At 39.8% G+C, this 141,957-nt stretch overlaps 4 protein-coding genes, 4 long non-coding RNA genes and 1 pseudogene across 9 annotated transcripts; 5 read left to right on the forward strand and 4 right to left on the reverse strand.

Annotated features, from left to right (window-relative positions):
• Positions 1-29,331: 29,331 nt before the first annotated feature.
• On the forward strand, positions 29,332-40,843 carry LOC119743164 (centromere/kinetochore protein zw10 homolog). The gene is made up of 3 exons (XM_038219536.1): positions 29,332-29,423; positions 31,639-31,835; positions 40,786-40,843. Exons 1-3 carry the CDS (start codon positions 29,384-29,386, stop codon positions 40,825-40,827), a joined length of 279 nt encoding a protein of 92 aa, XP_038075464.1. The 5' UTR covers positions 29,332-29,383; the 3' UTR covers positions 40,828-40,843.
• Positions 40,844-40,909: 66 nt separating this feature from the next.
• Positions 40,910-43,641, forward strand: LOC119743165. The gene is made up of 3 exons (XR_005272983.1): positions 40,910-40,935; positions 41,756-41,791; positions 43,616-43,641. It is a non-coding gene; the product is annotated as an uncharacterized LOC119743165 (long non-coding RNA).
• Positions 43,642-43,737: 96 nt separating this feature from the next.
• On the forward strand, positions 43,738-54,290 carry LOC119743166. The gene is made up of 3 exons (XR_005272984.1): positions 43,738-43,773; positions 51,271-51,447; positions 53,616-54,290. It is a non-coding gene; the product is annotated as an uncharacterized LOC119743166 (long non-coding RNA).
• An 8,729-nt stretch (positions 54,291-63,019) lies between these two features.
• Positions 63,020-65,328, reverse strand: LOC119742461. The gene is made up of 3 exons (XR_005272856.1): positions 65,279-65,328; positions 64,439-64,563; positions 63,020-63,600 (listed from the first exon to the last, which is right to left on the reverse strand). It is a non-coding gene; the product is annotated as an uncharacterized LOC119742461 (long non-coding RNA).
• Positions 65,329-68,357: 3,029 nt separating this feature from the next.
• LOC119743356 lies at positions 68,358-91,544 on the reverse strand (annotated as a pseudogene).
• Positions 74,155-75,980, forward strand: LOC119742754. Its single transcript, XR_005272899.1, has 2 exons — positions 74,155-74,237; positions 74,798-75,980. It is a non-coding gene; the product is annotated as an uncharacterized LOC119742754 (long non-coding RNA).
• Positions 91,545-91,871: 327 nt separating the features above from the next.
• On the reverse strand, positions 91,872-94,834 carry LOC119743357 (centromere/kinetochore protein zw10 homolog). Its single transcript, XM_038219752.1, has 6 exons — positions 94,785-94,834; positions 94,507-94,614; positions 92,856-92,928; positions 92,582-92,647; positions 92,132-92,267; positions 91,872-91,943 (listed from the first exon to the last, which is right to left on the reverse strand). Exons 1-6 carry the CDS (start codon positions 94,832-94,834, stop codon positions 91,873-91,875), a joined length of 504 nt encoding a protein of 167 aa, XP_038075680.1. The 3' UTR covers position 91,872.
• A 699-nt stretch (positions 94,835-95,533) lies between these two features.
• LOC119742753 lies at positions 95,534-107,716 on the reverse strand. Of its 2 annotated transcripts, none has more exons than XM_038218923.1 (3): positions 107,548-107,716; positions 104,904-105,088; positions 95,534-95,868 (listed from the first exon to the last, which is right to left on the reverse strand). In XM_038218923.1, the coding sequence occupies exons 2-3, from the start codon at positions 105,055-105,057 to the stop codon at positions 95,549-95,551; spliced, it is 474 nt and encodes a 157-aa protein (XP_038074851.1). In that variant the 5' UTR covers positions 105,058-105,088; positions 107,548-107,716; the 3' UTR covers positions 95,534-95,548. The 2 variants fall into 2 exon arrangements, 1 of the variants encoding a protein (XP_038074851.1); XR_005272898.1 differs by lacking the exon at positions 95,534-95,868 and adding an exon at positions 98,747-98,794 and having other exon boundaries at positions 107,548-107,713.
• A 1,868-nt stretch (positions 107,717-109,584) lies between these two features.
• LOC119742755 lies at positions 109,585-111,105 on the forward strand. The gene is made up of 3 exons (XM_038218924.1): positions 109,585-109,670; positions 109,708-109,757; positions 110,365-111,105. The coding sequence occupies exons 2-3, from the start codon at positions 109,725-109,727 to the stop codon at positions 110,971-110,973; spliced, it is 642 nt and encodes a 213-aa protein (XP_038074852.1). The 5' UTR covers positions 109,585-109,670; positions 109,708-109,724; the 3' UTR covers positions 110,974-111,105.
• The last annotated feature ends 30,852 nt before the right edge of the window (positions 111,106-141,957 follow it).

The following is a 141,957-nucleotide window of genomic DNA, read 5'->3' on the forward strand; positions in this document are numbered from 1 at the left end:
GAGGTGTGGACTGCTAACTCTGAATCGGAAGGTTGCAGGTTCAAATCCCACTGCGTTTTTTTAAGTTACAAATTTTATTAATTTTGAGTCAACTTAAACTTCATAGTTAATTTTGAAACTAGTGTACAGTGTGAAATGGTGGTAGTTGAGTGGTGTGGACTGCTGACTCTGAATCGGAAGGTTGCAGGTTCAAATCCCACAGCGTATTTTTAGGTTACGAAATGTTATTAATTTTGAGTCAACTTAAACTTTATAGTTAATTTCGAAACTAGTGTATGGTGTGAAATGGTGGTAGTCGAGTAGTGTGGACTGATGACTCTGAAGCGGAAGGTTGCAGGTTCAAATCCCACAGCGTATTTTTAAGTTACAAAAGTTTATTAATTTTGAGTCAACTTAAACTTCATAGTTAATTTCGAAACTAGTGTACAGTGTGAAATGGTGGTAGTTGAGTGGTGTGGACTGATGACTCTGAATTGGAAGGTTGCAGGTTCAAATCCCACAGCGTATTTTTAAGTTACAAACTTTTATTAATTTTGAGTCAACTTAAACTTCATACTTAATTTCGAAACTAGTTTACAGTGTGAAATGGTGGTAGTTGAGTAGTGTGGACTGCTGACTCTGAATCGGAAGGTTGCAGGTTCAAATCCCACAGCGTATTTTTAAGTTACAAAATTTCATTAATTTTGAAGTCAACTTAAATTTTATAGTTCATTCGAAACTAGTGTACGGTGTGAAATGGTGGTAGTCGAAAGGTGTGGACTGCTAACTCTGAATCGGAAGGTTGCAGGTTCAAATCCCACAGCGTTTTTTTAAGTTACAAAATTCTATTAATTTTGAGTCAACTTAAACTTCATACTTAATTTCGAAACTAGTGTACAGTGTGAAATGGTGGTAGTTGAGTGGTGTGGACTGCTGACTCTGAATCGGAAGGTTGCAGGTTCAAATCCCACAGCGTATTTTTAGGTTACGAAATTTTATTAATTTTGAGTTTAACTTAAACTTCATAGTTAATTTCGAAAATAGTGTATGGTGTGAAATGTTGGTAGTCGAGAGGTGTGGACTGCTGACTCTGAATCGGAAGGTTGCAGGTTCAAATCCCACAGCATATGTTTAAGTTACAAAATTTTATTAATTTTGAGGTTAACTAAAACATTATAGTTAATTTCGAAACTATGGTACGGTGTGAAATGGTGGTAGTCGAGTGGTGTGGACTGCTGACTCTGAATCGGAAGGTTGCAGGTTCAAATCCCACAGCGTATCTTTAAGTTACAAAATTTTATTAATTTTGAGTAAACTTAAACTTCATAGTTAATTTCGAAACTAGTGTATGGTGTGAAATGGTGGTAGTCGAGTAGTGTGGATTGCTGACTCTGAATTGGAAGGTTGCAGGTTCAAATCCCACAGAGTATTTTAAGTTACAAAATTTTATTAATTTTGAGGTTAACTAAAACTTTATAGTTAATTTCGAAACTAGTGTATGGTGTGAAATGGTGGTAGTCGAGTAGTGTGGATTGCTGACTCTGAATTGGAAGGTTGCAGGTTCAAATCCCACAGAGTATTTTTAAGTTACAAAATTTTATTAATTTTGAGGTTAACTAAAACTTTATAGTTAATTTCGAAACTAGTGTACGGTGTGAAATGGTGGTAGTCGAGTAGTGTGGACTGCTGACTCTGAATCGGAAGGTTGCAGGTTCAAATCTCACAGCGTATTTTTTTTGATCAGAAAAAAAGGGCACTTTGCAAAAAAGGACACTCTTTACAACAAAATGAGGAAGGGGGTAAGCACTGGTGAAAAAGGGCATTTGAATGGAAAAGGGCAGTCTTCACACAAATATTGGGGGTAAAATACCTCCCCCCCCCCCCCTTGCTACGCTGATGGACACTACATGTATATATTATGCTTGTTAGTTTGTACCCACATTGGGGAGTTGTACGTTCTTAATAAGCCGAGTGTGCAATTTGTTTGCACTGTTGGGAATGAGTCCCACAGAGTTGGTAGGCTGCGGGCGTCCTCGTCTCCTCGTCACCGTCAATAAAACACAGACCAGGTTATTTGCCATAACCTGTAAGTACTATTATTGCTTTGCAGATTCCAAAGTAACATTTCAAAGTGCAAATTGATATTGGTATAACTGTTGTAAAACATTGTAAATGTGCCTTGGCAATAACTAGTTGTTTGGGTTTTTGTGTATAAAATGTACCTTGCATTTTATGGTATGTTAAATGATATTGAGCTGCTATGGACGATGCATGTAATAATCTTGTGTAGGAGATGCATTACTGGTGACAATTTGTACTTAATTTTAAACCAGGGTTTTTGGGTGTAACGTCTGGTGTGACAAACTCCGCAGTGAGACAGACATCCTCGGCCGGCCGAAGTTAAGTCCACCATTGACCAGTCGGATTGCCAGTCGGATTGTCACGCATGCTATTCATTGTGTAGAATAGTCACTTCAGGTTCTGGCACTCACGCCGTATATCCAACCCTTATTCGTCTTCCATTGCTTACGGTATTTACTTACATAGTTTGGCTTAGTTTGCGTAATGTCGACAGAGGCAGACCACTCCACGAATCCTATTATGTTCGACAAATGTAAAGATTACTTTGACAAGAAGTTTAACGCTATTTCTGCACCGAAAGAGGACTCCACCTCCATTCGGGAACTCAAGAATAAACTGGACTCCAAAGAGTTAACAAAACCAGGCAACGTGGCCCGATTTGAGTTTTGTGGGAAACTTCAAATTGCCCTTGGCGACATCAAGACGGCAATTATCGTTAAAGGCGATACAGACCAAGCCAGCTGCTGGCAGAACACAAGAACAAGATTAAGATCGCCAACTCGAGCAAGGCAGGGTGGATGACCGTCTCGTATATGGACACATAGGTACATGTATTGACCCTATTATTTCTCCCCCTTGCATACTTTCTTATTTCAGCCTGCATGCCTGTGTGCAGGCCAGCCCCCATCATGTATAATAATAAAATTCTGAATATGAACAATTTGTGTCCTCCTTTTCCTTTATAACGTTCTGTAAAACCTAACTGTTTTTCATGCGTATGAGCGAAGCGAAGTAGCATGAAAATGTGTTCGTATGTTACTTACAAGCTTGATGCTTGAGTGATCATGATAAAGAATAGGTTAAATTTGAATAGAATGTCATTGAGGACGTAATTGAGTAAATTAAAGGGAAAATACAACATTTGCAAACATCGAAAAACAAAACTACCAAGTTTTTACGAAATACACAACAGGATGTTGGTAAATGACAGTCTAAAGCATCCTGTAAAATTATGGCACCTGGTCTGAAGTCACTTTCAAGAAAACGGTAATTTTGTATACATTTCCAACGGTGGTCGGCTGACCACCGTTGGAAAAACCTAACTGTTTTTCAACTACTGCTCCAAATGTACCATTTTTTTTCAGTCCAAATTTTGTTTGCTATTGGTTGCATGTTCTGAATAGGTGCAGGCCAGCTAGACTGGTTCCCTAATCGTACAATTTTCCGGCATCTATAAATTAATCCATTTAATCTTCAGTGGAGTCAGGGAACCAGAATACTCAAACATTTTTGTTTTTCTTAGTTTTTCCAGCAATTTCCAACACAAAACTTCAGACATGTCAGTGTAACAATAATTTGATATATTATACTAACCCCTCAAGTAGTTCATTTCTGAAAATTAATGCAAATGCCAATGATGTACATGTACATGTACATTCCCTTGAGTGATCATGATAAAGAATAGGTTAAATTTGAATAGAATGTCATTGAGGACGTAATCGAGTAAATTAAGGGCGTGTGTGGCTGTAGTATGGCCATTCTAGCCTGTGTTCACCACGTCGCTAGGTCAGTAATTTTCATAATGACCACAATACATCGTATATTTAATTTAAAAGAAGAGGAGAAACTCGGAGTATGTAAGTATTAAAGTTAATGTATAAGGGATCGGCCACAAGGTTTTCCAGAGTTTTTACCTCATAGAGTTTTACCTCTGGTGTTTCACTCTGGGCACTTGACAAGTAATAGAATGAAATCATAGATCTATACAAATTCAGTATTAATTAAAATTTTAATTTACAGCAAACATAAATGAAAGCAGTGGCGGTTCTACCGGGGGGGGGGGGGGGCAACAATTTGGCAAGCCCCCCCCCCCAAAAAAAAATTCCATACAAAAAAAAAAAAGCACTAGCAAAGTGTAAGAATTTGATGTACAGGGGAACGGTCTCCCCCTAAATGAGAAGGGTGCATTTGTACACTTTTAGTTAATAGGCCTACAACATGTATAGTGTGCCTGATTGTAGGATTTTATCAGCGCTCCCCATAGAAAATATGGCACGAGCCCCCCCCCCCCCCCCCCCCATCTTTCGAGACAATTATTTCTTCTTTCTTAATTATGAAAACATAATTCCTAGTTTCAGGGGCAAACATAAGTAACTCTACTGCCATGATTCTCCCACTTATGAAGTATGCAGACTAATAAAACGCCGGGAGATGATGACTTGCCCAAAGAATTCTACGTTCAATTTTGGGATCTTTTATGCTCAGACTAGATCTTCTGAAAGTGTATCATAGATCTTTTGACGATAACATCTCGCCAACTTTCAAACACAGAAGTATGATAACTTTGCTTGAAAAAGCTGGAGATCAGCTGAATCCTCAGAAAAAAAGACTAATTTGGTTACTCAACGTAGATTACAAGATTGTCTCTAAAGCTATTTACCTTCGTCTGGGCAAAGTTATCCCTTTTGTTTAATATTAATCCTTTCCAGACCTGCAGGATCAAAAGGCAGAAGTATTCACAATAACGCCAGACTTCTGAGAGATTTGGTTGACTATATGAGCTCCATGCGCTACCAAAAGAGGGCGCCCTTTTACTTAGCAACGACGTCCCATGGGCGGTACATTTGGCTGGTTGACGCGCACCGTTCCTTGTCAGTGTGACACGCATACACCAGGGGATTTGTTCCATGTACACGCAGTGGCCGCGCACCCCCAACTGTACTTCCTTTGCCGGTGAGGGGGTACTTGTGAACAGAGCGGATAAGTTCAAAGGGTATTAATTCCTTGGTCATTTCATATCAATTTGTTAGCGCTCCTTTTCAAGCGCCCACACAGTCCCTGATTTTCCGCTATGGGAGTTGCCATCAAAAACTGTGCCTCGATGTCTCTTTTTGTACACCATTGAAAAACGGAACAATGCTTTCACTTCTTAAAAGAATACAAGACAGACAATAATATCCTACATGTACATCATACTGATAAGAAATATTGAATTTATATTAACAGGAAAGCCTGTACTTTTCAGGATTTATATTGTTGTTTTAGCAGAATTTAACACGATTATGTGTAAATCATAGTTTTCAGTAAAACCTGCACCATTTCAACTCGCCGTAAATACAAACAGCGCCACCGTATGGCCTTCTTAAAAAAAGCATTGTTAGGGAAGGTTCTGGTCTAACTAACTATGTATTCTGATTAGACCTTGTTAAGACCTGTACTTTTAGGATTGAAGAAGATGATCGCCAATCATAACCCCGCTCACATAAGCCATGGGCATTGCATTTTGTGTGTGCGTGCGTGCTATTCGATAATCAGGTCCAAAGATATAGCGCACAAAGTACATTCACTTCCACACACATGCGTGCGCGCATTTGTCTTACATTTTGTTAAAATTGAGCAATGCGCAAAATCGAGTTGAATCAAATAAGATAAATAGGAGTGCGGTTTCGGCCATAAACAAATTGATATGCCTTATCAATAAAAAACTTTTGAAGAGTTAATTAGAATTTTCATTTTAAAGCTTTGGAACCTGTTTCGGCCCTGTTTTTATTCATTATATTAAGGGTTTTAATTAATGGTTTTATGTCCGACCCCTTTCAATTTTCAAAGGTGCTAAGCAGGGGTGTACATTATCCCCACTTTTGTTGAGAATTGAGATTTGAAGTTGTTGCTGATATTTTTAAACTGATAGTTACAGTAATGTCTTTTTATACTAGTGGGAAAAGCAAATGAAAAGTACCAAGCCTATTGCGTTCTACTTTAAGTTGCGCATAATCAGAAACTAAAACCAGTGATTTATTTCATTTCACAATTCTTCTTTTTGAATTGTTGAATTAAGAGTTCATAACTTAGAAATATACCGCGTTTATTTTGCGATATACCTTTATTGTTTTCCACCTTCCTAGTGATTCGGGCACTGCATAAGTTGACGTACATATGTATAAAGTTTGACAACAGATCTTTTTATGACTTAATAATAATTGTAAATACTGCAAGTGGAAGAATTTGACTTGCAAATTATATTGCACATAATAACGTGTACATAGAACTGAACTTGTCCAATATTTGGTTTTTGTATTCTGATCGTCTTGATCTTTTCAAGCTCCACTGATGTGCTACTCTCTGGCATTCATGCAGAGTCAAAACAGATCAACCTAAAATCATCATATCATGCCTAGCTGTATTGACAGGCAATTATGACAAGCTCACTACACCCCATCTGCAAGTTATCCAGTTATTCAGGGTATCTACGTGACATGGTATCATCACCCTGTTCCTCATTGGTGTTTGTCAGCAAAATACATTGTAAACTTCACCAAGACCTCATGGGCTGCAACTACAATATAGTGTCCCTGCTTAAGAGGGCTACACACGTAGTTCTCATGTTGCTATACAAGAAAGTAATTATTTCAAAGGATTAGGCCTACATTTTCAGGTTCTGCAAAAAAAAATACTGGCAGTGCAGAGCAAAAATAAGCATTCAGCACACAATACAAAATTGGTGAAAATTTATCAAAATAACACAGCATTGTTGGCATAATGATGCAGCGTCCCCTTTTGTTTCCTGTGGGGATACATGTGTTGGCCCTGTCACGATTAATTCCAGAATAAGAATTATCTTTGCCTGCGTTACAGTTGTATAGCAGGCAAATGTGTCTAATCGGTTGAGGAATGAATTCTGGGAGGCGGAGTTACATAAGGGTAGAAAGGGTGTGTCAAATTTGCATAGGAAAGAACGTGCGTTTAACATAGAACGTACGTAGAACGTACGAGGCGAAGGTGTGGTGGGATCATTCTAGCTTGCGACTTCAGTTCAGTTAAGGACAAACTGAGAATGGATCAGCTTTAAAAAATAGCTTTGTGTAAACGTGCGAAATGTTTTGTTTTGCTGGCAACCACAAGGTTTTCCAGAGTTTTTGCTCATCGAGTTTTATCTCTGGTTTTTAATCCAGTGGGTTTCTTCGGGAGTTTGTAACAGTGTTTAAAAAATTCAATTACATGGAATTTGTATAATTAGTCCTATTGTTTCTAAAAAATCCAGCACCAACTGGTTGACTGCCCCTTGGCAAGCCGTACCCTATATGGTGATATATGTCGTATATTAATTTGGTGTTGTGTTCATAGGAAAGGATGTATCATTAGAATAGACTGGCAAGAGCAGTCTTGTCTGCTCAAAGAACAAGAGATATATGATTGTAGACATCATCAAAGCAAGTCTTACCCTGTCCAGATTTTGTATCAGAGGCTTTGTTGAAGTTAAGGAGAGCAAAGAAAATGCAAGAGGCAACGTGAAAGATATCATAAAGGGTTCAACTGCACTTCCTCGGAATCTGAACATGAACCAGCCAAGAATATCTTGAAGGGTATCTGCTAATAGCTCAATGTAATTAGCTTTCATAATGGTCAAGTGGACAAGATTTCTTTGGCCAAGAGTTTGCCATGGAATCGTTCATTATGAACAACAGAATATTAAATATATTTAAGACTATTTCAGTACCTGTTAGTACCTATTACGCGAACGACCTTAAATATTGCAAGGGACAATATTCAACGGATGCGAAAGGTGATTCAAAGGATTGAATGATGAAGACCTGATTTATGATTGGATAGTTTGTCATTGTGGGTATATGTACATGTACAGGTACACCAGTGCTTTCTAAGAGCTCGGTAGGAAAAAAATCACAAGCTTAGTCAGCTTTTAGTGAACAAATGAACTCCTGTTTATATTCAAATATATTTAGCTCAAATATTTAGGAAATTTGGATTGCCCAAAAGACAAAATTGCAAATACCTAATGTTAATATTTACAGTGACTTGACACAAAAGTTCATCTAGGAAAACAGCATCAGCTGACTAACTTTGTATCAAAGAAAATGACAGTATTTTATGCATTCCTTCCTGGTCATATTTTAAATAAATGTTAATTCCATCAGCACTTGTACTGCATTGTGTAGTTTGTAATCAATAAACAATTAATCAATAAAACCATGGAGTGCACAGGCTGTTTCAGGCGCTACAGTGATTAGGCATTGCAGTTTTGGACACTACAGTGATTATATAGTGTCCAAAACTGCCATGCCTAATCACTATAGTGTCCAAAACTGCCATGCCTAATATTAGGCATGGCAGTTTTGGACACTACAGTGAATAGGCATTGCAGTTTTGGACACTACAGTTAGGCATGGCAGTTTTGGACACTACAGTGATTAGGCATGGCAGTTTCGGACACTTCAGTGCCTATGAAAGGGTTGGGTAATTAATTCTTTAAGTAATGAAGGCTAATCCTTCTTATGGATGTACATGTAAAGTTTACATGTACATCCATAAGAAGGATTAGCCTTCATTACTTAAAGAATTATTATTGAAATGCTAGACTATGGAAAACTAACATTAACTTTAAAAGCCATTGAACTCATTACTGTAATGAGTGAGGTACACGGTCAGAAAAAAATATGGCTTTACTTTGCCTTCAAATAAGGTACCGGTACATGTATAGCTTTAATAAGCAACAGATGAAAAGCATGAGTTTAATGAAGAGTAAAAACAGTCAACAAGAGGCTCCTAAACCGAAGTGTAGGGTCATCGACGCCTTCACCGACAGCTGGAGATACCCCCAGTGTCACCCTGATGTTGGGTTATTCCGAGGATTGGGCGCCTATTCCTTATTTCCACATACCACCCAAAAATGTTGTAGAAAATGGCATCATATTCATGGAAAGCACATTCACAGGCAACACAAACCACATTGGCATGATGAATTCATCTTCAATTTTATGAGCCAACAAAAGTGTTTGCAGTTTAAATACAAAAAAAATTACAATGACTTAATGTCTTTCTGTGTGCTTCCTAGATGGTTTGTAGCCCACACATTTTAGTGGCCTTGGCTTTATGGCTGGGCTATACGACAAACCAGCACCTCTGCTTGCGTTTGCCACTAAAACTGAAAGGAATATTTAGCCCAAAATATTTTGGGAAAAAAAAGGGAGATCGGTTGTTAAACATGAATCTCAGGTACATGTAAGTTGGAAGGCACAAGTGAATTAAACTAATGAATTAATTAGCAAACACAAATCAGTGTACAATGTACATGTATGAATGCAATCAGTAGCATAGCTTTTTGTGGCGGGGGGGGGGGGGGTGTCTGAACCATCTTAAAAGCCCTTAAAAAGACTGTTGTTTTATGTCACCATCAAATACTGCCAGGGGCCTTCCCTCCCCCCCCCCCCCCCACCACCATCCAGCTAACTATACGCCACTGTACTTTTCATGCATCAAACTAGTTTTACCAAGGCATTTGGTTTGAACGCCTTCATATAATATATTTCACTGGATTTTGCCCTCCACTGCCGTAATCAGTGAAGGGCAAACTCTGGTAAAACCCAACATTTAACCCTCCTATGCAAACATACATTCTGTTTAAAAGTTGTCCTTTCAGTCTAATTCTCACAAGTGACTGTTTTCAACAGTTTAGAGCTCCCAGCACACATAAAGCAGGATTGACTGGCTGTGACTGTTTATGTAACTTGATACAGCTATGCTTTGACTGTAGATAATTGATAAGACAGCTTTGCCTACTTCCTGCCTGCTGTTGCCTGATGACTGAATTTGACTAGTCACATGCTAGCTTGCTTGAAATATAATCTGACTGTTGGTGACTAGCTTAGGTAAAAAGCATGGCAGAGGAAGAGGATTATTTTTTTACTGTCTGTGACTGTTGAAACAGCAGGAGGGTTAAAATTGAGAAATCATGTCATTGTGAAAACCTTACATTAAAATTACACCAACCTGACGCAATTTCCATCAAAAGTCTGTACTGCGTAATAAAGTATTAATTACAAAGAATTCCTCACAATGAAAAGTGAACACAAAAATATACAATCAGTAAAATTATAACAGCTTTTAAATGCTTTGTTTCATAAAATATAAACAGCAATACATTTAAATGTTGCTGGATCAAATATTAAACTGTCACTTTCAAGAATCTAAATTTTTTGTTTTAATAAAACAACGGATGAATTATGCATATCATGTGATACTTCAGTCTCAAACGACAGTATGGATTACGCCTTCACCGACAGCCAGATACTGATACCCCACTGTCACCCTGATGTTGGGTTATTCCAAGGATCAGGCACCTCCTCTTTTTAACTCTACGCTGATTACAAGCATCTCGCTTTTATGCCAAGTGCCACTGCATTGTTTAAGGGTCTTGATCCAGCCGAGTCTCTGTACTGCTGAAGAGTTCATCAGAAAATATCATTATCAGAGCTGAATCCTTGATCATCTATGCCAAGTCCTGCTGCAAAGTTTCAGGTTCGGCGGATTTCTGCAGAGTGACCCAGACCCACAGCTCAAATGAACCTAGGACATGCACAAAGCTGCTGTATCAGATGTCCCGCTGCAATACTTGAGGATAATGAGCCAAAACACTGCCTTCACCGACAGCCAGATACTGATACCCCACTGTCACCCTGATGTTGGGTTATTCCAAGGATCAGGCACCTCCTCTTTTAAACTCTCTGCTAATTACAAGCATCTCGCCTTTATGCCAAGTGCCACTGCATTGCTTCAGGGTCTCGATCTAGCTGAGTCTCTGTAATGCTGAAGAGCTCATCAGAAAATATCACTATCACAGCTGCAAAGTTTCAGGTTCAGCGGATTTATGCAGGGTGACCCACAGCTCAAACTAACCCAGGACATACACAAAGCTGCTGTATCAGATATCCCGCTGCAATACTTGAGGATAATGAGACCAGTCACTGCCATGCAAACGAGCTCAGAAAACATTATCAGAACAAAATCATCGACATGCAGGTATTCCATGTTCTGCTGCAAAGTTTCCATTTTTAAGCAGAGTCTCTGCAACATCTCTACAGCTCAAGAAAACATGTCCACGTACAGTTTTTATTGAGCTACTTCAATGGCAGAATCTCTGATGTACATCATCTCTGGCTTTGAAGTACATGTATCCTAGGATACAGACATCTTTAAACGGCCAACTAGATGCTTATCTGTTACACCGTTAGTGGAGGTTAGGCAGGATTACCGATGTGACAACTCGGGGAAAAACAACCATCTCACTAGGCGTATGTACAGCAAGGGGCAGCTTGTACTACTTGCAATCACTTCAGGCCTAGTTGAGTCTGCAGGTGTTTATGCCAAGTTTCTTGCATATCATCCAGTAAGGCTTATCCTGGATTTCTAATACTGCAGGTGTTCTGCTGCATAATACGGGTAAAAGTCGACCAGGATCTGATGAGCTGTCACTGTCATTTCCCTGCTAACTTAAACTGTACGTGAACAGCTCTGCTGTGTTTCTTTAGAGACAAATATTCCACCGTGCATCAATGCCTCGTGTTGATCAGGGATGGCGCAAAGTTCACCTATGATCGTTTCCACTGCACTGTAAACTTGTCACCCTGAGATCGAGACCCTTTTTATTATCAGGTACTAGCGACTGAGTCAGTTGGACCTGGGGATCGGCACGGGAAGGGTCCAAACTCCCTGAAGAAGCAATTGCAATGACACAGCTGCATTCACTGCTTATTAAATTACTCTTTAGAATCCTTGCCGGATCATACATGTTCACATTTGCATTTATTTATAAATCTGATAAATTTGGCTTTAACCAAGGGTAAAGTTTTTACTTTACACCGAAATAAACGCACAGTTATATCATGTCTTGGCACCAAGATGCAGGAAGTAGTGGCTTACTTTTGGCACAAAAGCCATCTTGCCAACAAATAAATAAATGTACGGCATTGCACATCAATAATGTGTAATAATTGTATCTTGCACACACCAAGGAGGTCATCCTCTTAAATATGACTTGGGTGCCACTGCTATCCCACTTTGATTTTCAATGTACCCTGCATTGACCACAGTATAACGTGTACAAGCAGTGAATGGGCAGATGGGCTCTGGTACAAAATTGGATCAATATTGTAAGACTCCTGTTGTGTGGGGCGTGGTGTTTTACCAAGACCAAGTGCTCCATGGTACCTTCAGCTTTGTGTTTGAGTGCCATGCATCTTGAGCAATAAATGCCCTACATGAGTAAATACACAGTATTGCATTGACATGCTGAGCTATACTGGTCAACATACAGTTTAAACAATTTCCCTATTTTTAGACATATTTGTAAAAGCAGACTACTGTATGTTAGCATACTTTTCATTGAAGAGTTTTGTCATTACTTTTTGTCCTGTAAAACTGACACCAGGAATTCTGGTGCAATCCACTTAACATTCTAACTGCAACATACCCAAGGGCTGTTACAATTACAACACCATACTCTTACACCAAGCCACTACAATTGCAAACATGTGGGCTCTCTTTCCATTCATCATTAGAAAAATTACACTTTGTCAGTATTTGACTTTTGATGGAATTTGCATCAGGATAATTTATATTTTACAAATAATGAATGTTTCACGTTCGTGCAGTGGTAAGAATAATTCCATTCGGTGACAAATGAAAAGTTCCATTCCACTATTGAAATTATTCTCACCATTGCACTCACAAATATTCATTATTTGTATACTATAATTACTGGCACTGTATAATCAGTGCTTTTCAACAGAAATTAAAACCAATAGCAAAAGCTATCTTGAAAGGCCAATAGCATCATTTGCAATAACAGAAATGTAAATAAAATGGCTGACTTTTCAGCTCAAGTGTCATGTATCTTTTAAAGATCATGAATGTACACAATTTGTGCTTTTATTTAACAGGTTATTTCAAAAGGCAAATTTTTGAGTACTTGCAAATGATCCTGTCAAGCCATGTTACTTCCAACCTACATGTAGGCCAATGAGGCCTTTACTTTTAAAAGATATGCCAGGCCTGTACAGAGCATTTTCAAATGAGTGTCATGTACCGTTTCTATCAGAGAGTGTTCATATCAAGTAGCAAAGACTATTCATAAGATAGAATTTGCATCAATATTAGGTTTTGTCCTTCATCGACGAACAAACACTGTATACTCAGTGTGTTCAACCTGAGTGAAAGTCAGCAAAAGCACTCGGGTGGGAATCGAACCCACAACCTTCTGCTTTGTTGAGCAGACGTCTTACCACTCGACCACCAAGCACGTGAGGTTGTTTAACTTTCACTCGGGTGTAACACACCGAGTAGACAGTGGTTATATGTCGGCGAAGGGCAAAACCTAATTATTGCAAATTGTAAAGACTTAAATTGTGAAAGCAAAATGTATGCCAAATATAAATCACACAACAAAAATATGATTTAGCTAAATAACACCTTTTCAAAGGTACATGTATTAGCACCCATCTCTGGTGCAGGCCTGCATATTTTATTTTAACTTTTAGTCACTGTAGCGCCCAAAACTGCCCTGCCTGTTACTCACTGTAGCACCAAAACTGCCCTAGCACTCTTAGGGTACATTCGAGTACAATGTACATGTAGCTCACCCGGATCGATGTCTCAGGTTAACCCCTTGCTGTTCAATTCGCTCCAACGTCTCGAGTCAGCCACCACAGAAACTGCTCAAGGACCAAACTCAGTGGTGGAAACAGGTCCCATGCATACAAGTGTTGTTCATTTCAAGAAACGAACAAATTTGGCGGCTAGACAGCAAAAATGTCGAGCGGACCCAAAAATCAACTTATTTCAAGCAAAAGGGTAATTATTTATGTAGTTAATTTCAACTTTAGAGGCTGTAATTCCAGCCCAACATTTTACTTTTGCAACTCTCTAAAAAGCAGTAAATCTCAAACTTAACACCCAGTCTGAAATGGGCATTTTGTACGGACATCACGTGAGGATCGTGATGGCCCACGGTTGAATGTTTGATTAGTCCGGCTGTCATACAGTAGTTAACGTCTCCCTTTACAGAGTCGATCCCAGTGAGCTACTTAAAGGCACCCTATGATTAATTTTTTTCAGTGAATAAATACACTGTAATAAAATACAGACCAAGATGCTAATGGGTTAATTATATTGAATGACAGATATAAAAATCATCAGTTAAAAAAAAATTGCTCAGCCATTCGGAAGAACATAAATTGCAATTGGTCTCAAATTAAAGCTGATGGTCAAGTGCTATACACACTACCAAAGCTTATATCATCATAGCTCCTTGATTGTTTATTTAAGCACAGTTTTTGTAACTGATGCATTTTTTTATGCACACCCTGTGTAACAGCTATAAAGTGCTTTTGGGCAGCCAGGGGAGAGTAGGATTCTCAAAGGGAAGAAAATGGCGTATATCGCATTTTGGAAATACACTCTTCTATGTTCATACACCACACAACAAACATTTCATATTACAGCTTTAGCTAGAAAAATATTCTCACTAATAGGAAATTAGATCTTTATCATTCAATCCTAACTATGAGGTGTTTTACGTGAAAAATAGGGAGGGGGACTTCCACAAATGACTTCTTTTATCAAGTGATACTAACTTTTCTTTCATTTTGTTTTTAAGTTGTGCACCATGTTACACAATTGTTTAAAACCCGATTAAAAACTCTTTTTTTTTTACATTCTTGCAATGGTTGACATGTACATAGAACTCTCTGAGAAGTTGCAGTTGTATAAAAGAGAAGAGATATAAGCCACAGAAAAATCACTATCTGATAATGCTTGTCCAGTAACTTTACAGAAAACATTGTTGCTGACCAAGATTTGGTCAGTGACGGATGACATAGTTTGGTTTAATTAGCATTTTAAAGAGATTTTACACTTCAGATCAAACGTTTGTTTGAAAGTGATATTTATGGGAGTATGCACTCTGTATGCCTAACAGCAACAGTGACACTTTCCCTTGAATATGGCCACTTGGTCATTTTGTCAGGCAACACAACCTACATAATGACACACTAGCAGGGCAAATTCATCAAGGCAACAGAAAGGGACACAGGGGGAAAAAGTGGCCTGAGTGAATCAAAGTGAAAGATTGATTCAAACAGGAAAGAGGTACAAGCATATAAGGGCAGCCAGCTTCCAGACTGGACAAAGTGCTGGGTGGAAAGGTACATAGTTTACGATGGAAAAAATATCATGTTTTTACTGTTTACATGCCAACTTAGTTGGCAGGAAAATGAACGAACATAGATATTGACTAGATGCGTATTGTGATTTGCAATGTTTCAAAGTCACGACAAGTAATCCACAGGACCAAGACAATTAATCCACAGGACAAAAATTAACTTTACATGAGGGCATTCAAAAGTAGAGGCCAACAAGCACTGTGTTATTCAGATAAGTTGTCACCATGGGAATTACACATTTTTCTTGAGAGATTTTTCTTTTAAGAATGATTAAAAAGTATGGCACAGTCTTACCTAGCAACTGCAATTGGGACAAGTTCGTGTTTCCATGACTCCTGGTCTCCATTCTGTGCATCATCAGTGACAGGAGATGCTAATGAGACGAGAGAAGCTGGTGCTATCCTTGAGGGCTGGATGACTCCTGACTCCTTGGCTATGGAGATGCTCCTCACAGAGTACAGTCAATCATAACTGCTCCTCCAGTGAAGGTAAACGAAGAAGGTCTATTGTCCCTGGGCCCAGCACAGGAGTAAGATGCCATGGGTATAGAAGACCCGTAGGCTTGCTAAAGTGGGGACACATTGCTATGGGTGCCGAGTCCTTGGGTATAGGTGACCATCGGACTGTCCAGTGAGGATGGGCTAAAACATGTCACCACCAGGATGTCGATATCTTAGAGGTGGCTCAGCTATAGGAACCAGTGTCAGCTTGCTGTAAATAGATCCTTGCTGGTGCCAGGTTGGGCAGTTTATCACTATCCCATATTTGCCAAGGGATCTTTATTCACCGAGTCCCGTAGGTGATGTCTTGCACTTCACCACATTCGCAGCAGATTCTCCAAGTCTGCACTTCAGGTCCTGCTTGTCCTTGTGGGATTGTAAAAGGCTGTGAATACTGATTAGTGTGCCCTTGTAAAATAATATAGCAAACCACCAAACAACTGGCCAGTGGTAAGGTGGTCTTCCAACTGACATTCAATTTGGCGTTTGGCACTATGCTGAAGTTTCATTGGAGTCAACATTGATTTGAATTTGTTGACTCTCAAGCAATTTGATCGTCAGAGAAAGCAAATCCCAACTTAAGTGTCCTACATGTATATATTAAGACCTGTTCTGTATACCAATACTCTAATATAGTAAAATGTCATTTTTAATATATTTTCAAAGAGTATGGTGGCATATTGATCTCATCTAATCAATGCTCGCAGTAACGTTAATCCTTCATCATTACCTTCAGTATTATTCCCATGCAATATTCACATGCAACTAAACTTTCAAAGTTAAGCTGATGAGTATAAAGTATTGACTCGGACATATTCAAGTTGACTATGAAAGGACAATAAATATTACCATACTATGCTATGAATTATCAATAACATATATGCATACGAGTAATAACTTGAGTACTATATTATTCAAACATTTCCAGAGTTTTCTAATTTAAAAGAATAATTTCACATTTTACTGGTATTTTCAATGGTTTTTGATAGTCGGTAATTGAGGAATGTAAAATATTTATGGTTAGAAAGTTGGCACATGATCCATATGTGAGAAGAATTAGATTACCATTTTTATTTGTCAAGGTAGGTCTATATCGTGTTTAAATGAAATAATCAGAGAACAGTTTCCAAATTACATTTTGATGAAACCCTGAGGCACACAGAGTATGGTGGCATTAATGTTAAATCTATTTTTGCAGTAACATTACCCCCCCCCCTTCATTGCCAAAGGAATTATTCCAACGAAATTTTTACATCCATTTTTTTTATTTGCAAAGTTAAGCTGGTGAGTATACAGTATACATGTAGATTCCGACATATTAGAGTTGACAACTATAAAGCATGTGAAGTGCTGCTATGAAGCGCGTCACCTTTTCAGTTTGGTAGCGCACGATCATTGAGGGCGTACTTGTGGGAAAAAGAGGCGTTGCGCATTAGTCTGTTGCTAGCCAGGGAACAGAGTACTGCATAGACTCAAATCGGGGTAATAGCACACCAGGCCCGTCATTTTTAATCCTTGTTCTGTTCTTTCAGTATATTTTACTTTTTTAAGAATGTGGGGATTTTGTGATGTGAACATGTTTTTTTTTCTTGTTTTGTTTTGTATTATAGTGCAATATTGTGGCACATGTATCTTCTGTGCATAATTCTTATAATTTACTATTTCACTGTATTGATGTCCTTTATATTATTATATTGTTATTGTAACATGTGTGTGTCACTATTTATAGCTATAGCTTCCTATGGTTGTGAGTCCAAGGGCAGACTAGCGTAGAGTGGATGCCTTTGAGATCTGGGCATACAGACGCGTTCTCCGAGTGTCGTGGATGGAGAGGAGGACCAACCGCTGGGTATTGGATACCACAGGGAGTGAGTTGATGCTGAGACAACAGATGGCTGTGCGGAAGATGCATTTCTTTGGCCACGTCATGCGCCGCGAAGGAATCGACAAAGAAATAATCCAGGGATTGGTCTATGGGAAGAGACGTCATCCAACAACATCATGGAACCAACGACATAAAGCAGTGGACTAGACAGGGACTTGCAGCAGCATCAAGATCAGCAGTGGATCAAGATTGTTGGCGTAGACTAGTAATGGCCACTGAGCGCAAATTGCGCCATCGGACTGAAGAGAGAGGGAGGTACTTGACCGTGATTCATTCATGTGGTATCCCCCATTCAACATGTGGTATCCCCCCTTCGGCCACTACGTTCACTGTTTAACCAAGAAGAATCGTGATTTCATATGGGACGAGTAGTGTGACAGCTCTTTCAACACCCTCAAGACAGGATTGCAGGAGGCCACTATCCTGGGTTACTCTCAACTGGAGGGCCAATACATACTCAATCTGATGCCAGCAGGGATGGGATCAGTCAGTTCTCTCGCAAATTTAGGAAGGGAAAGAAAGAGTTATCACCTATGCAAGTCTGGCATTGTCCGAACCAGGTGCCTACCTATGTTGCCCAATACCTACATGTTCCACAACCCTAACCCTGGAAGCATCTGCATCTGAGGCTTTTACTTTTAAAAGATATGCCAGGCCTGTACAGAGGATTTTCAAATGAGTGTCATGTATTGTTTCTATCGGGGAGTGTTCATATCAAGTAGCAAAGACTATTCATAAGATAGAATTTGCATCAATATTAGGTTTTGTCCTTCATCGACGTACAAACACTGTATACTCAGTGTGTTCAACCTGAGTGAAAGTCAGCAAAAGCACTCGGGTGGGAATCGAACCCACAACCTTCTGCTTTGTTGAGCAGACGTCTTACCACTCGACCACCAAGCACGTGAGGTTGTTTAACTTTTACTCGGGTGTAACACACCGAGTAGACAGTGGTTATATGTCGGTGAAGGGCAAAACCTAATTATTGCAAATTGTAAAGACTTAAATTGTGGACGCAAAGTGTCTGCAAGATATAAATCACACAACAAAAATATGATTTAGCTAAATAACACTTTTCAACGGTACATGTATTAGTACCCGTCTCTGGTGCAGGCCTGCAATGGTGATTCATTCATGTGGTATCCCCCATTAAACTACTATAGTGGCATGGTGGCAACGTTGGAAACATTTCCATGCACTTTTCAGCTCATAAAAGGACTGGTCACAACAAACCGCCCACTTTGAGTGCTACATTTGGACTTCCGACCCGGTGCATCATTCACAAACAGGTGAACAGCTAGTCTTCTTCCTACTGGAAGAACGAGATACACTCACTACAAGCACGGCCACTACGTTCACTGTTTAACCGAGAAGAATCGTGATTTCATATGGGATGAGTAGTGTGACAGCTCTTTCAACACCCTCAAGACAGGATTGCAGGAGGCCCCTATCCTGGGTTACTCTCAACTGGAGGGCCAATACATACTCGATCTGATGCCAGCAGGGATGGGATCAGTCAGTTCTCTCGCAAATTTAGGAAGGGAAAGAAAGAGTTATCACCTATGCAAGTCTGGCATTGTCCGAACCAGGTGCCTACCTATGTTGCCCAATACCTACATGTTCCACAACCCTAACCCTGGAAGCATCTGCATGTAACCCTAAGCATCTAACCCTAAGCATCTAATCCTAAGCATCTAACCCTGAGCATCTAACCCTAAGCATCTAACCCTAAGCATCTAACCCTAACCTAAACCTAACCATCTAACCCTAAGCATCTAACCCTAAGCATCTAACCCTAACCTAAACCCTAACCATCTAACCCTAACCATCTAAACCTAACCCTTACCCTAAGCCTAACCCTGAGTATTTTGGGGGACATATATAGGTATTGGGGAACAGGTATTGGGGAACATCGGGTAGACCCAGTCCAAACCCAAACCTAATTACTGTGCAACAAGGCGTAAATTGCTAGCTGCTGTCCAGCTTCCTCAAGCATCGAACGCAACACCTCTAGGGCCGAGTCACCAGTAGAAGAAGCCATGCAGGCGGGATCTCTACATGCAGAGCCAATCAAAACATGAAGAGCCAATCAAAACAAGTGAGGCCCAACTAAAGAACGACACCATAACGTGGGTTCTGAAGGAGAAAAATGCAGCAGTCGACCATACCAGAGTGCCGTATCAATAAATGGTCCAGCATCAAAAACTTACTGGTCCAACTGGGACCAGTTGGAGTGAACTTGTGCCAGACATCGATCTTGAGGAGACATTGAGCTGGACTGCTACCAAGATGACAAAAACCTTCATCGTCACCAAGTTTCAGCCAGCATAGCAACCAAGATCAGAAAAGGATGTGGATTTTTGACATCATCTTCAATGCCAAGCTTAAGAAGAAATGAACCATTAGGTCCCAAATTATTCTTTCTGAGTACTGCTCCCATTAGAGACGTCCCATAATTTAAAAGTGTTATTAAAGTGCTCTTAAAATATTCTAAAATCATTCTTAACTTGTTTGGAAAAGGTTCTTAAATGGTTCTTAAATTGTTATGAAAATGTTCTTTAAAGTACTCTCTTAATTAAAACAAATTAAACTGTAAGACATCTCCAGTACCACAGTTAACAAGAGGTAACTTTTCATGTTGGCAAAATTGTTATTTTTTATTAATGTATTTTGTGAGTTATTGTGTATAAGCTTTCAGGTCGGGACACCCTGGCTTAATTAAAGAGGGCCCATAGTAATGCAAATCATACATCGCTACGAGTGTTGCTATGAAGCACGTCACGTGAACAGTTGCAAGACGTGGATTAATGCAGTAGCAACCGTCGAGTTGACAGAGGACACCGGAAGGGCTGTCATCTCTAGTGTAACACCACTGAGAGGCTGAAATCAGCAGCAGAACACCAAAGGTTTAAAATACGGTGAACTGTATTTCTTATTATTTGCAATAACATTTAATTGTTATTGAAATCTATTTAGATAGATTTCTTTGATCATCTTGATTTACAAGACATGTTTTTTGTGATTTATAAATTGAAGAGGTATTTTGTTTTTGGCAAATTTGACTGGAAATTGAATTTGGAAGTAGTAGTTAACTGGTAATTGTTGTTTTTTAATAGATCCTTTGGAAAACATCCAAAGTTAGTATACCGGTACATTGCTTTTTTTATGACTTAGTGGACAAACGTAGAAGTGGTTTTGAAAGTATCCACACCTAGCGTTCTTGTTTGAGTTTAATTTGTTCAGAAAGTAAAAACAGATATTCCTTTAATTACTATTTTTTTGGTTCAGTTGTGTTTCAAGTTAAGAGTTTAAAACTGAGAAGAAAGAATACTTATAATTTTTTTTGTGAGATATTTTTGTTGTTTTCCGCATTAATCATCCATTTTATGACTTAAGAGAAATTTATAATCCTTTTTATGACTTAAGGAGAAATATTGTAAATACTGCAAGAAGAAGTGGACTTATAAATTAAATTGTAAATAATAATTGTGTAAATAGAACTGATCTTGTCCATTGTTGTGATTATTTGGTGTTTGCAATCTAATCATTTATCTTTCCAGCCACAGTCCCTAAAACAAAAGGGTAACTGTGACAGCTACGAGTCATACGCTGCACTGTGTACAGCTGGAGGTCCAGACTGCACCGCCATATCAGTGTGACCAGCCGACATGCTTATTGGTTGGGCCTGTGACTCACATTTTCATTATTTAATGCGTGGCTTGGATGCCGACATGCTTATTGGTTGGGCCTGTGACTACACATTTTCATTATTTAATGCGTGGCTTGGATGCGCTGCATAGCAAGCACTGTATTGACTCAAACTGGGGTAGAAGCACATACTGTGGAGGCATGCAATCAAAGCGTGAGTCCATTTCCTACCCAGGCTGCTAAAGATTTCACCTATCGTTTTTTTAGCGTTCGTTATTAATAAATGTGTTGAATCTAGTAACTGCTGTCACTGTCTCTTTACTGCATTGTCCACTGACTCATTCAGTTTTCTTGCCTATAGATGGGGATATGTTTTGTCTAAACGGTGAGGATTACTGGTGACCAACTTAAAAATACTAGTTTCCTAATTCATGTAACTGGAGGAACATAGGGAGCAAATTGCTAGTTCAGGAATATTTTTCAAGCAAAATAATTAATTGAAATAAATCATATTACAGCCTAACATTGTACTGAATCATTTCTAAAAAGTCAAACAAACCCTTTTGAAATACTGTGTGCCTCAGTGTTTTATCAAAAGATATTTTGAACCTTTTTTTCCAATGATAATGATTATTCAAATGCTTATGTATGTTTACTGTTTTCAGGCATGCAACTGGCATTTTAGGGGGAAAAAGGGAAACTCCAAAACCACACAAGACTTTGTATGGTATTTTCAATTTTTAATAGCATTCACGAAAAGTTAAAAACAAGGAAATCAGCAGATCCGAGGAAAAGTTGCATGCCTGAATTTTGACTTTAGTTTAATTTGGTTTTTCTTGATTTTGAATACCAAAATAAAATGTAAGACAAAGTAAAGTAATAAACTGCTGACACTTATTTAAATTCGGTCATTACTGTTAAGTAGCCTTCAACACTAACTTTTGTGTGATCGGTCACAGACAGTCAAAATTTCAATTCATTTCCCCTGCCATGCCTTTTACACAGGCTAGTCACCAACAGTCAGATCTTGTTTAAAGGCACTGTGACAGTCCATTCCATCAACAGACAAAAGCAGAAGATTCAAAGGTGTTCAAGTTTTTTGTAAAAAACTGATGGAAATACCAAAAAAATATTTAAATCAGAAATCATGATTTGGTTTTGACATTTATGCCCTCGCACTTACTACCTGGACAAGCCCAAAGCTTAGACTTGAGTAGGCCTACTTGAGGCAACACTCACACTCAATTAATAAGCTAGTGAAAACACCATAATTCTTGTTACATGTAGATGGGTTTGCCTTCTCTGACCCCAAATTCTTTAAAAGATCAAGAAATGTCAAATGACACCAACAAATTGCCTATCAAAAAGAATCAACGATAAAAAGTAACACAAATTTGAAGTTATAACAAAAAAGGATTGAAAACATTGAATGTATTTAAAAAGTAGAAGTAATTTTTTATCAAGTATCAAAGATTTAACAAGTGTTGCCATGCTGAGTCACAAAGTCAGTGGTTAGGATAAGGGTAGGGGTGTTTTGGGGGAGGGGGGTTTCATAGTCTTGTTTTTGTTTTTTTATTTTGTTTCAAACAATTTCTAATTCAAGGGCTCTGGTGAACATGTTTTTCAAAGGAAGTGACAAAATTAAGTGGTTACTCACCATACACATGCATGTGCATTACTTGTGTGGTCGTCCACATAAAAGACAACTGGTGCCAATGGTTTGGCTTTGCATGATTTACCTAATGTGGGTGATGACCTGCTTGCAACAGCAGCAATACTAGCATCCAGTACAATTAATTGAAATAAAACAACGTAAAGGGCTGTGGCTTTCAGTGTGAACTTTTACCCAATTTTCTGTATGACTAAACAAATTAGCAAGGGATTACTTTGAATTAATCTTAACCTAAAAAACCCTAATGAACTAGACCTTCAATCCAGCCATTGACTTGAAGTTGAAGGCAACTAACTGAGATTAGAACTAGAATTGTGTGTCTAGAATGGGAGTGTACATGCCTGGCAAGGAGGGTTGATGCATGGCAGCTTTGATTGGAATAACATTTTGCACGTAGGACAGTATCGGTAAAGAAGGGATGTAATTATGGCAAGTGATGGCAATAGGCCTAGAGACATTAGACAACATGGCAAGAATTATCACTTTAGGCAAGAATTAATTGGCACTTTAGGCGAGAATTGGCACTTGAGGCAAGAGTTAGCACTTTAGGCGAGAGATGGCACTTTAGGCGAGAGATGGCACTTGAGGCAAGAGATGGCACTTGAGGCTAGAGATGGCACTTTAGGCAAGAGATGGCACTTTAGACAAGGATTGGCACTTTAGGCAAGAATTAATTGGCACTTTAGGCAAGAATTAATTGGCACTTTTGGCAAGAAATAGTTGGCACTTTTGGCAAGAAATAGTTGGCACTTTAGGTAAGAATTAAGTGGCACTTTAGGCAAATATTGGCACTTTAGGCAAGAAAGTGGCAGGCAAGACAGGACAATTAACATAAGGCAAGAAAGGGCAATTTTTGTTCACTATAGAATGTCAAGTGAGTACATGTACATGAATGTTACTTACAGAGCTGAGTTTTGAGGACAGACACCCACAGACAAGCTAAAAGGGGAACTAGATGTTAACTATTGGTGGAGTGAGTATTGGAGGCCTGTGGAATATTGAGATGCTAGCACAGCAAAGGACTCCAGATATCACTGATGATGGAACTGATGTCCTTCAGAAAAATCCTGTGCCAGACATCCAAGGCCTTTCAGACTCGGCAAGGATTGTGGCACTCAATACTTATGACGAGGTGCTACCGATCGGTAAAATGCTGAATTATCAAAAATTTCCTGCAATCTCCCCAAAGAACCATGCGCCTTGTGTTCATGGAGTCCAGTGCTAAGATCCTCACCGATGTACCCAATGCAGACCTTTCTGTATTCACAGGTGTTACATCAGGTTAGGTCTCAGAGTCTTACTCATCCTTGTAGGCTATTGCAGATCATGTTAGGCATGGAAAACCTAGATGCCAGTGTCATTCAGGAAGGACTAAATGCAATAAGAGCTGCCTATGAAGGGAAGTGTAATGGACCAGATGAACCTGATGGGTAGACTTTGAGTATACGAAACACTTTAGTCAGTGAAAGACTTCGGATCAAGTGTCTCAACTTGATGTACCCCAAATCGGTCGTGTTGGATTGTTGCCTTGACATAGCAAAGTTGTCGCAGCAAAGGATCGTGGTCAATGATGAAGGATTGCCAGACAAGGGTGCCAATGACTGATGAATAGATCCCAAGGCACTGGACAGATTGATTGTGGAGATGCCTATCAATGTGTGGCTCTCTGATAGACAAAAGGGCTGAGAATACTGCCAGACTGCCTGGAGGCCTCAATATCCAGGAAGAAGATTCGATCCAAGGTGAGCCAGATGCTGCTGTGTGTGAACCAGCTGAAGTGTCTCAGGAACTGCTGGAGGTACTGTGCTGTGTGATAAAATGATGAAAGTGTCATGCACAAACTGAAGATAACTGTTGCTCTCAAATCCACGAAAGCTGTACAGAACTATATGATGATATTGGCCAGAACTGGAGATGGGGTTAATCCTGTGGAAGTTTCAGCTGACTGCTTGAAGAATTGACCTGTCCACTGGATGAAGGACGGCAGGATGTAGATGGGTAGGAGATCACAAACCTAATCCAGAGAGAGGGTTTCACACTCACACAGCTTGTCTTCATGAAGGTTTCCTGACCGAGACCTTGAGACATGCCTCACCCATGGGATTGGTGATGAATACCTGGAGTCTCCACTGAAGCTGCACATGGCTTTGTTGGGATCACAAGTAAAGGTTTTTGCAGCAGCAGCAGCAGCAGCAGCAGCAGCAGCAGCAGCAGCAGCAGCAGCAGCAGCAGCAGCAGCAGCGCAGCGCAGCGCAGTGCAGCAGCAGCAGCATGATGATGATGGTGATGGTGGTGGTGAGGGTGAGGGGGGTGGTGGCGGCCGCCAGTGGGGGTGATGGGGATGGTGAGGGTGATGATCCCAATGACACCATGAGCGCAACCTCACAGTGTTCCCAAGGACACCATGGTCAACCCCGATGAAGGCTACCAGATATTCACTGCCATCCCCACAGGCTACTCATGCCTCGGTGCCAAGGGGGACTCCGACTTGACTACGCCCTGCAGAAATATGAAGCCCCACACTCCAAACCAGGTTCATGATCTGCGACCCACCTACATCCTGCTGTCTTTCTTCCAATGAACAGCCAGTTGTCCAAGCAGCCTTCTGGAACTTCCACAGGATCAACTCTATCCCCAGTTTTAGTCAATGCCTTCATATAGGAGTACTGCCTTCGTAGATCTGAGACCAAGAGTTTGTCTTCAGTACATGGATGAGACTCTCATCACTTCATCATACAGCATGGGACCTCCAGCAGGTCCTGAAAGACTTCAACTGGATTTACAGCAGCATCTGGCGCAGTGAGGATCAGGCGCCTTGAATCTCATCCCCGGATGCTAAGGTCTGAAAACAGTCTGACAACACCCTCGACCCCTGAGTCTATTAGAGATGACCGACAGACACTGACTGGCAACATCGACAACCAATCCTTCCTGCACCCGGAAATCCAAACACCAGTCAAAGAGCAACCTTGTCCGGGAAGCCTGCATCAGCAACCACAATCCTGGCCGGCAACAACTTTACCATATCAAGACAGCACTACAACACAACAGATTCAAGGCTCATCCAGTCAAGACGCAAGATCCAAAGTCTTTCACCTACCAAAGGGTCCCCTACACCCAAGGTCGAACCCACTAGGCTCACCCCGCCTATTACACAGCCCAACACAGGCAGTTCTCATCACATCCAGTACTTCCTAAATGACAAAGGTATCCGGGCCTTCCACACCCACAAGATCCACAATAGCCCACAGGACAAGCAAGCCTCCAAGACCGAACCTGATGCATCCCCTGCGAATGCAGAAGGTGTACACTGGGTACACCAGCAAGAGAACTCAACGCCAGACAGCACAAACACAGAGCACATGGCAGATGGGGAGAATTACAGGAAATCAGTGAACACCCAGCACTCACCAAAAGGGCCACCATCATCATGAGTATCAAGCAGCTACATCCATGCTCTGTCCGTCTAGCAATGAAGGTCAGCAAACAGACGATAGCTCTGCAAAACTTCAGCATCACCATCAGAGACATCTGTTACCCTCTACATGTACGTAGTAGCTCAAACATCCACAGACCTCCAATTGCCTTCCTCCTCCAATTTCTTAGACCTCCTCCTCCAATGTCTTCTAAGGATGTGACGTTTCATTTTGTAAATGTTTAGCAAACATTTAAAGAACCATCTCAATGTTGAGCCCTTTCACAAAGACTGACGACTGCCCATTGTGCAGACCAACATGATCGACACAACAAATAATAAATGAGTAACATAATAAAAAGAGGGCTGTCATTGAAAACAATAAAAAGATGAGCACGTAGCCTGAAAGTAATCTAGTACTGCAGTTCTCCTTAGCTTTTAGCAAATTGAATAGGTTTGGATTATTTTTGTTATCCATGCTCAACTCAAAGGAAGATAGCGGAAAATAGGTTCCTGTTTTTAAAATTTGAGTTTTGTTAAAACTTTTGGAAAAATACGATTTAGAATTTTGTTTATTATTTTAAATGTTTAAATGTGTAAATGTCACATCCATAATTTCCTCACTCCACCAATACATAGTTCCCCTTTTGCCTGTGGATTTCAGTTTAATGTTTACACTCAGCCTGCAGAGGGCAAAAATACTTTTTGATATCAGATTTTATATATTTATTGAATTTGTTAAAAGCATAAGTAAATTAATGTGCACAGTTTAACTAGCTAAATTAACTTGATGATATACATCTTTTGTCACAGTGGATTTTTGTTAATTTCCACCTACTGCTTCTCATTGTTTCAGCTTCTTTTCAAAAAATTCAATGTACCCACTGACACCCTATAGTGAACAAAGTTAAACAGTACAACTGCCAATGCATCAACCTTACGCTAGAATCATTCGTGGGTTTATCTCTATCCTAAATGCTGGAGATGTTTATCATGAATTTCTTCCCGCATGTACACTCCCAGCAAGTTCTTATTAAAAAGGGGCCTATGGGTCATTCTTCAGTATCAAGTGTCTACTTTCATGTCCCGACACTTTAAGGCACTATAATTCGAAAAAATATAGAATGAAAATTAGATTTTTGAGCAGTGAAATTAAAGGGAATATACATCATTTGCTTTTGCTGTAATTTTCAGATATGGATGGAATTGGGGGGTTGGAAATATAAAGCAAATATAGTTACACTGACTTTTTGGAGGTTTTGGGTTCGAAAATGCTATAAAAACCAAGAAAAACGATCATTTTCCTGTAGTCTGGTTCCCTGACTCCATATAAGAAGAAACAGAGCAGTTAACATACATTGGGGAATTGTAAGGTCAGGGAACCAGTCTAGCTGGCTCATACCCGTTCATGGGTTTGTAATCGATTGTAAACAAGTGCAATGGTCAATTGGGGCCAGTATTTGAAAAAAAAGCCAGTTGTTTCCAACGCTGATCGGCCGATCAGCGTTGGAAATTGATACAAAAATACCACTTTTCTTGAAAATGACAGTATACCAGGTGCCATAATTTTACAGGATGCTTTAGACTGTCATTTACCAACATCCTATTAAGGTATTTCGCAAAAAATTGGTAGTTTTATTTTTCGATGTTTGCAAATGTTGTATATTCCCTTTAACTTCAACACGACTCCTATTATGTGCAGTGTTAAAAACTCTTTAACATAATGGACAAGATGCTCATTCTTTACAATACTCCCTCAAAACCCCCTCAAAATGCATGTCCCAGTGTATTTCTCAATATGTACCTACTGCCATAATTTGTAAAGTAAACAACTTGAAAAGGTAATTATACCTCCAAAAGCCAAGTAATATAATAATTGTCATTTCCGTCACAAAAGGTGTGACGGATATGACTTTTACATTCTTTTCACAATCAATATTTCTTTGGGCCCTATTGAAAATAAAGGAACCCAGCATTATTTCCTGTAGAAAACTACTTCACATCACCACTCCAATACAATAGAGACTAAAATAACAGAGAGAGAGATATGTTGCAAGGATGAATGAAGTCCCTGAAAGCCATCAGCCCTGTTTTTGGTACATAATAATTGTCAATTATCAGATTGATCTTCGATCAGGCCAATCAAATATGTTGAACACTTTCAAGTGCTTCAACATGGGGGGATGCACATATTGTGACGTACGTGAGTAACCACTAGCTTAATTGTCACTTCCTAACATGCTCAAAATCCAAAATGTTTAAATAGGATTATGTGAAAATCTTAGATCTGCGGTTTATGCAACAGGATTGGCACAATTGCGAATCCCACGCTTTGTGAATGCAAATCGCCATGATCGCAACCTTGGTATAGGCCTACGATTCTTTCCCTGTTAAATACTCACGACCGGACCATGAACGTCTTGCAGTTTTTCAGGTTTTAAGAAAATCGAGTTGACGACGGACACACTGAAACCACCTCACAAGTAGAGATACAACACGTTCCTCGACAACGAATCAGGAGAAAGTTGCATGACCCAACATGGCAACGACATCATAGGGCAAGGGACACACCAACTTTTGCGAGACGGGCATTGTTACATTTTTGTAACACGCAGACACAAACCACCACGTGTGAATATTATCCACCATTTTGCACCTGTCAGTGTCACAAAACACCACCACCTGTGCGCGCCATCACGTGGGCATACGTCATACCAAGCGCATACCTTGGGATTTTTGTCAATTTTTGTATATATTGGTAACGGTCTTTGTTCTGCATTGAAAACATTGATTGTCAACAGATCTAATGTTACAGTTGTTATGCTTGCTTTAGACTGTTTAATTAGTTGTTAAAATGATTACGTAGACAGTCATGACTCTAAGGCGAAGCTTAATCCGAAATTTCAGAAACGTCACCCTCAAAACATTTGTTTAGAGGGCGCTGTACCGGCGGCAGATCCAAGAATCAAGATGACTTCCCTTGTCACCGATGTTCTGCTCGCAAACACGGGTAAAACTCAGCTGTTTTCCAATAATACTAACCTTTCAGACAAAGGTTGTCTCAATAAAGTTCCAGAGATTATTGTAGGAAAAATAAAAAACTTAGTGCATTTAATTCCTATGTAGGCCGAGTATTTGAAACGCTTTTTGGTTGGTACATGTAAGTATTCGATCTTTATCGTTGCATCGGTTGCGTGATACAACGTACATGTATGAGAACGGGTGTCGGTCACTAAGCTTCGCCCGGTAATCCTTACTAGTATTATGACCCTTTTCCTACGTAAGGAGGGAAAGACTCACCAAAACAGTTGACTAAATCATGACACTCAAAATTGACATTCTGACCCATCTGAACAATTGGCATTGAATGACTAATGACATACTTAGTCCGAGTAACTTGGACCAAACTTATCGCCTTTTTAACATTCGGACATGGTCTGGTGATAGTAAGGTCCAAGCTAATAGTGCGAGCTGGACAACATCATCCTGTCACTGTCCCAGAAACCAACATTTTCCAACAAAAAACATCAGATTTCACCCTCAAAACGGCCTCCAAATTACTAGATATGCCACCTGAGGTACAAGTAGACATCAATGATTAAGATGGTTGTACTGAGTTTACTTACGATCCGAAAGAAAAGTGAAATTTCTCGTTCAATTCTGAGAGCTCCCCTCGCGATCTTGAACACGTTAAATTTCTGACTCGTGTTAATGTTTGAACGACGCGATTTTTTCTTCATGCCCAGCGTACATTCGATGGTCCCTGTATCCCGAGTGCGATTCCGTTACCGAGCGCGTGCGATGCATCGATTATGATAATTGTCACGTTTGTAAACACAAGTGCATTTCGAACTGTAAAAGGAAATCGGGAACCAGCTTGAACTGGTATCCGCCATAAAAGCTGCGCTAGAGTTCACGACTCCCTATTATCGTTCGAAATGCACATGGGTTTACAAACCTGATCCAGCCTACTCATTATCATAATCGATGCATCGCGCGCGCTCGGTAACGGAATCGCACTCGGGATACGGGGACCATCGAATGTACGCTGGGCATGAAGAAGAAATCGCGTCGTTCAAACATTAACACCACAAGTCGGAAATTTAACGTGTTCAAGATCGCGAGGGGAGCTCTCAGAATTGAACAGGAAATTTCAAAGATATAAATTGTCTCTACAGTGTCTCTCTACAATTGTCTCTACCTTTTCAAATATATAAAAAAAAACCAATAATTATGGACAAAAAACGTACAAAATGAAAAGGAAAAAACATCGTTCGCCTTTGAGTTTGGTTCACACATTTGGACAATTTGCCGGGTTTACCTTAGATCAGCCGTAGTACCATCGGAAAGGATGATAGATTATTTTCATTTTACATGTGATTTGATGTAAGAGGAAACCTGTAGCTTATAAAAATCGTCATTTTTCGAGTAAACCCATTTTGAAAGCTTCGTGCACAAATACACTGGTCCCAGTGCCCTCTATGATCGTACTTAACGGCATTTCTGGGCCGGGAACCAGTCAGTTGAAAATCGTTTCAGTTAGCCATGTTAACGGGCCAAATTCCAGGGTCTGTGTACAGGTACGTGTACACTAACGTTACATTCAACAACAAAAAACGTATAACGTGAGACCTTACTTTTCTCATTGAAACGGTTTCCAACTTAAATGATATTTATACATCGCACTTTCCGTGGCATTCTTTACCATTTTTCAGTGAAGACAAGTTTACAATTACTCGGCAAAACTGAACAATTATCCCCTAAACTGTCGCCTGTTTTGAATTTGTGACCCAATATTTTCCTACTATACAACACGGAAAAACAAAAAAAATGCAACATATACTCTCTGTTTTTTAGCGCTAAGGTTTGCAAAAGTGACTTTGATTGCCTTAAATTCCTGTCTACGTGGAAAGAAAAATTTATCAAAGTACATTGAGCGTGATGTTGACCGATACTTCAGTGGTTCAAACTGCCACTGCAGGCATCCATGTTTGCTGATTTATGATTATCTGTATTTCATATTTTGAGTGCACATGCGCGCAAACTAAATGAGCGGCTGAAACTTACGTGCCGTATTAACTGTTACAAGTCCACAAGCTTATTGATTGGGTTTTTATATCCTAGAGTTTAAAAGTTCTACAGGCAAAACTTCATTCGAAAGTTGGTCCTGCTATTTGGGTTTTGGTGTTTTTTACTCACCCAATATTTTGTAATTCTTTGCCCAGATCTGTTGGAAAAGGAAGACCTGAGGACGCACATCGGCAAATTATCAACTCACATTGATGAGATCAAGGGTGAAATCTACCACGCCGTACACGAGAAGTATGCCAACTACAGACCCACCAGGGACTCCACCCAGGAGCTACACAACAAGGTGCAGACACTGTCCACTGAGATGCAGACTCTCAGCAATAAGATCAAGGTATGTCATAGTCTTAAGGCCCTAGTAACACATTCACGGTTGGACCTACGAATATCCACCGTTTGCCAAGAATCAATTGATCACAATGAACCGTCAAGACTCATGGAGAAATTGACTTTCTAAGAATGCACTAGGGTTTCAGGACGGATAGCCACAACTTTCAGAGGTTTCTCTAGGAATACACCACGGTTTCTTGAACGGATTGTTTACGAATATTGACAGTATTACCAAGAATAATGATGTTAATGCCACAGTTGTCTGCGATTGGGCCACGGATGACCAAGGTTCTCCTACAAATAAAGCATAGTCATATTCGTAGCACAACCTTAGCAGAATTCAAGCATATCTGGGCATAACCGTAGGACATTTGTAGTGAATTCGTAGAGAATAGATTTCCACCACGAATGAGCTACAAATCTCCAAGAGTATGTACAAATAGCTACAAATAACACTACGAATTAGTACAGTTGTTCTATGGATGTCCCCGGGTTTCACTGCGCATTGATTTTCATGACGATTCACCAAGGACGTTTGGAACAGTTTAAAAGTTCTGTAGCGCCTCCACGAATACCAAAGGAAGATGAGGGATAACCACGCAGATATTTAGGATGAATACAGTACTCCCACGGTTATCACAATTCTCAACTGTGGATAGCTGTAGCTCCAAACAGTGAATGTATGACTGAGGCTTAACGGCTAGACATTGTTATGGTTTGATATGCAATAACCTGCTGCAGTGATAAACCCACAACCACTGACCAACCAATATCACCCACGAACCCGTCGGAACAACGTATAGGCCAATTCCTACTGGTTGTGTAATGTGCGCGCACCTTTGGCCTAATATATGCAGCGCACATTCAAAAACAATTCACAGTAGTTCCCAAGGAAACTTTCAAATTTCTTCAAGTAACGTAAAAGATGCAGCAAGACGTTTGTGCAACTTCACTGGTCAGCACTTTTGTTGTGTGTAGTTTGTGTGGGACTGAAAATGAACAGTAATTGCCTGCGGAAGTAGCGCATGCGCACTTCCCCCATTTTTTTTTGGGGGGGGGGGAGAGATTTTATGAGTTGGCCTAGACGTTCCGATGGTGGGGGATATTGGTTGGTTTTGATAGCCACCTCTTGCGACGGCGGGTCATCGCTGTAGCATGTAATTGTGTATCCGACCATAACATCGTCTAGCCCCTAGACTAGGTATGTGAGGCTGTGTCTGATGAGACAGGCATTGTTGTCTGTGGCAATAGCTTTTGACTTAATGCACTAATTAATCAGGGTTCGACCTTAGCGGTGGTCCGCTGGCCAAATGCCAGTTGAATTGCCGGCGGACCAGCTGAAACACCTTGCCAAGTGGTCCGGCTGGCCAGCTGAAAAAATCTGTGTCAAAAAAATGCTTGTTGTATTTATTTGGTTTCTTACTTACATGTATATGTACATTCGCTATTTTTTCAAAAGAAACCTCCGTTATTTTTACAAATTTGCTTCGCGATATGACTACTTCGCAATTCGATGTCACGGTGACTATAATCATGTGCGTAATCCGGTAACCCGTAATCCAGCCCAATGCAGCGATGACTGGTTCCCGCCGCGCCAATTTAGAAGACATCATGATGAAAATGCGGTAACTAGTCTGTGCACGGCTATGCAATCGATAGCGCTAGAGCATTGCTGTTATGCATCGTGCAGGCGCCAGGCACGTGCTCTGTCAACTGGTCGGATTCGACATCGTAAAAATGCCAAGAAAACACCAATGGAGAAAGAACATTTTTGCAAGTTAATTTTATACAGAATTGATCTAGCTTGTCTGTGTATTTTCTGTGTTCAAGAGTTCATTTTGAGAACGAACTACTCGTATTTGGAGTGATACATGCCGTGTGTTTCCCGAAATTTTTGACCGTGAAAACGGGTCTGTCGGCCCATGGTGGGCCGCTTGCCACACACGCACGCATCACACACCTCGGAGTTTTGGCCAGCTCCCCACGTCTTGACTAGCGTTGTGCATATGGTGCGAACAACCTGAATTTTCCATTAATTTTTGGGTAATTCTTATTTTTAGGACCCCTTTCCTATATAAGGTTAAAAGACTCACCAAAACAGCTGACTAAATGACACTCAAAAGTGACATTCTGGTATTTCTTGGCACATTTGAACAGTTGGCAATGACACCTCTTGAATATCAGCAGGTTTGATTTGTAGAAAGAGGGCAGGGTTTTGATTTATGAGGGGACGATGACAAACAGAAAATAGATTTAAAAGCAAGATGGCAAACTGCCAAAAAAGGTAGGAAATTCACTTTTTCTTTGAAAGTGCTTTCAAAATTATAACTAACATGAGTTTGTCTGAAGAAAAAAGACTTCTTTAGCCTGCAAAAGTCACTTTGGTACTGGACAGTCATCTGCAAAAGTCAGTTTTGAACAGAACTCGTACAAAATAGAGGTGTCCTAAATGTAAGGATTACCATTTTTTTGAAATTATCGAACGTAAATATATTGACAATAATTACAGGTAGGTTTTATTCACTTTTTGTCGCTATTTCGTGTATAGCTTTCGTAGTGCAATGAAAATAGTTCAGGCTAATACTTCGCATATAAAAAATTGAATACCCCATTCACTCTGCATAAAAAAAAATTGGCAAAAAAAGAATTTCCGACCGACCGACCCTATTTTTGAAAGGCATGTAATCGGAAGCAGAACTATTTTTTTGGCCTAATTAAGGTAGGTTTTATTCACTTTTTGTGGCCATCATTTTGTGTTTAGCTTTCGTAGTCAAGGGCGGATCCAGGGGGGGCCAAAGGGGGCTATGCCCCCCCCCCAAAAACGAAACCAATTTTTAAATTTTTTTTTTATGTGACATCGCAGTAAAGGCAGGCAATGAGTACACCACCATCTTTTCCATTGGTTAAAGTGGTCAGAAATTGCCTCAGATCGCACCACAGAGCATCTAGAATCCAAAATGTTTTTGGGGCCCTTAAGCGGGCCCCGAACCCCACGCCGTAATTTTTTTGACCCAATTTTTTTTGGCCCCCCCCCCCCCAAAATGTGTTCTGGATCCGCCCTTGTTCGTAGTACAATGAAAATAAATCGGGCTAAAACTTTGCCTACTGAGGCCTAATTGAATACCCCTTTCAAGCTGCATAAAAAATATTGGCCAAAAAAACCCCCAAAAATCAGACCTACCAACCCTATTTTTAAAAGGCATGTAATCTGAGGCAGAACTTTATATTTTTTTTGCGGCCTCAGATCATGGAGGAAGAAAATAGACCTCTATTGCTCAGGTGACATGGGTGTTGACTATAGTCTAGTTTAATAAGACTGATGTGAAACTGATTAACTGGTGGGTACACGCTGTATAAGACGGACCAGTCAAAAACCTGGCGGACCAGTCAAAATTCTGGCCAACTGGTCAGGCTGGCCAGTCAAAAAAAAGTTAAGGGCAACCCCTGTAAAGATAGTAAGGGAACTAAACTCCCTGTGAAATTATCCTTTCTGGCAAGCTCTCAATTCCAAGAAATCAACGAAACTCATTTCCAATGGTGCGTCTTAAGAAGCACCATAGGAAAATTTAAATTAGTAGTTCGTTTTGTTATTCAGCGCAGTGCGCACAAGCATTGGAACGACGCACAGGCGCGCGCGGTTGCTATAATTTTTCGGATCAGTGCGCGACATCGCGTAAAGCTGCAATTCAAAACAATTCGAACATGATTTACATGTAGCAACTTTTGATTTGAAATTGAGATCCTAGAATGCTGTTTTTCTCGGAATATAAAGCTGAAGCTGAGCTGAAACTTCATCAAGTAAGTTGTTCAGTATCCTTCATTAGATTTTGAACACATTTATTGCTTCAAACGAACAAAATGCACTTATCACAAATGATGGACTATAGTTTTAAAGGACAGGCCTTCAAAGTGATTCTGATGAACCTTTTTAATGTTTAAACTGAGAGTTTATTGCTGGAGATGTTTGAAGACAATTGTGACAACGATTCTTGAAATCACATATTTTTGAGGAGACAGGTTTTTAGGGTCATTGTGTTTAAATGGTGATATTTTCTGAATGGATTGACCACTTTACTTATCCATTTTTTCATCTTAAAGTACCTTAAGATGTTTGCTTTCCCTTCATTATTTTTGATGCTACATATTTTTTAAATATGAAATATAATTTTTGGGATTTTGGTTCCATTTTTTTTTTAACTCACCCTGTATCAATCTTGAAGTATCGTGTATAACCACACACCTGAGACTACCGGCTTTTCTCAATTTGTGTTTTCATTTCCCGGACGAGCCCCCATTTGTCACATTCCCTGGTTTGCTCCTCCCCAAGAAATATAACCCTCAGTAGTCTGGTACACCGTCACACAAAATAAATTGTCGAGTGAATTGACAATTTATTTTGTGTGACAATTTATTTTGTGTGACGGGTGTACCAGACTTCTGAGGGTCATATTTCTTGGGGAGGGGCAAACCAGGGAATGTGACACTGACAGTTGGTTGCAATCTGTTCTGGGCCTGCACATTACTGATGACACAGGAAGTATTGACAATTCCCTACGTTAAAGTAAAATACTTCTCTATTCTTGATAATATGCTGTGAATGTTTCTCGTTACCAGTAAGGTGTTTCACAGTAATATGCACCAATCACAAGATGGAATTTTTGCAGATGAAAATTAGGTTTCGCCCTTCTCCGACGTGTATACACTGTTTACTCAGTGTGTTAAGGGCCTGTCACATTATATGCGATCTCATAGGAGACCTTACGGCGACCAAAAATATTTCATAAATTTAACAATCGCAATGACAATTTTCTGTATCAAAGAAGCTCAAGCTACGCTCATACTGTGCTCTCCCCACGCTTACGATGCGCTCAACTCGTCTATGCGCCCCTGTCAAGCTCAATTACTCTATCTAGTCGCTGCCACTGCGCTGTCACTGCGCTCACACTATGCTCTGCTCACTGTTGATACGTCCTTGTAGCTCACGTCGCGCTCTCTATTCGACCAAAATACGCTCATGGGACGTCACTTGCGCTGTATAAATACCACGACAAAATGGTCAATACACAGTCCAGTTTCAAAATTATTCTACAAGTTCATCGCAGTCGAGTTAGTTTCTCATGGAGACTACATCAACTGTCTTGCGCCTAGGCTGCCTCAATGCCACTTCAATGTCGCACAATTCACGCTCGCACAGCCCCTCGAGTTGCGTCATTGTGGCGCCTTGGCCAGAGCGCAGAGGTGTTGCGATTGTTTTGGGCATGTTCAAAGATCTTGGCGCTCATCGGAGACCATTAAGACCCTCCGGTGTCCATCTGGCAACCTATGTAGTTGTTGCTGCGATCTAGTAGTTGTTTTTGCACCCCAGCTATTTTTCAAGGACGCAGTAAGAGCGCACATAAGATCGCAGACAGTGTGACAGGGGCTTTACCTCCCGAGAGAAAGTTGCCTCATACACGAACATCAATGCATTGTGTACCGCGTGTGCAAGCACTGAGAAAAGAGAACATTGTTCTTGACAGCTTTCCAGTGACTGCTGACTCTCTGTGTATTGTGCATGCCCTTGGCTTGGTGGCTTGCTGCTGCTTGGCCTGGCAGCATGGTGCTCTTGGTCATTTTCTGCCAGCATGTGGAATCACATGAAGCTCAATCTGCTTCCCTGGCTGCAATGGTCGGCTGGGATTCCGTCTTGGGAAGCAACGACAGCACAGTTTGAGGAATGAGAAAGCCTTGACTACAGCTGCACGATAGTCAGCGTTAGTCAGCACTGTAGACGATGGAATTAATTGAGCTATTGATAAGTCTGAAGATTTTCTGCAAGTTCTAGATATTCAATAGCTTTGGCAGGCAAAGTAAAAGATGTTCCCAGAGTATAAATAATTGCAGCTGAAACGTTCAGTGAGTTCAGAATGAAACAAAATGGCAGTATTGATGATAACCATACAGAGGAGCTTGCCTGCTCGCTTGGGACAATTTGGCAACTGTGCTGATTGCTTGCACACTTTAACTACTACCAAGATGTACAAAGCAAGAGTGGCTACTAAACAGGTTGTGTTGGTAACAAAATTAATCCAAAAAAAGATGTCTTTAAAGAAAGTCTCTGGCAAGAATATTGGGATCACACCAACAATAATTGTTGGCACCCAGAGTCCTGCTGATATCTTTGCTGCTCGAGATTTAGAGGCTTTTTCCTTGAATGTCAGAGGATTGCGCACTGCAGAGAATCTCTCTACCGTTATTTTGTTTTACCGTTTTGGATTTCCTAAACAAAAAACCCTGTGAACGAACTATTGACCATTTTGTCGTTTTACAGTTTTGTAAAACGGTCAAACTGTATCAAGTCACACACAAAAAATACTTTTTGTTGTTGTTTTTAATTGTAGAAAGTGTTAAACGGTTAGTTGCTTTATTTTAGAGTGTTGTTTTACAAAATCATGACAATGACAAAATGGTCAATACTCTTGCCGACCATTTTTTTGATTTAGGTTCGGCAATTAAGCAATGCACCTAGGAATGTTAATGCATCCTTGGGATCGAGTCATTGCCTGGGCCCTCCTTACATTTTCGTTCTCATGACAGAATTTGCGAATTAGCTATTGAAGAGCCGCGTCGACTTAAACTCCAATTTCCTTCAAAATATCTGCAACTTCATCAAACGTCTTATATATACCATCCTGTATCCATTGTGAAAAGTAATGCCCTCCCTTGCAGTTTTCCAGCGCCATTTTTGCTTGCAACTCTTTAAGCCCCACCAACTGAATGGCATGAGAAGGGGGTCAGGGTCCGCGCCAGGAATCACACCACGCATTAATTATGCCGAGCTAACACTCGTGTAAAGCAGGGTCCCCCTCCACCCCCTTGCCCACCGCCACAAAATGCACCACGGACTGTTAACTATGACACTAAAATAAAAAACAGTGTGTATTCAATACTGACCGTTTTGCTGTTTTTCAAAGTTATTTGTGTAAAACAAAAATAATCGATCGTATTGCTATAATGAATTTTACTAAACTTATAAAACGGAGAAACCGTATTATGTTAATACCGTTTGTCGTTTTATAAAACTGTAAAACGACAAAACAGTCAATGGTTCGCTTACTGTTTTTGTTTTTGAGGAAATCCAAAACCGTAAAACGAAATAACGGTATGTCCCGGGATTTATTTGACACTCTGGAATGCTTTGTACACTTCGGATGAACACAATACAAATATACATTGAGTCATAAGGAAGAGCAAGTCAGCCACAGCCAGATTGGATAAGTAGATGTTGATGATTGTACGCATTGACTTCACTCGAATAACTGTGAAGAGAAAGACCAAGTTTAAGAGGAGGCCGATTGGTGCATTGATTTCAGTACTTAACCATAGTATTTGTTCATTTCTTTTGTGAGTCTTGATAAAGTTCTCAAGGTGCTTTTCAACTTCATCGTTCTCCATATCCAACATTTTATTCAGATGTAGCAAAGAGTGTTCTGTCCTATTTCAAGATCACTCCAGTTTTATCCTAACAGCGAATATAAGACCTGGAGCAATGTGTAGTTGAAACAAAAAGCTTCTGCATTTTTCCCTTAGTGTATTTTTATCTCTAAGACTTGTAAGGATTAGTTCTTTGTTCCTTGTTTTGAATGCATACTAAACCAAAGTAGACAATAGAGTTTCACAGTTGACTTTGGCATAGATGTGCTTCAGAATAACTTTTTATTTTCTCTTCAAGACTTTTTTACATGTACATTGCGTAATCCTTTACTAAGGTTTTGCTCATATCTAGCTTACTTAAAAAAAAGTGAAATGGCACTCTGCACTTTTTACAGAGTTTTACAGCTCATAAAAGATCACAGACATGAATTATCTGTAACTGAATAAAATTAGATGCAGATCAAAAAATGACACAAAATCTTTCAGGTTGTTCACTACATTTTGCTTACAACATATTTATTTATATCTCACATATAGAAACTTGACACAAGATTTAGATTTGGTGTTTGGATAATCAAGAAAGACATTTAAAATACAGATACAAATAGTCACTGCATCAACAAAGATTTAAAACCATGGAATTCCTACACTCTCTTGCTTGAAATTGAAAGTGTACTTAGACTTCTGCCATCAAATGTTATACTAAGAAATTACCCCTGAACTTTTCTTTTTGTTCTTGGCCCAAACTGATGACCAGCTTTGCCAACAGATTGGCTCCTGTCCGTACATTATTGATACTGATTGTGTGTGTGTGGGGGGGAACCAGCCTATCCAGCAAGAACAGAAATTATGTTTGGCAGCCAATAATTTGGAATTGTAAAGTAATAATTCAATAACTGAACGTGAGCTTTTTTGTGTTTGGTATTTCATTCAAAAGTGAATAACTTTTGTATTGCTTGAAAAATAGCAGATTGGTAAAGAAATCTGGTTTTTTGGGATGAAACTTGAAAATAGCACGGAACTTTAAGTAAATTAAGTACTTCATCTGGCATTTGTTGAGTAAAACTGTTATGTGGACAGTTTTCCTTGTTTTTTTCCCTAGAAGGTACAGCATTAAAGGTTGCATGTCTGTGTAGAGTGTGTGTGCGATTCACAGTTTCAGATGATTCTTATTTTATCTGATAAAGTGTCTAAGTTGAACACATTACCCTCATTGTTTCAAGCTTAATCTTTAATTTGCTCATGCACTACCAGAACTATGAACTGTAGTTAGGAGAATGGTTGTATGTAGAAAGATGACAAGTTCCACACATAATCCATTACCCTTTGGAGATACGGTGGACACAATACGAGGGCGCTATTTGGTTTGGGTCTAGTCTTTTGCATAAGTTACCCCAATATACCCAAATCAAATAACACCCTTGTATTGTGTCTGCCATATATCGCAAAAGGCTTATAGCAGTTGAGCTATTCACTTTTTCCAAAATTGTTAAGACTCTGAAATACTGAATGTGCTTTTCACATCTTTTTCCAATCTACAGGTTAAACAACATGGTGACTCCACTGTGGAACCAGCCGTATGAGGACCAGCTATCCACCAAACAGACCAACACCAGGGAGTTTCTGAGGAATTTATCCAAGATGCTGCAACGGAACATTGGGGAGATGTCTCCCTGGCTGAAGCAACAAAGGTGAGCTACCCGCCCCATGGTTGGGGGCTATAATGGAAATGTGATCTTCCTTGACAAGTAACTGTTTCCAGACACAGTTTTCTGGCAAGTGGACTTACATGTACAGCTGCCCTGAACATAATTTGTTAAAGCCCCAGAACATGTTTCCTCTTTTTCTTGAGAATCAGTTAAAACTCACCAAAGTTTTACCCAATTTTCTGAAATGAGCTGTCTTCCCGACACACAAAAGTCACAAAATTAAGAAAAGAGGAAAACCCAAACACAGAGCCAATCAATTCACAGCTGCTTGAGTGGGACTCGCACCGGCAACCAATGAGAGTTGAGGTGAACCCCAACCCCCTGCTTAGAGAGACTCTCTCATTCAGGGGCAGATTGAGACCAACTGTCCCTGGACTTAATGGCAAACTGGAAAAATACTGCTCATTGAATCCTGTCAACATGACTTTGCAAAGAAAATAGAGTAGTTCTGAGAGAAGCAAAGAGCAACCCTAGGCACTCTAAATTGAAAGTCAAATTTCAAATCATAGCATTTCTTTTTTTGTTTTCTTTTTTGGAGATAGAGCACACCTATCCACCAGTATTGGTGCTCAAGACACTACTTCATTAAGTTAAAAGTGCACATTGCTTAGAATGGACATAAAGTGTGTACACATGTAGATGCGCATGTGATGTGCCTGTCATGAACACTGCAACAGAAAGTTACAGAGTTTTTTTTTTCTCTCAGTAATTCCCCTAATTTCTTGTCAGGTCTTCATGAAACTTGGCTCTGGATAAATTGTGCAAACGTTTCAGTTTCATGTCTTATTATTTTCATTGACAGATAACACTGCTGGTTTCCGGCTTCGTGCTTACAAAGGTAAGTATTTCCTTTGAAGTTTCCTTTTTGCAAAAGACGTAGATCAGCTTTCAAGTTTGATTGGATCGGCTGTCAAGGGGCGTGGCCTATTGGTAGCTAATGCTGATCAACTCCAACCAATCAGAATGCAACACACAGAAAGATTGACAGGTGTACATATTGTGCATTGTCTAATATGTCTGTCAGGAATTAATTATTGAAAAGAAAGAAACAAGCTACAAAAGACTTAAACCCTTGTCATCCCCTTTGCTAACCAATATGTTGGCTTACTTTTGTGGCATGAATATTGAGGGTATAGGTTTGTACTTTCAACATTGACCAGCAAGCTCTTTTATTCAATAGGGATTTTTCAACAATTACATTTCTTCAAGCAAGAATTAGGTTTTAAATACAAAATTCAGGAAAATCACTGTTTGTTTAAATGTTGCTAGTGTACACTTTTATTTAGTTTATCACTGATCTTGCTTTTACACGCAAATTTGTTTGTCCTGTAAAAAGTATGTTGATTTTAGAAATATGGTTTGCCCTGCAATTTTTTCTCAGATATTACTAGGTATCAGAAAGACGTACAGTGTAAGAGCTCAAACACTGATTTGGTGATAGTACATTTCTGTATTATTTGTGTTTAGAGTTTTAAATTACACAAGGAAATCACAGCTTTAATGAACATATAAAAAAGCAGCAATTCCTCGGATACTGTGCAAATTAAGATACATCTTGTATGATGCTAACTTTGCAACGACATTCATATTTTACAGCATTGATTTTTCAATTACCCAAATTTGAAGTACCCTTGAGTCCATCTATAAGAAATATTAGAATATTGCTTTGCATTTAAACATCATACAGACATGGAGCTCATAATGTAATACAACAGACTAGTGGTGCTACACAGATTATGTACAATTATAGAGCATGCAAGTCTCGCCAGTTCACATTCACTTTTCATGTGAGCATCTTGGTACCAAACACTGACTAGTCTAGCCACGGACTCCCGTATTTTTAATTCACCCAATTCACCCAATGAACGGATGTGGAGGTCAACAATTTTTTCAATTTACTATAGTAATCAACTTGCAATATTTTTTGAATGTGTTGTAAATTGGAATGTTCTTTTCTTGTTCAGAACCCATTCTTTACCCTTGACTGGATAAACCTAGTAAAATCACCTAGGTTTTTGAGGTCAACTTGCACGCTCTATTGACAGAAGTGGGGAACACATTGCTGACTTTAGCCCGGTTCATACTTCACACGAAAGCATGTGTGAAGCAAAATTCATGTCGTCAACAATGGTGGACGCCCTTTGAATGTATTGTTGACGTCAAGAATTTCGCTTCGCTTTCGCGTGAAGTATGAACCGGGCTTTTAACTATCAACTACATTTTTTTCCAGCTAGTAGCTGTGTAGACACCTTTAATACACCAGACTTAAATCCCATACTGTACATCTAAAGCCTACAATGGTCTCGTATATTATATATCTGTGCTCTGCAGCAAAAAAGTCTATACAATGGATTTCTCCTTGCTAAAGGATTTTTCAAGAAACTTCGAAAAACAAAACCAGCACTTTATATGGTCTTCAAAAAAGTTATCCACATTGCGCAACATGTATGTAAAAAGATTGGTATACATTTGGAATCAGATGCTCCTAATGCATAACTTGCAACTTTGTTGATCTGTTACTTAGGCTGTGTCTGAAACGGGCTTCTAGAGCTATGGCTACGGCTATTGTCAGATTGTTCCCATGTAATTGTTTTGGGTGAAGACCTAGACAATATAGCTCTAAGCCATATCAAGTTTTTTAATTTGTTCATTTGTGCATCAGGTCTTGACCCACAAGATAACCATTCCACCAGCACCTCTGACGTACCAGTGACTGGCGCTGCCATAACGGATCCTTATCACTATCTGACGCAACAGCACTTCACCTCAGAGATCTTCAAGATTGAGATCCAAAACCTCCCAAGACATTTTGGACTGGTGGTGAGTTTGCTCCCTAAATATTGAACCCTCGATAACAATAACCATACAGTTTGTGCCTTCTTAGGAGTATGTATGTATTGTGCTCCATGCTTGGGATTTGTCAAGGTCTGTTAATAACAGAATCAAAAGGCTGTAAAGTGAATTTCACTAAAACATGAAATATCCCAGCCCTGTGTTTGTATGAAAGTAATGACCACATTTTACGCACACTTTTTTGCAATGCCCGTGCACATGTTCACAGTTGTTTCTAATGTTGCTGTGATGTTGATTTAGGTATTTTACACTTCACAGCTTTGGGATTTTCTGTATAATTTATGAACCTAAAATTCATTGCATTGTACATGTGTAAAAGTTTGTACATTTAAGTATCTCACTGGCTGCATGCTATGTGCTAATGCACGCAACAGTCACATCAAACTTGATCAAAACACTTTTGTTACATTTTGTCCCCTCAAACAGCAGTGACACTGAAGTTCCAGCTCATTACATTGCTGTATTGCTCGTGAATATGGAATATTTTAAAGCCTGAAACATCTAAAGACTTGGAATAGAGTTCCTAAAATAAAAACCTATTTACAGTGGAAAAAATTCAGGGTTATCCATATGTTAGTACTATTACTTGTATATTTCACACTGAAAAAAAGTAACAAACTTGCTCATTAAAAGGAAGGGTAGATCATTTGTCATTTGTGCATTTTTTTTCATTTGAAGCATCAAAAGTGCTCAAAATATGAAAACGGGTGCTTAATAATTAATACGATGAAGTTTTAACTCTGTGAATGCAGTATCTTCCGAGAAAACTATAGTCAAGGATCTCGGGTTCAATTCAAAAGTTGCTGAGTCACGTTTTATATTGCGTCCGAATTCAGCCCCAGGGACACATTCTCATTCAGTCAATTGCAGCTACGTGATGTCATGCACTGAACTGATGAATAATAGCAACCTAGTGTGCGTGTGCGTCGTGTCGACGCTTGCGCGCACAAATTCTTAGATTCACCGAATTTACAAACCAACTACATGAACTAACATGATGCATCGTTGAAAATGGCTTTCTTACATTGTTGCCTTCAAAATGACTGCTTGCCTGAAAGAATGATTTCACAGGGAGTTTAGTGCCATTAAAACCAAAAGCCTTTTAACAATAATTTTGTCAGTTACTTTTTTGATAGCTGCAAATGATCTACTCTACCTTTAAACACGAACAAAAGTTTGATTCAAATAATTAAACTATTTGTTAATTTCTGAACCTTTTACATAAATACATGTACATGTACATTGCATGAATACCAGGTTTTCCCTTTACTGATAGTTGGTTGCAATCTGCTCTGGGTGAGCCTGCACATTACTGATGTCATGGTGCGTACATGTATTGGCAATTCGCTGAAGTAAAACACATTTCAACTCCAGCATATTGTGTTGTTAATGTTTCTCGATGTCAAATCTACTTAATTAGCATTCCAATGAAGAAGATGTATGAAACGGCCTTAAATCTGCTCTACACTTTGAACACAGCAAGTTCAAAAGCAGCACTCACTCTACACACTGCTGCCCTTAAAGACAGCTTGCACTTATCAGGTACCAGTGAACATTGTTCTTGACAACTTTCCAAAGATTAAATCCCTTCTGGTTCTGGATGTGCATACTGCTGCCCTTGTGCTGATGGCTCAGTGCCAGTCAGCCCAGGACATTGTTCCTGACTACTTGCAAGTGACTGCTGGCTCTCTGCTGGTTCTGGATGTACACACTGCTCCCCTTGCATGGAAAGCTTGCAGTCAGTCGGAGTAGAGCATTGTTCCTGATGAGAACTTGCAAGCACTGGGGTCCCAGCTGGTTCTGCATGTACCTCAACATGCACTTGAACATGCTGCTGACTGTGCATGGATGCCTTGCTGCTGCTTTGCCTGGAACATTGTTCTTGACAGCTGTCCAGTGACTGCTGACTCGCTGTGTGTTGTGCATGCCCTTGGCTTGGTGGTTTGCTGCTGCTTGGCCTTGCAGCACGGTGCTCTTGGTCATTTTCTGCCTGTGGAATCACACAAAGCTCAATCTGCTTCCCTGGCTGCGATGATCGGCTGGGATTCTGTCTTGGGCAACAACGACAGCACAGTTTCAGGAATGAGAAAGCCTTGACTACAGCTTCACGAAAGTCAGCGTTTGTGGCACTGTAGACTAGGGAATTTATTGAGCTATTGGTCAGTTGCAAAATTGCAATGCATATAGACAGAATATTTATTGTCTCTGCAAGTTCCAGATTGGCAACAATCTGAGCAGTTGAAGTAACCTTTGATGCCACTACAAGTACATGAATTATCATAATTGCAGATGCAGTGTGTAGTGAGTTCAGAATGAAGAAAACAGCAGTGTTGATGATAACCATGCAGAGGACCTTGCCTGCTTGCTTGGGACGGTTTGGCAACAGGGCTGATTGCTTGCATACTTTCCATACTACATAGATGTACAAAGCAAGAGTTGCTATCAAAGAGACAATGTTGATAATGAAAAGAATCCCAAAGTTGACTTTAGCTAAGACAATGTCTGTTAATGGTAAGAAAATCAGAATCACAGCAACAATTATTGTTGGCACCCAGAGTCCTGCTGATATCTTTGCTGCTCGAGATTTAGAGGCCTTTTCTTTGAACGTTATAGGATTGCGCACTGCAGAGAATCTCTCACCTGCTATGGTAACCACAAAGAAATTAGAAGTAGCGAGGAACGTGCTTTGGAAACTGGATATTGCCTTTTTGACCAATAAGTTGGACTCTGGTGAAAACAGTGCAATTATGAAGTAAGTTATAAGGAAGAGTGAGTCAGCCACAGCCAGATTGGATAAGTAGATGTTGATGATTGTACGCATGGACTTCACTCGAATGACTGTGAAGAGAAAGACAAAGTTTAAGCAGAGGCCGATTGGTGCAATGATTTCAGCACTTAACCATTTCATTTGAGAAGTTCTTTCTCCACTCATGTAAAAGTTCTCATGATGCTTTTCAACTTTACATGATGGAGTGGAGCTGTTTTGGTAGCCATCACCCATAGTTCATGCACAATGTAGCATTGAGCTCCGTGAGCTACATTTTATTCAGATGCAGCAAAGAATGTTCTTCTCTATTTCAAGATCACTCCAGATTTATACTTACAGGGATTGTAAGACCTTGAGCAAAGTGGAATTGAAACAGAAAGTTTCTTGTTCTTTTCCTTCTTTTTCCCCCAACATTTCTGTCCGATTTTAATGCATGTGACTATCTTGTGGTATCAGTTCCTGTAACCAAAGCAGATGCATGTGAGTCAGTTTCACTACTTGCACTGACATGAATCTGAGAATTGAATCTGTTTCAGTTTGAATGATTGGCTCCAGATTAAACATGCATATTGTGTGCATGTAATTGTGTTTTTTTATGCAAGTTGTCCCTTCACAAGGCATACATGCCACTCAATGTGAGGGCTACCGCACAAGAAGAAAAGACAGGGAAAAAAAGAGGATGATAGAAAATGAAGACAATTAAGTTAAGTGTGTGAGAGATGCATGTTCACATTGTGTATACAGGGTGAGTTAAGAAAGTGACCAGCACTCAAGATTTTTTTTTCTTAAAAAGCAATCAAATTAGATACACCGAAGAAGTATGTCTTAAAAGAGCATGTTTTTCCAGACATCTGAAAAAACACAATTACTAACATTGATCCATGCCATCTGAAGTTATGCATGTTTTACTAAAAATGAAACCATTTGTGAAGCTGTGCAAGGAATGCGATAATAATGAAAGCTAAATGAGCTAAGTGAGAATTACAGATTACACACAAGCATTCAAATACAAGTGAGAGTTTAATGATTGAAATCAAGACAATTTTCACTATCAGATTGTGTGTTTTGAATATGAGAGACAAGTCAACTCTGTTTTTTTTTCTTCGAAATATCGAAGGTGATTTTTGTATCTTTTCCTTTGCAAGTTCTTGTTCATTCATGGAAGTGGGAAAACGATGGATTTTTCATTGTCCTCAATGGGTACATGTATTATCAGTTCGCAATATGGTCATTGATAAGTGGTGGACAGCTAAGTTTTGTGATCATTTTCTAGAAATAGACATGAATTGGAAATAGAGTATGCAATTTAAGTGAAATTTTCACAGTTAATAGTCAATAAGATGTACTTTACCCGTATTTTATTGAAATGGAACGAACATTTTTTTCAAATTCTGTCACTTTCTTTTTGACTCATCCTGTAGTTGGTTCAACCGGTCACGTGGGAATAAACTTGATGAATACATCCTGAAAATGGCTTTGGGGATAATGACAGTATATGGATGTGATTGGACGGAGGAGCAGGTAGTTCGTAGTTGGTTTCAATTTGGTCATGTTACTGATGACGGAAAGTAACATTCACTCAAAACATCTTTAAGCACTCATTTTACTTTGTACAAAGTTATATAGATGTTGACAACAGCAAAAAAGAGGAGATTTTCTTTTCCATCAATCCTTGCTGTTGTTTTCCCAAAATGAATTGTGTTCTTCCCCTGGATGTTGATTTATTCACCCATACAACAATTCTGTACTTCCCTTCTTTTTGATATTCAATTTGATCTGATAAGCAATGAAGTCAAATGAAAGTTTTATTCACAAATCACAATTTGATTTCTGTTCATCTGTTGCTTTTTTTTTCTTTCCTGGGCGAATGTTGGTTGTCATCTGATAAGAGTTTTTTTCACTTTCTGGTGTTGTTGTTATTTGAAATCAGTCTCTGCCTTGCCTGACAATCCTGTTGATGTTGTCATATTCTCAGTGTTGTTGATGGAACATCTTTGCAAGACAATTTGCAAGGACTAACTACTTGGTCTGAATGTGAACCCAGAGCCTTCTGCTTAGAGTGCAGGCATCTTAACCAACTCCGCCACCAAGCTTGCTGGAGTCAGCTGGCTGATTGCAATCCTGTTGAACAGCAAATTGCTGCAGATATCCATGTGCATGGAGTGGTGCTGATAATCAGTACATAATATAGGATTGGAATCAGTCACACGACTCTAGCAGGTTTGCTACATTGCATAATAATGGTGAAGATTTTGGCAGTGAGTGTGGGAAATCATCATTTAATACAATCAAAGTAAGGTTAAATTATGTTGTTTTTTCCTGATAAGAATTATAAAATTACTGACTGTACAATTTGGATTGATGTCTAAGATGATACCTGCAGCGTCTTCTCCCAGACCAGTTTGACACCATCTACTTGCATGTGCTTTTCCAGTCGCTGGATAGAATCAGGCTTCAATCCAACCGCAATGGCCGATGTGGTTCCTCGGAAGTCTGTAGTCTGCACCCGGGCCTGTTTCCGTTCTTTGCCTTTTATTGCCCAGTTCTTGTCTTCTTTGAAATAGATGAACTGCGGTCAACAAAATCGCAACAGGAGTGCCTCAGTCTCTCTTGCTCGATGCCATCTATGAATTTATCTTGTATGATGGTGTCAGGATTTTTGTATAGTCCGGGGTCTCGCTTAAGTAGTGAGTGAAACAGTCGCTGTAGCTCTACGCCAAACTGACGAATGGACTCACTGCCTCTGTTCCAAACACCAGCGCTGCAACTCTCCACTTGTTAGGGTCTCCCCATATGAGGTCTTTAAATACATCAGTGCCTCTTCGGCAGTCTCACCAGAGGACAGTAAAGAGCAGACCACTACCTTCTGACTTCGGCGGAGTGAGTCCAGCAAAACCTGGCCACGCTGGTCCTCCGGATTGTGATAACCGTCATACGCAAGATTCATAGCTGTTACAAAGTCATCTACCAGCACGGACTTTGCATCGTCCCGTCCCTCGAATGTGGGGAGTTTGCGTTATTGTGCCATCACATCTTGAGGTGGCAGGCCACAAACGCCCGCAGGAGCTCCTCTGAGGGGAACCCGGTATTGGTCGGTTCTGTCTGGATCTGGACTCTGGTAAGCGGTGTGTACTCTCCTCCCACTTTCCATCCTCCTTCTGGAGGGAGAATGGCTCAATTCAAAATCGGCAGAAGTAGTTCATTGTCCTGGTCAGTTCTGTGAATCAGCCCGGTGGCATTCACGTAGTACCCCTTCAGGCTTTGAAGGGGCAAACGCCCATCAACCAAGGAAAACTTCCTGGTTTTCTCCTCTGCTGGAGACTGTACTTTGACGTAGGTTGTCATCTTGATGACTATGATGTGACAGACGGATCCTCAAGCCCTCGCTACTGGTTGGCTGGCTGAAAGTAGAAATCCCACTTCTGACACTTGTGAGGGGGGGGGGAGGGATGTCAAGGGTGTTCAACAAGAATGCACATCGGACACCCAAGGTTCGGATCTCTGAAGTTTGTGCGAAGCACACAGGCCAACAGCGGAGGCGATGGCAACATGAGGAATCAAGATAGAGAGAAGGAGAGTGCAAAATAATCAATTGTTTCCTAAAGTTTAACTGAGACCCAAAAAAAATAAGAATAAAAAATACTAAGAAAAAAAATCACATAGGGATGTGTGTGAATTGTTTTCTTTTTGCTGAAAGAACGCAAGTCAGTAATTTTATATTAAATACATGTAGATCTGAGCAAAATTATTTGTTTCAGTCAAATTTTTCTGTGTGAAAGAATGACAATTTTTTCATCTGGCTTATTTCATTGTGTCACGCTTAATTCTTGGTTACGTAATCCCAGTGTTTCCAAGTAAATGTCATGGCCAATGACAGCACTCAAGGAACTTAATCTGAAGACAAATTTAAATAAGCATCTTCCCTTTGCTTGTACATGTTGTCAGTTATGAGCGTCAATAAAATTCTACAATCGTGCACACTAATGTAAAGTGACAAAATAACATCGCTGGAAGTGAAAGCTATATCTTTCAAACAAAACCCATGTTTACTAAAATTCCCAACGTATGACGTATGCCCACGTGATGGCGCATACAGGTGGTGTTTTGTGGCACTGACAGGTGCAAAATGAATGTTTCTTCTTTTTTTTTTTAAATAATCCAGTCAGGTAAGACAAACATCTGTGAAGACTCATTTGCATTGGTCGGCATCTCAATTCTATTTGGATGATTGTGAAATTTGAAATTGTGAATCAGAAAGTAGGAATCAACTTTAGTACAATTGATTTTCAATTTCATCCATATAATTATTGATCTTCTTTTTTATATGTGTAATTTTTATGTTGCCCTTCGCTGAAGTATTTTACAAACACTGTACACTCGAGTGTTGTCTGAGGGCTTGCTAGAAAAAAAACACAAGCTTTCTTCGGGTTGGACACGAACCCCCAACCTTCTGCTTCCTAGTGCAGACGCATTAACCACTCGACCACTGAGCTTGCTGTGGCAAGCTGGCCGTTCTGAGTCTGATGTAGCAGCGCTTAACCCAACTTTGTGTAGGAGGTCATTAGTTTGAGTCCCACCTAAGCCTTCTGGACAACACTAACTGTACAGTGTTTGCTAAATATATCGGCCAAAGGCTAACAAAAATCCAATATAAAAAAGGATAATTTCCATCTCGTAATTTTTTTTTCCCCGCCCAGGTTCCCTGAAGTCCATCCAGATAATCCCTAATAAGACAGCAGACGGTACAGGCATCAACTCCGACACCCTGGCCTTACAGGTGAAGACCCATCCTGAGCTGAGGGACTAGCTTCATGTCGTCACCTCTTGGGGGCCTTTGCCTGTCTACCCTGGGGTGGTCAACTCAGAATTACCTGGTAGGTACAGTGGACTCTGTGACCAAGTACCAGTGTTGTAGTCAAGTCACCGTCCAACGTCGAGTCCAAGTCCCGAGTCCAAGTCCAAGTCTCGAGTTACAAGCCTCGAGTCCGAGTCACGAGTCACTTGTTCTTAGTTGTTCACCAAACTAATCATATTTTTTTTACATTATTTTTAATCAGCCATTCTGTCTTTTCAGTAAATCCCAGTGTATAATGTTGTGTGTACATGGTGTTTAGACCCAAAATGTGTTTTCCTTTTAACTCCCATCCCTACAAAAATCCTCCTCCATCCCTTCCCTCCATGTTTTATCATCCAAACATTATTCCTCAATGATCCTTTCCCATCCCTGCGTTAGGTTTTTTCTTTTGATGAAATTACGTGACTCGAGTCATAAGTCACCAAGCTCGAGTTCGAGGAGTCATGGTCGAGTCCGAGTCTGAGTCATTTCCAATGTGACTAAATTGAGATGCGCTTGCAGATCTCGGCAACTTTAGTGGTAAAAGGAGTGTTGAGTGAACTAGGGGCAAGTTGGATCTAGGACCAATGGTTGAATAGTGGTTGGTTGGTGACGTACATAGCACATGCGCACTGAAATTAAAGTGGGTACAACTCTAGTCAAACTATTGACATGTCAACAGCCGTGTGAAGATGGTGCTCGCACATTCGCTGAAGATTTGTTCAACACTTGATGTTTCTGTTTTATTTACACAAATAATAGCTTTTAACTCTTTCGCTACGGATTTTAATTTACCTTTTTTGTCCCAACTGGACGTAATTAAAAGCTGAAAATTCCGCCGAGCGTCGATGTGGGCGCCGCCATCTTTAAATGTATCTCCGTAAACAAACTGCTCACAATAACCAAAAGCGCACCCCAGCCAGACGGAGAGCCGCTGGCAGCGGCTCAAACTAGGGTCAGAGGTTATACGATATAAATTATGTAGATATGGCCCACGTCATGGGGATACCCTGTTTATTCATAGTGACACAACCGAGCCGCTGCGACCTGTACAATTTGTATGTGCCGCTGTCAGCGGCTCGCCGTAGCGAAAGAGTTAAGCTCGGTGGTTGAATGGTAAGACATCTGCACGAGAAAGCAGGAGGTCATGGGTTCGAGTCCCACCCGAATGATTTTTTCACTTTCGCTGGGGGGGGGGGGGGGGGACGGGACCCACTGAGTAAACAGTGTTTATACATCGGTGAAGGGCAGAGCCTAATATTGAAATAGTGATTGCGTAGTTTATTATTTTATTGTACAATGGTGACAGTAGTGATAGAATCCTAAACTAACAAAGAAAAACTATGCCATGAAAGTGGAATTTAGTACTCACAATTTTTGTTTTTCTGCCGTTTTGTTCGATATCGTAGTTGATCCCCTCTGCCCAATGTTATGACAAATTGCTATTGATAACCAGCTATAAATCGTGGCCCGACCAGCCGCGGTAGGCTGGTCCTGAATAGTCTACTAGACTAGTCCAACCATCTTCGACTAGCGTGCGTTCCATCAGAGTTTGTCAAACCATAATTAATTACAATACCTCACCCAGAGATTCTGTGTCTTGATTGGCCGAGAGCGAGTCACATGGTACTTTCTATTTTTGCTATCTTTCAGAGCACAGCCAAAAGTACTATACCCATAGCAACCAAAGTACTATACCACTAGCAACCAAAGTACTATGCCCATGGTGCGGTTTTTGTGTGCAAATGCATGCTGGCGTGCGCGTAGCGCCGTATTGTTTCCAAGAGAGCGCGCCACAGAGTTGGATTCAAGCATTTTGTGAAGGGGTGGTTTGGAAGAGTTCCCACCAATTTTGTATTGAAATAGAAGTTCATTTTAACTGTGTTCAGATTTATGTAATTTAAAGTATTAAAAACCTAGCAGAATCTGTGGGTGAAGTGTTATGAAACAAATATTGAATGCCTTATCTCGTGGTGAAGTAAAACTAGCCTCCGTCGATGATCCACGGAGCATTTAATTTTCCCTTTGCTTCCCCTCAGGGAAATAGAATGTCCATTGATAACCTGAGGCGGCTAGGTTTACTACACCACTCCAAACATTCCATATTTGTATACTATGGTCCTTGATTGAACCTGGTTCCATCTAATGGCCCCCAGTTTAGCCAAATTTGTGCGTACTGAATATTTCTTGTCTTTATTCCCTCCACAGAGGAAGTACGGTACCTGTCCTCACGGAGGCTACGGTCTCGGACTGGACGATTCTTGACCTGGATCCTAAACCACATGCATATCAGGGACGTCTGCTTCTACCCACGCTTCATAAAACGATGCATGCCATAGATGTGTCAACATGTCGCCTTCAATTCTTGATTCTAAGCATTGCTTAATATTTAGTGTGGGAAATCAAGATTAATAAGGGGTGGGGCTAGGTTGATCAAGTGGGGGGGGGGGGTGATTGTATGCCCTAAGACCAAATTTCTAGAGATAATTATGCCATTGTATTGTAAGGTATTTCTTCAAGGTGCAGTTTTAAACTTTCTTCACAGTTCGCTCTTTTAGTTTCAAGTAGTTTTGGGTTTTTTTTACCAAAACTCATAACAAATTGCAAGGGTTCAACCTAACATTTCTTATGAAATTTGGCCAAAACAGGAGTTGCCTCCAAATGACTCGGAAATTCCCTACGATGTAAGATGAGTTTCAATCAGTGTTCAAAAATCCATTTTTATGAAGATTTGAGCAAAAATTACCGGTTTATTGATTGGAAAGAAGTTATCTTTTGTGACCACAATTTCTCCCACATTTCTGATGTGATTATCTGTTGCATGGAATATCTGACCAGAAATCGTGTTGGAATTGGGCCTCAAGTACTTTAGGCCCCCCCCCCCCCAAAAGGCTCCAGTTTCTGGTATGCGCGCGCGTCACTGTAGCCATGCGCGACAGCCAACTTAAAAAGTGTTTTCATTGTAAGATTATGTCTCAAAACCGCCCAACTCACTGGTTTGACTGGAATCCTGCTGCTACACAAGTTTAATGTGTTTTTAGATGGGGTTACTATCGAGCAAAAGCTTTATGTGGCCTCTGCAGGCTCACATATATTTTGCACTAAATTTAGTCGGTCACCATTTGCAGTCATCACCGACATTTGAAGAAAAATTTTTTTTTTTTAAATGCTGCGTCGCTGCACCAATTTTTGGGCAAGCTCCGTACCAGAAACCGAAGACTTATTTTTTTGGCCTCAGACAAGTATCCTGTAAGTTTAAAGCAATTTAAACAATTTTGCCAGAATTAAAATAGAATACATTTTTAATAAAATTTTCCCAAAAGACGATTTCTCTAAAACAAAAGTCCTTTCTTAGAACTTTATCATGTTTTCTTAAGAAATCCTTCTAAAATATTCTCAATAATATGTACTTGTAATCAAGTGCTGAATAGTTACTTTCATTTCTCATTAAGCTGCACTATTTGTCAAATATTATCATATATCACTTCAAGTATCTTTCTTTCCTTTCAACTGGGTATGTAACTGTCTAAAACAAAAACATTTGAATGCAAAACATGTTTTTCTCCTCATAATGAAAAGAAAATTGAAAAATTATGTTCAAATTATCCGTTATTTCCCCACTGATAAAAATCCATGTTCAAAGATTTAGAGACATATTTTTTATTTCAGTACTCAGAATTGACATTGTTGACCTGCTTTTTCAGAAATGTCTACCAGCCTGCGGTTTATTGATGCAACATGTACTCTTAAACTCGACTTGAAAAATACAAGTAGACGAGAAATCTATTGGAACAGACTTGCCATGCGTCCGATTTAGTAACTGCAAAACTTAGACGTTATTGCCCTCTTTAATATCAATAGATCTGCTCAAAGTATGTACAAGTATGTTCAGTCAAAGTTACGAAAGGAAATTTGAACTGCATGTGACAGTATAATTTGTTTTAACATTGTTTCATTTTGTCTAACAAATATTGGTGTCCAAATTCACGCTCTGGTTTTTGGAAATGATTGCATTTTCTCAGTGATTGTTACAAGGTTAACACTGGATTTCTTTGTCTTGTTGTTTTATTTCTTGCTATGATTCAAATGATTTTCTAGTTTAAGGTTTCTGGAATGAATAGATTGAATAAAATTGCAGAGTGCAACTACTAAGCTCTGTGTATAAGGTGTGACATTTGAAATATTTAACTTTTATTATTTTGTTTCTCTCAAATGCGTGGCCAAAAAAAAGAAAGACTTTTCTCCAAACGACTCCGAAACCTCTTTCGATATCAGATGAGTATCTATCAACATTCAAGCACATTATTTTGAAGATTTGGGCAAAAAATCACCGACTAATTGATAAAAAAAATATCATTTTTAGTCAATCTTTCAATAGAGGGCGCGCCACATGCACAGTGGTCGCTACTCGTACCGCGTCAACACAGATGTCCGACTTTTGAGTAAAAAGAAGACATCTATCTCAAATATTGAGTAATGCATTAAATTGAACGGTGGCCAGATGGTTTATCATGAAAAATAGACAAACTAGACAGAAGATTAAAACAAAATATTGTTTTTCTCTCCCTCAACAGTTTCTGGTGTCAACGCAGAGAAAAACTTGGAGATAGGATGCAGTCCCAGTCCAAACACTTTTTTTCTCACTTTTTGCTCGAAAACGATAGTCCTGGTCGACAAACTATCTCAAAAATTGAGTAATGCATTAAATTGAACGGTGGCCAGGTGATTTATCATGAAAAATCGACAAACTAGACAGAAGATTTAGACAAAATATTGTTTTTCTCTCCCTCAACAGTGTCTGGTGTCAACGCAGAGAAAAACTTGGAGATAGGATGCAGTCCCAGTCCAAACATACTATTTTTCTCACTTTTTGCTCGAAAACGATAGTCCTGGTCGACAAACTCTCTCAAAAATTGAGTAATGCATTAAATTGAACGGTGGTCAGGTGATTTATCCTGAAAAATAGACAAACTAGACAGAAGATTTAGACAAAATATACTTGTTCTTTTCCTCAACAGTGTCTTGTGTCAACGCAGAGAAAAACTTGGCGATAGGATGCAGTCCCAGTCCAAACATACTATTTTCCTCACTTTTAGCTCGAAAACGATAGTCCTTGACGACAAACTCTCTCAAAACTTGAGTAATGCATTGAATTGAACAGTGGCCAGGTGATTTATCATCAAAAATAGACAAACTAGACAGAAGATTTAGACAAAATATTGTTGTTCTCTTCCTCAACAGTGTCTTGTACAACACTGAGAAAAAGTTGGCGATATGATGCAGTCCTAGTCCAAACATACCATTTTCCTCACTTTTTGCTCGAAAACGATAGTCCTTGACGACAAACTATCTCAAAAATTAAGTAACGCATTAAATTGAACGGTGGTCAGATGATTTATCATGAAAAATAGACAAACTAAACAGAAGATTTAGACAAAATATACTTGTTCTCTTCCTCAACAGTGTCTTGTGTCAACGCAGAGACAAACTTGGCGATAGGATGCAGTCCCAGTCCAAACATACTATTTTCCTCACTTTTAGCTCGAAAACGATAGTCCTTGACGACAAACTATCTCAAAAATTAAGTAATGCATTAAATTGAACGAATGTCAGATGATTTATCATGAAAAATAGACAAACTAGACAGAAGATTTAGACAAAATATTGTTTTTCTCTCCCTCAACAGTGTCTAGTGTCAACGCAGAGAAAAACTTGGCGATAGGATGCAGTCCCAGTCCAATCATACCATTTTTCTCACTTTTTGCTCGAAAACGATAGTCCTTGACGACAAACTATCTCAAAAAGTGAGTAACGCATTAAATTGAACGGTGGCCAGGTGATTTATCATGAAAAATAGACAAATTAGACAGAAGATTTAGACAAAATATTGTTATTCTCTCCCTCAACAGTGTCTGGTGTCAACACGGAGAAAAACTTGGCGATAGGATGCAGTCTCAGTCTAAACATACTATTTTCCTCACTTTTTGCTCGAAAACGATAGTCCTTGACGACAAACTATCTCAAAAATTAAGTAACGCATTAAATTGAACGGTGGTCAGGTGATTTATCCTGAAAAATCGACAAACTAGACAGAAGATTTAGACAAAATATTGTTTTTCTCTCCCTTAACAGTGTCTTGTGTCAACGCAGAGAAAAAAACTTGGAGATAGGATGCAGTCCCAGTCCAAACATACTATTTTTCTCACTTTTTGCTCGAAAACGATAGTCCTGGTCGACAAACTCTCTCAAAAATTGAATAATGCATTAAATTGAACGGTGGTCAGGTGATTTATCATGAAAAATAGACAAACTAGACAGACGATTTAGACAAATATTGTTGTTCTCTTCCTCAACAGTGTCTTGTGTCAACGCAGAAAAAAACTTGGCGATAGGATGCAGTCCCAGTCCAAACATACTATTTTCCTCACTTTTAGCTCGAAAACGATAGTCCTGGTCGACAAACTCTCTCAAAAATTTAGTAATGCATTGAATTGAACAGTGGCCAGGTGATTTATCATGACAAATATACAAACTAGACAGAAGATTTAGACAAAATATACTTGTTCTTTTCCTCAACAGTGTCTTGTGTCAACGCAGAGAAAAACGTGGCGATAGGATGCAGTCCCAGTCCAAACATACTATTTTCCTCACTTTTTGACCGAAAACGATAGTTCTTGACAACAAACTATCTCAAAAATTGAGTAATGCATTAAATTGAACGGTGGTCAGGTGATTTATCCTGAAAAATAGACAAACTAGACAGAAGATTTAGACAAAATATTGTTTTTCTTTCCCTTAACAGTGTCTTGTGTCAACGCAGAGAAAACCTTGGAGATAGGATGCAGTCCCAGTCCAAACATACTATTTTTCTCACTTTTTGCTCGAAAAAACGATAGTCCTGGCCGACAAACTATCTCAAAATTAAGTAACGCATTACATTGAACGGTGGCCAGGTGATTTATCATGAAAAATAGACAAATTAGGCCTATATCATTGGTTTTTAAAACTCTACGCTTGCAGTACTGACATGCGTGAAATGTTTGGGTTAAATATGTTTTATTTTGTGTAATGCTCTGCAACTAGTTCGAGAATAATACCATAGTCAGTGATAACTCTGTGTTAAGTTTCATATAAACTGTTAAACGAAGTTGAAAAAACTAAATTTCAAATGCTTTTCAGGAAACACTGTGTTATTTCCAAACTTGTCTCTCCTATAGTTTTCAATTCTTGGTCCAATCATGGAGGAATATTCATAAAAAAAGAATATTTATATTTTTAATTATATTTGATTCTGAAAACAACAGTTCAATTTTTCTAACATAAGTTCAGTCAATTTATGTCTCGGGAATGTAAAAAAAAAAAAAGGGAAGAAAATTAAGTAACAATAAAATAATGGTGGGACTCGAACCTGAGTCGCCTGATCGGGAGTCATATGCCAGTCCACAAGACGAGTCCACGAGCTCAATGCTCGACTAGTTCTGCTTAAATATAACTGTAAGATAGGCTTATCGTGGCTTTTCACATTGCGCCCATGCACGCTTAGACGTAAAACACAGTCTGACGATGTAAAACATTCGTTTGATTTTGGGTGTAGCTGTTCAAGTTGATCTAAATTTATTTGGAAAAGGGTGTAGGGTGTCAACTGAACTAAACTCCTGAAATTCAATGAAATAAAACTCGTACAATCTTTGGTTTCAGTACGAAACACACGTGTTCAACGGATGCAGAGAAGCCCATTTCTTTTGTTAAATTCCTTTGTTGAATCTGGCGTTAACAATAAAATGTTTCCATTGAAGCGAAAGGATTAAACGCCGCGATCTTTTTTCACGCTTGAGTGCATCTGAATGGGGAATATTGAAGCGGAAAATCACGAATTACAGCACTTAGGCAGCATTTTATCCTACATAATGATACTTTTTGAAGAGGAAATTGCATACTGAATACAACTATAGTTTCAAAATTCAAAAATTCGCCGTATTTAAAGAGTCGAGGTAATTTTTTAGGAAAAATTTCACCAAAACTTTCCTCATCTTAACGTAGGCGGCGCTATATATATTCATTCCCGCACGTGCACCGTATCCAGAGTTGGCTAGCGCATTAGCGTGTGTGTGTTATGGCATTGCAAGGGGATGGGGGCGGGGCTGGCTTCCTTTTTTGAATACATATACAGTTTATAGCCCTTTTATTTAAAAAACATTTCTCCACTTACGACTTCAAGTTTAATAAATATATTTCGCTTGTTCCCCCCCCCCATCTCACACGACAAAAAAAATCCCGCCTCCCTCTTGCTCATGTGTATACCGGAGCCCTTTAATTAATATCCTGATACGCGTCACTTTTGTTCCATTAAAGTTGACTTTTATTCGGATTGCATTTTTTCACTGACCTTAATTATGTATTATTTTAGTTTTAGACCTATTCAACTTTTATTCGTGAGATAAATTGAAATTGTGATGCTAAAATGAGATTGGGTAAACAGGTGATACACAGATCGGGCGGCGGCTATCGCGCGCACTGAGAAGGAAATATATATATAGCGCCGCCTACGTTAGGATGAGGAAAGTTTTGGTGAAATTTTTCCAAAAAAATTTCCTGGACTTTTTAAATACCGCGAATTTTTGAATTTTGAAACTATAGATGTATTCAGTATGCAATTTCCTCTTCAAAAAGTATCATTATGTGGGATAAAATGCTGCCTAAGTGCTGTAAATCGTGATTTTCCGCTTCAATATTCCCCATTCAGATGCACTCAAGCGTGAAAAAAGATCGCGGCGTTTAATCCTTTTCCCTCAATGGAAACATTTTATTGTTAACGCCAGATTCAACAAAGGAATTTAACAAAAGAAATAGGCTTCTCTGCATCCGTTGAACACGTGTGTTTCGTACTGAAACCAAGGATTGTACGAGTTTTATTTCATTGAATTTCAGGAGTTTAGTTCAGTTGACACCCTTTACCATTTTCCAATTACATTTAGATCAATTAGAACAGCTACACCCAAAATCAAACGAATGTTTTACATCGTCAGACTGTGTTTTACGTCTAAGCGTGCACGGGCGTCAACGTGAAAAGCCACGATAAGCCTATCTTACAATTGTAATTAAGCAGAACTAGTATAACTTTTGAGTGCCTTAATGGTCTTGTGGACCGGCGTAGGACTCTCAATCAGGCGACTCAGGTTCGAGTCCCACCATAATTATATTATTCTTTTTTTTTCTTACCTTCCCAACTTTTTATAGCTCCATGCCCAAACATAAATTTACTGAACTTATCTTTTAAATAAACTGAAATTTTGTTTTCAGAATCCCAAACAAACTTCCAAGAAAACAAACAAAACAATAACAAACAGGAATTTTTTTTTCACTTTCATTTATTGTGATGATTTAATATCCTTTATTCAAAGAACTATGCACAGCATTCCAACAATATTTTAAGTACACATTTACTTTTAAAATTCACCTACACAATATTTACACTGCAAGAAAATATTTATCGGACTTAAAGGGCATGTACAACATTTGCTTCGCTGCAATTTTCAGAAATAAATGGATTTGGAGGATTAGTATGTTTTAGCAAATATTGTTAAAATGACTTTTTTTCACGTTTGGGCTTGTAGATGCTGGAAAAGCCAAGAAAATCAGTCATGTATTTGCAGTCTGGTGACCCCACTTATAAGATAAAACGGAGCAACTAATAGACTTTGGGGAATCAAAAAGTCAGAGAATCAGTCTAGCAGACTTATACCTCTTCACAGGTGTGTAATCAATTGCAAAGAAAATAACTAATTATAAAAAAATTGGGAGCAATTTTTGAAAAATTGCCAGTTTTCTCCAATGCTGGTCGGCCGACCAGCGTTGGAAAAGTACCATTTTTCTTTAAAATGTCAGCACATCAGGAGCCACAATTTTACAGGATGCTTTAGACTGTCATTCCCCAACAATCCAGTAAGGTATTTCGTGATAATTTGATCATTTCGTTTTGTGATGTTTGCAAATGTTGTATCTTCCCTTTAAAGAAAGGCAGTAAACATTTAATGTTTTTACAGATGAAATAAAGAAATGAAGTCAGAATATCACACAATATTGGCAAAGAATGTTGCAACCTGACGCCACTTCAGCGGCGTTAAGTATGGAGCGTCAAGAAAATGTTCTCTTAAGTATTTCTCTGTCCCAGATTCATGTCTATTATCATCATTTTTGCAATGAATGACTTCACTGACATGATATGAAGAAAAAGCAGCATCAGGTTGCAACATTCTTTCCCAATATTGTACATGAAAAAAATATAGTATTTACAATGTGATAGATTGCCTTTGAGAAAGATTCTGTTGGATTGAAATTTCTGAAACTGACTTGGGACATGGATGACAAGATTGACTTACAAGGATTTGTGTGGACTCGGGACTTGAATACAATCTGGGCCCAATTTTATGGCGCTGCTTAACAGTTACCAGATTGAGATCTACATGTACATTGTCACGTCAAAAGCTAAGCAAATTGTTCCTCTGAGGTATACATTCCTTTTGCTGTGTTTACTGCTTACGGCAAGTTAAGCAAATTGTTCCTCTGAGGTATATTAGCATGCCTTTTGCTGTGTTTACTGCTTACGGTAAGTTAAGCAAATTGTCTCTGAGGTATATTAGCATGCCTTTTGCTGTGTTTATTGCTTACGGTAAGTTAAATTGTTCCTCTGAGGTATTAGCGTGCCTTTTGCTGTGTTTACTGCTTACGATCTCCGTAATATAGACAGAGAGGCTCTGCTGGCAGAAATTGTGTGCTTAGCAGCGCTATGAAATTGGGCCCAGTACAAATCACTTATTTTCAATTTGTTTCATGCCTTCTGGACCTTACACCCAAATTGCTTGACAAACGTGCTCTGAAAACTTGTACATGTATATTTATATAAATATAAACCATTATTTAGTATAATTACATTACATACAGGCATGCAACTGGGAAATCATAAAAAAAGAGGAAATTCAAATTTTTCCCAGACTTTGTACAGTGTTTTTCTATTTTCAATGGCACACATGGGAAGTAAAAAAAGAGGAAATCAGCTGATCCGAGGAAAAGTTGCATGCCTGTACATACAGATGACTACCCCCTCCTTGAATAACCATTCCTGGCCCATTCTCATGCCGTTGGGTTGTCTCTAAACAGGCCCAAGAAACTCCAAGATACAAACTTGCAGAGTTGTCCTACATGTAAGCAACATTTGTGACGTGAACATTCACAATTATGATGAACATTTCAATGCTGCCTGACTGACTGTCCGACCGAGTCACTGAGTATTAACTGATCGAGTCAGTCACTATTATCACTGACTGACCGAGTCACTGACCGAATCACTGACTGCGCGATGAGACACTGACCGAGTCACTGAGTCACTGCATGACTGAGTCACTGAGTCGCTCAATGAGGCACTGACCGAGTCACTGACCGAATCAGTGACTGCGGGATGAGACACTGACCGAGTCACCGAGTCACTGCATGACTGAGTCACTGAGTCACTCAATGAGGCACTGACCGAGTCACTGACCGAATCACTGACTGCGGGATGAGACACTGACCGAGTCACCGAGTCACTGCATGACTGAGTCACTGAGTCGCTGAGTCGCTCAATGAGGCACTGACGGAGTCACTGACCAAGTCACTGAGTTGATGACAGCCACCACGTTGCTCAATGAGTCACTGAGTGATTCACTAACCAAGACACTGACCGAATCACTGACGAGTCACTGACGAGTCACTGACCGAGTCACTGACCGAGTCACTGACTGAATCTGACTGAATCACTGAGTTGCTGATCGAGTCACTGAGTTGTTGACTGAGTCACTGACCGAGTCACACAGTCCAGCTTAACCAGGCAAGCCTACTTTGTTTATGCCATGAGAGACTTAAGCCTCTCTCCAGAACTGTTGTTTTCTCCTGCATAACCATCTTGCCAAAGCTAAATAGAGAAATATTTCAAGGCAAATTTCCCAATGTGAAGAACAAATACTTTGGAAAATCCCTTTGCGAAGCAGGACATTTGGGATGTACAAATCTAAACAATCTCAAGACTAGGATAGGGACCACCTCAGGAAACTGGTACCCTGTTGTCCTTGGCCCACTTCTTCATGACACGGATGATGTATTCCACCTGCGGGTTACTGGTGTTGCGCAAGATTTGGAGGATGTCTCACAGAGTGTTTCTCTGTAGAGGAAAAAAAATGACAAAAATCTAGTGGCTTGAACTTCACTGGGTTTTGTGCACATAAAAATGAAAGCTATTAACAAGATGGACTTTGCGTCGGGATGATGCATTTCAATATTAAGATTTGCCCTTCAAAAAATCACTCGGGTGGGATTTGAACCCATGACTCGACCACCGAGTTTACGAGATTGGTGGTCCAGTGGTAAGATGTCTGCACTAGAAAGCAGGAGGTCATGGGTTCGAGTCCCAACCGAGTGATTTTTTTCCAACTTTCACTCGGCAGGTAACGCACTGAGTAAACAGTGTTTATAAGTCGGTGAAGGGCAAAACCTAATAGTGAAAATGAAAGCTGTTCATAGAATATGGGGACAAAGGAAAAATCCATAAAGATCAATGAATTTAAACTAAAGGGGTAAGAAGTTGAAAAGTATTCAAGAAAATTTGTAATAAAAAGCCGTATCCTCTCTGAGTGATCCCTGTTTTATATTTCCCAGGTCTGCATCGTGACTTTGGGCGTGATCCCTGGCTGCATGGCATATGCGGGTTGAGGGCTTCTGACTAGCGCCCCTTTGACAGAGACATTGACAATTAGGGAACCGCCAACATTGGGCTGGATAGCTCAGTTGGTAGAGCACCGGTGTGATATACTAATTGAGATGTAATTGGTCAGTACGCACTGTTTGATTGATGAACTGTGGTCACCTGACTGTCACCTGACCAAAGGTTGAGATCTGATTGGTCAGTGTGCACTGTTTGATTGATGTACTGTAGTCACCTGACCAGAATTTGAGATCTAATTGGTCAGTGTGCACTGCTGATTGACAGAGATGACACCCACCTTGGTTCATGACCAGCAATGATCTGCTGGAATACGCCCACGCACGCCCCTCGCTTGCCTTCCCAGTATTCAGGATTGGGGTCCAATCTTTCCAGGACATCGAAAGCATAGTAGAACTGGCCCATCTACCGACAGAAAAGTTGGAATATGAAAATTGAGAGGAGACCTTGACAATTCCAATTTGAGGTCGAGCAAAAAAACCAGAAGTTTGAATGAAAAGCCTGAATTTTTCGATCATATCCCACCGTGTTGAAATTGTCCAAAAATCAATATTTTAAGCAGTTTGGGATTTTTGGCTATTCTAATATTTTATGATGCCCTCTACATGCTTACCAAAGTTGGGACACAAAAGTGCATCCTTCATTATTCAAGCTAATGACACAAAGTGGTAAATGTGCAATGAATCATTTTTCTCTTTTTTTGACGGGGATTCGTATTCTCGTTGATTTTACACGTGGGAAACAATGTTGCAACCTGACGCCACTTTTGTCTTCACACATCATCTCAATAAAGATCAGTCATTGCAAAAATGTTTCACAAACATGAATCTGGGACTGAGAAACACTTCCAATTTGGTTCAGAAATACTTGGAAAGTTTTCTTGACTCTCCACAGACTTTGTACACAACCGCTGAAGTAGCGTCTGGATACTGCATTCTTTTCTACACATGCGTTATATTTAGATTTATGTCTCCTCTACCATTTGCGTTTGGACGAAGTGACCAATCTGTTTTGTGAAATCGGCTGCAGGTTGAGATTGAGTGACTGGATACTAATTTGGGGCTAATGCCAAAATCTTGACCAAACATCCAACGGACTAAAATAGGGGATGATGATTTACCTTGTAGCCGTCGTTGGCAATGAGCTGCAGCAGGCTGAACGATTCACCAGACGTCTCCATCTTAAGGTACAACTCCCAGGCTAGTCTGGCCTTACGATTCATGATGTCTGAACAACGAAAACAACACAAAGAAAGGTTATAAATACATAGGATACTGCTGTAAGAAAACACATTGGGTCCACAAAAGATGGTTCGGTTCAGTGGATGCTCATTTCAGCAATTTTCGGCCAGCAATGCTCAGTGTAACTGTGTACAATATTTGGGAGCCAAGAGGGATGTTCAATGTAGCAAATTTCTGTCGTACAATCTGCTTGAAATGTGATAGAACAAATCCAACATGGCAAATATAGGATTAAGATGTGACGTTTACACGTATGAAACAAAAAAACTTCTTACTCCGTTTACTAATTTTTCAAAACATTTAAACAAAACCCGAATTATATAAAAGGGACCTCCGTTCACGCGATCTTCCTTTGAGACAGCCACACATACATGTAGCACAAATAATTAACGTTGTTTTCAAACCTACTTAATTTACAAAACCTTAGAAGCACCTCATAATTGATTACATTTGGGGAACAGGTAGAACATGTTTACTTTATCAACGACTGCCCGCTATTTACTATGTCAACCATTGTTGATTTATCATGTCAATCACGCCGGTCTGCAGATCAGACAAAATGGGTATGCAAAAACCACTGTCAATGGCTAAACGTTTAAAACAGTTCGTAAAATATTTGCTCAAGGTTTACAAAATAAAACGCCAAGTCACATCCTTAATATACGATCAGGACAAGTGCATGCTGGTTATGTCACTGTTAGAGACACGTCAGTCTACCTCACACATGGGCAACATGTGCATCTCCCTAATGCCACTCTGGATTTTCCAGCAGAACATGAAATGCATGCACGCGACGTGTCATGACTTTATTTGCTTGTGCAGTCACAATTGTGAGTGCATGGTCAATACATTATGAGTTGAGGCTTAACAGGTAGATTCATTCCCATAATTAGCAACTTTGAAGTTGGAAGAAGAAACGTCATTAACAACTGACGGTAATACTCACAGCATCTTGCCAACCAGAGACACGTGTAGTCATTCTTGATCTTCTCACTCTGAATGAGCATAAAAATCTGGAAAACAAGAGAAACGATTACCCCACTCCAATTAATTCATGGTAAAACCAAGTGTTCCCCACCAAAACAGTGGTCTAGGAGGCACAGAAAGATCCCCATCCGGGTTTTAGACTTGTTTTTTTTTATGCCTATTCGCCCTGAACAAGGCTACAAGCCACTCCAGATATACAGGGCTACAAGTCAGAGCAAAGCAGCTAAATCAACCACACCATCTCTGCCCTCACAGGTACCCACTTATAAGCCATCAGTGTGGGGGTTTGGTCAGTATCAAATGAGGGGAATAATGCTCATTGTGATTTTTGGCAAGGTATGCACCCCTCTAGTCAAAAAATACGCGACAGCATTGCAGCGGTGGCAGCTTTTTGGGTGCTATCCCTTGTTTTCTTTTTTAAAATGGAGGCCAAAACATGCTTGTAATTACCACATATAATTTATTTGGTTCAAGCATATTGACGTACGGCCATTTTGAATGAAAACACAAATCAAAAGTGATAACACCCAAAAAACTGCCACCACTCACACTGCAAAGCTATCACACATTCTCCAACTCTAGATATGCCTTTCAAAAAATCGCTATGAGCATTGCTCTTTTCAATCGTCTGGTACCGGTGGCCCATTTTTTGGACCAAAGCTGAGAGCCTATTACTCCTGGGTAGGGACAAGCAATGAGTAACAAAGTGCCTTGCCCAAGGGCACACACACCACAACCCCAGGCTGGACTTGAACCCACAACCTGCAGCTTTACCCGCAGACCACGAATCCAACGCCCTTAACCACGAGGCCACAGCACTCCACACTCCTCTTGAATCAGGACAGATCATAGGTTGGAGGGAAATAAGCACCAGGCAAGGAATTCCAAAGAGATGCAGCACGTGGGAAAAAAAGCTATTGCAATATATCTTTTTGTTCTACATCTAGGTATACGGCAACAGTAGATGGATGGGAACAGACAGAGAGTCAAGCTTCTCTCTCAAACAGGGCCGACCATCGGTGGAAATTGATACAAAATCCCACTTTTCTTGAAAATGACAGCTCACCAGGTGCCGTTATTTCACAGGATGCTTGAGACTATTATTCACTAACAGTCAAGATAATTCATAATAACTTGGCAGTTTTGGTTTTTGATGTTTGCAAATGAAAGGCGCCATGACTAGTTCCTGATTGGTCGATCCATGGCAACAATGTGGTATTATTAGTTATTCCGCGAGTGCGAGTGGAACACGGAATAATGCAGTGTGTCTGTGTCCCACATTCGGCTGAGTGGTATGTGGGACACAGACGCACTGCATTTTTTGTGTTCCACGAGCGTGAGTGCGATAACAAATTTATCTTTAAGCAAACTTGAGGCACAGTAAGATGAAACACACATGCCGCTGTTCATGTTCGTATGGAATGGCGCGCGCATCTTAGAATAGTGCAATATGCGGAGTGCAGTATGGACTGTGGCCGTGCTACATTGTTATATGTAGCACAGCTTGTTGCCATGGATTCACCAATCAGGATCGAGGATTCAAGTTTATTTGAAGATAATATCTCATATACCATGGTCCATATCACACTCTGCCTATCATACGGACCCAACCATCGCTGAGAACAGACAGTTATCTAAAATACTACATCCGTTTAACAGCTGTGAGTTGGCTGTTGACTTCATGCATATGCTTGGGTACACTACATATATCTGTGCATTACTTTCCCCTGACAGAGCTGGCACTCAGACACACCCTGTGACCTATGGGTTCTATGCATGACAGATTCTACAAACTGCACTTTGAGGGTTGAAAAAGAACAGCTTTTTTTCATGGTTTTTCAGCATGGAGACACAATACATTGAACAGCTCAGTGGAACGACGTCAGCTATAAATTATTAGCCCTTAAATTTGGTCCAGTTCATGAAATGATGGCAAATGATCCTATATGCCTTGAACTCAGCTTACTTTCCCGGCTGGTCCTATCTGATTTTGGCGAGCGCTGTGGCTCGTCTGTCGGTGTTCTGGAAGATGGCCCGTATCAGGCTCTTAACATCACTGGCGCTGAACACCATAGCGAGTGGTCCCTGGAATGACGGAGAGAATCACAGTCTCAAATGTTTAAAGAGCAACTAGACAAGAAGAGGAGTTCCCAACATAAACAATGTTTTTAATTTTAAAGTTGAGCAAAGAAATTGACTGGAGCAGGGGTTGAACCTGTGACCTTCGGATTGCCGTTCCGGTGCTAATACCAACTGAGCTATCCAGCCCAATGTTGGTGGTTTGTCAATGTCTTTGTTCAAGGGGCGCTAGTCAGAAGCCATAATCCCACATATACCATGTAGCCAGGGATCACGCCCTAAGTCACGATGCTAGCAATGCTGCAAACCTACAAATACCGAACGGGGATCACTCAGACAAGATACAACTTTTTTTAAATGGGGAACTGCCAGCATAGGGCTAGATAGTTCAGTTGATCGAGCACTGGAACGACAATCCGGAGGTCATAGGTCCAAACCCCACTCCAGTCAATTTCTTTGTTCAACCTGAAAGAATTTTCCAGCTTATAATTTGAATCTGATTTGTGTTGTATCTCACCTTGCCCTCCGCCCACCTGTCAACAATATCTTGCATGCTGGCGTCTAACATTAACAGCATCTCGCTGAATGACATCCACTGATCAACGGTACTCTGCACCAAAACTGGTTCCTACGCATCAATCCAAATACGAACAGTAAACCTCCTTTACAATAAGGAATACACTTCTACATGGGCGTCGCCAGGATTTTTTCTAGAGGGGGGCAAAATTTTTTTTGCCCCAAAATGCTTTTATTTCTCAACACATTCTCGATTTATCAGTTTTAGAGGGGGGCAGGGACAATTTGCCACCCCCCCCCCAACTCATTACATTTACACAACACTTTGTCTTCGCGCCTCTTTTTCTTTTCTTTTTTTTTTTTTTTTTTTCTTCCTTTTTTTTGTTTTTTGTTTTTCTTTTCCGGGGGGGGGGGGGGGGGGGGGGGGGGGGGGCAAGTGCCCCCCTTGCCCCCCCCCCCCCTTGCGACGCCCATGCATTTCTAGTTGTTTGAAAAGTGGATTTGTGGGCAATTTATGAGCAAATGAAGCATAAGCTTGCAATGGTAATCACGTATCGTTCAAGCAATGCATTATCGGTCGTGTCCATCCTCTGCAACTATATATACAGAGATCATACACTTTTCTAAGCTATGGAGTAGTCTGCTACACACCTAACAAAAAACACAGTGATTCATTTTTTTAATGTGAAATAATGCACCTCTCAACGGTAATATGTTGTTTGCATTCAACAGAATGTGCTTGTTAAAAACAAAAAAAAACACATTTGTGTTTATGTTTGGTATGCACAAAGCAACACACTGTGCATTATTCAACACATGATATACATCACTTCGTGGGCCACCTAACATCTTATCAACAAATTCTGCAACAACAAACAAATTAGATTCAGGAATTGCTTTCTTACCTCATCTTCTCCTGGTTTGATCAAGTGTGGAATTCTGTCTTGCAGTCCCGAGAGTAACAAATATAACTGCTGCGCATCATCAGCTGAGATGTCCTGTCAAGTTGAGCAACAACAAAAATGTTCTAACCAATTAGTGGCAGTATTCCACAAGGACATCACAGACGAAACAAGTGTGAGTGCACAATAAGCTCTGGTCACCTAACATGAAATGATTGTGCATAAAAACAAGCCCGGGCAGCCGTCTCACGTGAAAATCACGAGTTGAAAATTGACCAAAAATACGCCCCCTAAGTTTCCCATCAAAATAGCGGGCTACACACATTATTAAGCAGTATTAAGTTAACATTATTAAGCAGTATCTTGCCTCCATTTACAAAATTTTCATAAACAACTTTACAAAATGTTACAAACAATTTTTGTTAACTATATCACTGTTTTTGTTTGCGAAAATGTTGTAGTTACATTATATTGGAAACTTAGGGAGCTAGCTTTTTTGCTCAATTTTCCGAGGACAGACATATGCAAAATAGATGCGCATACGCATCGATCGAGACAAACCTCGTTTTCCGATAACTTTTGTCAAGAGTGCATTTACTGACAACGGCATGGTATTTTGTCAATTTTTGTTCAAAGATTTTTGGTCAATTTTTGGGGACAGACAGACAGACTGACCAACTGACCACCAAGTGACATGTAGAAGTTCCTGCCACAGCTTAACAATAGTCCCTAAGACATGCTGAGTTAGGAATTTGTTGGCAGCCTATGCACTCCATGCACAAGTACCACCTCCACACTTACGAAAGGAGAGTTCAGGGAGACCACTGGGAGGGACAATCTAATGCATTGCCAACGGCGCCTGACGCCCATGCCAAGACACCACCCAGCTAACACATCACGTTGCCACAACGTTGTGCAAAGTTGTGAAAATGTTGTCATTTGGTAACGTGTCACGATGACATTTAAGCAACGTTGACACAACGTTTGACTGTATAAGTGTTGGTTGTAAAAATGTTGTATATTGGTAATTTGTACAACGTTGTACGAAAGTCATCATATGACATTGTATTGACGTTGTATGGTGGTCGTTTCACAATCGTTGTAATAAAGTAATAAATATGACGTTGTGGTTACGTTAAATGTAGGTGTTTTCATTACGTTGTTTTAAGTTGTCAATGTTACGTTGTCAGAACGTTGTAATTTAGAATGTTTACAACGTTGCTGTGAGGTTATAATCATGACGTTGAGATAACGTTCAATCTACATTATTTTATAACGTTTTTTTTCAGTTGTGAAAATCACATTGTCACGACGTTGTAGTTTAGTATTTCAAAACGTTGCGGTGATGTAAAAATCATGACGTTGTTGTAACATTGTACGTGGGTACTTCCACAACGTTGTTGGTATGTTGTTATTCTCACGTTGTCATGACGTTGTAGATAACAATTTTCACCACGTTGCTGTGTTCATGACGTTATGATGACGTTGCATAAAAGTCTCACCATAATGGTGTTGTTAAGTTGTAAATATCATGTTGTCGTGACATTGCAGTTTGGTATTTTCATGTTGTGTTATGTTGAGAGCTCACGTTGCTGTAACGTTTTATAAAGGTGCTTTGACACTGAATTTAAGTTGCAATTATGCTGTGCGTTACGATCCATGCTGTTGTGGTATTAACAAAAACATTGTGATTACGATTTACTGAATGTGAAGTGAACATAATATGTTTTAATTAATGATGTTTTATTTGATAATAATTAACATTTGGGTGCCGCCTTGCATTAATTAATAATGTAACTCATGAAATTTCGAACATCATCATGTTTGTTTTGTCGTAGTAGGAATATAATGTTTCCAGATATTTTTCTAATGGTCTAAGATGGATGAGATCGTGGTCAAAGCGCGACTGTTTCCCGCTCATATTCATTGTTGAATACTCAATGTATACATGTACTTTATTGCACACACCAACGTAACTAGAAATATGATTCCTGTTCTCAAAGAAAATATTACCATGGCGCATGCGCATCAGCAGAAATTCCACGTCCAGACCGCGTGATAGCTTATTTGAATTGCTCTGCTCAGTCGAGTCAGCAATCGAGCAGCAGCAGCTCACTATAACGGTCGCCGACTCGCCGTCCAGTTGATGTGAAGTAGCCATGGTCGCCAAGCAAGTTATTTTCACTACAGCATTTCTTAGAAGGTAGGAATGAAATTTTCTGTATCTTGACTTCATTCTTGTGTCGAACACATTGTCTAAAAATCTGATGAAAGGATCAAATTAAAGTAAAACAACTTTTCGAACAAAGTCGCTGTCAAAAAATGAAGATTTTCTTATGCCTATCATCTTTGGTTTTTTTTAATAATTGTTGAAAATGTTCTTCAGACTCGATCAGAGTAAATGTAGATTAATTAAGAGTGAAAATATGTGCCTCAATTGAGATTGGAGGCTCGTCAATGCGAACAGTTTTGGAGATCATACACTGAAAGAAACGTTCAAGTCATCTGGTTTTCAATTTGATAATAAAATCTTGGTATCATTCCAAGGAAATATTATACATGTGGATCAGATTTACTCGAATTCATGTTAGACCTTTTTAACAACGTTTTAGGTTGGAAAGTTATTTGTTCGATAGTTATAATTTTACATTAAACAGATATTGTTTTAGCAAATGGCAAAAATGGCAAAAGTGTATACATTATATCGAGAAGACTTTTGATTTGTGTACTATAGTATATGCCTATGTTTGTATTTTTTTCTTCAAATTGATGAATTAATCAAAATGTAAAAATATTGTATTGAAATACCCATGATACCCGAGCCAACAACCGTGAAATTGTTACCTGGGGTATCTCTTAATTTATAGATCTGAGTTGATATTCTCTCAACTAAAACTAGCGCAAATTTGAGCATAAACAGTCCGTTATAAAATTCCCGCTCAAAGACACAGTGTACGGTTGTAATAGCAACGCGCATTAGCAATTTAGTCTCAAGGGTCAGGCCTAAAGTTCACGTACCAGGACCGTACACGTATAAACGGTCATCTGGCTTTCGTTGGCTTGTACATAACAAGTGTATACAGTTTCAATCCGGGCTTTCGGGCCGTATAGCTCCCAGGGTTTGGCGTGATTTATGGGAGTTTGACCAAAGTGTGTGGAGTAGGGTTCAGGGCCAGGTCAGCACTGTTACAAGATCAATGAAAAATACGCGAACTATAAAAGCCTTTTCTAAAAAGGGTCATTTGTAGACTAGTTTTATTATTTATGTGGGTTGAAGAGCACGGGGATCATATTTACACTGTGTTCAAACTTGATTAGTTTTATATATTTCTCAACCTTAAAAAACATCGTTACTTTCTCCAGGTAGGCAGTACACATGTATGCTATACGTGAGTGCACTGGCAGCAGGATGTGGCATGTTTAAACTTTTAACTTCAGCAGTCTTCGAGGGAGGAAGTTTCTAATTATTTTGAAAACCACCCCGCACATCTCTTCAATGTTGTTGCTGTAAGTAATTTAACATACACTGACCTTCTATATACATGTTCTGTAAGATGGTGAAATTAACTTTTAAAATGTGTTGAAAATACACCTTGGTCGAAATTTGTTAAGTGATTACCTGACGTTCACCAGACACCTATATTAATTCAATTTATGTATTCATGAAATTTATCTATACTATAAAATTCAAGACCGTGAACCCATTGCATGCATATCCAAATCCTTCCAACTCAAAAAATGTTCATACTAGCACGTCCGCCTTAACAAAGTCATTCTTGTCGAGTCATGCGCCAGAAAAGATGCGTGCCCAATACTCTCTAAAAATAACCCAAAAAAAACCACACATTTTGCGTGAACCTCCCCGGCGAGAGCTGATTAATTTTTTAGCAGGTATTAACTTGAATGTTGTGAAGAAATGCAATGAAGTTTATAATTTTTATCGTTAGATGTCTTTCAAAAATAATAACTTGTATTTCGCAGGAAAATAGCAGTTGAAAAAAAGTAAATAAACTTTCGGGGTGAAACTCGGAAGTAGCGTAGGCAACGGATCTTTAATCAAAATAATTATGAATCAAATTAGGTTTTGCCCTTCACCGACGTATAAACACTGTGTACCCAGTGTGTATTCGCATAAAATAATTATGCGCATATCAAAACTGCAACTGGACGGTTCTTCTTAACATTTAATGAAATTGTTTCGTGTGGAATTTAAATAACTTTAAAAAAGCTTGAGCTCTTTGGTAATCAAATATTTTCTGTATTATATTCAGGTACCTGCATGACATGACTTCGCATGAACTTTTAGAAATGGCAGCCGATTGTGCTTGGTTATCCAGAAGGGCCAAGATTCAAGGTACGTGTATTAAGAAACTAACCATCGCAGTCACTAAATTGATTGGTCCAAACAGGTATCAGCGACAAACACCTTAAATACACTTCTGAAACGAGCACCATAGACCTAATGCAATGCCGACTACCAAGACCATAAACTTGCGGAAGAACCAACATTTTGATCGTTACGTACATACATTTGAACATGAAGTTGTTTAGATTACATAAAAATGCTTAAACAGGCTTGCGCTTTAACTGTCAACAAGGGTTTTTGGTTACCCTTTACATTTGAGAAATATCCTTGATTTCAGGGTCAACTTGAAACAAGAGGCTCATTTATTTTATCCCTGTCTCTCGTGGGTTAAAGATTGTACATGTAGAAACACAGGCACAGCTCTGCTTGAAGTACATGTATTGAGAAGACAGACATTATCTGGATATACATGTAGTTTTAAATTTCACATCTGGTGAGCCAGCGTGACACGCAGTGAGTGTTTTAGGCCTGAGGCAGCAAACATTAAATGGTTCATAATGTTTAAATAATTGATACATTGTTGTTTGTTTTCCTTATTTTCTTGTCAGATTCGTGTCTTTGGAGAAGTGCCATATTGACAATTAACCTTGCTGAACAAGGAATCCACTTACTTCTACATCTGGATAATCTTCTGTTAAAGGTTCCATTAAATGAATGTTACTCTAAAACATAGATTGGGCAATTAGCCAATCTTAATGGAGGTACTCAAAGAAAATCATGTTGAAATGTCAATATTTTAAAATGCAGGTTTTTTTGCGAGTTCCCTGCATACAAATATATCTTCACGAACAAACGCTATTCAAGTATCCCTTTCAAGTGTAATTCTTTTTCATAGACTCTATAGCTACCAAAACAATTCCTTTGAGTTTTCTTTTGAAGATGTTCCATGGGAGAGAAAGAAAATGAAGGATCTAGATAGAGGACAGATTTAAAAAGCATGTGATTCAGTAGATTAATAGTTGTCTGATCTATTTTATTTGTTCGATGTGAAAGTCGCCTTCCTATACTATATTTCTCATCACGGACAGTGGAAAATACTAATTTTCAAATACTATATGAAACCATTCTTTTGCCTGAATGTACGTTACGTATAGCACTGTGTATTTTTCATGAATTGATCCAATACATGAATAGGTATTCTCTAGTGTGGGTAACATTGTGATATGGTACCCCTCTGAAGGTGATGTATAAAACCGGTTAGTGGTTAGTGGGTCGACGATAATAGCCCTTGCATTCCGGCTCTGGCTATATTATTGGCGACCAGACCCTTTATCTTCTAATTGCTCAGTAACAACGTTATTGTCTTGTTAAAAGGTTGGTTCATACTCTGTGAAGTTACGGCAATTCACTTTGTGAAGTTACGGCAATCATTAACGCCAGCGCTAAAAATTCTGGGGAAAAAAGAGTGAACCACATTTAACTCTGGGCAATTTTGTGTCAAATGGTTTCGATGTCAACATTTCAAAATTTGCTTTCACTTGAAGTATGAACCGATCGTTAGAGCTCAGCCCAGTCACTAAGGCGTGAATTCCTTAATGTGGATTCAAGTAAAAGACTTTAATTGTATACCATTCACGAAATGGACGCTGTAGTAATATGTGCATATTGATGTGTCCAAATAATTGCCGTGAATATTAATTACACTTACCGTTTTAGTGATTGCATTTTAGTAATGTTTTTACATGCTGTTGTTTCTGAACACTCTTTGTAATAAAATTAGAGAAACATGAATTACATGTATGTTTAATTGTTTTGTTATCGTTTTCAGAAACATTTCTCCATAAATGCCCAGTAGGCTGCAGTAAGTTGGCCACCATGTTGCAGCAACATGTCCATTAAGTTGTAGTAACGTGTCCACAAAGTTGCAGCAACGTGCCTTTAAAGTTGCAGAAACGTCCCATTTAGCTGCAATAACGTGCCTGCAAAGTTGCAGCAATGTCCCCATAAAGTTGCCGTAACGTCCCCATAAAGTTGCAGTAACGTGCCCATAAAGTTGCTTAAACGTGTCCAATACGTTGCTTTAACGTGTACAATAAGTTGCATCAACGTGTCCAGTAAGTTGCAGTGACGTCCCAAATTAGGTTGCAGTAACGTGCTAATCAAGTGGTAATCATGTCGCCAAAAGGTTGTAGGAACGTGCGTAGAAGTTGCTGTTATGTGTCAATTTGGTCGCAAATAACGTGGCGTCAAGGTGGTAATCATGTGCAATCACGACCAAAAAAAGTTGTGATGTATGTTGCGTTTACGTTGTGGAAACGTCATTGTAACGTTGCGTGATAACCTTGTAGCAACGCGCACGCGAGTCAACATTTTTACGTTGCCGCAACATCATTTTCCTCACGTGGCAACAACGAAAACCTGACCTTTTTGCAACGTTGTCACAACGTAAATGTGTTAGCTGGGCAGAGGTTTGCACAGAATTCAATCAGTTGTGTGTTCTTTACGACATACCTGCATGAAACAGTCAAATACTTTAGCGATCTTCTCACCTCAAGTGACGAGACTTTCTCCAGGATGTGCATGAGTACCGTGTTGATGAGTGTAGACATGGCCTTGGTGAAGATGTTACTGGGGAGGATGTCGGTCCAGACTCGCTGGAGGTGACCCAACTGATGGACAACCTGCATTGGGATAAAGACAGGGATGAGATTGCCTCTGAAAGATGCATTCCTTTCGAGACCGGTAATGTCTTTCTCTCAGATTCAAAAGGTCTGATTTCAGACAAAATCGTGCCTGTTAAAGGCTTAATATACAACATTTGCTTTTGCTGTAATTTTCAGAAATGCAAAATGGAGGATTTCTTTAAAGGATATGGCAAGATTCCTAGCCTAAAAGGCAGAGGTGAAACTTTACTTTGACTTCATTATTATCAACAAAATTGAATATTTGAATATTCTTATGTGGAAATCCAAGTCCGAGATAAGGCCGAGTAAAAAAAACAAAAATAGTTTATCGTCCGAGCCCTTTGAAAAAAAATCAAGGAGGCGGGCACCCCCCCCCCCCCAAGATGGTTGATTTTCCAAGATGATGAATTGATTGATGCATTTTCTCGACTCTTTTGCTGGTACAAAATTGTGTCTGAAGGAGCTGTCACCCCTTCTACAAAGGTACAATTTCATTAGAAACAAATACATTGACAATACATTTGTAAATTATTTTGTAAATATATGAATAAAAACAACACAACAAAGGAAGCGAGCAGGAAAAACCCAAGTGGGCCATGGCAAGAAACTGGTTTATTTTTCACTTGGCCTACAATTTTGGATTGTTGCCGAACCTACTTGTTTAATGGCCCTCTCACACGCCAAGAAGTTGTCGTCAGTCGCTACTTGGTCAAAGCCCTCAGCACCAGACAGACTCTCCACTAATTGATCTCGCTGAATTCTCTGCAACATAGAAGCAGTAACAATAACACGATGAGGAAGGTTATTTTGCTTGAATGTGCACATTTGACATCACATAACATTCAAAGCCAAATTCGCTGCAGGTGACTTGATCTGCAACTCCTGCGATCTGCAGCAAGAATACCTGCTGTCATGTCAAAACTTAGGATTGGCGAATCCAAGAAAGATACACTGGCCTTAACCCTAACCCTCCAGGGTAGTCAGGCTAGAAACCCTGCTAAATGCAGCAATGTGTAACACCTGTCAAAATGACATGTCTGCTCTTTCAGCAAGATCTATCAGGTCAAAAATCTCCAGTCAAAACTGCCTCCGAGTCTGTGGTCACTGAATGCAGCAGGATACAACTGTGGCATTTTTCAATGAGACTAGCTTCGATTGTTTTAGAATTGGCCGTCTATGCAATGGTGTTGGTGGCTCAGTGCAGCAAGGTCCCACAGAGGATTACACCTGATGTACAGTGTTAGGGTTAACAAGCGGCTAAGTTCTACATCAATATAAACAAGCTCGATGTCGATCGGATCTTAGAGGCTGCGGGCCAACAAATGCATGTGCAACTTATTTTGACGTTTTACCCCATAGCTGTAGGTCAGATGAAGAGGACACCAGTGACATTTTTTAATGTTTGACCCACAACCAACATGTTGACAGCGCTACTTTTGTCATTTGAGCTTATTTGGAATTTGACAATATCTTAACCTTGACCCCATGATGACCTTTAACCCCAGTTTGGTCATGTGACATGGTGGGGCTGGGCTACTGATACTTTTGACAAAGTTGGGTTAAAATCTGTCAAAGTATGTAGGAGCAACAGACAATGTCAACGTTTGTTACTAACTGACTAACGAACGAACTAACTAGCGAACGGACTAACGGAGAGACATGATGATTTGTTGAGCTGCTAGCCGCTGCTAAAAACTCAGTGCTGAAGATAAGTCCGACTGAAATATTGGGAGGTACAGTAGAAACCCAACATGTGTTGACTGGGTACAAATGAGAAAAAATAGGCTGCTATTTTTTTTACCATTTGAGCCAAGAAACATTCGGATGCCAGCTTCCTGAAGACAGAAATTAGGTCGACAAACGTGGACGTGCCATCACAGAGGGTAAGGATTGACGATACTGATGGCCCAGCGTCAGCAGGTGATGGGCGATGTACATGCAGTTGTTGTGGTGGAGAGCGCACACCTGGGGTAGCTTTTGCTGTTTCACAGGAAAAATGAGAAAAAATAATGCAGAAGTCAAGATTTCTGTAAAGCAATTGTAAGACAATATCAATATTACTTTGGTTGTTGATTTCATCCTTGCTTTAACAAGTTCAAGTTGAGATTATTTTGACAAGAACGGAACGAAGAGCGGGATATATTTTCACTCGACCTCAAGCCAGGCCGGTTGAAGCCATCACCCACGGGCAGCACACTCATATTTCCAGCCTCGCTTGCTACAAGCGGGTCGCTGACAGATATTTCCGGCCTTGCTCCCTGTGTGTTTATCTGTCATCTTTGCGTGTATACATGGCGTCCGGCATTAACTGGTTTAAGGAACATGGGAATATTTGCCTTTGGTGAATTTTTTTTTTGGGGGGGGGGCTCAATATTGCTCAAAATCTTAAGAAGGGTGCATAACAACTAACTTGTTGACATTTCAGCTCAGTGGTTACTATACATTTTGAGAAAACAGAGAAAATGTTTGCACAATTTTAGGGGTCTCATAACTGGATTTCATTGCTAACACATGAAAAATATGTGCCAGCGGGCACACTTTCTAAAAGCACCTTCACTGATTATTTTCTTCTGAATGATACCAGGCAGAATAGTTTCAATCATAAGTTATTTGGTACCAATCCTATATTCACTTTGAGCTAGGATTTTCTCGTTAAATCGATAGGTATGTTTCAGGATAATTGCAAATGTCCCTATGTGTCATTAACAACCCAAGTTAGCAATTCGTCATGTTCGTGCAACAAGGTCGTATCTCCTAAAATGGGCCGTACGAAAAACGCGAGTTTCAGAACGTCAAAAGGTCGTATCTCACTTAAAATAACCCGGATGTAACACACAAAGTCAACGGACGTTGAGATACAACGTTTTTACACTGAGTTTATTCGTGCAAGATACAACTTTTTTGCAGAATGGAGTAACGACCTTATTGCACTGAAACGACAAATTCATATTTTGTTAGTGTATTTTAAACACGGGTAGCATTTGCTTTTGCAAAGTTTGGATCTTCATTGGATCAAAAGACAGTTGACAGGTTGAGATTTTCAACCCGGGTTGAGAGGCTCTAGTGTAAAAAGGCCTTTAGTGACGACTCATGTTCACTTCTGACTCATGTTCACTACATGTTCACATTTTCATGACACAGACTTGGACTCTATTTATTCGTTCATTTGTTGAAAATAAACTGGCCAAATTATTTATAAAAATTAGGCCTACTCTGTGAAAAATTAGTAATGGTACAAAATCTTCCCATAAAATGTGTCAGTTGCCCCACAAAGTGATATATCGTGTGCACGAGGTCCATAGATGATCTGTCACTTTGTGGTGCACCTGAAAAATTGTTACATCTGACATAATATCATTTTCAAGAAAAACTGCATATTGAAAAAGTCTTCTTTTTTTCCAATGGTCTTTTGACTAATCTCCAAGACAATCTTTGAGCACCTATCTCTGCATTTCGGACAGTTTGTCCTGAGCCCTAACTCCCCAGCCTAATTGTCTAGGAACCGTACCCATTCAGGCAAATTCCAACACCCACATGGGAAATTGTACACACACACTGTTGGACTTTAGTTTCTGGAGGTATGCCAAACCCAATGCAAAAGACCATCAGTTTAGGGGTACTGTGTCTATCCCAACAGATTTAAACAAAACCTGCTGTTGGACTTTGATGGGTTGAGTTCGGTTAGGGTTAATGAAATTACATATTTCATGGTTCCATATTAAATATATTTTTAATACGATAAGCTCATTCAACATACTTCAAGAATATTTAATTGAAATATATATAAAAAAAACCTAACCTTTTGGCAAGGAACCATCCTCAATCCTGCAAAATCCTCCAATTGCTACCATGTGAAAATTACATTCAGCCTCGATCCTCCAAAATCATCCGTTATATCTTGAATTTCTGCAGTGGGGGGATGATCATTGCCTCAATCCTTCAAAATCCACCAACAATCACTGTTATGGGTTTAGGCAGTGCTGTTGACATTCAGAAGCAGTGCGGATGACATTGAGCATAATGCAGGGCTAAATTATGCATGGCTGAACATAAACAGTGCTGGGTACAGCCTACGAACTCGACAGAATGCATCCTCCAAAATCAAGCTTTTTTTGCCATTCTGTCTCAATCCTCTACAACCGCCTGGAGGATCGAGGAGGACTGAGGAGGGTTGGGGTTAATGATTTCAAATTGCAAGAACTTCTTGAAGGAAGATTACAATGACAAAATCAAATCCACTTTTGCCTTGAAGCGCACAATTTCCAACAAATTCTAACCTTGGCATCTTGTTTTTGATCTTTGAGGTCCTTGTTGTCAACCTTTATTGTACCGACTCTCTTTGTATTGTGCAGCTCTCTCTTCATCAGCTTGCGGGCTTCAACTATCAGCTCTTGACACTTGCAAAAAAAAAAAAAATACAGAACATAAAAAATGTCAGGGATGTAGTTGAGTACATCACAAGCCAATCACAAATCCAGTCACAAGTCCAGGAACAAGTCAATTCCCAATCTGTTCCCAATTTTCATAAATATTCTATGTACTGTAGGCTGTATCTCAAAATATTGCCAAGCAACTTCCAACTGGTTTCGTGCTGGAGGGTCACATACAAAGTTTCAGAAGGGACCAAACAAACCAAATTTTGCCATTCAAGAAATGTTCCACAATATATTGAGAATTAACTAATCATTACATAAAAATCACTTTTTTGTTAGCAAAGTGGACATTGACATCTCTGGCGTAGGTCAGCAGTGGAGAAGCAGTTTCTGCAATAAACCCTGGAACAGAAAGATCTCTGATATTATTTATAATATTAAGCTTCAAGGCAGTATTTCATTACATTTCTTTCGTATGATTATTTGGTTTGGTTGTAGTGTAACTGCTGATTGACCTGTTTTCCGGAGAGAAGCTTCAAATCCCTCGGTAGCCGTGATGACAGCTTTGTACTCATTGAGCTGAAATGTTGAATACGATGAAATCAGAAAAATATCTTTTTTATCGTACATTATTCTAGGGCTGTGCCGAATAAACCAAATATTCTAATATTCAATCATCAACCGAATAGGTCTCGTTCAAGTGACGTCATTTCCTACAGATGCAGATGACCATGTGATTTCGGCATTTTGAGTGTCAACTTGCATAATGCACATTATCTGCGTCGTATTTCAAACATATTTCGAGCAACAAGCGCGCGTTTGGAACATTTTCAACACTGCGCATTGTGTACTTGATTGCGTAAAATACGCAGTTGCAGTTTTTTTTACAGAGATGGCCGCCATTGAACGTGCCCTATATCCGAACAGCATTTTTTTTTTTCAATTCAATAGACAGGCATGCAACTGAGAATTAAGAAACAACGAGGAAATTCCAGACCAAGATTTTGTAGTGTATTTTCCAATTTGTAATGGCATTCATGAGAAGTAAAAAAATGAGGAAATCAGCAGATCTGAGGAAAAGTGGCATGCCTGAATAGACCTAAGACACCTGGCTCCCATAGGAAAGCGCACATGTAAACAAAGCAGGACGTCATTATGTCTAAGGTCTATTCCATTATTGAAAACCTCATAATTTGGTTTTTAAGGTTTAATTACGTTTTAAAAATATACTTTCAAATAAAATTCTGGAAAAAACTAGAACGGCGAAGCCGCCATGGCTCGCTGTCGAAGGCAGGAAGGGAGGCTGAAGGTAGGGTTGGGGATGGGCATGATGGAAGGGGATCAGGATTCTCGTTGATGTGCCACGGTGAAGGGCTCAGTTTTTAAATGTCAACATAAATAGTCTACAGATGACCTAATAAAATGTGTATATAGGTTAGCCGTCACTGTGGCGTGTCAGATTTTTGGTAGAATGTCGGCCTCAACTCAACATGGATCGGCCACGGGTGACTCAACTTGGGGCGGTTCACACTATCATTTTCGACACGGTTCACGCCGAAAAATGCAATTTCGATCCGGGTTGAGATTTTCAACCCTGGTCCCTCCCTGGGTTGATTTCGATCCGGCTAAAGCTCACTACCCGGCTCAGAACCAAGTTGAAAGTTTAAAAGTGGGAAAAGGGTTGAACAAAATCTCAGGTTTGGAACCGGTTCCAACGCAGAGATATTGATATTGGACAGTGTGAAAAGGCCTCAAAAGATGTGATGAAGTGATGTGATGAAGTGGCCCTATTTTGGCCTGTATCTCCAAATGCTGGTACCATCCCATTCAACAGTTCACAATTTATGAAACATATTCAGGGAACACAACAAAATGGCTTCCTCATGACTAGTTCCATTGAGTAGTCTGCTACACACCTAACAAAAACCCCCAAAATTCTTTTTTTTTTGGTGTCCACAAAGCAACATACTGTGCATTTAATAAACACATTATAAACATCACTTCCAGGGCCACCTAAAGTCTTAACAAATTCTGCAAAAACAAACAAATTAGATTCAGGAATTGTTTTCTTACCTCAACTTAACCTGGTTTGCACAGAATTCAATAAGTTGTTTGTGCTTTCCGCCATACGTGCATGAAACAGTCAAATCCATTTTAAGGATATTCGCACCTCTAGTGAGGAGACTTTCTCCACCATGTGCATGAGGAAGCGAGCAGGAAAAAGTAAGCGGGCCATGGCACGCCTAAAACTCTGGATTGTTGCCAAACTTCTTGTTTAATGGCCCTCTCACAAAATTTTGGATTGTTGCAGAACCTACTTGTTTAATGGCCCTCTCACACGCCAAGAAGTTGTCATCAGTGGCCACTTTGTCAAAGCCCTCAGCACCAGACAGACTCTCCACTAATTGATCTCGCTGAATTCTCTGCAACATAGAAGCGGTAACAATAACACGATGAGGGTTGTTCATTTCATATGAATGTGAATGCAATGCACATTTCACATAACACTCAAAGTGAAATTTGCTGCAGTTGAAATGTGTTGCAACTTTTGTAATCTGTGGGATGAATACCTGTTGTGATGTCCAAACTTTGGATTGGCGTATCCAAGAAGGATGCACTGGCCTTAACCCTAACCCTCCAGGGTATTGTGGCTAGAAACCCTGCTAAACGCAGCAACATGCAACACTTGTCTACCACCCTGCTCAGTGTAGCAAGATCCATCAGGTTGGCAATCTCAAGGCTAAACTGCCTCAGAGTCTGTGGTCACCAACTGCAGCAGGATACCACTGTGGCATTGGTCAATGGGACTCAGGCTGCATCCGAATCAACTGTCTAGAGCTAGGTCTAGGTCTGCGCCCATTGAAAATACGCGGGGACGCGCTGACAATAGACGTAGCCGTAGCTCTGGAAGCCCGTTTCGGACACGGCCTGACTCTCAATGTTTCAGAATTGGCCGTTGATGCACTGGTTTTGAAAGCACAGTGCAGCAAGGTCCCACAGATGTTTGCACCTGATGCACTGTGTTGCATCTGGCATGGTTAGGCTTAACAACGGGATAACAGTTCTAGACCAATAAAATCAACTCAGTGCTGAAGTTTAGTCCCACTGAAATATCAGGAGGTACAGTAGAAACCCGACACATCCAGGCTGTGTTGACTCGGTACAAATGAGAAAACATAGGCTGCTGTTTTTTTACCATTTGAGCCAAAAAACATTCGAATGCCAGCTTCCTGAAGACAGGGATGAGGTCGACAAACGTGGACGTGCCGTCACAGAGGGGCGGGGGTAAGGATTGACGATACTGATGGCCCAGTGTCAGCAGGTGATGGGCTATGTACATGCAGTTGTGGTGGAGAGCGCACACCTGGGGTAGCTTTTGCTGTTTCACAAGAAAAATTAAAAAAAACATAAAAGAAATGTCAAGATTTCTGTTGTGTAAGTTGAAGACAATATCAACATAACTTTCTTCATTGTTTTCATCCTTGCTTTTGTACACAGGAACATTTGTTTTTTGTGCTTTTTGTTTTGTTTTCATTCGAATCAATAATATTGCTCAATCATAAAAAGGGTGCATAACAAACTTGTTGACGTTTCAGCTCAGTGGATACTATACATTTCCGGAAAACAGAGAGAATGGTTGCACAATTTTAGGGGTCTCATAACTGGATTTCATTGCTAACACATGAAAAATATGTGCCAGCGGGCACATTTTCTAAAAGCACCTTCAATGATTATTTTCTTCTAAATGATACCATGTCAGGCGGAATAGTTTCATAGGTTATTTGGTACCGGTCCTATCTTCACTTGGAGCTAGGATTTTCTAGTTAAAGCGGTAGGTTGTCAGGTTGGCGTAGCGAGGTAGGTCAAATCTAGCATTAAATCGGTAGGTATGTTTCAGTTTAATTGCAAATGTCCCTATGTGCCATTAGCAACCCAAGTTAGCAATTAGTCGTGTTTGTGCAACAAGGTCGTATCTCCTAAAATGGGCCGTTCGTGAAACACGAGTTTCAGAATGTCAAAAGGTTGTATCTCACTTCAAAATAACCCTGATGTAACACACAAAGTCAATGGACCTCGAGATACAACGTTTTTACTTGCGCGAGATATGACTTTGTTGCAGAATGGAGTTACGACCTTGTGAATTCATATTTGGTTATTGTATTTCAAACACGAGTAGAATTTGCTTTTGCAAAATTTGGATCTTCATTGGATCACAGTTGACAGGTTGAGATTTTCAACCCGGGTTGAGAGGCTCTAGTTTAAAGAGGCCTTAAGTGACTACTCACGTTCACTTCTGACTATGTTCACTGCATGTTCACATTTTCATGACACAGACTTGGAGGCAGATTTATGTATTAATTTATTTGTTTGAAAACAAACTGGCCAACTTATTTACAAAAATCAATTTGGTGAAAGGATAGTAATGGAACAAAATCTTCCCATAAAATTTGTCAGTTGCACCACAAAGTGATGTATCGTGTGCACAAAGTCCATAGACGATTTGTCACTTTGTGGTGCACCCGAAAAATTGTAACATCCGGCATGTTATCATTTTGAAGAAAAACTACACACTGAAAAAGTCTTCTTTTTTCCCCTAATGGTACATGACTAATCTCTAATACAATCTTTGAGCACCTATCTATGCATTTCAGACAAATTGTTTTGAGCAACTATGACATTTAGCAGATGATAATAAAATTCAGTATTACTAAATGACCGTTTGAAAAAGTCCAGAAGTTGACTCACCAGACTATCTCTGTGGTATGTGGGTACGACATCACAAAATATCTCAAACATGTTTCGCACTGTGTAGAACAGCTGGATGGCACTGCAAACATAAAAATAAGACATTAGCAGAAATCCTTTACACTATGTAGGTTGAGGTTGAATATATTGTGTACACTGACATTTTGTTCAACACATTTCAATTTGCTTGGACAAAAGGCACTTTTGCTTTTTCACATGACTTGGGACAAGTGCAGCCAAGTGGTTTGGGTTCGTGACTCATGATCAGAGGGTCAGAGGTTCCAATCCAGCTGCTGGCCATATGTTGTGTCCTTGGGCAAGCCACATCACCCTCACTTGCCTCTCTCCACCCAGGAGTATAAATGGGTACCGGCATTAGCTGGGGAGTAACCTGCGATGAACTAGCATCCCATCCAGTGGGAAACAGAAATGTTCTCAGTCGTTTCATGCTACTGAAACCGGAGGTAAACACCAGCCTGATGGGCCATATTGGCTCACAACAGACTTCACTTTACTATGGTGAGAATAGCATAAACACATCACATCAGGCAGTTGGCATGGGTGGCACAGTGCGTAAAGCACTTGCCTCTCACCGCTGTGGCCTGGGTTCGATTCCCGGATCGGGTAAGATGTGAGTAGAGTTGCTCATCAATTCTCTCCTGTGCCATGAGGGTCATACGACGGCTGCTTGAGGCGCTTGTACATAACATGCCTTCGGCTCAACCACGTTGTAGCCGTGTCCTTCACAATTCAGCTTCTGCTGCAAGTAAGGATGATTAGCCCCCCAAATTAATCTATGTCCAACTCACCATTGTGGTGTGTTACTAAGAGCTCCTTGTAATGTCTGGTAGGCTAGATTAACAAGACACTCTATGCTTTCACTGACTGCACACTCAGGCAGTGCAAAGATACCCTCGCTCACGTGGCACTTGTCCTGAAAGAAGTAAAAAAAATTACATTGCAAGTGTCCTCAAGTGAAATTTCATATTTAATACGATAAGTTCATTCAACACATTTCAACAATAAATATTTCAATTAATGTTTTAAACTTGCAAGAACTGTTAAAGGCTGATTAGAATGACACAATCAAATCCAGTTTAGTCTTGAAGCGCACAATTTCCAACAAATTCTAACCTTGGCATCTTGTTTTTGATCTTTGACGTTCTTGTTGTCAACCTTCATGTACCGACTCTCTTTGTATTGTGCAGCTCTCTCTTCATCAGCTTGCGGGCTTCAACTATCAGCTCTTGACACTTGCAAAAAGGAAATAAACCAAACATAAACAATGTCAGGGATGTAGTCAAGTACATCACAAGTCCAGTCACAAGTCCAGTCACAAGTAAATCACAAGTCCAGTCACAAGTAAATCACAAGTCCAGTCACAAGTCCATCACAAGTCCAGTCACAAGTCCAGTCACAAGTCCAGTCACAAGTCCAGTCACAAGTCCAGTCACAAGACCAGTCACAAGTCCAGTCACAAGTCCAGTCACAAGTCCAGTCATAAGTAAATCACAAGTCCAGTCACAAGTAAATCACAAGTTCAATCACGAGAAAATCACAAGTCCTTTCACAAGTCCTTTCACAAGTCCAGTCACAAGTCCAGTCACAAGTCCAAACAAACTGAATGTTGCTATTAAAGAAATGTTGCCACAACATATTGAGAAGTACCTTAAAAAAAAGAATTCACCTTTTTGTTAGCAAAGTGGACATTGACATCTCTGGCGTAGGTCAGCAGTGGAGAAGCAGTTTCTGCAATAAACCCTGAATAAGAGAAATTCTCTGCTATTTCAAATATTTAGCTTCCAGGCAGTGTTTTATTTTATTATTTATATGAGGCTTCCAGCGGTCAAAAATAAATCAGCGTATTGTTTGCTTTTGTGAAACGAACCAAGATAGCAATAATTTGGAAATTCTCCGGCGCGCCCTCATCCAGGCATTTTCGCTGCAAACTCACAGTTGTCAACCACTCAACAGAGCGTAGTGCGCGGTACCGTTGAACAAAGACGCCCACGCAGCAAGCATGCAGCGCTCAGCAGGCCAGATATACGCGCACCGTTGTCAACAATTACAATGGCAGCTTCAAATAGTTTGACGAAAAAGGCGAAATGAAGATAGTGTCTTGAATTGTATTTCTAGCGAATTAAGTCAGCTCGATATAAAAAATAATAATATTGGATGGCTTTTTTGGGGAGGGGGATACAAGAATATATTGTCTTCGACTCGTGCAATATTGTCATAGCTCATGCAATATATTCTTGTATCCACCTCAAAGCCATCCAATATTATATAAATATTCTGTATTCTGTAACTGCTGACTGACCTGTTTTCCGTAGAGAAGCTTCAAATCCCTCGGTAGCCGTGATGACAGCTTTGTATTCATTGAGCTAAAATGGTGAATATGATAAAATAAACAAATTAACAAATGTTATCATACACTATTTCTGTAAATACATTTTCAAACATGAATATTCACTACACAGCATTAAATGTGCAGACTTCTTTCTTTTTTTTATTCATATACACCACAAAATCACAAGTGAATTTTATTGTTTCTACCAAATTGGCACAATTCCATCACTGAAAACCTCCCGGTTCGATTTTCAGTGTTTTAATTTCTAGAACACTTTTTGTCCCCTCAAATTTTCCATTTAAGATTTTCAAATAATATTCCAATAAAATAAACTTTAAAGGGGCACTAGGTCCTGAAATCCCCGAAAATTTCAGGTTTTGGATTGTTTACTTATCATACAGTAAACTCCGGCTAAGACGGCACTCTGGGGACCAGAGAATTTGTGACGACTTACGCGAATGTCGGCTTCTGCTGCAAGTCGTCATTTTGCCGACTTACACAAATACACAAATTAAATCACGGAGTGAAAAAAATAGATTGAATTAATGGCCCATGCGCATCTTTATCTGGATCATGCAAACAAGATTCATGGCTAAAATTCAAAGGATTTGATTTACCCTCTTTTATTTCTACATCCATGGTTGATTCCAGCAAATAGATCCTCAATGTTTATCATCACAAACAGGCTGTGGTATTGATCACAGAAAGTCATGCATGTACATGTACGTACGTACCAAGCAAGGACGGCGCGGCCGGCTAGCGTTAACAGTGGTACGATATACAGATCACTTGCATACTGTACGTCCATGTACATGTAGTGTACATTGTGCACGTACGTGCTGGTACAATAAGGGGACCCCCAAAATGAACAAAGCACATGCCTGCAGTCGAGAGGGGTTACTGGTATTGATGTGCTATCAGGAAAACCCCTTTTTGATCGCGCACGTGTAAGCGAACGATGCACACAATGTACAGACTGTGCATGAAACAGTGTACAAGTGCGATTAGTGTACACGTGCTGGCCGATGCATCAATCACGGGCCATGCCATTGATAAACAGATGTCAGTTCGTAGTGTGTGGGACTTTTCACTCGACACTTCTTGCAAACCGCAGAGCACGATGCCGACTTATACAGAGAAATGTTTGTGGTTTTGAGGAAATGGGACTGAAAGTAACACGCCGACACAGGCAAAATGGCAGCTTACAAAGGCCGACTTAGAAATGAAAATGTCAATGGAAATGCATTAGAGACAATCGGGACTGTCCTCAGACGGCCGATTTAAGCGATAGGACGGTTTATACGATGTCGGTTTAGCCGGAGTTTACTGTATTTCAAACATCTGGTTGAAAGGAAACCAACCTAATGTAATAGTGTTCCTGGGAATAGACAAAAAGAAATTGGTTGTTTACATCAGACACGACGGAGTACGAATACACTCGTCCTGTCGTTTTCAGTGTATTGACATACAGCACCATATGCTCATGAACAGCGGTGACCAATCACCAATGCCCAAAATGTGGTTTCTTACACGTCCGCAAAAGGCAAACACTTTATGGATGGAATCACAACTAGTACCCAAACAGCTCGACTTTTGGGGGTCGAAAATTGGACCCGAAAGTCGTTTTCGCATGCATAATACAAGAATAACACAAAAACGCCCAGTTTTTAAAGGATAGCCGTGTGAATGTTTATATCCTACTTTTAAAAGTAACATCATTTTGTTCAAAGCGTGTTAGCCCAATTGGGCTGTTCCAGGACGCAGTGTCCCTTTAATTCAGAGATGACGATACAGACAACAAATCTTTAAGGAAATGATGTTGATTTTGTTTTAACCTAAACCCTGAAACAATTGTCTTGAAGAGAGTAATCCTGTGTGGCTACCTTTGAGCTGCTTGTGGGTATCGAGTGCACCAGACAATGTGTGATGATACACTTGGACAGCTTTGGCCAGACGTGTTCTCCTGTAAAGATCAAAGAAACATTTGGTTACAAACCTAATTTACGTGTCAGACGAACAAAATGAAACAGCACAATGAATTAACTACCTAGGCATTTTTGCTGGGATGCAACCTCAATCCTGCAAAATCCTCTGTCATTTCTTGAATGTGGTCCTTGGAGGGGTGACCACTGCCTCAATCCTACCAAATCCTCCAATAATCACGGTCAAATTGTCGAGGCAATGCCAGCGACATCCTGGAACAGTGGAGAGGATTTCTGGTGTAAATCTAGGCCTAAATTTATGCACGGCTGAGCATAAACAACACAAGGTCTGGCCTAAGACCTTGACACAGTGCATCATCCAAAATGAGCCGCACATTTTTGCCATATAGCCTCAATTCTGCAAAAACCTCCATTTTTCAAAGAGGATTTTGAAGGATTTGGAAAGGTTGGGGTTAACAAAAACTTGCCTGAAAATGTTTCTGTTCGGACACAATATGGTCAACTGTCGATGTCACATCATAATTTCACCCGCTGCCTTTTCCAAAAGCAGCCATAAAACTGACACTGAAATTGGTACTTAAAACATCTACTTACAAAAATGACACTTAAAACTGCCTAAAAGATCAGAATAAGCCATTCTAACAATGAATCCACACAACCCTTGATGAAGGCATGATAACGAAGGTGTTTGGCACACATCTTCAGATGATGGTTAATGAATATTGTAATAAGGTGTTTCACGGTAATATGCGCCATCTTGCTGATGGGGCAATTTTTCACGCGCTGCTGTGTACGCATCGTCGATGGAAACATTTGGCACTTCCAAGTCAACATGCGGTCATTCCAAAATGGTCCGCGTCTAGCAACGCGCGTTCATTTTGCCCCGTGAACAAGATGGCGTGGTGCATATTACAGTGAAAGACCTTAATATAAAGTTGATTAAAGTTCCCAAAGTGACTTGTAGAATGAAAACGTGTGCAAAACATATGGACAAAATGGGGAAAAGAAAGACAAAAAGTGGGGAAAAAAAACAAAACAATGAAATGGTCTCTACCTAGCATAGCCATCAGCGTAGTGTTCTCATCTCCGTTTTTACCCTCTGTCGTGAGGCTAAGTAACGGCCCACTCAGTGCTTTCAGTATTGCCAGTGTGCTCTTGTATACAGCTACGGGATCGGACGCCTCCTCAGAGCTCTTGGGTAGCACCTTGAATCCAACGGTGGTTGACTGCGACTGCAAAGAAGATGTTAGCACGTTCATTCACTAAATGCACAAAACAACTTTTGCTTAGGAGTGCCGTGGCCTCGTGAACTGGAGCATTGAATTTGTGGTCTGCGGGTAATTCTGCAGGTTGTAGAAAAAATCAGTTTCTTTCCTGAAAATGGAAAATTGACAATAATTTTGTTGAAATAAGTCGATTTGCAGCTGACGTTTTCAAAGGACTGAAAAGATACAATGAGCAAAGTCTGTTTCAAATGTGAATTCAAAATTCAAATTCGTTCTGCCAATGTATTTTTGGTTTATCAAAGCTCGGTTTTGAAAAACAGTCACAAAGAGAAGACAAACATTTAAGAAACTCACCGAAAACTTACATTTTGCTCTTCAGAATTCCAACCTGGCTCATGGCATTGGCAGTCACCGAAGCATTTTCACTGTGAACTGGTTAAAAAATGTGAAAAAACAAAATTTACTTCTGGGTGGGGAGAAGCAATGGGTGTCAAAAGGTAATGTGCACGAACACACGCACGACACCGCTACCCAAGGTTGGACTCGAACCCACAACCTACAAAACTTGAATATGATACTCCAGACCACATGCCATAGCGTCCAACGTCTTGTTGACCTACCTAGTTTGAGTTGGACTTGGCTGACGTTGGTCAAGGTGACAGGTTCTTTGGCATGGGGTATAGTCCAGACAGTCATGGCAGACCAGGCCTCTCCTAGATGATGCAGCAGCGTCTCTTGGTTCACTCGCTGCTCAGACTAAAACGGGGAAAAAAAAACTCTTATTAGCAATGTCTCTCTCTGGCTGGCAAAATTCAACAACGTCACCCCAACTGACCTGTCACCGTTTGCGAGTTAGCCACGCCCCTTTAGACAACCCCATGGAATATTTGTACACTACGTTTTGATTGTCTCAGATTTTGCGCATTCCGTGTCTATTCGTATGTCTGTAATTGGACAATATTTCACCAGCAGTGTTGACGCGATGTAAATGCGATTCTAACAAGATCAATCTACTTTCTGCATCCTCACTGGCCTGCTGCAAGTAAACAGACAACGGATAAGCTCCTTACCCTTAGAGCCTTGACAATTTTCAGCTCACAGTATCCGTCTTCGATGAGAACATCCAAATCAGATTTCTGCAGGGAAAAAAAAAAAATCAAAATATGCAAAGTACAATTCGATTACAGTGGATTCAAAGTTTACAAAAACAACCTGAAATTTGTAATTTTAAAGTAAACTTCGTACAGAAGAGAAGTATGCATTCCTTTTAGAAGACAAATTTGGAAAATAGGAACCAAGTCTCATCTTAATTTGATTTGGCAATTACTTTCATTTGTCTCTTACCAATTCATTGACAGCATCGGCTGCTTGCAGGAACTCATTGTTCTGGACGAAGCTTTGAAAGTCTGTCAGTAAACTGTTAACCCGTCAAACAAAACGGACGGACAAATCATTAGAATCGTCAGGAAAGTGGGGTTTCTTAATATGAAGAGGATGAAATTATAAGACAAACTTACTTGTCAACAATGATTTCCAACGTCTGTCTATGATTCCATGATCTAAAATGATTCATCCTTAAGGAATCACAGGATAAAAATGTGGTGCTTAAAATGGCGATTATGTAGTGACGGGCCCCTGTTTAGTTTAGGTCAAGTACAGACAGGGTGGGTGAAAAAAAAAAAAAAAAAAATTGCATTGTTTTAGTGAAGTTCTGCATGTAGCACTTTCAAATTCTAAGATATGAAAGCCCAATTCATAAGTTTTCTTTTAGTACAACAATCATTCAAATCACTCATGTATTTTATGTAATTTTAAACACAACCTTACTTTTAAAAGTCTGTCCACGGATCACCAAAAGATATTAACTCTTTCGCTACGGAATTTAATTTACCTTTTTTGTCCCAACTGGACGTAATTAAAAGCTGAAAATTCCGCCGAGCGTCGATGTGTGCGCCGCCATCTTTGAATGTATCTCCGTAAACAAACTGCTCACAATAACCAAAAGCGCACCCCGGCCAGACGGAAAGCCGCTGGCAGCGGCTCAAACTAGGATCAGAGGTTATACGATATAAATTATGTAGATATGGCCCATGTCATGGGGATACCCTGTTTATTCATAGCCACGCAACCGAGCCGCTGCCAGCGGCTCTCCGTACGACCTGTACAATTTGTATGAGCCGCTGTCAGCGGCTCGCCGTAGCGAAAGAGTTAAGTGTTCCTTCAGCACAACAAAAACAAATATGACCATATGTTTTATTTTGAACAGTATCTTTTGGTAGAAAATGCAGTTTTTTAGATATTTTTTCAGCTGATGCCATTGAAATCAACTTTTTTGCACACGCACGGTCTGTCGCACGGTCTGTCATGTTGGGTTTTGTCGTCTTCATTGTAATTTTACTCCAAAATTTCCATAAATAATCAAAATCTTACCCTCTGTCCATGAGTCATGCTGGTTATAAACATCGCTATAAACTCCAGTTTGTGAGTTCAATAACTTGATTTTTCCTTTTCTTATAGGAACTTTACACTATAATGGCTCAAAGTGCGTCATAAATATCACCCCTGTCCACCAGGCTGCAAGACCAGTTTTCTGCAACAGCCTAAGATCAGTCCAATATGTGATGCGATCGAGCTAAATGAGTCGTTTGTTGACCCTGGTCAATTTTTTTTACAGATTTGAAAAGAGCACAATCTCAGCATTACTGGTGTAAAAACCGCATGCTGGTACCATCTTTAGTTCAAAAGTTATGGAAATCGGAACACCAAGAGATGTGATGTGATGAAGTGGCTCTATTTTGGCCCGAATCTCCAAATGAAAGTTCCCGACAAATGATTCATTTAGCTTGACCGCGTCACATATGGTCTCAACCCTCACAGGCAACCATTTGTACACCTTGAGAAAGACAACTGCGGTAAAGTGTCTTGCCCAAGAACACAAACACCCTGTTCCTGTTAGGGAAACGTTTCTGTCTTGCCATACGGGGTTGATCATTACCTTGCATAGTGACTGTAGCACATCAATGATAGCGTTAGTCTTCTCCAACTGTCTGGTAAGGTCCTGAAGATCACTGGTGGAGCTGTTGAGCTGGGAACTGATGTCTTCCTGAATACCAACAAAAAATAAAGATACCAAATTGACTTTTTTTGACAATAAAAAGTAACATCTTAACCAGTTTGCATCAGAGGACGTGATAAGACGCACTGGCTGTTTTTATGCACAGGCACGGCTGATGGATTTTCTAGGGTTAAAAGGTCAAAATTGCCTCCACTCACCTCCGGGTAACATTCTGCTTTTGCACACACACAAAAGTCTGTGAAGTCATACAGGCCAGACTGTGTGTTGATCTTGAATTGGCCGTTGTGCATGGCCAATTGTTTGACAATTTACGTTCCAGTGGACACCTCAAAGTATTGAACCATATGAGGTTTCGGCACAAAGTGGGGCGCTTGGGTAAAAAGAACCCCTATGCCAAGCTTCAGGCCAAAATATTTCCATGAAAAAATGCAATTTACTGTTCACTTTCAGTCCCACACATACTACATATGATAACCATTCATCTTAAATATTTGCGTGGTTATCCGTCAACTTCCTTTGGTATTCTTGGAGAGGCTACGAAGTTCTTAACTGTTCCAAACTTCTGTGGTGAATCGTCATAAAAATCAATGCGCAGTAGAACCCTGAGACAACCATAGAACAACCGAACTAATTCGTAGTGTTATTTGTAGGTTTTCATAAATATTCTTGGAGATTTATAGCTCATTCGTGGTGGAAATCTCTACGAATTCACTACAAATGTCCTACGGTTATGCCAAGATATGCTAGAATTCTGCTACGGTTGTACTACGAATATGACTATGCTTTATTTGTAGGAGAACCTTGGTCATCAGTGGCCCAATCGCAGACAACTGTGGCATTAACATCATTATTCTTGGTAATACTGTCAATATTCATAAACAATCCATTCAAGAAACCGTGGTGTATTCGTAAAGAAACCTCTGACAGTCGTGGCTATCCGTCCTGAAACCCTAGTGCATTCTTAGAAAGTCAATTTCTCCACGAGTCTTGACGGTTCATTGTGATCAATTGATTCTTGGTAAACCGTGGATATTCGTAGGTCCAACCGTGAATGTGTTACTAGGGCCTTAAGACTATGACATACCTTGATCTTATTGCTGAGAGTCTGCATCTCAGTGGACAGTGTCTGCACCTTGTTGTGTAGCTCCTGGGTGGAGTCCCTGGTGGGTCTGTAGTTGGCATACTTCTTGTGTACGGCGTGGTAGATTTCACCCTTGATCTCATCAATGTGAGTTGATAATTTGCCGATGCGCGTCCCCAGGTCTTCCTTTTCCAACAGATCTGGGCAAAGAATTACAAAATATTGGGTGAGTAAAAAACACCAAAACCCAAATAGCAGGACCAATTTTCGAATGAAGTTTTGTCTGTAGCACTTTTAAACTCTAGGATATAAAAACCCAATCAATAAGCTTGCGGATTTGTGACAGTTAATACGGAGGTAGGCCTTGTCCACTAGTTACCTGTAGCTTGAGTAACTCCAGCTCTAATGCCTATTGCATTAGAGCTTGAGTCACAACTACGTTAAAAGCACCAGGTCGTAAGAGTCCCGAAATCCCGGACTCTGTATCCCCAGTACATTACAAAAACGGTCCATTTTCCCCAGATATTATCCCAACCCAGATTCCATAATTCATACCTCATACGATGCAACAGACATTCACGAAGCTAGTAATCGACTTCAAACAGAACAATGAAGACTAAAATATGAAATTTTTCGACGATTTTGGTGGCGATTCTCGAGAAACCATGAGAAAACGTCGAGCGACACTATTCTGCCGACTGCCGTTGACCAAAAAATAACACAACATTGGCAAATAAAAACATCAGATTTACCTCAAAACAGCCTCCAAATTACTTAATACGCCACCTGAGGTACAAGGAGAGATCGATGATTAAAATTGAGGTACTAAAGTTTGCTTACGAGTCGGATGAAAAGTGAAATTTCCCGTTCAATTCTGAGAGCTCCCCTCACGATCGATCGTTAAATTTCTGACTCTTGTTTGAACAACGCAATGTAACCGTTCGTCCCAGCATTCATTCAGTGGTCTCAGCGCGATTCCGGTAACAAGCGCAATGCATCGATTATGATAATGAGTAGACTGGATCTCGTTTGTACAAGTGCATTTCGAACGATGATATGGAGTCGGGAACTAGCTTGAACTGGTTTCCGCTGATAGCTGCTCTAGTTCCAGACCCAGTTCGAATGCACTTGTCTGTACAAACGAGATCCAGTCGGCCATTATCATAATGGATGCATCGCTGGGACCACTGAATGAATGCTGGGCACGTATGGTTACATCGCGTCATTCAAACACAAGTCAGCAATTTAACGATAGATCCCGAGGGGAGCTCTCGGAATTGAACGGGAAATTTCACTTTTCATCCGACTCGTAAGCAAACTTCAGCACCTCGATTTTAATCATCGATCTCTCCTTGTACCTCAGGTGGTGTATCTAGTAATTTGGAGGCTGTTTTGAGGTAAATCTGATGTTTTTATTTGCCGATGTTGTGTTTTTTTGGGGGTTAACGGCAGTTGGCAGAATAGTGTCGCGCCACTTTTCTCATGGTTTCTCGAGAATAGCCACCAAAATCGTCGAAAAATTTCATATTTTAGTCTTCATTGTCCCGTTTGAAGTCGATTACTAGCTTCCTGAATGCCTGTTGCATTGTATGAGGTATGAATTATGGAATCTGGGTCGGGATAATAGAGGGAAAATGGACCGTTTTTGTAATGCACTGGGGATACAGAGTCCGGGATTTCGGGACTCTTACGACCCGGTACTTTTAACGTAGTTGTGACTCCAGGGGGGTCAGACAAGTCGACCGTTGAGACAACTCGACTCGAGACAAGTCGACCGTTGAGACAACTCGACCATTGAGACAACTTGACCGTATGTGTGATAAATGGAAAGACAAATCTATCGTTGAGACAAGTCGACCGTTGAGTCAAGTCGACTCACTTGTTTTGGGGCCTAGCTTTGGGGATAGTACTGGGTATTTTGACGGCGGCTGATCGCCGATTGGGAGTTATGACACATGAGTTTTTTTGCTGCATATCAAAAAAAACCAGAGCTGATATAGCGCAGCATGATTGACCGTGCACATCGTCCGTTTTTCCGGGCCACGCGCATCCCCGGTCAACGTGGCCGTACCGTGCATGGTGACATCGTTTTTTGCCGAGCCTGTGCGCGCACTTATCCCTGGTCAACGTGGCCGTACCGTGCATGGTGACATCGTTTTTTGCCGGGCCTGTGCGCGCACTTATCCCTGGTCAACGTGGCCGTACCGTGCATGGTGACATCGTTTTTTGCCAGGCCTGTGCGCGCACTTATCCCTGGTCAACGTGGCCGTACCGTGCATGGTGACATCGTTTTTTGCCGAGCCTGTGCGCGCACTTATCCCTGGTCAACGTGGCCGTACCGTGCATGGTGACATCGTTTTTTGCCGGGCCTGTGCGCGCACTTATCCCTGGTCAACGTGGCCGTACCGTGCATGCTGGCATTGTTTTTGCCGGGCCTGTAAGCCCACTTGCCGCGCCGGTCGACGTGCCCGCGTGCCGGGCCGGGACCGGTCCTCGCATGCGGGGCGCGCCGGCCCAACGCGACGGCCACTGGATCGGAGCGCGCCTCTGTGCATTGAGTATACCCGTGCTGTGCCCGGGTTCTGCCACAGATTGCAACTTTTTCCGCTCCACGTGTATACATTTCCATTGAGTCGAGCTGTCTCAACGGTCGAGTTGTCCCGAGTTGAGTTGTCAAACCGGGTGACTTGTCTCAAGGGTCGAGCTGTCTCAACGGTCGACTTGTCCCGAGTCGAGTTGTCTCAACGGTCGACTTGCCCGACATTCGACTCCAGCTCTAATGCGATAGGCATTAGAGCTGAAGTTACTCAAGCTAAGTTACATCATGGGACTATGTCATTGCCAATTACCCCTAGAACTTAGCTGGAGTAACTCCAGCTGACATGCTCATAATATTCATTCACATGTATCTCTGGAGTGTGGTAGCAAGAGACCCTAAAAAAATGGCCTCTCAAAAATTGTTCATTTTCACCTCTAATATCCCACCTCGGATTTCATTTACATACCTCGTAGATGCAGCAGTCATTCACAGAGCCCAATGATCGACTTGAAACAGACCACAAAAAACTGTCTGGTGAGGTCAGGAAGATCACTGGTGGAGCTGTTGAGCTGGGAACTGATGTCTCCCTGAATACCAACAAAAAATAAAGATACCAAATTGACTTCTTTTGACCATAAAAAGTAACATCTTAACCAGTTTGCATCAGAGGACATGATCTCTCCTTGTACCTCAGGTGGCGTATCTAGTAATTTGGAGGCTGTTTTGAGGTAAATCTGATGTTTTTATTTGCCAATGTTGTGTTTTTTGGGGGGTCAACGGCAGTCAGCAGAATATTGTCGCGGGACTTTTCTCATGGTTTCTCGAGAATAGCCACCAAAATCATTGAAAAATTTCATATTTTAGTCTTCATTGTCCTGTTTGAAGTCAATTACTAGCATCAACATCAATTATGTTGCATCGTATGAGGTATGAATTATGGAATCTGGGTCGGGATAATATAGTGAAAATGGACCGTTTTTGTAATGCAAGCTGCTGTTTTTGTGTGCGTAATTCAAAACTGCCAAGCACAAATAATGCTATGTACTATCACCATTCTGGTATTTGAACTAGTATGCTTTTCTGATACTTGATACTTTATTGATGCCTCATAATATTTTGATATTTTTATTTGTCTTTTTTAATGGGCTTTGTATTAATCAAGAAAAGAATGAATCAAATTAGGTTTAGCCCTTCACTGATGTATAAACACTGTATACTCAGTGTGGTACCTCCCGAGTGAAAGTTGGAAAAAAATCACTGGGGTGGGACTCAAACCCACAACCTCCTGCTTTGTAGTGCAGACATCTTACCACTCGACCACCGAGCTGGTTGGTTCAAATCTGATGTACATAGCAGCGGGTACTGCATTAACTATTCATACAATGGATAGTCGGTGAAGGGCAAAAGCCAATTTGATTTACATCACCCCGACGCAAAATTCCATCTTAAGCCGTGTCCGCACTGGACTTTTTTTTTTTAAGGTTTTACCGAGACGATGGTAAAATGAGAAATGGTCAAATGTGACCACTGTCCGCACTTGGACTTTCGACACGAGAAATTTTACCCAGACCGCGTGGGAGAAGTGACCGAGCTGTCACAGTCACGTGCACAGGAAATAAAATGCCGATCACATTTTTTTCAGCCCCCGATATGCACAGTATAATATTACACACACCATTAAAATGCAAAATATAATCGTAACATACGATGTTATTTCATCTTGACACGATAAATCTTGACGAAAATGCCTACTATTCTGACGCATTTGTGATGGACGACATCGAAGCCATGTGGCAGCAGTTCCATTGGTAATCGCTGGTTCCCACCGCATGCTAACAGAATCAAAGCTATGATGTAGGACTGGAACCAGGGACTGCGGCCTACGTATTGTGCCATGCAGACTACACGGCGTAACAGGACGAATTGGGATCGTAGAAAATACAAAACAAACATTGGTGGAGAAAAAGAATGACTGCAAAGTATTTCCCAGAACGTGATCTTGATATTTTCTGTGAATGTATTCTCCGTTAAAATATATTTATAACAAGATTTTACCGCTCGGACTTGACACACCGCAGCGTACCGGTACGTGTTTCCACAAAATGTTCGGCCACATCACATGTGGGATCGTGCGGTCTCTGTATGCATGATACTCGCGCTCGGGCCGGATGTCACTTTCCTCAGCCGCTTTTACCGACTCGCACTGTCCGCACTGGACTTATCGTCTCGGGAAAAGTGACCTGGTCAATTTTCCTGGGCGCGTGGTCAGTTTTCCTGGGTAACAGTTGGCCAGTAAAAGTAACCGCTGGACTCAGGAAAAGTAACTTAAGCCCTGTCCGCACTGGACTTTTTTTGGTCAAACTAACCGAGACTATGGGTACTTTTCCCATCTAACCCTTACCCTACTTGACCCTCCAACGCATGCCAATATGTGCCTCAAGAAAATCTCCTATGTTTTTTGCATGGCCCTCCAATATCTGCCATGTCATTTCAAGGGTAACTGGACAGGCACTCCAATACATGCCACAGAGAACAATGAGAGTCCTCTGATAACAAAGTGAGTGCCCCCAGCTGGTCAGTATCAGGCACCCTCCAGGGCCTCCAACTCCTGCCAATTGGAGCCTTCACTGTCAATATACTGCAGCTGGAGGGCATTGGCATAACCAACTGACATGCAGTAAACTACCCTCAGAGAGTAAGGGTTAAAGTTCAGTGCGGACAGCCTAGGACGTTTTCCTCTCGATTACTTTTCTTGAGTCCAGCGGTTACTTTTACTGGTCAACTGCTGCCCAGGAAAACTTCCCACGCGCCCAGGAAAACTGACCAGGTCACTTTTCCCGAGACGATAAGCCCAGTGCGGACAGTGCGAATCGGTAAAAGCGGCTCAGGAAAGAGTACATCCGGCCCGAGCGCCCTGTTATGCATACAGAGACCGCACGAACCTGCACGTGCAGTGGCCGAACATTTTGTAGAAACACGCTGCGGTGTATCATCAAGTCCGAGCGGTAAAATCTCGTCAAATTATATATTTTATAAATATATAAAATATATATAATTAATTTGCGGAAATTCTCTTCTCCACCGATGTATGTTATTTTCTACAATCCAATTTCGTCCTGATATGCTACTGTAGTCATGCACGGAACATCATGGTCCGGTACCGCACGTAGGCCGTAGTCACTGGTTCCTGGCCCACATCATAGCTTTGATTCTGTAAGCATGCGATGGGAACCAACGAATACTGATGGTACTGCTGCCGCACGGAACATCGTACATGGCTTCGACGACGTGCATCACAAATGCGTCAGAATTATAGGCCTTTTCGTCAAGATTTAGCGTGTCAAGATGCAATAATATCGTGTAAACGATTATGTTGTGCATGCAAATGGCGTGTGAAATATTACTGTGCGTATCGGCGGCTGAAAATGTGATCGGCAATTTCTTTTCTGTGTACGGTGAGTCATTATACTGACACTGTGACAGCTCGGTTACTTCTCCCACGCGGTCTGGGTAAATTTTCCCATGTCGAAAGTCCAAATGCGGACAGTGGTCACATTTGACCATTTCTCATTTTACCATCGTCTCGGTAAAACCTTCCCCCAAAAAAGTCCAGTGCGGACACGGCTTTAGAGGAAAATGTCCTAGGCTGTCCGCACTGGACTTTAAATGGGAAAAGTACCCATAGTCTCGGTAAGTTTGACCAAAAAAAGTCCAGTGCGGACAGGGCTTTATAAAAGAATGAATGTTTTAAGACATGAATGGCTTTGTAAACTTTGCATTCATTCATCAGAAATTCACAAGTTTGACAGTTGAACAAAGGTTCAAAGACAGAGGAAACGACAGACGTGGCGGAGGTGTCTTTATCTTGGTTAAGGATGGTTTCTCAGCCATTGAACTTTCTGAAGATGGTTGTGAATTACTCTGGTGCCAACTGCCGCTCAAGCTGCAAGGAGAGGACATCTTCGTCTCTGCATATTATAGAGCCCCCGACTCCTACAGGCCAGAATCTCTAGAAAACCTAGACAGGAGTCTGAGTAAATTGCAGGCTCGGGTAAACTCCCCATTCATCATTCTTGGAGGAGACTTCGAACATCCTGGGCATGCTTTGGAACTCAAGGACTGGTACATGTACTTTCTCGGCAAACGGTATTCAATCCAAAATTATCAACATCGCAGATGACTACAATCTCCAACAAAAGGCAAATTTTACTACAAGGAGAGACCCAGTTACAGGAACAGATAACATCTTAGGTTTGCTCTTCACCACACGTCCAACTCTGGTTTGTAATGTTTACAGCAACTCTGGAATTAGCGATCACGCAACAGTGTTAGCTGACATAAACATCACCGCACCTCGCTCTGTCAAGCCCCCTAGGACCATCTTCAAGTGGAATGACGTGGATGAATCCAAGCTGAAAAAAATCTGTCCTCGAGCTTAAGACCGAATTCATGCAGTCATCTCCAGAAACCAGAACAGTTGAGGCAAATTGAACTATTTTTAGGGACAGGCTGAAAACTAACGAATTAGTACCACAAAAACCAGTCCAGGGACATTCTAGACCCTCATGGCTCACTACTGTCCTAATCCGTTGCTGCAGGAAGAAAGAGCACAGCTACATGTATGTGAAGGCAGTAACAAGCGGTCTACATTCAAACTTTTGCAAAAGCAAGTGAACAGCGAAATCCGAAGGGCTAAACGCACACATTCACAAGAAACTACATCTACAGATAACCCCAGAAATTTTGGCGCTACATAAACAGCACTCGTAAAGACAACACAGGGGTTCAGGTTCTAAAACTCAACAGGAAAAATATCACATCTGACCAAGAAAAAGCTGAAACCCTACAAGACCAATTCTGTAGTGTTTTCAGCTGGGATGACACCGATGTGCAGCCAGTTCTACCACCGAGTCCCTACTCAGACTTGACAAACATCACCGTGTCTGTTAGCGGAGTCCTCAAGTTACTGACGTCGCTCAACTTGAAACTAGCTGCCAATGAAGTTGCCCCAGTACTCGCATTCATATTCCAACAATCACTTGACCTGCTGGGTTCTCTACCATCTGACTGGAAGAAAGCCAACGTAACACCCATTTTTAAGAAAGGCTCTCTGCCGACCCGGCAAACTACAGACCTGTGTCGTTGACCTCTGTTTGCTTTAAGTTATTAGAGCACATCATTGATAGCCAATAAATGAAACACCTCCAGGAACACCACATCCTGAACGAAAACCAACATGCTTTTCGTAAAGGCCTGTCCTGCAAATCCCAACTCGTAACAACTCTGGATGACATCTCCTACAATTACAATAATCAAATCACCACAGACATGGCAGTACTTGACTTCTCCAAAGCATTCGACATAGTTTCTCATAAAAAAAACTGGTCCAAACATTAGACTACTACGGGATAAGGGGAAAAACACAGAGATGGATCAGGGAATTCTTAACCAACAGGTCACAAAGAGTTGTGGTAAATGGAAAATCTTTGAAATGGCAAAGTGTCAACAGTGGCATACCACAAGGCACCGCACTTGGCCCCCATCGGTTTTTACTTTTCATCGATGACATTAGCTAATCAGTGACTGGCACAACTCGCCTTTTCGCTGACGACTGCCTGTTATATCGGAAGATCTGCTCATCAACTGATGAACTGATGTTCAAAAAGAACTGGACAACTTGGCTCACTGGGCGCAAACCTGGGAATGAAATTTAACTCCAGCAAATGTAACATCATGCGAATCTCCGGGAAGCGGGCCCCCGGCAAAACTAACTACACCATGTTGGGATCCAACCTCGTAGAGAAAACCAACATCACATATTTGGGAATAATCATTCAGAATAACCTAAGTTGGAATCACCAAACAGCACATGCCACTTCCAAAGCAAGTCGTATATTGAACTTCATCAAAATAAATTTTCATTCTGCATCCAGATCAGTCAAAGAAAAGCTGTACTTAGCACTAGTCAGACCACACCTAGAATATGGCAGCATTGCTTGGAACCCTCACATAGCTAAGAACATAACAGCCCTGGAAAAAGTGCAACTGATGAGGGCTGCTCGTTTCGTAACAGTGCAAGATTATTCCAGACTGAGCAGTGTGACCGACATGTTGACAACCCTAGGCTGGTCTTCACTGGAAGAGAGAAGGAAAGTTAACCAACTTACCTACTTACCTACTAAAATAATACACAACATAGTTCACATTAACTCATCATCCATAGTCCCCAAACCAGCACCGGCTCGTAGACTTCACAACCACCAGTTCACAGAAATTGCAGCAAGGACAGACATCTATATGCAGTCATTCCTACCCCGAACTATCCGGAAATGGAACAAGCTCCCTCAAGACACCACAGACACCCCAAACCACACCTTTAAGGATTTAATTTAGTTCCACTTCCCCAAGGCCTCCTTGCTAGACTTCCACGTGGACTATTCAGGATAACCACCAAGTACCAAGTACCAAGTACCAAGTAAAGGTGCAATTTTTTTATGAAATTGAACCCTCATTCCCCCAATTTAAAACAATTACCTGGAAAGCAACAAAACTATTTTGCAGCAAAATTAATTTCACTGGGTTAAAGTATTAAGTTTCCAATAAGCAAGCATGGACAAAATCACATGAATGGGATTACACTTAGCTGACCTGGCAAAGGGGCAAACGTCTTCACCAAGTAAAAGAATAACAAGTCACCTTTGGATTTGTCCTCCTCATCTTCATTGGGAATAGCATCCATAGTGATGGCCACATCTGTTGGCATCTTGACAACATCACCCTCTGTAACTGTGGTTGACGTTACCTCCCCAGTTGGGACATCATCAGAAGTTGGTCCCTGCTTCTCATCCATTTTGGTGTTATTACGTTGGACCAAAAACACACTGGAAATATAAAGAAACTGCACATAAAGCAGTTGTATACTATTGAAAGCCATGTGCTACTTAGCTCAGTGAGAGCGTGTCTCCAACACTGAATTCAGGCCAAATTCAAAACAAGATTCAGCATCTTTTGATTTGAAATCGAGATCCTAGAATGTTGTTTTACTCGAAATGTACAGCTGAAGCTGAGCTGAAACTTCATCACGTTAGTTGTTCAGTACCCTTCTTTAGAGTTTGAGCACGTTTGTTGCTTCAAACGAACAAAGTACAGTCCTTGCAAAATGATGGACTGTACCTTTAAAGAATATTTGGAAACTTTTATTTTGTTTTCTTTAAGTACATTTTTTTGGGGGGGGTGGGTGGTCTTTTTTGTAAACAGAAGGATTATTGCTGCCAAGAAGTGTTAGTTATTACTTCAAGAATATTTGGAACCTTTTTTTATAATGCTTCAGTGCCCGATGCGCATTCTGCATGCACCAGTACCAAGGTACATGTAGCAAGTTCAAAGCTTATGATGTTCTCATCCAGAACGAGCTTTAGCAAAAAATTAAACAGAGACAAAATAAGAGAAAGCAAATTTAAAGATTTACTTTGTCTAAATTTACTTTTTTTCAATTGTGTCTTTACATAATCATTAATCTCATATTTTTTAACAAACATTCGTTTCTTGACCTTTTTGTACAGTTACCTGAATGTTCTTTGAAATATGGAAATAAATGTTGAGATGAATAGGAGAGGTTAACCATTTCATCTTCACATATGGTGACTGTCAAAGTAATTCCTGCATTCGTTTTCTTGCGAAGTCTAATAACCAAAATTAAAACACATATTAAAAGAGCAGCCTGTACTTTTAATTGATTCAGTACGACTTGACTTACACGTAATGGAACGAGACGTCTTTATTGAAGGTGCGAGTTGTCCAAGGTACGAGTTGGCATAATGATGTCACATTAAATGTATGTATGAGTTGTCCAAGGTACGAGTTGCCCAAGGTACGAGATGACCTGTTTCCTTGCACATTGGAACAGCAATACTGGGTGATTTGGCAATAAATAGTTAATGCGGTACCCGCTGCTAAAGTTCAAATCGAACCGGCCAACAGATCCCGTTAGCTTGGTGGTCGAGTGGTAAGACATCTGCACTAGAAAGCACTGGACATCGTGGGTTTGAGTCCCACCGGCTTGATTTTTCCCAACTTTCACTCGGGAGGTAACAGACTGAGTATACAGTGTTTATACGTCGGTGAAGGGCAAAACCTAATTTGATCAATTCTAAAAGTTTACATTATCTTAAAGAAACCTAAAGGTATTTTTATTTTTTTTGCCAGAGGTAAACTTTTGAAATCACTAAATCCAACTTTTTGCCATACATGTAGGTAAACTTTCGAAATCACTGACTATGACTTTTTGAATTGACATCATCATCGATTCATGATGGACTGCAGACAAGCAATCGTTTCTCGGGCAGCGCAATGGTTCATCAGAAAACCGCAGGATCATCCATAAAATCAAAAATAAAATAGCAAGAAATACACAGTTTGGCATGGAAATACATTTCGAGTGCAAAAATTCAGTTCGGTAATATTTGCAAGTAAGTCTCTAATGCCGTGGAAAAATGGCAAACTGCAACAATATCACCGTGTACGGACGGCCACATTGGCCAGTCAGCACGGCACAGGAACCGTGTCACTTTGCAATTTGCACAGTTGGCTAGGTTTACCATACGTACCGGCCCATGAACCTGGCAATGTGAATAATTTTTACGAAAAATGCGTACCGAAGTTCCAGCGTTCCTTTCAGTAGAGCTAGGAAAATATTGAAGTATTAAATGAGAAAAACACTTTCAGACCAGTCTCATAGGGTTTGTGCACAGGGTGGCAAGTGATGGCCATATATGGGAATCTTTCCTTTGATGTTATTTTTAATTGGGAAAGATTCCCATACCTGGCCATCACTTGTCTGAAAATTTGTAAGTGTTTTCTCGGTAAAAATATAAAATTTGTCACTGCTAATTTAGACTTTTTAGGACAAAATATCACTTTCAGATGGCTGATGATAGGCCTAGGTCATTTAGGGAAAAATTACGGCGATCATGAAGTGTAGGGCCCCTGTTTTGTTTTGGTCATATTGGAGTCAAAAGTGGTTTTTTTTGGTATTGCTCAAAAATCACCTTTACAATCAAAGCAGTTTTTCCTTAGTTCTAATGACACCCGTTGTGCAATTTTGAACGTTTTTTGGGATAGAAACCACGATTTTCCTGCGCGGTTTGTGCCTTGCGATTCAGCGCGCCGTGCGTGGCTATGGATGCCACGCTATACAATAAACGCAGTACGTCTATGGCCACTTCTTGCAGTACGTTTCACTAAATACAATAATGCAGATTTCACCAATAGCTAATATAAACAACCAAATTAATGTTACCATTTATTAAATGGTTAAATAAAATTAGTAATACTGACGTACCAGTAATAAGAAAGGGGCAAAGGTAACAACAGGTACAGTTTCAGCCACTCGGAAGACAGCGCCGTACAGTCGCGTGTTTATGTTGTTGAATGCTGCCCTCATGTGTCGTTCGATGGGCATGCAAGCTCTTTCGAAACATCGGCCTCCATCGCAGATCACAACTGCTTCAGGTTCATATATTGAACTGGCATCCGTCTTTTTTTTAACGAGACGCATACGTCTCCCGTCACGGAAGCCGAATAATACCTATTTGTCTATTCTTATTTGACAACTGACGCTTTCTGAGTAGCTGTGAGGAAATTTCATAATCTTCAAATAATTATAGCACACAAAGCCGCAGCTGGGAATGAATCGAATTTTCAAAAAACCTTTAAACCCATGTTTTCTATTTTTTCTGGAGGGCGCTGTTTACGCTGACCATGGAGATCAATGTTTTTGAGTTTTTCCCCTTGAATTCCCCCCCCCCCCGCCCCAGAATTTATGTGATTATTCAAGACAAAGGAGTTATTGAAAATGGCTATCTATATTGGTAGGTACCCAAGAGATTGTGGAAAATTGTTTATATTCTTTAGTTGGACACCTTGTCGCAAAAGTAATATTAAGAAAGCAAAATGTGAAATTGTCCAGTTTCTGGACACTTCACAATGAATATTGAATGGCTGCTGCTACGGTATTCGGTTACTCCTAGAACTATGATGCTCCGCGTGAGCGGAGCCGCATAGACACAGAACCCCACAAAATGGTTAATTGCAGCACAATCCCTCATGACCATGACATATCGTCAGTCCACCAAAAATGACCAGGATATGTTTTGACGCACTCGCATTCAATTTACGTTGGACAACACGCGCGTGTTGCAAGCGTTATCTGCCTCAATTATAATGAGTCGAGGATACTCATGTAAGTTGCGCCTAACAAACATTGGTGGATTCTGTCGGTTTTTAGGCCAAAATGATGAAAAATAAGCCCTTTCTGCACTGAGCCAACCTGACACTAGAAACGTGCACAAAGATAATGATCGATCACTGATTTTCGGTTCGCTCGGAGCATGCCGCAGGGGGTACGGTACTTGCACTTGTGCGCATGCGCGTATCATTTGCTTGCGGCATGCTCAGAGCGAACCGAAAATCATCAATTTGATCAAATCTGCGTACACGTTTCAAGAGTCAGGTTGGCTCAGTGCGGAAAGGGCATATTTTTTCATCATTATGGCCTAAAAACCGACTGAATCCAGCGACGTTTGTTAGGCGCAACTTACGTGCGTATGTCATGAGGTATGGTATGGAGTTTATGGGCAAATTGTGCAGCGGTTCTGTGGAAAATGTCTATGTTTTGATGTAGTCCGAGTAACTTGGACCCAACTTATCGCCTTTTTTAACATTTGGACATGGTCTGGCGATAGTAAGGTCCAAGCTAATACCGCGACCTAGACAACACAGTCCCGAAAACCAACATTTTCCAACAAAAAACATCAGATTTCACCTTCAAAACGGCCTCCAAATTACTAGATATGCCACCTGAGGTACAAGTAGACATCGATAATTAAGATGGTTGTACTGAAGTGTACTTACGATCCGGAAAAAAAGTGAAATTTTCCGTTCATTTCGGAGAGCTCCCCTCGCGATCTTGAACACGTTAAATTTCCGATCGTGTTTAATGCTTGAACGACGCGATTTCTTCTACATGCCCAGCGTACATTCGATGGTCCCCGTATCCCGAGTGCGATTCCGTTACCGAGCGCGCGCGATGCATCGATTATGATAATGAGTCACGTTTGTAAACACATACATGTGCATTTCGCACTGTAAAAGGGAATCGGGAACCAGCTTGAACTGGTACCCGCCATAAAAGCTGCGCTAGTTCCCGACTCCCTATTATCGTTTGAAATGCACATGTGTTTACAAACGTGATCCAGTCTACTCATTAGGAGTGGCCTGAGGGACTTTCTGTAATACAGGAACTAGTATCCAGGATAATTACTCAACGTTTCCCTCGACCATTCTGTCCTCTCGTAAACAGTTGTCCTTATTGAGATACCAGACGAAGGAAGCAAAGGGGATTTGGAGGACGAGACTTGCTACACAGAGCACAACTTGTCGCTGCTGCTGCAGGAGAAGGAACGTCTGGAGAAGACTCTTGAGGAGGAGCGGACCACGTGGGCCCAGACAGAGCACAGGATGAAAGGCACTATAGAAAGGCTTCGTACAAAGGTGAGTGGGCATTCCATCTAGTCTTGGTCTAAGAATGAGTTTGGATCTTGTTCCCTGCATGCAACAGGTACCAAGGGCGTCAATCGCTTCTCAAAAGTGGGAGGGGGGACATACCTTGATCAGAACTAATGCAGGCACACTAATGCGACTGCGTTCTTTCAGTGGTCAGATTTCTGTCAGGATGCCAGCTGTCATGGCTGTGGGCAATCATGGTGTGCACTGTTGTTGTCATTGCTCTACATTTTCTACACGTTCTACGCTACACGTTCTACGTTATTTTATGCGCTGACGCTGCTTATGATAAATGCAGACAAACCGTTGCACACATTTTGTACACAAGCTCAGATGTGTCGTTTATCCTTGTGTAGAGGATTCGTGGTTTCACTCAAACTCTAGTTGCACTAAATAACTGGGTAACAACACATGTGCCTTCTTAAGCATTCATGCTCCAACTGCACACATCATGAAGTGCATAAATGTCAGACTTTGGTGTGCGCTGTCATGGTTGTGATTGGTTACACATCATGGGGCAGAGCCTAATGGATTGGTCTATTAAAATTCCATCTGTAAACAAATAATTTCTCTGCCCATCCGTCTTGCCCTCCAGGTTGAGTATTTGTCCAACACAAACATGTCACTCAAGCAGCAGCTGTCCATGATTCACACGTCCAGTTTGAAACATCTAACCAACGACAGCGAAAACCAGTCCATTTTGCAAGAGTTACTGCAACACATGTCTGAGGAACACACCCAGCTGCTGCACCACCATCTAGCACAGCTACGACTGTACGCTCAGGCCTGCGCATTATCCAAATCAGCCCCCGAGGAATCTGCAGCTGAATCTACAGTCTTGGTACCAGACCTGGCTGACCAATCACAGGACATCTCACACATGGCCATGATGTCGTCCTCGGAGGGCACCCTTGGGAACATGGAGCAGACAGTCGTCATGACGATAACGTCTGAGGAAGATTCGGAGCCGCTCGGCAACATCGTGGATAACCCCGGAGATACTGTGGGACATTACTCCTTGACTTTGGATAAGGACGTTCACTTGTCACCAAATGACATTCCATACCAGCTGACAAGCGAGGGACTGTCACCAAGACATGCCACCTCTGAGTCGGGTCACGTTTATCAATCAGGTAGAACTCATTCACATCACAACACAGGCTGTGATGTCACGCAACAGGATTTTCACAAGAACAAAAGTTGAAAATTGGTTCTTTCCAACAGCATGCCAAAAATATTCTGCCCCGATGGCTTTGACAAAAGAACGTTTGATGACAACATGTCAAATGAGGGACCACCATTAAAATGTGGGAGAACTAACAGCCTGAAAGCCACCTAACTAAATAAAACCGGACATATTTTGTAAATAGTGTACACTCAGTGTTGTCTTAGGGCTTAGTTGGGGGGGGGGGGAATTGAACTAATGAGTTGAGTCTTCATGGAAGTTTGTCTTACCTGAATGAAAAATTTTACCAAAGCAACTGGCCTTGGTCTCTCCTATCTTTTCGAGTTCTCGATGGGCAAATCCCGAATCCGCTCAGTGAATGGGCGTCGTTGTAGGCCCAAACAGATCCATGTAGGTCCTCAAATCTATTACTGAAACATAAACGATGCAATTATGATTAACATTGAAACAAATATTTGGTCGTATGTATAAAAACTAGCATTTGCTTTTTTTTTTACTACATATTTTTAAGCATAACTTTTATTTGCATGAATAAAAATGAGAGCAAATGCTTTCACTATTTGCTTCAAGCTAGAAGTATTTGCTTTTTTACTTTTTGGCTTTTGCTAGACTAGAAGTGTGGACTGGTTTCAAACTTGAAAAAAATATAAATTTCAATTGACCTCAAAATTAATAAAATTTTAAAATCTGAAACTCCAACTGTGGGACTTGAACCAGCAACCTTCAGAAGTTCAGATTTAGGGTCATCAGTCCGTATTACTTGATTAAGCACAACTTCACACTATTTTGTGGATACAAAATTAACTGTAAAGTTTCAATTGACCTGAAAGGTAGTAAAATTTTGAAATCTAAAATTCCCAGCGTGGGGATGAACCTGCAACCTTTAGATTTATAGTCGGCAGTCTGAACCACTGCACTAAGCATAATTTCATGCTTTTTAGTGGTTACGAAATTAACTATCAAATTTCAATTTACCCAAAAGAAATAAAATTTTAAAATCTAAAATTTCCACCCTGGATTTGAACCCACAACCTTAACATTTAAAGTCAGCAGTCCGTACCATTGTACTTAGCATAATTCTACTGTTTTAATTGGTTAAAAAATTAACTAAAAAGTTTCAATTTACCCAAAAAGATATAAAATTTTAAAATCTTTAATTCCCTTCCTGGATTTGAACCCACAACCTTCAGATTTCGAGTCAGCAGTCCGTACCATTGGACTTAGCATAATTTCACACTTTTTACAGGTTACGAAATTAACTATGAAGTTTTAATTTACCCAAAATGTAATAAAATTTGAAAATCTAAAATTTCCACCCTGGATTTGAACCCACAACCTTCAGATTTTGAGTCAGCAGTCCGTACCATTGGACTAAGCATAATTTTACACTTTTAAAGGTTACGAAATTAACTATCAAGTTTAAATTTACCCAAAAAGAAATACAATTTTAAAATCTAAACTTCCCCCATTGGAATTGAACCTGCAACCCTCAGATTTCGAGTCGGTAGTCCATACCATTGGACTAAGCCTAATTTCACACTTGTTAAAGGTTACGAAATTAACTATAATGTTTTAATTTACCCAAAAAAGTAATACAATTTTTAAATCTAAAATTCCCACCCTGGAATTGAACCCACAACCTTCAGATTTAGAGTCAGTAGTCCATACCATTGGACTTAGCATAATTTCACACTTTTTAGTGGTTACGAAATTAACTATAATGTTTTAATTTACCCAACAAAGTAATAAAATTTTTAAATCTAAAATTCCCACCCTGGAATTGAACCCACAACCTTCAGATTTAGAGTCGGCAGTCCATACCATTGGACTAAGCCTAATTTCACACTTTTTAGTGGTTACGAAATTAACTATAAAATTTAAATTTACCCTAAAAGACATAAAATTTTAAAATCTAAAATTTCCACCCTGGATTTGAACCCACAACCTTCAGATTTAGAGTCAGTAGTCCATACCATTGGACTAAGTGTAATTTCACATTTTTTAAAGGTTACGAAATTAACTATGAAGTTTCAATTTACCCAAATATAAATAAAATCTAAAATTTCCACCCTGGATTTGAACCCACAACCTTCAGATTTTGAGTCAGCAGTCCGTACCATTGGACTAAGCCTAATTTCACACTTTTTAAAGGTTACAAAATTAACTATAATGTTTTAATTTACCCAAAGAAGTAATACAATTTTAAAATCTAAAATTCCCACCCTGGAATTGAACCCACAACCTTCAGATTTCGAGTCAGTAGTCCATACCATTTGACTAAGTGTAATTTCACAATTTTTAAAGGTTACGAAATTAACTATAATGTTTTGATTTACCCCAAAAAGTAATAAAATTTTAAAATCTAAAATTCCCACCCTGGAATTGAACCCACAACCTTCAGATTTTGAGTCAGTAGTCCATACCATTGGACTAAGTGTAATTTCACAATTTTTAAATGTTACGAAATTAACTATGAAGTTTCAATTTACCCAAAAATAAATAAATCTAAAATCTAAAATTTCCAACCTGGATTTGAACCCACAACCTTCAGATTTAGAGTCAGCAGTCCATACCATTGGACTAAGCATAATTTCACACTTTTTAGTGGTTACGAAATTAACTATCAAGTTTAAATTTACCCAAAAAGACATAAAGTATAAAATCTAAAATTTCCACCCTGGAATTGAACCCACAAACTTCAGATTACAAGTCAGTAGTCCATACCATTGGACTAAGTGTAATTTCACAATTTTGTAAGTGTTACGATATTAACTATGAAGTTTCAATTTACCCAAAAATAAATAAAATCTAAAATTTCCAACCTGGATTGGAACCCACAACCTTCAGATTTAGAGTCAGTAGTCCATACCATTGGACTAAGCATAATTTCACACTTTTTAGTGGTTACGAAATTAACTATAAAATTTAAATTTACCCTAAAAGACATAAAATTTTAAAATCTAAAATTTCCACCCTGGATTTGAACCCACAACCTTCAGATTTAGAGTCAGTAGTCCATACCATTGGACTAAGTGTAATTTCACATCTTTTAAAGGTTACGAAATTAACTATAATGTTTTAATTTACCCAAAAAAGTAATAAAATTTTAAAATCTAAAATTCCCACCCTGGAATAGAACCCGCAACCTTCAGATTTCGAGTCAGTAGTCCATACCATTGGACTAAGTGTAATTTCACAATTTTTAAATGTTACGAAATTAACTATGAAGTTTCAATTTACCCAAAAATAAATAAATCTAAAATCTAAAATTTCCAACCTGGATTTGAACCCGCAACCTTCAGATTTAGAGTCGGCAGTCCATACCATTGGACTAAGCCTAATTTCACACTTTTTAAAGGTTACGAAATTAACTATAATGTTTTAATTTACCCAAAAAAGTAATACAATTTTAAAATCTAAAATTCCCACCCTGGAATTGAACCCAAAACCTTCAGATTTCGAGTCAGTAGTCCATACCATTGGACTAAGCCTAATTTCACACTTTTTAAAGGTTACGAAATTAACTATAATGTTTTAATTTACCCAAAAAAGTAATACAATTTTAAAATCTAAAATTCCCACTCTGGAATTGAACCCACAACCTTCAGATTTCGTGTCAGTAGTCCATACCATTAGACTAAGCCTAATTTCACATTTTTTAAAGGTTACGAAATTAACTATAATGTTTTAATTTACCAAAAAAAGTAATAAAATTTTAAAATCTAAAATTCCCACCCTGGAATTGAACCCACAACCTTCAGATAATGTTTTAATTTACCCCCCCAAAAAATGTTTTAATTTACCCAAAAAAGTAATAAAATTTTAAAATCTAAAATTCCCACCCTGGAATTGAACCCACAACCTTCAGATTTCGAGTCAGTAGTCCATACCATTGGACTAAGTGTAATTTCACAATTTTTAAATGTTACGAAATTAACTATGAAGTTTCAATTTACCCAAATATAAATAAAATCTAAAATTTCCACCCTGGATTTGAACCCGCAACCTTCAGATTTAGAGTTGGCAGTCCATACCATTGGACTAAGCCTAATTTCACACTTTTTAAAGGTTACGAAATTAACTATAATGTTTTAATTTACCCAAAGAAGTAATACAATTTTAAAATCTAAAATTCCCACCCTGGAATTGAACCCACAACCTTCAGATTTCGAGTCAGTAGTCCATACCATTTGACTAAGTGTAATTTCACAATTTTTAAAGGTTACGAAATTAACTATGAAGTTTCAATTTACCCCAAAATAAATAAATCTAAAATCTAAAATTTCCAACCTGGATTTGAACCCACAACCTTCAGATTTAGAGTCAGCAGTCCATACCATTGGACTAAGCATAATTTCACACTTTTTAGTGGTTACGAAATTAACTATCAAGTTTAAATTTACCCAAAAAGACATAAAGTATAAAATCTAAAATTTCCACCCTGGAATTGAACCCACAACCTTCAGATTTCAAGTCAGTAGTCCATACCATTGGACTAAGTGTAATTTCACAATTTTGTAAGTGTTACGATATTAACTATGAAGTTTCAATTTACCCAAAAATAAATAAAATCTAAAATCTAAAATTTCCAACCTGGATTGGAACCCACAACCTTCAGATTTAGAGTCAGTAGTCCATACCATTGGACTAAGCATAATTTCACACTTTTTAGTGGTTACGAAATTAACTATAAAATTTAAATTTACCCTAAAAGACATAAAATTTTAAAATCTAAAATTTCCACCCTGGATTTGAACCCACAACCTTCAGATTTAGAGTCAGTAGTCCATACCATTGGACTAAGTGTAATTTCACATTTTTTAAAGGTTACGAAATTAACTATAATGTTTTAATTTACCCAAAAAAGTAATAAAATTTTAAAATCTAAAATTCCCACCCTGGAATAGAACCCGCAACCTTCAGATTTCGAGTCAGTAGTCCATACCATTAGACTAAGTGTAATTTCACAATTTTTAAATGTTACGAAATTAACTATGAAGTTTCAATTTACCCAAATATAAATAAAATCTAAAATTTCCACCCTGGATTTGAACCCACAACCTTCAGATTTAGAGTCGGCAGTCCATACCATTGGACTAAGCCTAATTTCACACTTTTTAAAGGTTACGAAATTAACTATAATGTTTTAATTTACCCAAAAAAGTAATACAATTTTAAAATCTAAAATTCCCAACCTGGAATTGAACCCAAAACCTTCAGATTTCGAGTCAGTAGTCCATACCATTGGACTAAGCCTAATTTCACACTTTTTAAAGGTTACGAAATTAACTATAATGTTTTAATTTACCCAAAAAAGTAATACAATTTTAAAATCTAAAATTCCCACTCTGGAATTGAACCCACAACCTTCAGATTTCGAGTCAGTAGTCCATACCATTGGACTAAGTGTAATTTCACACTTTTTTGTGTTTACAAAATTAACTATAGAATTTAAATTTACCCTAAAAGACATAAAATTTTAAAATCTAAAATTTCCACCCTGGATTTGAACCCACAACCTTCAGATTTAGAGTCAGTAGTCCATACCATTGGACTAAGCATAATTTCACACTGTTTAGTGGTTACGAAATTAACTATGAAGTTTAAATTTACCCAAAAAGACATAAAATTTTAAAATCTAAAATTTCCACCCTGGATTTGAACCCACAATCTTCAGATTTAGAGTCAGTAGTCCATACCATTGGACTAAGTGTAATTTCACAATTTTTAAAGGTTACGATATTAACTATAATGATTTAATTTACCCAAAAAAGTAATAACATTTTAAAATCTCAAATTCCCAGCCTGGAATTGAACCCACAACCTTCAGATTTCAAGTCAGCAGTCCATACCATTGGACTAAGCATAATTTCAAACTTTTTAGTGGTTACGAAATTAACTATGAAGTTAAATTTACCCCAAAAGACATAAAATTTCAAAAACCAAAACTCCACCCCTGGATTTGAACCCACAACCTTCAGATTTCAAGTCAGCCGTCCGTACCATTGGACTAAGCATAATTTCACACTTTTTTGTGGTTACGAAATTAACTATAAAGTTTCAACTGACCTAAAAATTAATAAATTTTAAAATCTAAATTTCCCACTGTGGAAATGAACCTACAACCTCCGGATTTAGAGTCAGCATTCCGTGCCACTAGACTAAGCACAACTTCACACTTTTTAGCTGTTACGAAATTAACTATAAAGTTTCAACTGACCTAAAAATTAATAAAATTTAAAAAATCTAACTTTCCCACTTTGGGATTGAACCTGCAACCTCCAGATTTAGAGTGAGCAGTACATACCACTCGACTAAGCACAACTCCTCACTTTTTAGCTAGTACGGAATTATATATGAAGTTTCAATTGACCTAAAAAATAATAAAAATTTTAAAATCTAAAATTCCCACTGTGGGATTGAACCTGCAACCTCCAGATTTAGAGTCAGCAGTCCATACCACAAGACTAAGCACAACTTCACACTTTTTAGCTGTTACGAAATTAACTATAAAGTTTCAATTGACCTAAAAAGTAAAAACATTTTAAAATATAAATTTCCCACTGTGTGATTGAACCTGCAACCCCTGGATTTAGAGTCAGCAGTCTGTACCACTCAACTAAGCACAACTTCACACTTTTCAGCTGTTACAAAATTAACTATAAAGTTTCAATTTACCTCAAAAGTAATACAATTTTAAAAACTAAATTTCCCACTGTGGGATTGAACCTGCAACCTCCAGATTTAGAATGAGCAGTACGTACCACTCAACTAAGCACAACTTCATACTTTTTAGCTGTTACGGAATTAACTATAAAGTTTCAATTGACCTAAAAAGTAATTAAATCTTAAAATTTAAATTTCCCACCTTCGAAATGAACCTGCATCCTTCAGACTTCACAGGTCTGAACTACTGAAATTTTATTAATTTTGAGGTTAACTTAAACTTTATAGTTAATTTCGAAACTAGTGTATGGTGTGAAATGGTGGTAGTCGAGTAGTGTGGACTGCTGACTCTGAAGCGGAAGGTTGCAGGTTCAAATCCCACAGCGTATTTTTAAGTTACAAACTTTTAGTAATTTTGAGTCAACTTAAACTTCATACTTAATTTCGAAACTAGTTTACAGTGTGAAATGGTGGTAGTTGAGTGGTCTGGACTGCTGACTCTGAATCGGAAGGTTGCAGGTTCAAATCCCACAGCGTATTTTTAAGTTACAAAATTCTATTAATTTTGAGGTTAACTAAAACTTTATAGTTAATTTCGAAACTAGTGTACGGTGTGAAATGGTGGTAGTCGAGTAGTGTGGACTGCTGACTCTGAATCGGAAGGTTGCAGGTTCAAATCCCACAGCGTATTTTTAAGTTACAAAATTTCATTAATTTTGAAGTCAACTTAAATTTTATAGTTAATTCGAAACTAGTGTACGGTGTGAAATGGTGGTAGTCGAGAGGTGTAGACTGCTAACTCTGAATCGGAAGGTTGCAGGTTCAAATCCCACAGCGTTTTTTTAAGTTACAAAATTCTATTAATTTTGAGTCAACTTAAACTTCATAGTTAATTTCGAAACTAGTGTACAGTGTGAAATGGTGGTAGTTGAGTGGTGTGGACTGCTGACTCTGAATGGGAAGGTTGCAGGTTCAAATCCCACAGCGTATTTTTAGGTTACGAAATTTTATTAATTTTGAGTTTAACTTAAACTTCATAGTTAATTTCGAAACTAGTGTATGGTGTGAAATGGTGGTAGTCGAGTAGTGTGGACTGCTGACTCTGAATCGGAAGGTTGCAGGTTCAAATCCCACAGCGTTTTTTTTAAGTTACAAAATTCTATTAATTTTGAGTCAACTTAAACTTCATAGTTAATTTCGAAACTAGTGTACAGTGTGAAATGGTGGTAGTTGAGTGGTGTGGACTGCTGACTCTGAATGGGAAGGTTGCAGGTTCAAATCCCACAGCGTATTTTTAGGTTACGAAATTTTATTAATTTTGAGTTTAACTTAAACTTCATAGTTAATTTCGAAACTAGTGTATGGTGTGAAATGGTGGTAGTCGAGTAGTGTGGACTGCTGACTCTGAATCGGAAGGTTGCAGGTTCAAATCCCACAGCATATGTTTAAGTTACAAAATTTTATTAATTTTGAGGTTAACTAAAACTTTATAGTTAATTTCGAAACTATCGTATGGTGTGAAATGGTGGTAGTCGAGTAGTGTGGACTGCTGACTCTGAATCGGAAGGTTGCAGGTTCAAATCCCACAGCGTATCTTTAAGTTACAAAATTTTATTAATTTTGAGTCAACTTAAACTTCATACTTAATTTCGAAACTAGTGTATGGTGTGAAATGGTGGTAGTCGAGTAGTGTGGATTGCTGACTCTGAATTGGAAGGTTGCAGGTTCAAATCCCACAGCATATGTTTAAGTTACAAAATTTTATTAATTTTGAGGTTAACTAAAACTTTATAGTTAATTTCGAAACTAGTGTACGGTGTGAAATGGTGGTAGTCGAGTAGTGTGGACTGCTGACTCTGAATCGGAAGGTTGCAGGTTCAAATCTCACAGCGTATTTTTTTTGTTCAGAAAAAAAGGGCACTTTGCAAAAAAGGACACTCTTTACAACAAAATGAGGAAGGGGGTAAGCACTGGTGAAAAAGGGCATTTGAATGGAAAAGGGCAGTCTTCACACAAATATTGGGGTAAAATACCCCCCCCCCCTTGCTACGCTGATGGACACTACATGTATATATTATGCTTGTTAGTTTGTACCCACATTGGGGAGTTGTATGTTCTTAATAAGCCGAGTGTGCAATTTGTTTGCGCTGTTGGGAATGAGTCCCACAGAGTTGGTAGGCTGTGGCCGTCCTCGTCTCCTCGTCACCGTCAATAAAACACAGACCAGGTTATTTGCCATAACCTGTAAGTACTATTATTGCTTTGCAGATTCCAAAGTAACATTTCAAAGTGCAAATTGACATTTGTATAACTGTTGTAAAACATTGTAAATGTGCCTTGGCAATAACTAGTTGTTTGGGTTTTTGTGTATAAAATGTACCTTGCATTTTATGGTATGTTAAATGATATTGAGCTGCTATGGACGATGCATGTAATAATCTTGTGTAGGAGATGCATTACTGGTGACAATTTGTACTTAATTTTAAACCAGGGTTTTTGGGTGTAACGTCTGGTCTGACAAACTCTGCAGTGAGACAGACATCCTCGGCCGGCCCAAGTTAAGTCCACCATTGACCAGTCGGATTGCCAGACAGGTCACGCATGCTATTCATTGTGTAGAATAGTCACTTCAGGTTCTGGCACTCACGCCGTATATCCAACCCTTATTCGTCTTCCATTGCTTACGGTATTTACTTACATAGTTTGGCTTAGTTTGCGTAATGTCGACAGAGGCAGACCGCTCCAAGAATCCTGATCCGTCGGCATTTATTTTCGACAAATGTAAAGATTATTTTGACAAGAAGTTTAACGCTATCTCCGCACCGAAAGAGGACTCCACCTCCATTCAGGAACTCAAGAATAAACTGGACTCCAAAGAGTTAACAAAACCAGGCAACGTGGCCCGATTTGAGTTTTGTGTGAAACTTCAAATTGCCCTTGATGAGATCAAGACGGCAATTATCGTTAAAGGCGATACAGACCAAGCCATCGATGCCATTCAACGTGCCGAGCAGCTGCTGGCAGGACGCAAGAACAAGATTAAGATCGCCGACTCGAGCAAGGCAGGGTGGATGACCGTCTCGTTTATGGACAAAACAAAGGAACAGGCAACCTGTCTCCAGATCAACAGAAAATCATATAACAGCGGAGGAAGAAGTTTTTAAGGACACTGAAGCCCGAAAAAGAAGAAAGCGAGACTACCAGCATGGCCCAGTCGGTTAAGATGCTGCTGATCGTCGCCTTTTTTGAGGTACATGTATTGACCCTATTATCTCTCCCCCTTGCATACTTTGTTATTTCAGCCTGCATGCCTGTGTGCAGGCCAGCCCCCATCATGTATAATAATAAAATTCTGAATATGAACATATTGTGTCCTCCTTTTCCTTTATAACGTTCTGTAAAACCTAACTGTTTTTCATGCGTATGAGCGAAGCGAAGTAGAATGAAAATATGTCTGTATGTTACTTACAAGCTTGATGCTTGAGTGATCATGATAAAGAATAGGTTAAATTTGAATAGAATGTCATTGAGGACGTAATCGAGTAAATTAAGGGCGTGTGTGGCTGTAGTATGGCCATTCTAGCCTGTGTTCACCACGTCGCTAGGTCAGTAATTTTCATAATGACCACAATACATCGTATATTTTAATTTAAAAGAAGAGGAGAAACTCGGAGTTTGTAAGTATTAAAGTTAATGTATAAGGGATCGGCCACAAGGTTTTCCAGAGTTTTTACCTCATAGAGTTTTACCTCTGTTGTTTCACTCTGGGCACTTGACAAGTAATAGAATGAAATCATAGATCTATACAAATTCAGTATTAATTAAAATTTGAATTTACAGCAAACATAAGTGGCGGTTCTTAGGGGGGGGGGGGGGGCTGGGGGGGGGGGCAACATTTTGGCTACCCCCCCCCCCAAAAAAAATTCCATACAAAAAAAGCAATGCACTATCAAAGTGTAAGAATTTGATGTACAGGGGAACAGTCTCTCCCTAAATGAGAATTAAGGGTGCATTTGTACACTTTTAGTTAATAGGCCTATAGTGTGCCTGATTGTAGGATTTTATCAGCGCTCCCCATTGAAAATATGGCACGAGCCCCCCCCCCCCCCCCCCCCCCCCCCCCCCCAGTCTTCCGAGACAATTCACAGGGAACAATTTCTTCTTTCTTAATGATGAAAACATAATTCCTAGTTTCAGGGGCAAACATAAGTAACTCTACTGTCATGATTCTCCCACTTATGAAGTATGCAGACTAATAAAATGCCGGGAGATGATGACTTGCCCAAAGAATTCTACGTTCAATTTTGGGATCTTTTAGGCCCAGACTAGATCTTCTTAAGTAGGTATCATAGATCTTTTGACGATAACATCTCGCTAACTTCCAAACACAGAAGTATGATAACTTTGCTTGAAAAACCTGGAGATCAGCTTAATCCTCAGAAAGAAAGACTAATTTGGTTACTCAACCTAGATTACAAGATTGTCTCTAAAGCTATTTACCTTCGTCTGGGCAAAGTTATCCCTTTTGTTTAATATTAATCCTTTCCAGACCTGCAGGATCAAAAGGCAGAAGTATTCACAATAACGCCAGACTTTTGAGAGATTTGGTTGACTATATGAGCTCCATGCGCTACCAAAAGAGGGCGCCCTTTTACTTAGCAACGACGTCCCATGGGCGGTACATTTGGCTGGTTGACGCGCACCGTTCCTTGTGTGTGACACATGTACACCAGGGGTTTGTTCTATGTACACGCAGTGGCCGCGCACCCCCAACTGTACTTCCTTTGCCGGTGAGGGGGTACTTGTGAACGGAGCGGATAAGTTCAAAGGGTATTAATTCCTTGGTCATTTCATATCAATTTGTTAGCGCTCCTTTTCAAGCGCCCACACAGTCCCTGATTTTCCGCTATGGGAGTTGCCATCAAAAACTGTGCCTCGATGTCTCTTTTTGTACACCATTGAAAAACGGAACAACGCTTTCACTTCTTAAAAGAATACAAGACAGACAATAATATTCTACATGTACATCATACTGATAAGAAATATTGAATTTATATTAACAGGAAAGCCTGTACTTTTCAGGATATATATTGTTGTTTTAGCAGAATTTCACACGATTATGTGTAAATCATAGTTTTCAGTAAAACCTGCACCATTTCAACTCGCCGTAAATACAAACAGTGCCACCGTATGGCCTTCCTAAAAAAAGCATTGTTAGGGAAGGTTCTGGTCTAACTATCTATGTATTCTGATTAGACCTTGTTAAGACCTGTACTTTTAGGATTGAAGAAGATGATCGCCAATCATAACCCCGCTCACATACGCCATGGGCATTGCATTTTGTGTGTGCGTGCGTGCTATTCGATAATCAGGTCCAAAGATATAGCGCACAAAGTACATTCACTTCCACACACACGCGTGCGCGCATTTGTCTTACATTTTGTTAAAATTGAGCAATGCGCAAAATCGAGTTGAATCAAATAAGATAAATAGGAGTGCGGTTTCGGCCATAAACAAATTGATATGCCTTATCAATAAAAAACTTTTGAAGGGTTAATTAGAATTTTCATTTTAAAGCTTTGGAACCTGTTTCGGCCCTGTTTTTATTCATTATATTAAGGGTTTTAATTAATGGTTTTATGTCCGACCCCTTTCAATTTTCAAAGGTGCTAAGCAGGGGTGTACATTATCTTCACTTTTGTTGAGAATTGAGATTTGAAGTTGTTGCTGATATTTTTAAACTGATAGTTACAGTAATGTCTTTTTATACTAGTGGGAAAAGCAAATGAAAAGTACCAAGCCTATTGCGTTCTACTTTAAGTTGCGCATAATCAGAAACTAAAACCAGTGATTTATTTCATTTCACAATTCTTCTTTTTGAATTGTTTGAATTAAGAGTTCATAACTTAGAAATATACCGCGTTTATTTTGCGATATACCTTTATTGTTTTCCACCTTCCTAGTGATTCGGAGCACTGCATAAGTTGACGTACATATGTATAAAGTTTGACAACAGATCTTTTTATGACTTAATAATAATTGTAAATACTGCAAGTGGAAGAATTAGACTTGCAAATTATATTGCACATAATAACGTGTACATAGAACTGAACTTGTCCAATATTTGGTTTTTGTATTCTGATCGTCTTGATCTTTTCAAGCTCCACTGATGTGCTACTCTTTAAGTGGCATTCATGCAGAGTCAAAACAGATCAACCTAAAATCATCATATCATGCCTAGCTGTATTGACAGGCAATTATTAGAAGCTCACTACACCCCATCTGCAAGTTATCCAGTTATTCAGGGTCTACGTGACATGGTATCATCACCCTGTTCCTCATTGGTGTTTGTCAGCAAAATACATTGTAAACTTCACCAAGACCTCATGGGCTGCAACTACAATATAGTGTCCCTGCTTAAGAGGGCTACACACGTAGTTCTCATGTTGCTATACAAGAAAGTAATTATTTCAAAGGATTAGGCCTATATTTTCAGGTTCTGTAAAAAAAAATACTGGCAGTGCAGAGCAAAAATAAGCATTCTGCACACAATACAAAATTGGTGAAAACTTATCAAAATAACACAGCATTGTTGGCATAATGATGCAGCGTCCCCTTTTGTTTCCTGTGGGGATACATGTGTTGGCCCTGTCACGATTAATTCCAGAATAAGAATTATCTTTGCCTGCGTTACAGTTGTATAGCAGGCAAATGTGTCTAATCGGTTGAGGAATGAATTCTGGGAGGCGGAGTTACATAAGGGTAGAAAAGGTGTGTCAAATTTGCATAGGAAAGAACGTGCGTTTAACATAGAACGTACGTAGTACGTAGAAAGGTGTGGTGGGATCATTCTAGCTTGCGACTTCAGTTCAGTTAAGGACAAACTGAGAATGGATCAGCTTTAAAAATAGCTTTGTGTAAACGTGCGAAATGTTTTGTTTTGCTGGCAACCACAAGGTTTTCCAGAGTTTTTGCTCATTGAGTTTTATCTCTGGTTTTTAATCCAGTGGGTTTCTTCGGGAGTTTGTAACAGTGTTTAAAAATTCAATTACATGGAATTTGTATAATTAGGCCTATTGTTTGTAATTAAACAATTAAAAATCCAGCACCAACTGGTTGACTGCCCCTTGGCAAGCCGTACCCTATATGGTGATATATGTCGTATATTAATTTGGTGTTGTGTTCATAGGAAAGGATGTATCATTAGAATAGACTGGCAAGAGCAGTCTTGTCTGCTCAAAGAACAGGAGATATATGATTGTAGACATCATCAAAGCAAGTCTTACCCTGTCCAGATTTTGTATCAGAGATCAGAGACTTTGTTGAAGTTAAGGAGAGCAAAGAAAATGCAAGAGGCAACGTGAAAGATATCATAAAGGGTTCAACTGCACTTCCTCGGAATCTGAACATGAACCAGCCAAGAATATCTTGAAGGGTATCTGCTAATAGCTCAATGTAATTAGCTTTCATAATGGTCAAGTGGACAAGAGTTTGCCATGGAATCGTTCATTATGAACAACAGAATATTCAATATATTTAAGACTATTTCAGTACCTGTTAGTACCTATTACGCAAACGACCTTAAATATTGCAAGGGACAATATTCAACGGATGCGAAAGGTGATTCAAAGGATTGAATGATGAAGACCTGATTTATGATTGGATAGTTTGTCATTGTGGGTATATGTACATGTACAGGTACACCAGTGCTTTCTAAGAGCTCGGTAGGAAAAAAAATCACAAGCTTAGTCAGCTTTTAGTGAACAAATGACCTTCTGTTTATATTCAAAATATTTAGCTCAAATAATTAGGAAATTTGGATTGCCCCAAAAGACAAAATTGCAAATACCTAATGTTAATATTTACAGTGACTTGACACAAAAGTTCATCTAGGAAAACAGCATCAGCTGAATAATTTAGTATCAAAGAAAATGACAGTATTTTATGCATTCCTTCCTGGTCATGCACAGGCTGTTTCAGGCACTACAGTGATTAGGCATTGCAGTTTTGGACACTACAGTGATTATATAGTGTCCAAAACTGCCATGCCTAATCACTATAGTGTCCAAAACTGCCATGCCTAATATTAGGCATGGCAGTTTTGGACACTACAGTGAATAGGCATTGCAGTTTTGGACACTACAGTAAATAGGCATGGCAGTTTTGGACACTACAGTGATTAGGCATGGCAGTTTTGGACACTTCAGTGCCTATGAAAGGGTTGGGTAATTAATTCTTTAAGTAATGAAGGCTAATCCTTCTTATGGATGTACATGTAAAGTTTACATGTACATCCATAAGAAGGATTAGCCTTCATTACTTAAAGAATTTTTATTGTAAACCCCATTCACACTTTTATCAATAAAATGCTAGACTATGGAAAACTAACATTAACTTTAAAAGCCCTTGAACTCATTACTGTAATGAGTGAGGTACACGGTCAGAAAAAAATATGGCTTTACTTTGCCTTCAAATAAGGTACCGGTACATGTATAGCTTTAATAAGCAACAGATGAAAAGCATGAGTTTAATGAAGAGTAAAAACAGTCAACAAGAGGCTCCTAAACCGAAGTGTAGGGTCATCGACGCCTTCACCGACAGCTGGAGATACCCCCAGTGTCACCCTGATGTTGGGTTATTCCGAGGATTGGGCGCCTATTCCTTATTTCCACATACCACACAAAAATGTTGTAGAAAATGGCATCATATTCATGGAAAGCACATTCACAGGCAACACAAACCACATTGGCATGATGAACTTTCATGTTCAATTTCATGAGTTTATGTTTTCTGTGTTGTTTCCAGATGGTTTGTAGCCCACACATTTTAGGGGCCTTGGCTTTATGGTTGGGCTATACAACAAACCACCACCTCGGCTTGTGTTTCCCACTAAAACTGAAAGGAATATTTAGTTAAAAATATAAAAAAAAAAATTGGTTGTTATCAAAAATGAATCTTCAGGTACATGTAGGTTGGCAGGCACAAGTGAATTAAATTAATTAATGAACACAAATTAGTTAACATGTTTGAATGTAATCAGTAGCATAGCTTTTTGTGGCGGGGGGGGGGGGGGGTGTCTGAACTATCTTAAAAGCTCTTAAAAAGATTGTTCTTTTATGACACCATTAAATGCTGCCCCCACCAATACCACCATCCAGCTAAATAAAGGCCACTGTACTTTTTATGCATCAAATTAGTTTTTACAAAGGCATTTGGTCTGAACACCTTCATATATTTAAGCCAATATTTCACTTGGTTTTGCCCTCACCTGCCGTAATCAGTGAAGGGCAAATTCAACATTTAACCCTCCTATGCAAACATACATTCTGTTTAAAGTTGTCCTTTCAGTCTAATTCTCACAAGTGACTGTTTTCAACAGTTAAGAGCTCCCAGCCCTTATAAAGCAGGATTGACTGGCTGTGACTGTTTATGTAACTTGATACAGCTATACTTTGACTGTAGATGATTGATAAGACAGCTGTGCCTACTTCCTGCCTGCTGTTGTCTGATGACTGAGTTTGACTAGTCACTTGCTAGCTTGCTTGAAATATGATCTGACTGTTGGTGACTAGCTTAGGTAAAAAGCATGGCAGAGGAAGAGGATTATTTTTTTTTTACTGTCTGTGACCGTTGAAACAGCAGGAGGGTTAAAATTGAGAAATCGTGTCATTGTGAAAAACCTTACATTAAAATTACACCAACCTGACGCAATTTCCATCAAAAGTCTCTACTACGTAAACTATCAATTAAAAAGAATTCATCACAATGAAAAGTGACCACAAAAATATACAATTGCTAAAATTATAACAGCTTTTAAATGCTTTGTTTCATAAAGTATAAAAAGCAATACATTTAAATGTTGCTGGATCAAATATTAAACTGTCACTTTCAAGAATCTAAATTTTTCGTTCTAATAAAACAACGGATGAATTATGCATATCATGTGATACTTCAGTCTCAAACGACAGTATGGATTACGCCTTCACCGACAGCCAGATACTGATACCCCACTGTCACCCTGATGTTGGGTTATTCCAAGGATCAGGCACCTCCTCTTTTTAACTCTACGCTGATTACAAGCATCTCGCTTTTATGCCAAGTGCCACTGCATTGTTTAAGGGTCTCGATCCAGCCGAGTCTCTGTACTGCTGAAGAGTTCATCAGAAAATCATCAGAGCTGAATCCTTGATCATCTATGCCAAGTCCTGCTGCAAAGTTTCAGGTTCGGCGGATTTCTGCAGAGTGACCCAGACCCACAGCTCAAATGAACCTAGGACATGCACAAAGCTGCTGTATCAGATGTCCCGCTGCAATACTTGAGGATAATGAGCCAAAACACTGCCTTCACCGACAGCCAGATACTGATACCCCACTGTCACCCTGATGTTGGGTTATTCCAAGGATCAGGCACCTCCTCTTTTAAACTCTCTGCTAATTACAAGCATCTCGCCTTTATGCCAAGTGCCACTGCATTGCTTAAGGGTCTCGATCTAGCTGAGTCTCTGTAATGCTGAAGAGCTCATCAGAAAATATCACTATCACAGCTGAATCCTTGATCATCTATGCCAAGTCCTGCTGCAAAGTTTCAGGTTCAGCGGATTTATGCAGGGTGACCCACAGCTCAAACTAACCCAGGACATACACAAAGCTGCTGTATCAGATGTCCCGCTGCAATACTTGAGGATAATGAGCCGAGCCACTGCCATGCAAACGAGCTCAGAAAACATTATCAGAACAAAATCATCGACATGCAGGTATTCCATGTTCTGCTGCAAAGTTTCCAGTTTTAAGCAGAGTCTCTGCAACATCTCTACAGCTCAAGAAAACATGTCCACGTACAGTTTTTATTAAGCTACTACTTCAATGGCAGAATCTCTGATGTACATCATCTCTGGCTTTGAAGTACATGTATCCTAGGATACAGACATCTTTAAACGGCCAACTAGATGCTTATCTGTTACACCGTTAGTGGAGGTTCGGCAGGATTACCGATGTGACAACTCGGGGAAAAACAACCATCTCACTAGGCGTATGTACAGTTAGGCCTACCCAGTTAGCTGTAAGCAAGGGGCAGCTTGTACTACTTGCAATCACTTCAGGCCTAGTTGAGTCTGCAGGTGTTTATGCCAAGTTTCTTGCATATAAGATTTATCCTGGATTTCTAATACTGCAGGTGTTCTGCTGCATAATACGGGTAAAAGTCGACCAGGATCTGATGAGCTGTCACTGTCATTTCCCTGCTAACTTAAACTGTACGTGAACAGCTCTGCTGTGTTTCTTTAGAGACAAATATTCCACCGTGCATCAATGCCTCGTGTTGATCAGGGATGGCGCAAAGTTCACCTATGATCGTTTCCACTGCACTGTAAACTTGTCACCCTGAGATCGAGACCCTTTTTATTATCAGGTACTAGCGACTGAGTCAGTTGGACCTGGGGATCGGCACGGGAAGGGTCCAAACTCCCTGAAGAAGCAATTGCAATGACACAGCTGCATTCACTGCTTATTAAATTACTCTTTAGAATCCTTGCCGGATCATACATGTTCACATTTGCATTTATTTATAAATCTGATAAATTTGGCTTTAACCAAGGGTAAAGTTTTTACTTTACACCGAAATAAACGCACAGTCATATCATGTCTTGGCACCAAGATGCAGGAAGTAGTGGCTTACTTTTGGCACAAAAGCCATCTTGCCAATAAATAAATAAATGTACGGCATTGCACATCAATAATGTGTAATAATTGTATCTTGCACACACCAAGGAGGTCATCCTCTTAAATATGACTTGGGTGCCACTGCTATCTCACTTTTATTTTCAATGTACCCTGCATTGATCACGGTATAACGTGTACAAGCAGTGAATGGGCAGATGGCCTCTGGTACAAAATTGGATCAATATTGTAAGACTCCTGTGGTGTGGGGCGTGGTGTTTTACCAAGACCAAGTGCTCCATGGTACCTTCAGCTTTGTGTTTGAGTGCCATGCATCTTGAGCAATAAATGCCCCACATGAGTAAATACACAGTATTGCATTGACATGCTGAGCTATACTGGTCAACATACAGTTTGTTTCCCTATTTTTAGACATATTTGTAAAAGCAGACTACTGTATGTTAGCATACTTTTCATTGAAGAGTTTTGTCATTACTTTTTGTCCTGTAAAACTGACACCAGGAATTCTGGTGCAATCCACTTCTAACATTCTAACTGCAACATACCCAAGGGCTGTTACAATTACAAGACCATACTCTTACACCAAGCCACTACAATTGCAAACATGTGGGCTCTCTTTCCATTCATCATTAGAAAAATTACACTTTGTCAGTATTTGACTTTTGATGGAATTTGCATCAGGATAATTTATATTTTACAAATAATGAATGTTTCACGTTCGTGCAATGGTAAGAATAATTCCATTCGGTGACAGATGAAAAGTTCCATTCCACTATTGAAATTATTCTTACCATTGCACTCACAAACATTCATTATTTGTATACTATAATTACTGGCACTGTATAATCAGTGCTTTTCAACAGAAATTAAAACCAATAGCAAAAGCTATCTTGAAAGGCCAATAGTATCATTTGCAATTACAGAAATGTAAATAAAATGGCTGACTTTTCAGCTCAAGTGTCATGTATCTTTTAAAGATCATGAACACAATTTGTGCTTTTATTTAACAGGTTATTTCAAAAGGCAAATTTTTGAGTACTTGCAAATGATCCTGTCAAGCCATGTTACTTCCAACCTACATGTAGGCCAATGAGGCCTTTACTTTTAAAAGATATGCCAGGCCTGTACAGAGCATTTTCAAATGAGTGTCATGTACCGTTTCTATCAGAGAGTGTTCATATCAAGTAGCAAAGACTATTCATAAGAATTTGCATCAATATTAGGTTTTGTCCTTCATCGACGTACAAACACTGTATACTCAGTGTGTTCAACCTGAGTGAAAGTCAGCAAAAGCACTCGGGTGGGAATCGAACCCACAACCTTCTGCTTTGTTGAGCAGACGTCTTACCACTCGACCACCAAGCACGTGAGGTTGTTAACTTTCACTCGGGTGTAACACACCGAGTAGACAGTGGTTATATGTCGGTGAAGGGCAAAACCTAATTATTGCAAATTGTAAAGACTTAAATTGTGGAAGCAAAATGTATGCAAGATATAAATCACACAACAAAAATATGATTTAGCTAAATAACACTTTTCAAAGGTACATGTATTAGCACCCATCTCTGGTGCAGGCCTGCATATTTTATTTTAACTTTTAGTCACTGTAGCGCCCAAAACTGCCCTGCCTGTTACTCACTGTAGCACCAAAACTGCCCTAGCACTCTTAGGGTACATTCGAGTACAATGTACATGTAGCTCACCCGGATCGATGTCTCAGGTTAGCCCCTTGCCATTCAATTCGCTCCAACGTCTCGAGTCAGCCACCACAGAAACTGCTCAAGGACCAAACTCAGTGGTGGAAACAGGTCCCATGCATACAAGTGTTGTTCATTTCAAGAAACGAACAAATTTGGCGGCTAGACAGCGAAAATGTCGAGCGGACCCAAAAATCAACTTATTTCAAGCAAAAGGGTAATTATTTATTTAGTTAATTTCAACTTTAGAGGCTGTAATTCCAGCCCAACATTTTACTTTTCAACTCTCTAAAAAGCAGTAAATCTCAAACTTAACACCCAGTCTGAAATGGGCATTTTGTACGGACATCACGTGAGGATCGTGATGGCCCATGGTTGAATGTTTGATTAGTCCGGCTGTCATAGCTAACGTCTCCCTTTACAGAGTCGATCCCAGTGAGCTACTTAAAGGCACCCTATGATTAATTTTTTTCAGTGAATAAATACACTGTAATAAAATACAGACCAAGATGCTAATGGGTTAATTATATTGAATGACAGATATAAAAATCATCAGTTAAAAAAAATTGCTCAGCCATTCGGAAGAACATAAATTGCAATTGGTCTCAAATTAAAGCTGATGGTCAAGTGCAATACACACTACCAAAGCTTATATCATCATAGTTCCTTGATTGTTTATTTAAGCACAGTTTTGTAACTGATGCATTTTTTATGCACACCCTGTGTAACAGCTATTTAAAGTGCTTTTGGGCAGCCAGGGGAGAGTAGGATTCTCAAAGGGAAGAAAATGGCGTATATCGCATTTTGGAAATACACTCTTCATATGTTCATACATGTACACCACACAACAAACATTTCATATTACAGCTTTAGCTAGAAAATATTCTCACTAATAGGAAATTAGATCTTCATCATTCAATCCTAACTATGAGGTGTTTTACGTGAAAAATAGGGAGGGGGACTTCCACAAATGACTTCTTTTATCAAGTGATACTAACTTTTCTTTCATTTTGTTTTTAAGTTGTGCACCATGTTACACAATTGTTAAAAACCCGATTAAAAACTCTTTTCTTTTTACATTCTTGCAATGGTTGACATGTACATAGAACTCTCTGAGAAGTTGCAGTTGTATAAAAGAGAAGAGATATAAGCCACAGAAAAATCACTATCTGATAATGCTTGTCCAGTAACTTTACAGAAAACGTTGTTGCTGACCAAGATTTGGTCAGTGACGGATGACATAGTTTGGTTTAATTAGCATTTTAAAGAGATTTTACACTTCAGATCAAACGTTTGTTTGAAAGTGATATTTATGGGAGTATGCACTCTGTATGCCTAACAGCAACAGTGACACCTTCCCTTGAATATGGCCACATTTGGTCATTTTGTCAGGCAACACAACCTACATAATGACACACTAGCAGGGCAAATTCATCAAGGCAACAGAAAGGGACACAGGGGGAAAAAGTGGCCTGAGTGAATCAAAGAGGACCAAGCTCTCGGTGAAAGATTGATTCAAACAGGAAAGAGGTACAAGCATATAAGGGCAGCCAACCTCCAGACTGGACAAAGTGCTGGGTGGAAAGGTACATGTACATAGTTTACGATGGAAAAAATATCATGTTTTTACTGTTTACATGCCAACTTAGTTGGACGGAAAATGAACGAACATAGATATTGACTAGATGCGTATTGTGATTTGCAATGTTTTAAAGTCACGACAAGTAATCCACAGGACCAAGACAATTAATCCACAGGACAAAAACAACTTTACATGAGGGCATTCAAAAGTAGAGGCCAACAAGCACTGTGTTATTCAGATAAGTTTTCACCATGGGAATTACACATTTTTCTTTTGAGATATTTTCTTTTAAGAATGATTAAAAAGTATGGCACAGTCTTACCTAGCAACTGCAATTGGGACAAGCTCGTGTTTCCATGACTCCTGGTCTCCATTCTGTGCATCATCAGTGACAGGAGATGCTAATGAGACGAGAGAAGCTGGGGCTATCCTTGAGGGCTGGATGACTCCTGACTCCTTGGCTATGGAGATGCTCCTCACAGAGTACAGGCAATCATTACTGCTCCTCCAGTGAAGGTAAATGAAGCAGGTCTATTGTCCCTGGGCCCAGCACAGGAGTAAGATGCCATGGGTATAGAAGACCCGTAGGCTTGCTAAAGTGGGGACACATTGCTATGGGTGCCGAGTCCTTGGGTATAGGTGACCCATCGGACTGTCCAGTGAGGATGGGCTAAAACATGTCACCACCAGATGTCGATATCTTAGTGGTGGCTCAGCCATAGGAACCAGTGTCAGCTTGCTGCCAATAGATCCTTGCTGGTGCCAGGTTGGGCAGTTTATCACTATCCCATATTTGCCAAGGGATCTTTATTCACCGAGTCCCGTAGGTGATGTCTTGCACTTCACCACATTCGCAGCAGATTCTCCAAGTCTGCACTTCAGGTCCTGCTTGTCCTTGTGGGATTGTAAAAGGCTGTGAATACTGATTAGTGTGCCCTTGTAAAATAATATAGCAACCACCAAACAACTGGCCAGTGGTAAGGTGGTCTTCCAACTGACATTCAATTTGGCGTTTGGCACTATGCTGAAGTTTCATTGGAGTCAACATTGATTTGAATTTGTTGACTCTCAAGCAATTTGATCGTCAGAGAAAGCAAATCCCAACTTAAGTGTCCTACATGTATATATTAAGACCTGTTCTGTATACCAATACTCTAATATAGTAAAATGCCATTTTTAATATATTTTCAAAGAGTATGGTGGCATATTGATCTCATCTAATCAATGCTCGCAGTAGCGTTAATCCTTCATCATTACCTTCAGTATTATTCCCATGCAATATTCACATGCAACTAAACTTTCAAAGTTAAGCTGATGAGTATAAAGTATTGACTCGGACATATTCAAGTTGACTATGAAAGGACAATAAATATTACCATATTATGCTATGAATTATCAATAACATATATGCGTACGAGTAATAACTTGAGTACTATATTATTCAAACATTTCCAGAGTTTTCTAATTTAAAAGAATAATTTCACATTTTACTGGTATTTTCAATGGTTTTTGATAGTCGGTAATTGAAGAAAGTAAAATATTTATGGTTAGAAAGTTGGCACATGATCCATATGTGAGAAGAATTAGATTACCATTTTTATTTGTCAAGGTAGGTCTATATCGTGTTTAAATGAAATAATCAGAGAACAGTTTCCAAATTACATTTTGATGAAACACTGAGGCACACAGAGTATGGTGGCATTAATGTTAAATCTATTTTTGCAGTAACATTACCCCCCCCCCTTCATTGCCAAAGGAATTATTCCAACGAAATTTTTACATCCATTTGTTTTATTTGCAAAGTTAAGCTGGTGAGTATACAGTATACATGTAGATTCCGACATATTAGAGTTGACAACTACTATAAAGCATGTGAAGTGCTGCTATGAAGCGCGTCACCTTTTCAGTTTGGTAGCGCACGATCATTGAGGGCGTACTTGTGGGAAAAAGAGGCGTTGCGCATTAGTCTGTTGCTAGCCAGGGAACAGAGTGCTGCATAGACTCAAATCGGGGTAATAGCACACCAGGCCCGTCATTTTTAATCCTTGTTCTGTTCTTTCAGTAAATTTTACTTTATCAAGAATGTGGTGATTTTGTGATGTGAACATGTTTTTTTTTCTTGTTTTGTTTTGTATTATAGTGCAATATTGTGGCACATGTATCTTCTGTGCATAATTCTTATAATTTACTATTTCACTGTATTGATGTCCTTTATATTATTATATTGTTATTGTAACGTGTGTGTCACTATTTATAGCTATAGCTTCCTATGGTTGTGAGTCCAAGGGCAGACTAGCGTAGAGTGGATGCCTTTGAGATCTGGGCATACAGACGCGTTCTCCGAGTGTCGTGGATGGAGAGGAGGACCAACCGCTGGGTATTGGATACCACAGGGAGTGAGTTGATGCTGAGACAACAGATGGCTGTGCGGAAGATGCATTTCTTTGGCCACGTCATGCGCCGCGAAGGAATCGACAAAGAAATAATCCAGGGATTGGTCTATGGGAAGGGACGTCATCCAACAACATCATGGAACCAACATAAAGCAGTGGACCAGACAGGGACTTGCAGCAGCATCAAGATCAGCAGTGGATCAAGATTGTTGGCGTAGACTAGTAATGGCCACTGAGCGCAAATTGCGCCATCGGACTGAAGAGAGAGGGAGGTACTTGACCGTGATTCATTCATGTGGTATCCCCCATTCAACATGTGGTATCCCCCCTTCGGCCACTACGTTCACTGTTTAACCAAGAAGAATCGTGATTTCATATGGGACGAGTAGTGTGACAGCTCTTTCAACACCCTCAAGACAGGATTGCAGGAGGTCACTATCCTGGGTTACTCTCAACTGGAGGGCCAATACATACTCGATCTGATGCCAGCAGGGATGGGATCAGTCAGTTCTCTCGCAAATTTAGGAAGGGAAAGAAAGAGTTATCACCTATGCAAGTCTGGCATTGTCCGAACCAGGTGCCTACCTATGTTGCCCAATACCTACATGTTCCACAACCCTATCCCTGGAAGCATCTGCATCTGAGGCCTTTACTTTTAAAAGATATGCCAGGCCTGTACAGAGGATTTTCAAATGAGTGTCATGTATCGTTTCTATCGGGGAGTGTTCATATCAAGTAGCAAAGACTATTCATAAGATAGAATTTGCATCAATATTAGGTTTTGTCCTTCATCGACGTACAAACGCTGTATACTCAGTGTGTTCAACCCGAGTGAAAGTCAGCAAAAGCACTCGGGTGGGAATCGAACCCACAACCTTCTGCTTTGTTGAGCAGACGTCTTACCACTCGACCACCAAGCACGTGAGGTTGTTTAACTTTTACTCGGGTGTAACACACCGAGTAGACAGTGGTTATATGTCGGTGAAGGGCAAAACCTAATTATTGCAAATTGTAAAGACTTAAATTGTGGAAGCAAAGTGTCTGCAAGATATAAATCACACAACAAAAATATGATTTAGCTAAATAACACTTTTCAACGGTACATGTATTAGTACCCGTCTCTGGTGCAGGCCTGCAATGGTGATTCATTCATGTGGTATCCCCCATTCAACTACTATAGTGGCATGGTGGCAACGTTGGAAACATTTCCATGCACTTTTCAGCTCATAAAAGGACTGGTCACAACAAACCGCCGACTTTGAGTGCTACATTTGGACTTCCGACCCGGTGCATCATTCACAAACAGGTGAACAGCTAGCCAGCTGATACTACAGCTGCGTAATAACACTAACTTTCAGTTTTTACCAACAAGAGTGTCCTTACCCTTCCAATCACCATGGCCAGTTCACATCGAGCAACAAAACAATGGTGTTTGGACAAGAATGAAACTGTCAACTCCTTCGACATCTGGAAACACAACCTACAATACATATCATTTCAAATATTTCAAGCTTCCTTGTAAAGTTCACATGGAACTCCACCGAGTAAATAAAACCCAATCCTGAGCTTATTTGGCCAAAAACAAAAACAATGAACACGTTATATTCAACCTATCATAAGCTATCCATCTCCACATCAGAGAAAAACAGCCCTGAGTAAAGATTTAAACTTTGTTCCCACTCCGGCCAAACCACTACCAAAGACGAATGAGAATTGCATACCTCATGCAAAACAAACCCTTCAAACATACAAAGACCATTCAAACCTTTGTGAGGAACTTTTCAAAGTCTTCTTCCTACTGGAAGAACGAGATACACTCACTACAAGCACGGCCACTACGTTCACTGTTTAACCAAGAAGAATCGTGATTTCATATGGGACGAGTAGTGTGACAGCTCTTTCAACACCCTCAAGACAGGATTGCAGGAGGCCACTATCCTGGGTTACTCTCAACTGGAGGGCCAATACATACTCGATCTGATGCCAGCAGGGATGGGATCAGTCAGTTCTCTCGCAAATTTAGGAAGGGAAAGAAAGAGTTATCACCTATGCAAGTCTGGCATTGTCCGAACCAGGTGCCTACCTATGTTGCCCAATACCTACATGTTCCACAACCCTTACCCTGGAAGCATCTGCATGTAACCCTAAGCATCTAACCCTAAGCATCTAGCCCTAAGCATCTAACCCTGAGCATCTAACCCTAAGCATCTAACCCTAAGCATCTAACCCTAACCTAAACCTAACCATCTAACCCTAAGCATCTAACCCTAAGCATCTAACCCTAAGCATCTAACCCTAACCTAAACCCTAACCATCTAACCCTAACCATCTAAACCTAACCCTAACCCTAAGCCTAACCCTGAGGATTTTGGGGAACATATATAGGTATTGGGGAACAGGTATTGGGGAACATCGGGTAGACCCCGTCCAAACCCAAACCTAATTACTGTGTAACAAGGCGTAATTGCTAGCTGTTGTCCAGCTTCCTCAAGCATCGAACGCAACACCTCTAGGGCTGAGTCACCAGTAGAAGAAGCCATGCAGGCGGGATGTGCAGAGCCAATCAAAACATGCAGAGCCAATCAAAACAAGTGAGGCCCAACTAAAGAACGACACCATAACCTGGGTTCTGAAGGAGAAAAATGCAGCAGTCGACCATACCAGAGTGCCGTATCAATAAATGGTCCAGCATCAAAAACTTACTGGTCCAACTGGGACCAGTTCGGGTGAGCTGGTGCCAGACATCGATCTTGAGGAGACATTGAGCTGGACTGCTACCAAGATGACAAAAACCTTCATCGTCACCAAGTTTCAGCCAGCATAGCAACCAAGATCAGAAAAGGATGTGGATGTTTGACATCATCTTCAATGCCAAGCTTAAGAAGAAATGAACCATTAGGTCCCAAATTATTCTTTCTGAGTACTGCTCCCATTAGAGACGTCCCATAATTTAAAAGTGTTATTAAAGTGCTCTTAAAATATTGTGTATAAGCTTTCAGGTCGGGACACCCTGGCTTAATTAAAGAGGGCCCATTGTAATGCAAATCATACATCGCTACGAGTGTTGCTATGAAGCACGTCACGTGAACAGTTGCATAGTGCGCTTTCATTGAGGGCATACTTGCATGAAGAGGCGCAGCACATCAGTCTGTTGCTAGCCAAGGCACGGAGCACACGAACAGTTTACCCGATGGTAAGTCTACACTACACTATGCTACTGTCAGAATTCCCCTTAGATTTGAAGTGTTTTATATATTTCCAAATGTGCTTGTAGACTTCTTCATGTTTATTCATTAACTTCTGACTCTTATTTACACAGGGCCATGGATTTCTTTGCCAACATGTAAATAACCTACTATTTTGTTTAGCAATACAGGACTGACAGGAGCAGTAGAATTCTCTTCCTTTGTGTTACCCATACCAATAGCATGTAATGCCTTTTGTGTTTAATTGAATAAGCTTATCCAATTCGTCCTCAATCTTTGTGTTTGAATTCCTTGAGGTTGTAATGAATGAAGCGGAATGTTAGGTATCACGGTTGGTTTGCAGTGATTGCTGGTATAAGAGAGATTTTTGGGTGTGCCACGGCAGAGCACATTTGATTTTTGATAGACATGGATGTCAATGTCATGCTTTGATCCTCTGAGCCGCGCGCTTTCTTGCAAGCCGGTATAGCTGCCGCATTTGCTGCAACTTGCAGAAGCAGATATTACAGACTGCTTAAGGGCAAATAGTGGTGTGGAGCTGAGACCAAGAGCGGCTGGATCAGCGAATCCAAGATCGTGAATGACAAGGAAACCATGGCCCTTGGCCCTTGTAGCCTGTAGTGCAAATTTGAGGTAGATGGTTGATGAGCCGGGATGCTCAAGACGTGGATTAAGCAGTAGCAACCGTCGAGTTTGAGGTAGAGTCGCAGAGACGACAGAGGACACCGGAAGGGCTGTCATCTCTAGTGTAACACCACTGAGAGGCTGAAATCAGCAGCAGAACACCAAAGTTTTAAAATACGGTGAACTGTATTATTTCTTATTATTTGCAATAACATTTAATTGTTATTGAAATCTATTTAGATAGATTTGTTTGATCATCTTGATTTACAAGACATGTTTTTTTGTGATTTATAAATTGAAGAGGTATTTTTTTGGCAAATTTGACTGGAAATTGAATTTGGAAGTAGTAGTTAACTGGTCATTGTTGTTTTTTAATAGATCCTTTGGAAAACATCCAAAGTTAGTATACATTGCTTTTTTTTATGACTTAGTGGACAAACGTAGAAGTGGTTTTGAAAGTATCCACACCTAGCGTTCTTGTTTGAGTTTAATTTGTTCAGAAAGTAAAAACAGATATTCCTTTAATTACTATTTTTTTGGTTGAGTTGTGTTTCAAGTTAAGAGTTTAAAACTGAGAAGAAAGAATACTTATAGTTTATTTTGTGAGATATTTTTGTTGTTTTCCGCATTAATCATCCATTTTATGACTTAAGAGAAATTTATAATCCTTTTTATGACTTAAGGAGAAATATTGTAAATACTGCAAGAAGAAGTGGACCTATAAATTAAATTGTAAATAATAATTGTGTAAATAGAACTGATCTTGTCCATTGTTGTGATTATTTGGTGTTTGCAATCTAATCATTTTATCTTTCCAGCCACAGTCCCTAAAACAAAAGGGTAACTGTGACAGCTACGAGTCATACGCTGCACTGTGTACAGCTGGAGGTCCAGACTGCACCGCCATATCAGTGTGACGAGCCGACATGCTTATTGGTTGGGCCTGTGACTACACATTTTCATTATTTAATGCGTGGCTTGGATGCGCTGCATAGCGAGCGCTGCATTGACTCAAACTAGGGTAGAAGCACATACTGTGGAGGCATGCAATCGTTTTTTTAGCGTTCATTATTAATAAATGTGTTGAATCTAGTAACTGCTGTCACTGTCTCTTTACTGCATTGTCCACTGACTCATTCAGTTTTCTTGCCTATAGATGGGGATATGTTTTCTCTAAACGGTGAGGATTACTGGTGACCAACTTAAAAATACTAGTTTCCTAATTCATGTAACTGGAGGAACATAGGGAGCAAATTGCTAGTTCAGGAATATTTTTCAAGCAAAATAATTAATTGAAATAAATCATATTACAGCCTAACATTGTACTGAATCATTTCTAAAAAGTCAAACAAACCCTTTTGAAATACTGTGTGCCTCAGTGTTTTATCAAAAGATATTTGGAAACTTTTTTTCTAATGATAATGATTATTCAAATGCTTATGTACATTTACTGTTTTCAGGCATGCAACTGGCATTTTAGGGAAAAAAAGAAACTCCAAAACCACACAAGACTTTGTATGGTATTTTCAATTTGTAATAGCATTCAGGAAAAGTTAAAAACAAGGAAATCAGCAGATCCGAGGAAAAGTTGCATGCCTGAATTTTGACTTTAGTTTAATTTGGTTTTTCTTGATTTTTAATACCAAAATAAAATGTAAGACAAAGTAAAGTAATAAACTGCTGACAATTATTTAAATTCGGTCATTACTGTTAAGTAGACTTCAACACTAACTTTTGTTTGATCGGTCACAGACAGTCAAAATTTCAATTCTTTTCCCCTGCCATGCCTTTTACACAGGCTAGTCACCAACAGTCAGATCTTGTTTATAGGCACTGTGTGTGACAGTCCATTCCATCAACAGACAAAAGCAGGAGATTCAAAGGTGTTCAAGTTTTTTGTAAAAAAACTGATGGAAATACCAAAAAAATATTTAAATCAGAAATCATGATTTGGTTTCGACATTTATGCCCTCGCACTTACTACGTGGACAAGCCCAAAGCTTAGACTTGAGTAGGCCTACTTGAGGCAACACTCACACTCAATTAATAAGCTAGTGAAAACACCATAATTCTTGTTACATGTAGATGGGTTTGCCTTCTCTGACCCCAAATTCTTTAAAAGATCAAGAAATGTCAAATGACACCAACAAATTGCCTATCAAAAAGAATCAACAATAAAAAGTAACACAAATTTGAAGTTATAACAAAAAAGGATTGAAAACGTTGAATGTATTTAAAAAGTAGAAGTAATTTTTTATCAAGTATCAAAGATTTAACAAGTGTTGCCATGCTGAGTCACAAAGTCATTGGTTAGGATAAGGGTAGGGGTGTTTTGGGGGAGGGGGGTTTCATAGACTTTTTTTTTTTTTTCAAACAATTTCTAATTCAAGGGCTCTGGTGAACATGTTTTCAAAGGAAGTGACAAAATTAAGTGGTTACTCACCATATGCATGCATGTGCATTACTTGTGTGGTCGTCCACATAAAAGACAACTGGTGCCAATGGTTTGGCTTTGCATGATTTACCTAATGTGGGTGATGACCTGCTTGCAACAGCAATACTAGCATCCAGTACAATTAATTGAAATAAAACAACGTAAAGGGCTGTGGCTTTCAGTGTGAACTTTTACCCAATTTTCTGTATGACTAAACAAATTAGCAAGGGATTACTTTGAATTAATCTTAACCTAAAAAAACCTAATGAACTAGACCTTCAATCCAGCCATTGACTTGAAGTTGAAGGCAACTAACTGAGGTTAGAACTAGAATTGTGTGTCTAGAATGGGAGTGTACATGCCTGGCAAGGAGGGTTGATGCATGGCAGCTTTGATTGGAATAACATTTTGCACGTAGGACAGTATCGGTAAAGAAGGGATGTAATTATGGCAAGTGATGGCAATAGGCCTAGAGACATTAGACAACATGGCAAGAATTATCACTTTAGGCAAGAATTAATTGGCACTTTAGGCGAGAATTGGCACTTGAGGCAAGAGTTAGCACTTTAGGCGAGAGATGGCACTTTAGGCGAGAGATGGCACTTGAGGCAAGAGATGGCACTTCAGGCTAGAGATGGCACTTTAGGCAAGAGATGGCACTTTAGACAAGGATTGGCACTTTAGGCAAGAATTAATTGGCACTTTAGGCAAGAATTAATTGGCA

The sequence above is a fragment of the Patiria miniata genome, unplaced genomic scaffold, assembly GCF_015706575.1.
Source record: "Patiria miniata isolate m_02_andy unplaced genomic scaffold, ASM1570657v1 HiC_scaffold_6, whole genome shotgun sequence".
Classification (NCBI taxonomy): Eukaryota; Metazoa; Echinodermata; class Asteroidea; order Valvatida; family Asterinidae; genus Patiria; species Patiria miniata.

Bases quoted from the DNA above. Each gene is read 5' to 3' on its own strand.
- LOC119743357 (XM_038219752.1), bottom strand. From the start codon at position 94,834: ATGACTTCACAGACTTTTGTGTGTGTGCAAAAGCAGAATGTTACCCGG. The intron at 92,929-94,506 runs GTAATGATCAAC...ACGGGTTAACAG, and splicing joins TGCTACAGTCACTATGCAAG to TTTACTGACAGACTTTCAAA. The intron at 92,648-92,855 runs GTAAGAGACAAA...TTTTCCCTGCAG, and splicing joins CCGATGCTGTCAATGAATTG to AAATCTGATTTGGATGTTCT.
- LOC119743164 (XM_038219536.1), top strand. From the start codon at position 29,384: ATGACTTCCCTTGTCACCGATGTTCTGCTCGCAAACACGG. The intron at 29,424-31,638 runs GTAAAACTCAGC...TTCTTTGCCCAG, and splicing joins TGTTCTGCTCGCAAACACGG to ATCTGTTGGAAAAGGAAGAC. The intron at 31,836-40,785 runs GTATGTCATAGT...TCCAATCTACAG, and splicing joins CTCTCAGCAATAAGATCAAG to GTTAAACAACATGGTGACTC.
- LOC119742753 (XM_038218923.1), bottom strand. From the start codon at position 105,057: ATGGATGAGAAGCAGGGACCAACTTCTGATGATGTCCCAACTGGGGAG. The intron at 95,869-104,903 runs GTGACTTGTTAT...TTCTTTGCCCAG, and splicing joins TGAGGAGGACAAATCCAAAG to ATCTGTTGGAAAAGGAAGAC.
- LOC119742755 (XM_038218924.1), top strand. From the start codon at position 109,725: ATGAAAGGCACTATAGAAAGGCTTCGTACAAAG. The intron at 109,758-110,364 runs GTGAGTGGGCAT...CTTGCCCTCCAG, and splicing joins TAGAAAGGCTTCGTACAAAG to GTTGAGTATTTGTCCAACAC.